A 144,179-nucleotide genomic window follows, 5' to 3' on the forward strand; every position below is an offset into this window, starting at 1 on the left:
GCGCTAATCTCAGGAACTACTGGTCCGATTTGAAAAATTCTTTCGGTGTTAGAATAGGAGCGAAGCCACGCGGGTGAAACCGCGAACGGCGAAACTCAGCTAGTATATGAAGTAGTTCATGTAATAGGTTCCATTTTCCCTCTATATCCAAACAAAAAACTTTACCTCTTTAATATAATATTGGCTCTAAGGTACAGAGTACAACGTAGCATATTAAATTTCAGCCAACCGTTCTCTAAAATGAATCTAGGTTTACATACAAAAGGGTTGGATAGAAAATTTAATATACAAGTCTATCCGTACTAATTTATCTTACTGAAGCTGAAATTTGAGATTTAATCGGCATGTTATGAGGCAATCAAATATTCGGTTATCCTAATACTAAGCGCCTAAATTAAATGACATAATCTATAGGTATATTATTCAATTTGGTACTCTACACCATAAAATAATTATTATGGTGTAGAATGCTGAATTATTTCAGGTGTAGTTTATCATCTACTCCTTTTCCTTCTATATAATAAAAATGAATCGTCTTATGTGTTGCTAAGCGCAAAACTCGAGAACAGCTCGACCAATTCTGTTAATTTTATTATAACGTTTTTGTGAATGCACAAGGAAGGTTCTTATGGGGGAAACACAAGAAGAAGGCAGAAGAACGTCTGCCAGGGCAGCTAGTATAGAGGAGGCTTATCAACTATAATAACTTCGAACTTACTTCTTTCACTAGACGTGATAGAGTTATAAATCTATACTAAAGCTGAAGAGTTTGTTTGTTTGATTGATTGATTGTTTGTTTGTTTGTTTGTTTGTTTGAACGCGCTAATCTCGGGAACTACTGGTCCGATTTGAAAAATTCTTTCGGTGTTATATAGCCCATTTATCGAGGAAGGTTATAGGCTATATATCATCACGCTACGACCACCAGGAGTGGAGCCACGGGGGTGAAACCGCGCGGAGCAGCTAGTTATAAATATATCTATAATAATTATTGTAGCGCGCAAAGAATTGAACTCCCTAATTATTCCATTGCTATTATAGTTAATGGTAGGATGGTAAAAATTTTAGGTTCTCTCATCTAGGTATACCTTATACAAGCTGTCATATACGTTTGTAAGTTATATAATATAACAATATAAGTTAGGGTAGGTATACACGGGTGTGTCGTGGTATTAAACATGATGAATATCTATAAAGGGTTACTCAGTCTCACAGAGAAATAAGTACATAATAAATAAATCACAATAGTCTAAATTTTGCCTTATACAAAAACAACCAGATTAATGGCTAAGCATTGGCCACTGTACCAAAATAACCACAGTTAATTAAGAAGAAATTTTGTTCAGAGAGATTTTGGTTTTTCACTTTAGCATTACATTACATAAATCCCTATTTTCAAGTTGTACTGAAGCTTTTGTGGGAATTCCTGATGGTTTAATTAATTAGCAAGCTTAGGATTTGCACGATGTTAAAAGCAATTCAATGAATACTTAAACAGTCACTAAGTGTTGTATTTCATTTAAATATTTTTTGAATACAAATAATTTAAAAAACATCTTGTGTCATTTTTTAAAGCACATAATTTCTAACTCATTACTTTGGTAAATGGAAAACAAGTCGATACGTTTTTGAAAAATATTTAAACTATTTGAAAAGGAGCAAAATTAATTCTTCGTATCAAGTTAATACTGGGTGACCCGGTGAACTTCGCATTATGAAAATATTTTTTAATTATATATTTTGATAGTTAATACTTAGTACTTTCTGCATTTTAATAGCAATAATGCTATTTGGAGAGGAGTAAAATCAAAAAATTAAAGAACATAAAATATGCTCTCCCTTCTTGATTTATAAATCTTGGAACTTTCTCGACTTTGTTTTATATGAATAGCTTTTTTATATCATCCCATTAAACGGAGTTGGAAAGCATGTTTATCTTTCGCTGTTTTTCTATCTGCAATTTCGAGACACGAAATAATAATAAATACTTAAAAAAGGAACATTTTGGCATTTATGTAGAGCTGAGGTCAACGAGATTTCTAGAAGACATTTCTAACTGGTCTTGTTTAAGGCGTACTAAATACAAACCAGATTTAAAATCCCATATTTACGGGGTCAAATAAGGTTACTTTCCATGACCTCACCAGACACCGTTTTTCAACATAATATGGTTTAAGCTTAAAAGGTTTCACACCATAACAATGTCAGGACACTTAGGGTCGGCATTGTGTTGCGAAATCCTAGCCTACTTCAGAACAAAGAAGGATTAGCATTGTTATTTCACTATAGATGTTTCACTAGTTTATTGTGATTATGACCTAATGGGGAAACCGCGGAAAATGTACTATTTTGTATTTGTATTTTATGTCATTTTAAATGGGTATGGAATTACATTTCAATTAGGTATACCTATATTTTTCTATAGATTACTAATTTGTGTATTTATTTATTTATCCCTGTTTTGACGAATTATAATTCATTGACCTCGTTATATTCTACATAATTAGTAAAACCTAATAAGAGGCTTTTGTAGCAATTTAATGGTCACTCAAACATAATCCGCTTATTTGTTGTTGAAAGGAGTCTAAGTGGTTTTAAAATTTGAATTTATTTGTAAACAAAAGGTCTTAGTTATTTTATGTGTTGATTTTATAAAATATATACCAAACTAACGCTGCTGAACACGGATTACTCAAGCTTACATAGAATTTGTTATTTTTTATATTAATTACAATAGGTACCTAGGTACATGATACACCACAATCACACAACCTTTGTTCGTTCAATAATAATTTTACTGTGTTATTATACAACGATATCTTATCAAAACAAAGCCTATTTCAAATGAAACAAACTTGTAACAATATTTGAAGGCAGTCATTTGAATTTGCTTCCGAAAACTACATCAGTATTCAAATTATATTATTCACCAAACAATATTATGAACAACGCTCGCTACAACTTTGTTCTGTACATGTTTTCCTCACTAGTTGATTTACCTGTTCACTTTGTTCACTTCGTTTTGAGAGTCAAGGAAATTGTCAACTAAATTACAAGACAAACAATAATAATTATTAGTATAATTATTTCTAGAAAGAACATAGGCTACTTTTTATCCCGGGAAAATGACGCAATCCTGGAAATCCCACGGGAACGGGAACTATGCGGGTTTTTCTTTGACTGCACGGGCGAAGCCGCGGGCGGAAACCTAGTTACACATAAATTCATTATAAATGAAAGATATACTATGAAATAACAAATTTAAACGAATATTAACATGATGTACCTTGATTACTACTTTAAAGTTATAATGGTTACCTAGTAAATATTAAATTATTTCATAAAATTACTACTGTAAATATTAAATTTGAGCAGAGATACAAGTTAGTCTATATTTCCTATTAGTCGAAGACTGCTGAGAATTCTGGTCTAACCTCTAAAACGGTTAGTTTAAAACAAATTCCGTGAGAATAACGATCTAACTAATTTATATTAAATTACATAAAATTTATTTTATTTTTCTCCTAATTATAAAGCTAGAACACTGCATAAGTTACAAATAAGTATATACAGTTTCGAATGCGCATTGATAAGTCGCAGCATATGCAAATAACTGCTCCGTCTGCCCGCATGTTCGGTTTTCTGTTTATTTTTGTGGCTTTTAGTACAACACACGTTTTAAATAAAATTCTTTGTGATACAAGAATTTTCCTTTGTTTATTTTAAGAAGTTTTAATAATTGAATGCATTATTTGGCTCATTGCCTAACCTCGTCGTGTTTCAAAATGTTTTACATTTCTATGTATATATATATATATATTTATGTATGTACCTATGTGTGTTCGCTTCCATTTCAGTATTGATTTTTAATGCTGTTAACGATAAGTTATATAGATAGTAAGATACTAAGATAATATTAAGAAATATTTCGCTTTGGAGTGATCAAGTTACGAGTAAGATCGTAATCGTATAAAGATGACTAATCACAAAATATTCCAGCAGTTTTTTTTTTAGGAATAAGTTCTAAATATATATTAGGTAAGTAACCGAATTAACTATTACTTAACCAATGAGAACGTTCATTCACGCAGAAAACCGTCAATTAAAATATTAATAAACCACTACCGTTTAAAGAAACATTTTCCATTCTCAATGAATTATGTAAAATAATGGGTCATTTATTCTGTATCGAATTCCTCAAATCACTTTGTTTTCTCCGGCTGTAATGGAATTTATTGAAAGTTTATGAAAGGTAATTGATTCGTTTTACCTTTCCGCTGATCGATTTCCCACTCAAGTTGGAAATGTACTTATACGTTGCATAGGTACCTACCTAATACGCTATTGATTTATTTTATCAAACTAAACACTTATTCATAGCTAGGCTTCCGCGCGTGGCGTCGCCCGCTTTGTCTAAAACCTAATCACTACATGGTATAAAACAAAGTCGCTTTCTCTGTCCCTATGTCCCTTTGTATGCTTAAATCTTTGAAACTACGCAACTGATTTGGATGCGGTTTTTTTAAATAGATAGACTGATTCAAGAGGAAAGTTTTAGTATATATTTTATTAGGTTTTAGACATCACTACAGGGTATAAAACAAAGTCGCTTTCTCTGTCTCTATGTCCCTTTGTATGCTTAAATCTTTGAAACTACGCAACTGATTTAGATGCGGTTTTTTTTAATAGATAGAGCGATTCAAGAGGAATGTTTTAGTTTATATTTTATTAGGTTTTAGACAAAGCGGGCGAAGCCGCGGGCGGTAAGCTAGTAAATTATATACCTACTACAGCATTCCTCTTGAACCTCATAAAAATCTGTTGCGTATTGTTTTAGATTTAAGCATACGGACACACAATTACTATGTAGTTTTGTACTACACTATTTAAAAATTGTAAATTTCTTCATTTCAACACAAGAAAGAAAATTTTAGATATCTAAACATGGCGACCTCGGTCGAAATAGCGGTGGCCTTTCTCGGCCGAGGAACTTTCTCATAGACCAAGCTGCCTCGCGGAAAGGGCGCGCGCGAGGCGAGGCTAAAATATATTATTTAAAACAAAACTCAAGGAGGCAATACTTATTCGACGAATATAACGTGAAATAAGGTATATTTTTAGTAATATTCTCACGTTATTCAAAGGTACAGGTGTAATTACTTAGAAATGTAATTAATATCAATCTATCAGATGAAATAACGCGACTTCATACCGTACAACTACTAATGGAAATACTGTGCTAGGAACGTAAGAAATTCTGCCATGTTTCTTGTCATATTGATTTATCATTTAATAATATATTAAATAATATACTCTAGTATATTATGTAAGTAGGTAATTATTTTAACAAATAACTTAAAACCGACTTCAATTTGTCAGAAGTAATCCAAATTTAAATGAGACCACATTGCAGGCAGTTTTCAAATAAAACAATAATTAACAAAATCTGTTCACTGGGAAAGCTCTATTAGATACAATCAAATTGAGCAGCTCTTTCTGTTTTTGAAGTCGGTAAAAATGACGATCTATACTTTTCGTACCTAACCCCTCTTTCAAAAATTCCACCTATGCTTAAGTTTATATTTATGTGTTACATACGTGATCCTGTGTTCTGTACATTTTATTTTTATTCGTTCTGTCTCGGTCAATAATCGTGATAATCCTATTTGATTTTATTTAACAGTACATAATATTTTCTCCTGGATCCCTACCAAAACAAAACAAGGCATGTTGTAGTTATTAATACAAATGCCAGTATTTGTTCGGGCTCAGGTTAACAGTAGGTAAACCGCTTAATCTTTTTGTTATTAAAATAAAAAGGTTTTTTATTGGTGGGCAGGGTGTGAATCGCCTTGCCCGCAGAAAATTGGCGACTGATTCTTAAAGTAGATACCTAATGAATATTTCAGTAATTATAATATATTATGGCATTTTTTTAAATGTTTCATGATTGTCGGTGTGATATCAAAGTTTGTTAGTTATTTTATTGTTTGACATGCAATTGTTTTATATTTTAAAGAGGTAAATAAATAAATATGTGTTTATTTTTTAACAGGAGTTACGGCCTTGCCTTCATACAAAACTGCTGAATACGCCGTTCGCACGGGAATAGAATGTGGGTGCGATTTCCCTTAGTTAGCATCCAAGCTTACGTCTTTATAATTATTATAATGTATAAATTCATTCTTTGACTCCGGTCCGCATCGTGCGGACATGGGTGTAAAAGTCTCACTTTAGTCATTAAATGTAGTTTCTAAGTATATCTGAGTTTCTTTTGGGGCCTCCGGCTGCGGGACATGTAATTGGCGCAGTCGGTAGGATCCTCATAAAACGTGGCATAGATAGTAACCTTGCTATCGCTACGGAGCTGAGGATCCAGAATCTACGGTTTCTGCGGCCTGGAGGCTAAATCAAACATCGATCCCGAAAAGTAACCAGATTAATTGGTAAGTACATAGAATAGTTCTGCGTTGCTTCCTTTTACTAGTTTATACCTATTTTTTAGTCCTAGTTTCCTTTCCAAGATTTTCCATCCGTGAAAGTCTAATTCCCGAGAGCACTACATTGAGTTAGGCTGTTCGTGGACTAGTTTTAGATGATAGTAGAGATTTACTTTAAAATTAATTATATTATTAACTAGATTAGATAATATAACTAGATTATAAAACTATATAAGTACTGTTGAAGGTAGTGAATAGCCTAATTTCTTAATCAATTATAAATTGAATAAAATTACCTAATTTCATGACTTACATTTCGCTTCATGAATCGGCACCTAGTAATCATCATAGAGGCAAAACGTACACTTTATATAAATAAAAAAAAATCTACAAGCTTTTATTCGCGGTTTATAGGAGGCCTTAGGTTCAATATGTGCGGTCGATTTCAATTGTAAAAGTGTTAAAAATTTGTGAAAAAAATAAATTTTTCAGTTCATTTAATTTAATCTTTAGAATTTTTGTACGAAGAATAAATGCATCTTATTTACAGAAGAAAAATATTTTTAATAATTAGTAAGATTTATAGAAAATAATTTAATTCCAAACCCAAAAGTGAAATGAATATGCATAAATTATATCCACCTGAGTACGGCCCTGACTTTTATTCCGAGAATTATTCGTATTACAATTATAGTGAATCGCCTTATCGGTTTAAACTATACAATAGGTACATACCTATGATCCGAACTTTACACACTGTGCTTTACTGACTGTGAAGATTAGGATCGATCATCATAACAGGTATTAATTTGGATTACAATGATGTTATAAAATATTAAATCACTTTTCATTTAAGCTTCTCAAAAAAAAAATCAGCATTTAGTTTATATATTATCATCTAATGATTTAAATATCCATCATAGTATTCTTTCTTAGATATTGGAAAATCAAAAGAAAAATTTTAATTATATTACTTAACTAATTCAAATTAAAAAAAAATAATTAAATGACAATATTCTTATTAGATACATTAAGTTAGCTAATCATCATTCTATGTTAGTTATGGAAAGTTTCCATTTGAAACAGTTAGGATAATGATTAAGAAATTAGGTAACATTTATAATAAGAATTAAAAGATAGGGAATATTATAATATACTTAAGCCTGGATACTACTTTTCAAATAAGCAAATTGTAATAATTTTTAAATTTCCATTAGTTACAGATATTCTTGATTTATTTCATTTAGCTATTTTTCCAAATAAGAATAGGCAGGCCCTCATCCCTTCCTATCCCTATATAGCAACTAACAGTAACTCATTCTTGTACATAGAGGCTGAATGCCCGAAGTATAATACATTACTTACTATATTTACCACGCTCATTTAAAATCTCACTATAAATGCAACAAGAGGACTTCGTGATACTCCAAGGTACATTCTTATTAACTATACCTACTGGATGTATGTTCGAGTCGGAGAATTTCAAGATCTATAATGTAAATGACAAAATTAAGGAACAGCCACTGACTGAAGATAAGCGGTACATATTATATCAAGGATATTAGAAATAAATATACAAGATACGCAATTCTCAACTCAGTTAATTTGGAAGAAACCCCTATAGAAAAGGATCCTGCAATACATCAAACAACTATCTCTATATACATAATTCTGGTTGGTGCAGTCTTAATTTTGGCCATTTGGTACACGATGTGACGCAGATCGACACATACTTTATAGAAGACCATAGATAAGCAGATGAGCCCCAGCTTCCAGCAACATTTTTTCACAATATTCAAAAATGGTCGCTGAACTTCGGCGGGAGGAGTTACGGCCTTGCCTTCATACAAAACTGCTGAATACGCCGTTCGCACGGGAATAGAATGTGGGTGCGATTTCCCTTAGTTAGCATCCAAGCTTACGTCTTTATAATTATTATAATGTATAAATTCATTCTTTGACTCCGGTCCGCATCGTGCGGACATGGGTGTAAAAGTCTCACTTTAGTCATTAAATGTAGTTTCTAAGTATATCTGAGTTTCTTTTGGGGCCTCCGGCTGCGGGACATGTAATTCAGGTGTAAACGTCATCAATACTGTCTCTATAGTTGCTAGATAGGTGACAATACGACCCTTTTAGTAGATAGTGTTAGCTCATACATGAGATAAAAGGGTAATTTGAATAAACGTAATACGCCTATATAAACATCATCCTTCCTTCGAAAAAGGTATTCCTTAAGTCAATGTTTGTGGGAAACACATAAAGTTGTTAATGTTTTATTGTATAGAAATGCCTCAATCATACGTCATTTTTTTGTTTGTTAAAACCTAGTTAAAATATACGAATTTATAGATGAAAATGTCTTTTTATTATTACATTACATACTGAATGTGTTTTCACTTTTCACGTTTAGGTAAGCTAAAAAATAACAGAACTTTCGAAAGGTTTCGATTTTAAACAAATGTATAGTTGTTATGTTTTCCTTTTAGATTTAATTTTTTTTTGGGAAGTAATATCTAACTATAAGACGTATATTTACGAACCCTTTTATTTACAACAAATGTATTATTGAGCAATTTATATATAATCTGTATATAAAGTAAAGTCCGATAAACATAAGATCAAACCTAGGATTTTATATTTAAATTTTTCTACACGAGTTACCAAGAACTGTTTACACTTGGCAAAATTAGCCATTTTTTAACTGAATCTGTATTTAGAACAAAGATTTATTTTATCTAGCATTAATATTTTAGCTTGAATGTTCCAAACCTGAGGACAAAGGATCCAATAAGGTCTTTATGAATCTCAAACGGATTGAATCGAGTCCATTAAATCAGAGTCGACAGATAATGATAGGTTTGAATACGATGGAGTTCCAGTGATAAACGTTTTATAATTCAGTAAGTATTGTTATATTATTCATAGCTTTGGAATTATTTGTACAAGAAAGTTGATAATAGTTTTAATGTTTCAATAAGAGTCATTTGGAGATCATTATTTTGAAGCCAATTGCTTTTTTATGATACAAAGCGTGCAATGATCAACACCACTATTTTACCAATTCAACATTCGATCCGCAAGCACAAGCCGCAAGGGACTGGCACATGCTGTGGGCACATGCTTGCTAAATCCATTGAGATAATATTACTACGTATAGAGAAGACACCACGAACAAAATCTGTGCGCCATTTTTTTGCTCTAACTAAGTTTTAAAAATTATTATCTAGTTAGGTACTTACTGATGAAAGTTATCCCTTTGCACTTTTCCGTATTATTTGTATTATTTGTGCAATATCGTAACACACACGAAGGCATATTTGATGCGTTTCACTTTAAAACAAATAAAAAATGAGCGTGCAGTTAAGCCATATGGCTTATGGTGAGCGGAACATAAGTGATGTAGGCGGTGTCGTCTCCATATTATGTATATCTCAATGGCTAAATCTTTTATTTTCCGATGAGCACAGTCTAGTATTCAAGTGTAGAGTAAACAGGTACCTCCTATGTTTATTGTACTTGTTATGAAATAAATAAATACGGAAACGTGTTTTATTTTAGTCTAAGCTAAGACCACATCTTCGATTACCAGCAGGTGAGATCCTGTGAACAACCCTTTCCTTGTTGTTCATATAAAATGCAAAAACAGAGTTTCAATGATAAATAATTAATTCGAAAGTTAAATAATAACATAATATCCTTTAGGTTTGCCTATCTGCTAGAAACTACCTATCACATTTAAAAATCTACGTAACGTCAAACTAGGTACCTACTATGTAAAATGAATCTAGAAATTTTTCAGAGGTATCCTTAATGAATTACATAATTTGTCTAAGTTAAATACAGTTATATTTAACGTTGATAGCCCGATAGGAGTTATTATTACGATCAAAGAGATTAGAATTATAGTCTTACGAAAACGAGAAATAAACGTGGGTATACACGTGTGGAACTTATCAGTTTTCATTGATAATGATCATTTCAAGAATATATCATTAACGTGGGTGTGTAATGTACCTATATTATAATATTTATGTTATAATATTTATTATGTTATGAAGTATTACCAGCGTTGGGAAGACGTTATCAGAGATTGTTCCTAACAAAATAACAATAAAGTTATTATACCAAATAAAAGATAGAAGCAATAAACCAATAAGGTTATGTTTAAGAACATGAGTCGATAATTAAATACGTAACATGAACATGAGAAATTGCAAAGATAAATTTATTTATAAATACATTGGATTGAGGAAACATCAAAGCCCTTGCACAAAATCTTATAACAATTTTATAATGATAACAGGATAAATATTACAGGATAATATTATAGCAAGTCTTAATATCCGTTCATGATATTATTATTTATACATGATGCTAAGGGAAGGAAAGATGTTGCCATACATAGATACATTACATGTATCTAAACGCTAACTAACAGTCTAGTAACAGGAAGAGATGGCGGGAGATCGTGAGGAAAGCTGTGTCCGCCTCTACCACCGATCAACGTGACTACGACCGCTCTGCCGAAAGTGAATCGAATGTGAACTTGAAAGAAATATACATTAATATCATTCACTTAGTAAATAAATACGATCCTACTAGCTTTCCACCCGCAGCCTCGCCCACGCAGTGAAAGAAAAAGCCGCATAGTTCCCGTTCCCATGGGATTTCCAGGATAAAACCTATTCTATTTCCCGGGGTGAAAAGTAGCCTATGTCCTTTCTCGGGTATCAAAATATCTCCATACCAAATTTCATGCAAATTGGTTCAGTAGTTTAGGCGTGATTGAGTAACAGACAGACAGACAGACAGAGTTACTTTCGCATTTATAATATTAGTATGGATAAGTATGAATAGCAGGCAATTTAATGGAGGTTTTTAATTTTTATTAACGTAGCTTCTCTTACAATAACTCGTGAAAGCTCGTACAAATATTGTTGTATTTAAATAACTATTGTTTTAACCAAGATTCTGGAAAACATTTTATTTACATTTATTTAAGGTTTGCATTGCAGAGTACATTGCAATATTTCATACACTTGATTACTGGCGTGGCAAGCAGCTGTATCCAAACCAAAATTAATGTTGACTCCGCGTCGGTTATATCTCTATTTGCATTATAAATTGGTGTTATTTTTTTATATAGGTATCTTATTTAAATTTGTCACATATATTCAATATGTTTGTAACTAAATATTGAGAGGCACAAAATATCCTTTGTGTAACAGATTGTTAATATGGTAGGTATGTAAGATCAGATCACATTATGCTTTCAAAATCCCTTTTTGGTGCCGTATTCAGTTAAGTTAAACGCGACGTCTGGTGGTCGTGTCATTTTTTTTTATTTTTTTTATGCTATAGGATAGCAACCGAGCAGACGCGTCGCCTGGTCGCCCATAAGCATCCACTCCACTGGGAAGTGGATGTGTTGCTATCCTCAAAGGGATTTGGAAGGATTTAGGGAGAAGGGGCGAGGATGGGAGGGAATGAGGATAGGGAAGGAGAGGATGGGTAGGGCTTCATTTTTCATCAGTGATTCATCTTCGTTCTACTGCAAGTTTTATAATAAAACATACCTTAGATATAATTGAGCAATCTGTATCTGTATTATCATACAAACAAGGTCATTGATACGTTAAAATATATACTCTACGAACCTATAGAGCGACTCTACATGTATTTGTAAATCATATAAAATAAAAACTATCAATCAACAAGGATTTTAGGGCAGCTAGAAATACTATAAGTATAAAATACCTATATAAATTTAAGGGTACATAACATAATATTGTTTAGTAAATCTACAGTGAACCTACCTTTCTAGGCAGTCAGTCACTTAAGGAATTCGGGTAGCCGTCCTGCGGAGCCTACCTAATGTTTGCGCGATACATCTTCGTCAACCAACCTGTCACCTTTATAAAGATAGCCGTAGGGTCAACACATAAAGGATAACCTAGAAAGGTCCTTTCAAATTCCTACATAAAGACCTTATTTAGAATAACTAACTGAGGTTTGTAAAGTACATAACAAAAAAGTTGACGGAACCTCGATAGCAATCACATGACATTAATAAATTCTTAAGCTCAAAAAATGCCAAGAAAAATGTTAATATAATATCATGAGCCCAACACGTGTTCCATAAATATTATGAAGAAAATATCAAGATGGCTAACCGTCGTACAACGTCACGTAGCTAATAAACTATTATTGCAAAATAATATAGAGAATGTTATCGCTTAAATTGTGATGGACATTTTAATATATAACCAAGTGTGTGTAAATGCTTTGTATACAGCAATTAATGAAAGTCTACATTATACAAGTATCAAAAATTTGACATAGGTAGATACTAAACAAAAAGCCATAAAAATGGATGTTGTCATATAGTTATGTATGTATTATGTATCCAGTGAATTACATTTTTTATAAATTTTAACGAAAAGTAAAATAAAAAATACGATGTATTCGTTAATAATAAACACTATAGTAAATTAAGAGATATAATATAATAAGGAAATAGCCGGAATCGCCAAATAAATAAAAAAAAAACCTTATACCTAAATGTTAAATCATCTTCAAAGAGACGCATCCTCTGTTTATGTTTTATTTTTGTGCGAAATATTTTCTTTTTAATCAGCATTTCCGACGGAGTTTCTTAATTGGTAGTGTTTTATTATTTTTGTTTGTTCAAACTTTCGCTTTTTCTTTTTAGCTGAAAAATTCTTGTTTGTCTTTATCGTAAAATGGGACTATATTTTATTAAAATTTAAATTATTTCGTGAATATCGTTTTAAGATCTTCAAAAAGGCTTTATCTAGAATGAATTTCACTTTATCATTCGTAAATATTGAGAAAAATATACGTACCTACAAGTCATATAAGAAAGAAAAAACCTAGTTATTATAAATGATGCACATAGAGCAACTTTCGTGTAATGAACTTCACTTTATGATTCCTAAATATTGAAGATATACCTACCTACCTGTAGGTAGAAACCTACAAGAGAAGAAATCGGTAACTACATTATATAACTGGTACAGATAGAGCAACTTTCGCATACTATATTAGTATGCATGTAAACTACATTTCAATTTGGTATCTTAATAGTGTTGTGTAAAGACATCTAAATATAGTTGGCAAGTGCAATATAGACGGATGAGATGGTTCGGAGTCTCGCCAAGGATGTTAAGATTTATTGCCTCTTACAAATCACTGGGGTACATGTAACGTGATACTTCTTAGAACCGTCTTATTAAATGTATATGAATTTATTCGATGAACTATAAATTTTAATTAGCTTAAGTTATAGATGATATTTTATATGTGTAAATAAGAATCTCGAGACACTTTGAAAAATATTGTATTTTATATTTTTCTTAATAAGTCAGACGATTATTGTTTTTCTTAAAAGATATTGAAATATAATATTGTCTTAAATTCAAAAAAAGAAATAATTTTTACCCCATTCAAATTCATCTTGAATTAGTCAATTATTTTATTCACAAAAATATATAATACAAATTGTTGGATTGATACGAATTAAAACATTCTTAAAAAAGCTGCAAATTTATTTTAGCTTTAATTTATAACCAACTATCCAACTAGCTATATATATATATAGGCGAAAAATTGTAATAGATTTTTCGAAGTAATGTAAGTTTTAGTAACTTATATTTCGGTGTTTGGAACTTGACCGCATTTATTTGTATGGCCGTGATTTGCGATATGGAATAACTTTTGTCGGGATGAAACGATTTTATCCCCTTTTATTTCCACTATAGTTTGCCAAATAACGCGTCCACGCCGTACACAAGCAGTGAAAAGAATTCAGAGTTTTGTTGGTATACTTATTCTTTCATTTCTATCCTAATCTCAAGTCAGCCTGAACAAATAGAATTGGGCCTTCTAGGAACCATTTTATATCTTTCTTATAGTGGGGATTTTGATGAGCGATCTTATGATGAGCGACATTTCTGATGAAAATTCTAGTGATTTCTATCGCAGGAACATGACACTTATATAAACAGATGTTATATACTTTCTCTGATATAGACACATTAAAGATCCTAATTGTGATTTTTTTTAACAAAGCAGTAACGATTCCTTAATACAAATTATAGAATATAAAAGATTGAATTTAATTTAACGGCCCGGTTCGAACAATTTTTGATAACGTGTCGGACATGACGATTAATCAGAGGCTACAACAACGCAAGCTTTCAGTAGACTTCCTATATCGTAATATTAATCCTGCAGCGAGCAGACGGTTTACTACCGAAATATCCTGTAAAATATGTTTAGCAAATGAAATTGTTATTTTATCAAATGTAACATGTTTTAAACTATGTAATAAACAAAATATTTTAAACAATCTTCTAAAATTTTATTGACTGGCAATTAAAGGCTCTCTATCTTTTTCAAGAGCTTAGAGATACGCATAATTAAAAAAAGCAGTTACGAATTGTCTACCTTATAAATGGACTTTATTTCGATGTAATAGCCAGGACCACTTTTCGATAGGCAAGCAATTATAGGCATAATTGTTTATAAAAAATATTTAATAAAAAATACGTCTCATCTGGATAACAGTTCGGTGAAGGACGATCTCCCACGGACTCTTAGAACATCAGTATTTCATGAACTTTAGGGCCCATGGCATATTTCCACACTGTATATACTTTAATATAATATTCTACTTACACTGTATATACTATCTTGCAGCTTAGTCTTTACCTGTTTCGTTACACGTGTAGAAACTTCCATTGTATTACGCGATGTAATGCAGAAGCGCTTCTAGGAGATACAACAAAAGATCTACTCTACCGAGCATATTTAATTAGCAATTGTTTATGTTCATCTAATTGTTTGCTGTGTAATTAGATGAATGTAATTGTGGTACTAATAAGCTTGGTTGCCGCTAGCAGTATGAAAAGTTATAGGCATTACTTTTGTTAGTAATTTTAGTTTATTGTAATAAAAGGTCTGCTATGAATAAAAGTGAATTAAAAAGGTATATAAGGTATAGCGAACAGACCGACAAACAGGCGCAACGGATCACTTGTTCTATAATAATAATATTATGTACTTAGTGATAATGACTACAAGGGAGTATACAATTTAAAAGAAATAGTGAAATAAAATGTGTCATAGTAATCGAGACAACTTGGTATTTCTCGCTTTATTAAAGAAACCCTACAATTTCCTGTTCCTTTGCAAAAGCATATTTTCCTTACTTTGCGTCTTGATTTCCTTGAAAAACATTTTTTGTAGTTCGCATTTTACGACCGTTGTTTCATTGGGTTTATGATCAGTCATATACTTTTTAACATGTTTTTACGTATATTTTATTAATGTTATTGTCAATTTCCATGTATTACTGTAGCATTGCTTGATCTGTTATTCTTGAATATCTTATTCATTTCATAAGAATTAATAGATTAGAGATGATGGACATATTGAAATTGGTATATTTTATCAGCTTTAAGCTCAAATATCTCATAAGTGCTTTATCTTCTTGTGATCATGTCAAGACAATCTATTTTATTTTAAACAAACATTTTTTCACAGTGTCCCTCTTATCGCTTATTAACTGTCTTTTATCAGTTAATGGTAATGATTATATCTCTATTCTGAATTCAGTAAGATATAATTATTTTATTGTCTCTTATATTGTGATTTTACGATTTTACAAATAAAATATTCCATTCAAAGGGAATCCCACAAAATACATAATATAGGTTCTTTTCCGTATTTTTATTTCACAGTACCATGTTTCAATGCAATGTAATATTTTGTTCATTTTACGACAATTGACATTGCGTATTTTTCAATTCGACAAGCTCTTTAGTTTGAATAATACTCGATATCAAATGAAGCATAGAAACATCCTCTTTCCATTATTTAAAAATGATACCATTCATCGTTAAAATACACATGATCTTTATTTTAAATTGATTAGACAATTAACAATTAGTATGAAATAAAATTTGTATAAAATATGTATTTTAATCAAGGACTTAGGTAACAGCAGACTACTTTATAGTTACCAAGAAAAATTATTAAAAATACGGAACTTTATTGAAGCATTTAAGTGAAATGATTAATAGTCTTCCTCAAGAGTTAGTAATTGTTATTTAATATTATGTAAAAACATCGGATTCGCAGATTTTTTTAATTACATCTTATCCTCTTTAGTACATTTTATAAAGGTAGCAAGTGTAGTTACTAAGAAATTGGTATTTTTATCAAATAACACTGCTTTATTTATAGGTACCTTACCCCGGAATTACTTGTAAATTACTTTACCCGAAAATTAAAACCCAAGGCTACTCTAACAAATTAAATTATGGAATTCGAATTGGCTATATCAAATATTTATACCAAGTTTGTATCACGTCGTAATAATAAAATATTTTATGTTTACATAAAGTACTAAAATTTTAAATAAATTAGAAAGTTTTGTTAACCCCGATCTAAATTCGTGTGCCAATAAGTAATTAAACGGTCGGAACTTTCAAATACAGATTCGTGATAATAACTTTTAATAGATATGCCTCATGTTATTCAAGTCGTAAAATAATAAAATCAATGGTTCAAGCTTCGAGCGAAGTAACATCGTTAAATACATTCATAATATCTATACTTAATAAGTTAATATTTTATAACCTTTCTCTTTATAGAGAAAGGTTTGTAATTATGTATGTATGTATGGTTTTCACGCATAAACTACTGGACCGATTTTGATGAAATTTGGCACAGTCAATCTTTAGACTCTGAGAAAGAACATAGGCTACCTTTTATTGCGAAATATGGACCACGGGCGATGCCAGGGCGGACCGCTAGTATCTATAAATATAAATTTGCAAATCAATAGATAGGTACCTAGTTTATAATAATTAGTGTTTTAAGTAAGAGATTAGGGGTAATAATAAAACACCAAGTAATTACAATAGTTTATTTACATATACCAAATACAATTTTATTTACAGTGAATTTGTATCTAAAAAATATATTTTTTTGACAACGAAATCATTAAAAATTGTTTAACAATATTTTAAAAACCCTTATTCACCTATATTATTCAATGTGTGTTCAACTGAATGATTTAACAGAAAAAGCTATGCTAATTGCACTGGTTTTGTCGCAATCAAAGCATTTAACTAAAGGAAACTCAAATTAGTTGCGTAATTAGTAGCTGAATAAATTCACGAAGCATAATGAATACAAGTGACTTTCTAGACAATTACAGCTGTTATAGAAAACTTATAGACCAAAGGTGAATACATAATAAATTATATTAAAATTAATACTATTACTAGGCAGTACAAAAGCGTCAACATAACTATAGCTAACAAAAATATTGGAAGTTTAACAATAGAAAACAAAATGAAAAATTAAGAAATATAAAGGTCTTCTAAAATGAAAAGCAACTACAAAAATATATCTAAGAATACGCTACGAAATACAAGATTGAAACTTTCACTTAAGAAATTGAAAAACTGGGATCAAACACAAATAAAGGCACTGAAAATCTATGAAACTCGAAGCTTTTTAGCTATGGAATATAAAGTAAATAAACGCCACTCGATGAAAATCTCTTAAATATATTGAATGAAATGTAACATTAAAAAAATTATCAGTATACAACACTTAAATTGCGTAGTGATTTAATATGAAACTGTGTTAGCTATTGGTCTTAGGCCGTTATTTCAATAGACGGTAACAGCACGGCAACGTCGCGGCGACGATGCGGCAACAGCGCGGAAAAAAAGTGGGAGCTAAAGGAAAAGGACATGAAATAGAGCATTTTCATATGATTTAAAAAAAACTAATCATAATATTTTATAGCATTGCCATACCATTACCTTCTAAAGCCAACACGCCCATACAGAGCGGACTACTCGTGAAACTTGCCAAAACGAGCGGTCTATCAGTGATTCGTGACAAAACATACAATTCCAAAACTATTTACAACCCATCCACCTAAAGTCCTGCGAAACTGTAAACCGATTTATAATTACAAAAGTGTTTTGCAATAAGCGCAATCGGTATAAGGTAGCGGTTGGTCATGAGCGGAGCGGATTGAGATCGCACTCGCTCGTCTGACATAACGCTTGAAGCGACGACAACGCGCCGGTTGCTTGTGCCTTCGCTTCGCTGTTCGTCCGGCGCCGACACACTGCTCACTTCGGGTGGAACACAACTTGGTATTTTTATCTGTTGGAGATAAAATATTGTTTTTTATTTTATGCATTCATGTAGCTAGCTGCTTAACTCTGCTTTTGCGAAGGTTAAATTATTAACTTGGCCAAGTTAAACGTAGATAAAAATTATGTCACGCGAGAGTAATGTAGAATTATTAGTCATAGCATTTTTAGGTTTTCGAGTTAATCCACCACAAACGCAAGAAAAAAACATCTTGTCTCCCTGAGAGTGTAGATGAAGACTTACTCACTCAATACATTTAGTTTTATTTGAAATCACAAAATTAACTATAGCAAAGGAAATACATTTAAATGTTACTTTTAAATCAAATAATGATAAAAATTTAAAGGTTAGGTCTCAGGCTATCTTTGTACCAAATTTCATCGCATTTTTTAACCGACTTCAAAAAAAAGGAGGAGGTTATCAATTCGGCCGGTATATTTTTTTTTATGTATGTACACCGATTACTCCGAGGTTTCTGAACCGATTTACGTGATTCTTTTTTTGTTCGATGCGGGATGGTGTCGAATTGGTCCCATAAAATTTTTTTTTCGGATAGGCCCAGTAGTTTTTATTTTATGAGCATTTTTGTCTGTAGGTATTTGTAAATTTTGCAAGTGCAAGTTTGAAGTCGGTTGTTTTTATCGCAGTTATCACTTGTTTATATTATGCTTAAGATTATATTCACTTACTTGTGGTTTACTAAAATTGAAGGTGGTTTCTATGCAACGCCGTGCCTGGTGCGCTAAGCAAGCCGCATACGCTATCGCATGCGGTATGTAGCTTTGTTCTACTACACCCGTGAATAGAATTGTTGCCATTGGTCCTTATTTAAGAGAAAAAAAAAATGAATAAAATAATATCCATAATATGTTAATAGTTTCTGTTCTGCTACTAGGACAGACTCATTTGGATAAGCTTTTTTATAACTTATTCAAAAACGCAATCATAAATATCTGTTCAGTACCAATTTTACCATAAAGCGTAACTCGCACGTCTTAAAAAATACATTCAAAACCCTCATAATGTTTTCTACAGTAGGCACATAACAAAATAATATACATACACTTTCATATTCATCATATTAGTTTCATAAATCAACCATTAAAAGACACAAATACATAACACAGTTTGATTAAGCCCCACACACAAATAACAATGAAACAATCGGTCTGTCCAATTTCCCAAGCGTCCGAACCAGTCTGACGAGACACCAGACACGTCACACTGAATACATTATCGTGAACAAACTTTAACAATTGACTATGGTTGATACTGTTATCGAACAGTGTGCAATTTATAGTGCTTCTTCTATTGATCAAGTGTTTTAAAATATTATTGGGTGTAAACAACTTTATTGAAAATTAAATAAAAATAATGGTGGAACTGTGTTTTATCAAAATATTATAAACTTACTTTAAAAACATGTTGCAATCAGATATTGCTATTTTGATGAACAAGGAAATTCTTTTTATTCTCTAGTAGAACTGCTAACTACTACAACATACATCCTTATATTGAAAAATTTCATTCATAATCCATAAAATGCATCAATATCAAACAATACGTAATAACATACAAATATACCCAGCGCATATAGGTCGTTTAGCACTACCACTTGTCCCCACTCGATTTTAAACACCATCTATAGAACTCTTTATTTTTTTGGTCCACAACTTTGAATTGACACAAATAAGTTTGAAAACTATAAATATACCTAGAGCATATATAGGCACATCTTCCCCACCATGTGTGGACCATTGTCTTGGAACAGCCGCTGCATGTACCGCATCTACCGCCATAGAAGCTGTACCATTGTATGGTAACGCTCTAGGCTCTGAATGACCTGGTCCAGTACCATAGAGTAATGTTGTGTATTTCAGACCATCTATATCTGATGGTACTGTGTCTGCACCTGGAGTAAATGTTTCTGTTAGTATCGAATCGTAAGTAAGTAAACAAATAATTTATATAATTTAGAAATCAACTAGAAATATTATGTAATAAACTATAATACAACGTGCAAAGATTTTTCGAACGGAAAGACACGTCATGGTAACTTAGTATGTGGGATTTAAAGTAAATACCAATATATTCCCAAACTAGATCATTTAAATTTAAATAGAAGAGTACAACAATTATGTATTTTATTTACTTTTTTATATATAAGAATCTCTATCTTCATTTTTTTATCTAACATCAACCTAGAGCTATTTTATTAGAACGTTGACATTATAGCCAAATATCATAAAAATATTGCCTTACATTTCGCCTTGGGACATCGTTCTTGATATTATCAAGTACGACATAAACATACAGATTCTTAGATATAAAATCAAAACGATCTTTCCACAGAGTATATCAAACAACGTCGTAAATCAAAACAACATCATTATATTTGCAAATGACTAGACTAATTTGTACAGTATCGTACCGCAACTTAATTACAGAAGTGAAACTCACAAGACCATAATTACAAACATTTAGCTTGCTTGAACTGTATCAACAAACGGATAACGATCTGCGCTAATTAATAACTAAACAAGTTATTTGCATTATTTGTTTGATTATAGACTAGGCAGTAGGCTAGTGGTAAAGTTTCAGTAAATACGTATTGGAAATTATTAATCGTCTTACGCTCATCGTGTTATATTCATTTAACAGAATTATTAAAAGAGTGAAGTTGACAAGTTTACTATAACAAACATGCAATATGTTATGGTTTTTATAAATTGTCTAATGATTGTAATTACGTTGACTTATTAAAGCCTTAAATATAGTTGACAAAATATATGTTAAGGTAAGTCATTACACGTTTATTCATTAAGTAGCCCCGCGATTTGACCCGATCTTTTAGTATCAAATATTCATGCAAAATTTGTAGTAAATCTATGCAGTACTTTTTGAGTTTAGCACGTATTCTTTAAAAAAACAGCATTCAATGTGCAGTTTTGACTTTCCTATGATTTTAATAAATGTATAGATTATGACAAGCTAAATAGTTATTTTGCCATAACAACTTACCTAAAATTGGATGCCCTCTAGGCGTAGCCTGACCACCGAACGTCAACACATGCCCGTGATCAGCTGTAACCACTATCAGAGTTTCCGCCGGGTTCACTTTCTCAAGTGCTGCTAATAAGGCCGTTTCTAATTCTAGTGTTTCATCCAACGCTCTGTATGGATTGTTGTAATGGTGAGCGTGGTCTATTCTTCCACCTATAACAAATTTATGAAATCACTCTCATTGTTCTTCAAAATGAATTTTAAAGAGGTAGAACACACACAATTCGAAGAAGAAAGTAAGTAAGAGATATATTATGAAACTAAATAAATAAAGGGAGATTATATGGTTCAATTATCTTGAGTGAAAAAGAGAGAATTGAAATAAATGTGGATAATTAGCCACATTTCGATGTGGCATTTTCGGAGAGCTAATCTTCATTTTTTTACTTTTACATAAAATCACTAGCTTTCCACCCGCAGCTTCGCTCGCGCAGTCAAAGAAATACCCACATAGTTCCCGTTCCCGTGGGATTTCCGGGATAAAACCTATCCAATTTCTGGGGTAGTAGCCTACGTCCTTTTTCGGGTATCAATATATCTCTATACAAAATTTCATGCATATTGGTCAGTAGTTAAGGCGTGATTGAGTAACAGACAGACAGAGTTACTTTCGCATTTATAATATTAGTTTGGATTAATTCTTAATCGCATACAATCCGCAGAACTGTAATATATATCAAATGTTCGCTATTCTATCTTTGTGTAGGATGAAAATCAATCAAATTAATCGTTTGGTAAATAATTTCACTCTTGCAAGTCATCTCTGAGTAATGTGCGGCATTGGAAGGCAGAACTCGAGAAATTGGATACAGGAAGCCATTAATTAATGTTATGGATACGAGAACATATCTCTAAACTTAATTGTTAACTATTATAATTACTATATAGCTAGCTACACGTGGCTGTTATGTTAATATTAATCACATTTAAAATAAAGTTACCTTACTTTTACACAAAGCCTTTAAATTTTGAGTGGCATAGTGTCACGGAAAGTACCTACTAAAAGTCAACTCACCCTCGAGCAATAAGAAGAATCCCTTATCATTCTTTGTCAAGATAGAAAGGGCAGCGCGTGTCATGTCAGCGAGTGACGGGTCTTCGGCCTTCACGTTTCCGCTTGCGCTTGTGCCATCCTCGTCCGCTACCGCTCCTCGCTCCGCGTTGAACTCCATGTGGGAGTATTCGAATAAACCTGTATAATTTATTGGTTTAATTTTTTGAAGTGAAACTTCTTTATCGGGGTAAAAAAAAATTTAGAGTAACATTTTTTCGTTACGCGTGACATTTTTCCGTTACGCGCCATCTTGTTCTTATCCCTACCACGCGTGATTCGACATTTTTCTGTCAAGTTGCATATAGTAAATTATTTTTTTGAAAAATAAGGTTATAAAGAAGTTTCACTTCTTACGTGTGTACACTAGTACACGCACACATGTTTTTTTATCACATTCAGCCCATGATGTTCCCTGGCTGGGAAACGAGCTTCATAAGAGAGTTTTAATTACTTATCAATATCTAAACTGCTTCACGGTTCTGATTGGCATTTTTTGTTGAATGTTTTGTATATTAGTTGAATTTAATGCAGTTTATCATAAAGGCATTTATTACGGTACAAAAAAAAGACAATAAAATTTAGGTGGAACAATTTACAAATACTCGTAGATATAATAAAACAATACTATAAAAAATAGGAGAGAGATAAATCCGAGCGAAGTTAGAAAGCAGCTAGTATTCTATAAAATTCAGCCTTTTATTTTAAGCCCTAATCCTGTTGACAATATTAAATTGTTGATCTATCTTTCGAGTTTCTCATTAAAATACTAATAAAGCAAATAATTACTCCTTTTCATTAATTAATAGGTGCCGCTTATAAAGATAAACATTATAAAGCCCGCTTAGATTAGTAGATAATTCCAAAACAGAGTTATAATAAGATAGCAGCGGATTCATTAAAATTTATCTTCGCATAAAGTTCGTTTAAAATTAATTAAAAAATGTGGTGTTTTGGATGAAGTTTTAATGTTATTTAGTCTGTGGAAAACATTTAAATGTACGTTCGTAATAGACTTATTTTGTACACGTGTATTAAGTCAAGTCTAGTCTTTATACAATCTGATTGTATAAAGGTCAAAGACCTCATGAAACCTTACTCGCTTTTATTTTCGTGAGACAGGAAGTACAGGACACTTTATTTAAGGCAAAACAGAGAATTCTTTATGAGGTTAAGATCTGCTTAAGGTCACTGAACTGGCGTTAGTAGCTATTATGATAACAATAAACCTTTAGTAAAATACATAAAAAACAGGTAAACAACGACAAGAAATTGTATAATAATATGTCACTTTATTCGAAATTATTTAATGCTGTGGTAAACGCGACTGAGTTTTGTTAGAGTTTACTTTCGCGCCTATATAATAATTAATTTATATTTTAAAAGAACTATAACAACAAAATTTATACAAGCAATTTAGACCTATTTAAAATCAAACACGAAGGAACATAATTAGGAATAAAAATCCTCAACGCCTAATTAAACAATTTAAATAATTACACTAACCACCTGAACCTTTATAATTTTGTCAACAATTTTAAATATTTTAAAGCACAAGCAAAACCCAAAACGCATTTCCATTAAGTCGAGAGAGCAAATAAAGCGATACTGCTTCATGTTTACTGAGACGTCAGTCAAGCGACTAAAAGGATTCCAACTGGAGTGATTTTCCCAAGAAATGTTTGAATTCAGACACCCTTAATTAATTGCAGCGTCAAATATATTGCACGGTTTGAAAGCACGCCATTGATGTGGATGAGTTTGTAAATGGTGATAGTGGTGTGATTAAAGAGTTGGTTTATGAGGATAATTGTTAAGTGGCTATAAAATAAAAGTTGGCTGTCGAAGTGGTATAATTTTCGCGTTCAAAATTAAATATTTTTTGTATTTATTTGTTCTTTATATAATGAACCTAAATATACTGCAGATGATTTAGATAAAGGTACAGATTATAACGCCAATAACTTATGGGTTTTTATGTTATTAAAACCAAACTAATCAAATAGAGAGCAAATTGCCCATATCTTCTTAAATATTTTTCCTCATAGAAGTTTTACAAAGAGAATAGAAGTTTTGATAGTGTGATATAAAAGAAAGAATACGTTTAAATTAATATAGTCTTAAAGATTGAATTTTTTTGGCAAATGCTATACAAATTTGTAGCTTGTTTAAAGTTCAAAGCATCACCCGATCATTCATTTAAATTGTAACCTTCCTCCTGACACGCATCATTTTTTACCGTCAACAAACTCGGTTACAAGGTAATGTCTGTATGTTTTGTCAGTCTGTATGTTTTCAGGCCAAATTGGCCAGACAAACTTGTCACTGTGCCAAGATGCACATGTGAGACGATGGAAAACTTTCAAGATTGGTGAAACTTCCTTGAACGGAAATTTAATCGCGGAAAACATCGTTCCAACTGCGATTGCAGTAACTTATATATGACTAACTTTTTGTGGATGCGACATTTAATAATAGTTCTTGGTTAGAATAATAGTTGTGGTGAGGGCGGTGTTATATTGGCTTCATGATATTATCGGAAATTCTGTTTCATTTCTTTGTACGAAAATAAACAAGGAAAATGGTGAATATCCCTCGCCTTTTAACTCCATTGACTTCTGACTCTATTGTAGCTAAATGAATGTCAATTTAATGCTTGATATTATTTACCTCGATCTTAAAATACATGCTTCACAAATTTTGTAATATATTATGAACTTAGCTATCTAATGAAGTGGAATGATTCGAGTCGTAACATATAATAGTTTTGTGCATTAAACAGTTTATAGAAATGATCTCAAACGTGTGTCATTAAGGTAGATATTGTATTATCAAGTCGCATCACTTTACGCCTCTCTGACTAACCATATGACACTCTCAGTGATCTGTGCATAATGGCAATAGAATGACTAATACCTAGGACGTATCTAGAGTATAGTGCAAGGGAAGTGTTCGTGTAATAAAAATATATTGACTAAAGTTTGTAAATTGTGCTAAACTGTGCTGTGCTGGCTCTAAACTGTGCTAGCGTTAAGTGATTGATTGCAATCACTTAACGGTTTAATTTACTTCATAAATTTTGAAATTAAATGAAAAAATAATGTTGTTTTAAACTAAGTAGTAGGTATCGTTAATTATCGGTATATATCGGTAATTAACATAACGGCGTTTAAGGAAAAAAGTTTGATCAAAGCCGCCTTGACCAAAATTCCGCGATGTTTTTTACAAATTCATTCAAGCCTGACAGTAATTATTTAACATAGCAAATAATCCACGGATCATGGAACAAAATGAAGATCAAGCAAATTAAAATTGTATAAATATCTTTGTTAAATCCATAGCATCGGTAATAATAAACTTGACATATAAGGAAAGGAAGTATGATAAAGTGGTACTTTAATTAAGTTGTCACTATAATGAAAATGAATGAATGAAAAATTCTTTTTTGTACACCAAATATGACACATTTTATAAACTTAACTGGCGCTGGCAGCGATATAATCCAATATTACAGAATTTCTTTGTAACTTAAACTGATGTACCATTTTGGCATTATATTTGTATTTAACAATTTTTTTCCATAGGTACTATATTTTTGTTTTTGAACCCAAGTATCGTAGGTTTTTGTCTATTTCTATAAAAACTTATTATAATCAAAAATTCTACAATAATCTTAAGTTCCTCTTTTCCTGTATCTAATCATTCTTACCTAGCAAATAATCCACCGAGCGTGGATCAAGTTTGGACAGCTGTTCTCTAGTATGTATATACTGGGCTCGTAAATGCCGCCTTTTCTTTTCCCTTGCCCAGTCTTCCGCGAGATTTCTACCATCTAGTCTTCTGCCTTCTCGATTTGGATGCTCTGGATCTGGTGTAACGGTTGGTAGGAAGTGTCTTCTTCCACCACCCATTATTACCTGAGAAACAAATTATATAAATAGATTACTCTTGTAGATCTTGTTTGTAATTAAATGTTCTTTTTTTTCTTCAATCATCTTTTTTAATCTTTATATTATGTAGACCTTTAAATTTAAATATACAATCTACGAGACAGATTTTTGAATACAGCTATTCGTAGCTTAAACGATTTTTTGCAAAATCAATTTAATAAAAATAGGTTGGTTATACTCAGACGGATAACTGGATTAAAAATTAACGACCGAATATAGATCGGTAATGCTTAATACATAAAGCATGTCACTCACTAATATATGAGCGATAATAATGCATAGCATTATAGTCCAATAGTAGCTGCCTCGATAATTGTTCACAAAAGAAGATATCATATAATTCGCTTATCAGTTATCGTACGTGAAAGCAACAGAATACAATAACATTGTATACCTATTGGCTCGAATAATTGCTTTAATCTAACTCTGATTAGCTTCCAGATTCGTGATACGTGTTTGGTATAGACTTATAGAGAATACAAACAACGGAATTCTGATATTCGGTCTCTGGTCAATAGATATTTACATTTGCCCGCGCTATAAGTCTATTCAGTGGTCAATCAAAATGTTCTTCCTCTCATTTATTTGGAAAATTTAATCAAACAATATTAGTGAGCAACATCAGATATTTTAATATATTTTTATTTTATTTAAAAAACTACGCATAAATTTGCTTTATTTTATTTGGTAATTAAAAAAATACCACCTTTCTTTTTATTTTCTGAAAGTGCGAAACGAGAATAGTAATATTTATTTTCTGTTTTTCACACACACGCTCACGATAGCAAATATGCAAATACCTAACGAGAACTAAACAGTAAACACTCTAAACTTGAATAAATGCTGTAATGTGTATGTCAAAGGATTAACTATGCAAGTTGAACAAAGCACAATGCCACTCAATGGCGAATCTCAGCTGCTTTTAATAAACAAAAGACACGTAACGTCATGTGAAACAAATAGCTTGAAGTCCACAAAAGTTTGCTTACAAACTTTAGTGCGGGAACACACTGTAATTGAAATGTTGTTCATGTTGGAGGTTTCAATGTTAGGACTTAGGTTCGTACTACTGATGCAGATGTTATAAATTTTGTACGTTTGTTTGGTAGTTACGGAAAAACTGCTGAAACGGTTTTCATGAAATTTGACTCACACACAGAGGATAACTTGATTTAACATAAAGGATGGTTTTTTATCCCGAAAATGGCACGGGAAAAGGCTGTATTAAATAATTAGTTATTTTATTACCGTTGAGTTATTATTTTTTCGCTTTTTGTTTCTTATCCATCTGTATAATCTCAGTGTAATTACTTTTATTGTTATTTATTTAATATCTACATTTTCGGGCTCTAAACACTGATAAAAGATGACTGATTAATTTCAAAATAAAAAAATGGACAATACATTTCTTGTACAGGCGAGAATCAAAATTCTCGTTGAGTTTTAACAAAAGTACTAGTTTTTGTTGTACAAAAATATGTATTATATCTAGCAGGATACAAAAAGACGATCTACTTGCCTTTTATAATATTCAATTAAAATTATAATTGTAATACTCAATCAGTAAGACATAGAAACAAGGAGGCACGGGACTTTTATTAAAAAAGAAAACATTAATATTTATATTATAAATAATAAATATTAAAGTTTTTTTAGTATGTATCCTGTAGAAGCTAAATTTTATTTTCGATTAAGCATGAAATGAAACTGCCATATACCAAGAAAAATCAATTAAGATTATGATAAATTTACGACTAATTTTTGTTAGCATAAATTGTGAAGCTTTTATAAATAAGAATGAATACATTTAGAAAATATCATTTATAATGAAGCTGAGGAAAAATATGATAATTGCCATTAAATTAAATAAGATAACTCATAGGTACATATTATGTATTATAAAATTTGCGAGAGGAATCTGCTAAGAATAGCATTTTATAAATTATTAATATTATTTGTTGCAGTGGCAAATTAAATGCTTTACTTGTATTTTAAGTAGTTTTAATAAGATTACTTTTCGTACGTTACAATCACATCGATGTTCCACAGTAGAGACCATACCTAGATTATAAACATGCAAAAGTAAGGCACGCAATTTAAAAATAAACACAGATAAAAAATATTTTACTTGAAAAGTATTAATTTTGTTTTTGGATTACTGTTCATTAATAAAGAGTTTATTTTTTATTTAATTCACGTAAACCTGAATATATCAAAAAGTTTTCAATAATAATTAAAACGTAGAGCTGTAAGCGCACATTTTATAAGCACAACAAAGGCAGTTTTTATTGCTAGTTTCAATTGATAAAACTCGTAGAAACGCAGCACTAAAATTGTTTTAAAATATTTAACAACTAACATTTTAATTCGGTTCCGACTAAATTGGATATTTCTGTGTCTCTACGTAATTGCATACCATCGATCAAACACCTAAATATCGGGCTGTTGAATCCTTAATAATATTGTTTTTATTTTGTTATCTAGTCAAATTATTCCTACAAATAAGATAAATAGTACATCAATCTGATTGCTAGCACGTGTAAGATAATCGTAACCTACTAATATTATAAATGCGAAAGATTGTGAGGATGGAAGTATGATGTATGTGTGTATGTTTGTTACTCTTTCACGTTAATACTACTGAACCGATTACAGTGAAATTTAGCACACACATAGTGCCCTTACGCACTAGCGGTTAACCGCGGGGGCGGCTAACCGCGCGGTTAGCCGCTTTCCCATTTTAATATGCAACCGCTTTTATGATTAGTGAGTACACATAGTGGTACACATAAGCGGTTGCATATTAAAATTGGAAAGCGGCTAACCGCGCGGTTAGCCGCCCCCGCGGTTAACCGCTAGTGCGTAAGGGCACATAGAGGGTACCTTGGATTAGCACATAGGATAGGTTGTATTCCGGCAATCCCACGGGAACGGGAACTGTACGTGTTTTTCTTAGAAAACGCGGGCGTAAGGCTAGTAGGACATAAATCTGATAGTAAACACGTGTAGGATAATATTATAATAACAATGTTTATGTAGGTACCTCATTTGTATTTTAGTAGAGAAGAAGCAATAAATAGGATCTACGTTTCGTATATCAAAATTCAAGGATATAAAAAGTGGTTCACACAAAGAATTAAATATAAGCTGTTGATGTTTGAACTTACATCGAGAGTAGTGGCATTACTTACGCAATTTATATTCATGGAGCAAGACTCGCATTGAATATTTCAGCTCTCTTGTATTTATAAGTTCTTTCTACTTTAGCTTTTCCTTTGATGTCTAAACTATAAGTACTCTAATTTCGTGTTGCAACATTAGCAAATTAGCATTGTATTATATCACACAACTTATAATCGTAGTTGATTATTTATTGTGATATTGCGAAATTAGATATTTACATACATTTAGAACACAATTTTAGACATAACTTTAGATATAACATCTCTGTAACTGAATTTTTCATTGATTTTCATAATATCTGTTGTAGGTAACTTAATTTAAAAAACATCAGCACTTAAAAGAATGTACAAATAAGAAATAGGAAGCTTTTCTATTACAATTTTTTTAATTTATAAGTAATAAAAAACAAAAACAAATTCACTTTTTCTGTCCCTATATCCCTATCTATTCTTAAATCTTTAAAACTACGCAACGGATTTTGATGCGGTTTTTTAATAGATTGTGATTCAAGAGGAGGGTTTTAGTATAGGTATAATTTGTTAGATTTCAGACAAAGCTGGCGAAACCGTTGGCGAAAATATTGTTATACATACATTAATACTCCGTCCAGGTTCGTTTTCCACCAATTGCAGCGCTATATCCTTGCAATCGCGTCGCACCGTTGGTGGAACTCGACTGTCATCCTCCCAGTACCGAGACGGAGCGTGGGCGTACAGCGCAGCCGGCGTAGCGTGGGTTATCCGTGCTGTTGTTACTATACCACTTGATTTGCCTGTAAAAAGAGTTTTATTGGAAATATTGATTTGTCTTTAAGAAAGAGATTTTTTATTGGAAACATCGATTGGCTGTAAAAATACTTCTATTGGAAAGAAATAGAGGTTCATTAAATAAAAGACGTATCAACTGATTAACACCACAGATTATATAATGATATACGTACAACCTTGCTTTGGTTACAATACCACTTTTTCGATTTGCCTGTGAAATGACATCTTTGAAAAGACAAAATATTAGGGAGGTCTATAATTATTATTAACCATATTATGATTAACATAAAAAATACAGGTTCAATTCAAAAATAATTTAGCTTTATCGATTATCAAAATTTAATGAAGACTCGACTTTCGTCTAAAATATTTAGGCGATTCGTTTTTTAGACTGCCTAATAATGATGTTCCAAACCTCAATAAATACTCATAATCTTCCGTAAATGGATGTAGGATACACGAAATGGTCCATTAATTATTATTTGTACTCCATGGACATGTTAACAACAATTCTGGTGATGTATGCTTATTTTTTATTCGTGTTGTTTCATTATATTTACAATATGTAATAAAACTGTAGAAGACTATGAAAATGTGAAATAATTCCTGGACTAATTTTGATGAAACTTTTTTAACAAAATATTAAAATAGATAGAACACGGATAAAACAACATTTGAATAGTTTATATCTTGTCAAATTGGATCTTAATCCACGGTGAAAGTGTATTAAGTAAATATTTATCTACATAAGCCTTTCTTATATTTCTAGATTATAAAATTTCTTGTTAACAATATTTTGCTTACCTGCATCATGAGCCCAATCAATCAAGGAAGTGACCTTAGAATTGATGGTAGAAGCGCAGTTATTGAACCTGGCTCCCGCGTCGAGGCCCAGGGTTTCATATCTCGCCTTCACACCACATAGGAGTGCAGTTGCACAAGCTGATGACTCCCCGGTTTGCGCGTCTACGTTGTACGTCTATGAGAATAATAAATTGAAGAATAAGAATGAAATTACGTCAATAATATAACAATAATAGTGTAATTTTTGAGTAAAAAATCTGTTATTCACCTGGATACTTTTTTTAACAAATAATCGAGTAATACTGGAAGATAAATGTTTCCAAAAACCATACATAGTGCCATAACACACATAATATCTCGGGAAATGTAAGGAGATACACTAATCGATTTTATTTACGAATTTTTACATGTATTTTTTTATTTATCGTTTCTTACGAAAGCTTTAACCTGGAACACCGGTTTTAAAAACTTCACGCGTCATATTCGTTTAATGAAATTTATGAGCTAAAACTCCTGAACCTATTTACCATTTTAACATTAAGTTTGTTAATTACGGCAAAACATTGTGATTTAGATATGCCTTCATTACTTTCACATTTACATCATCATAATTTATACAATTTTAATTAGTTGTTACATTGAATTTTCATGTTTAAATAATAAATATCTAATTTTCAACTTTTAAGCAAAATTTTATCTAATATTCATTGAGATAATATTACTACGTATGGAGGAGACACCACGAACAAAATCTGTGCGCCATTTTTTTGCTCTAACTAAGTTTTAAAAATTATTGTCTAGTTATTCCTTTGCACTTTTCCGTATTATTTGTGCAATATCGTAACACACACGAAGGCATATTTGATGCGTTTCACTTTAAAACAGATAAAAAATGAGCGTGCAGTTAAGCCATATGGCGTATGTTGAGCGGAACATAAGTGATGTAGGTGGTGTCGTCTCCATATGTATATCTCAATGCTTATATTAAAGTATTTTCTATATGTAATAATTATATTGCTTATAGAAAAATACTTCGGTCATAGTTGAACAGTCAAGTAATACTGGAAGTTATAAATTACTACGTACACCCCTTGAAAGGCATAACAATTGTCGACATAGTGTTGAAACAATACAAAGATATTTAATCACACTCTAGTTAACATATTGAATTCAGTCACAATTATGCTACTTTAAAATAATTGGACTTACGTGACTTTTATGCAGAATACAAACGAAGCTTTGTTTTAACAATGTAAGTAGGTATGCGACGAAATTATATTAAAATTATTGGGTTACGTTGAGAAGACGGTGTGACTTAATCCACGTTAGTTACAACCGCGTGATTCTGTTAAGAATCTTATTAGAAATTGAATATTTATTTAATATAAAAATTCCGGCAAGAATACAGATAAAATTTTAGGTAACATTCTTAAAATATGTTCAACCATACCTTTAAATAACGTAACTATATTAAATTTCAGCATTAAAATATAAAAATTTTGAATCTGAATTAGGAATATACGACAATACTAGCTGCTCCGGTAGAAGATTGCTCCTTTTTAATGTTTTCTCTCCATTAGAGCCTAGTGCTATAACAAAAACAGTAAATAAATGGTGGATCCGTTCTGGAGTTCTACATTTTTATTTTTATTATAATATCTACACTAATATTATAAAGAGGAAAACTTTGTTTGTTTGTTTGATTGTAATGAATAGGCTCATAAACTACTTGACCGATTTTGATGAAATTTGGCACAGACAATCTTTAGACCCTGAAAAAGAACATAGGCTACTTTTTATTGCGAAATATGTACCACGGGCGAAGCCGGGGCGGACCGCTAGTAGATTATAATGCAAGCAATTGTGTCCCTTTACAATTCTAATAGTATGAGAGGTTACTGATCCTTACAATTAGGTCACGCCTGCTCATTCGTCTTCATGTTACGCAGGATAAGCCCATGTGGAAACAGGGCTCGCACACGAATCACTACTGTGTAATGCTAAACATTTGTGACTTAAATCCCTCGTACTTAACTCCGCTTTGTATTTAATGTTGTTAAAATTGTACTGAAGAAAATAAAATTTAAGTTATGTGGCAGATGATTAGAAATGTGTAGAAAAATAAATGGTAAGGTAAATTTGTAAGGTAGTTATATATAGATCATATTTTAAGGTAGGTTTATTAGATATATTTTTAACAGATTTTATAAGATAATCTATTAAGAGGGCTTATTCAATTTAACGCAAGTCAAAATCTCCGCGATCTATTACGATAGATCGCGGCTTGCGCTATCCTTTTACTATGAACAGCATAAGTCCACAGGAGAGCGCCGAGCAACATGTCCTCTCTCTGGAAAGGCTCGCTGCCGACTGATTTTAATCGGGTCGCGCGCAGTGTTTTATAGTACTTTAAAAAAAATTGTAGAAAAATAATAGAGGTACCTTAGTTGATTTTTTAAATTTTATCTTATAAGTAAGACGTTCTTTTATTGCAATATGTAAAAATAATATTAAACTAAGTCAAATATCTTGGTGAAAATAATCATTTTGTCGACTATAATTTCTAAAAAAATTCACATTGTTCGGATTTTAATTTCGGAAGTTAGGAGTCCAAAATAAAAAAAACTTTTAACTAACTATTTTAATAAGGATTTTTGCAGTTAGTTAAAAAAAATTGTGTGTTAGATCTGTCAGCGATTTCAGATATTTTTAGCTTCGAAATTGACACTAAAAGCGAAATCAAGTAATCATCGGCTCAGTTATCTTGATGGTATTCACAAATACTGTATTAATTGAAAAAAACTCTTAATTAACTATATAGACAATAAAATTTCCTAAAATTATTAGTAATTCATATGTTTGTAAGATAAGTGGTTGATGGACAATCTGGTTTGAAAAATCACATATTTGAGCCAAACAGCGCACGGACCGCGTACACGGCCTTAACCAAATAATAAGTACATAGGTGAACACAATTTATATATGAAGTAGATGTAGCTGTACAGTGTACAGTTACAAAACAAAAGACAGATTCATTATTAACATTTGTCAAATATGGATGGCAAATTATTTAATAATCCGTCTACAAAACTGGCTAATAAGGATGAAAACCAAGGCGTGCGAGTTAGAACTAATGCCTAATTAAAAAGCAAGTAGCTAAGGCTTAGTACAGTGTGCTCATATTTATGTAACGCAATGTTGACTCCCTTGTTCTAATCCCGACCTTTACGTATGATAAGACAATGTATACGCCTTAATTTTAATTAAAATCTTTACAGTGCGTGCGTGTAATACGAAAATAAGATATGTAAATGTGATATGTAATATTTATCGAGGAATCTTTCTTATGAATTCGTTTCTTGGAAAAAATATTAAAATTTTCGTGCTTAGTACATTAAAAAAGATGTAATAAAATGGAACATGTGTAACAATTATGTTGAGACGTAGACAGATGTTTGGTTAGGAAATATATCTATTATGAGTAATGTGTTACAAAATGAAAAATAAATAATAATTCATTTTTCATAAAATTTTGTGGATATAGTCATTTCTATCGACTCTATCAAATTATAATGAATGCTGTATTACCAGGTTTGATCTCTACGTTGCAAACAATTGTTTAGTTAAATAAATAAATAAATAAATAAATATTATAGGACATTATTAGTTAGGACATTATTAGTTAGTTCCTTTTAGTATCAGAATAAAAATCTGTACCTTAAAATCTATCACACGAAATCTTAAATTCAAGCTTAAGGCCGTGTACGCGGTCCGTGCGCTGTTTGGCTCAAATATGTGATTTTTCAAACCAGATTGTCCATCAACCACTTATCTTACAAACATATGAATTACTAATAATTTTAGGAAATTTTATTGTCTATATAGTTAGTTAAGAGTTTTTTTCAATTAATACAGTATTTGTGAATACCATCAAGATAACTGAGCCGATGATTACTTGATTTCGCTTTTAGTGTCAATTTCGAAGCTAAAAATATCTGAAATCGCTGACAGATCTAACACACAATTTTTTTTAACTAACTGCAAAAATCCTTATTAAAATAGTTAGTTAAAAGATTTTTTTATTTTGGACTCCTAACTTACGAAATTAAAATCCCAACAATGTGAATTTTTTTAGAAATTATAGTCGACAAAATGATTATTTTCACCAAGATATTTGACTTAGTTTAATATAATTTTTACATATTGCAATAAAAGAACGTCTTACTTATAAGATAAAATTTAAAAAATCAACTAAGGTACCTCTATTATTTTTCTACAATTTTTTTTAAAGTACTATAAAACACTGCGCGCGACCCGATTAAAATCAGTCGGCAGCGAGCCTTTCCAGAGAGAGGACATGTTGCTCGGCGCTCTCCTGTGGACTTATGCTGTTCATAGTAAAAGGATAGCGCAAGCCGCGATCTATCGTAATAGATCGCGGAGATTTTGACTTGCGTTAAATTGAATAAGCCCTCTTAACCAGCTCTATTAAGCGCTGATTACGTCACACAGTTTAATCGGTTGTAACGTCCGCAACCAACACTGCCAAAAACTATTTGGCCTGTACTTAAGTTAATTTAAGAAAGCTCTTAGCCGCTTGGCCACTAAAACGTTTTTAATTACGTCGAGAACCGGGCTTGGAAAATGTATTGAGGACCTAATTGGCACATTCTGTGGTGGCAGCAACGTTGGATTACTAGGGAGTACTAATTTTATTTGTGTACAATGTCGTTTAAAAAGAATAAAGAATTTTATTCTAATATTCTAATATACATTTCAAGTTTAAAACCAAACATATGACGACCTTATCATCTGTTACAACAACTACTAATTTCTGTCTAACTAAATTGAACAAATTACATTAGCAAAAAGCATTGTACACGAACTACTCACTACGGAGCACATACCTTCTACAAACAAACCAAACCCAAACCAAACAGAAGACATTATCGTAGTAATGCGACGGCTACTTACTATTAAACGTGCAAATTCCTCTCATAAACAAACAGGTGTCCAACCAAACAGACATTACCAGGTAATGCGACAATTTTCTCTCTAATCTATCTCGCTATTTTTACATAAAAAGAGTATCTATTCAAGAAGACATTACCTTACCTAATGGAGCAACTACTCAATACTAAGCTACTCCTTACCTTGGTATTTCCTTACCTAATACACTAGCTACTCACTTCCTTAACACACCTCTTACTAACAAACCAATCTACTCAGGCATTACCTTACCATATACAAAAGCTGCTCACTGGGCACATACCTCAACAATCAAACCAATTTCTACTCAGGTATTACCTGACCAAATTCAAAAGTGCCTCTACACTCTCAACCTCTACACTGTGCCTTAACACAGATGTTACCTTACCAAATACAAAAGCTGCTCACTGGGCACATGAATCTTACAAACAAACCTTCTAAACAAGAAGACGTTACCTTAGCTAAAGCAACAGCAGGGAATGTATCCCACACTAAGTCTGTGTCTTCCCCGCTCTGACCACGCCGTTGTCCTCGCAGTATTCGCGCAGCGGTTGCGGTCGTTAAGCTCATACCGTCTCCAACTACCAGTATCACGTTCCTGGGGAATAATATTGTGTGAGTAAATACAGATACAGTTATGTTTAGGTAATAAATAGCTCGCTCAGCTCTAGCTGAAGGAGGAGTTATTTTAATGATACCTATACAGAAAATGTAAAATTTCGTAAGTGCAATTATGGTGTTCTTTTTAGTCGAAAGACTCGAAAATATAAATGTACTTTACTATTTTTTATACTATTCTATATAAATGTATGTACTTTGGATTTAGTAATGCTAAATTTTACATAACTTTTAGTATAATAAACACCGTATATTATAAAGATTAAAATAAGAATAGGTAAGTCTGGATATCAATTATTTCCGTATTTACAAAAACTGTTTGTACTGGATAATAATAGAGTCATTGTCAAAGAACTAAATATCCAAACTATGAATCTACTAACACTTAAAATCACTTACTCCAGCAAAACAAACTTAATTATGAATACATTCTAAAGGAGCAATCTTAATTTAAATTCCCATATCATAACAGAAGCCTACGAAACCCCGCACTTAACGATGCAAAGATGGAAGGCGTCATCTCAGTTCTCTGGCGCGGAATTATTTATGATTGTCCTGAATTTGAAATTTATTAGAGAAAGCTGCTTTTATGTGCGACATAAATGAACGCCTTTTGTACACATACTATGTAATAAACTGGGTCAAAAATCTAAATCACCAACTTATGTTTTAGTGCTCTCTAGATACTAACTTTTATGATTATACTAGCGGTCCGCCCCGGCTTCGCCCGTGGTACATATTAACGTTTTCTCTACATAAGAACCATCCTCGTACTTCAAGGAATATAATAAAAAAAGAATTATCGAAATCGGTTCAGCCGTTCTCGAGTTATGGAATTACAACGAAAAGTGGCATTGATTTTTATATATTAGATTAATTTAGTTTTCTTTTTTATATGGACCGAATATTATACCAAATAATAATTAAGAGTGTATAGGTATTGGGTTGATAAATGTTCAGACTTCAGTCGTTCTTAGAATTTGAGTTTAAATAATCTACGTCTAATCAATGATATGATTGATTATACTTTGTGTCCTTCTGCAGAGATTTCACAGTCTAGAACGCTTAACGTTATTGGGTTGAATTAACATTAAACACGCAAGGAACAATTACTATAACATTATGTTCAAAGACGATCCATGCTATGTTAGAAGTTTATAGTTAACAGTTTGGGAGAAAGCCTGCTTATTTCCGATTCAAGGGCTTTATTGGTATTATAATATTTTCGATTATTGGATGCCGTGCCAAGAATAAATAAAATACAAAACTTTATGTAACTATTCCGTCTTATAAATTCCTATTAACTGACTCCTAAACTAGATTGTTTTATGACATAAAAGAGCTTATTAGAATGCCAATGTAATAATAGCGTTGCTTTACTTTTACGAATACAACGTTAATAAAATAAATCTAATAAAAGATAAGTAACGTGTTGACATTGACCATTAAAGTAAAATCTTTGGAGGGTCACATTATTTTGGGCTATTAATTTATCGGACTCGTTACACAGAGTAAATTGCTCGTAAGGTCGTTCTTTGATAAATTACAGTTGCCTTTTTATGGTCCCCGCATCTTTGGGGAAAACGAACAAAATGAGATTGTAAACTTTTATAAATTACTTTAAAATTACGATGAAAAACAGCGAAACGGTACATAATAGAGCAGTTTCAGGAACATTGTGTAGAGTTTTGTTGTTACCGTGACTGCCAAGTTAAGGCTTAAATTGATTAACCTTTTTGATATTTAATTTAGTTTTAATTTGATGAATTTTGCTTTAGTAAATATTGTATAATATATGTAAACGTACGTCGTAATGCGCATGTATGTCGTTTATTATATATTTTTATTAGAAAACAATTGATCAATGAAACCTTTTTTATGACGGCGTAATTACAAGGTGTACGACGTACGACGTACTCTTTATTAAAAAATTAAAAAATTTATTTGTATACTTAGCTTTCGTCCTTCTTTATAACATATTGCAAGTACACAATTGAAGCCATGCAATATCTAATTTACATTAGAGACAAATAATTTCATTTAGTTTTATTGAGCCGTATTGTTGTAATCGAGTGAGAAAAATTTATCATTCGAAAAAGCTTATTTGTTTATTTATTTACGGCATAGTACGCCAAACCATACATGTATAAAACTTATACAATATTACATACATAACTTAAATAATAATACAAAAAAAATACACTTACTTGGCAATAGGGTTTTTTCCAGTTGCGTACTGAAGTCGCTTTTGTAACGTTTCTTGGGCCTGTGTATACCAATATTGACGATCTGTATGGAAAATAAAAAAAAATTATTAGTAGGTATACCTAACGTTGGCTGTCACATAATATTAGCTGAGAAACATAAAATTAACTTTTTACATTCGTATTAAACTTCTTTTACTTCACTTAACAATATTTAGGTAGATTAAATTTATCCACATATCGATTACCGATCGTGGTCCCTGCGCCGATTCTAAACACGGCCGCCATCTTTTTTTCACGGGTGAAAATCCGTGTTCCTGATTGGTCCGTGCTAGTGTCTTGTGACCAATCAGGTTTCTTAGCTTGAAAATCAACGTCATGGTCAACACAGATACCTAATAAAAATAATAAAAGAAAAAAGTTTATTGCATAAATGTTGTGTTAATTTTTTTTTAATGAATATTTGTTTATTTTTCCAAATCCAACCTAAATTACTCTTAATATTCTAGTTAAAAATCTTAAACATTTTCACAAAATACGTACGCCGTTTTCATAAATTGATGAAATAACAAATTGAAACAGACAGATGAGAAAATTAAATAAGTGTACACTTTGATGTTCAAAATCATAATAAAAAATGGGTTTTGAAGTCGTTAGTGAATGTATCCTACTAATATTATAAATGCGAAAGTTTTAGATTTTGGAGTAGGTACCTAGGCTTTCAAGTAGGTACGTTAAATAAATAGACATAATGCTCTTTTAAATTATTATTGTTTTTGAAAATAATTCAAGATATTATAATTATTATAGTAAGGGGTATGTGTAGTAACGTAATAAAAATTTGATTTTCAAACAGTTTTTTTTTTTAGTTTTTCTAATGATTGTTCAATCGTTCTGTTTTCAAATATTTAAAACGCTTCTAATTATTTTAATTATCAAGGAATATTGGCCATTTATTTCCTAATATCTTTCAACATGCCTCTACATTCTATTGAATGTATAAAATAAAATTCTAAATTCGCATAATGCTCCCATTATCTAATCTCGTAAATAGCGTTTATTCTACTTTACCCAAAACGCTGCATGTAAATTAGTTTAGCTCATACATAACACGGTTTGCGGAAAACGCGACCAATTTAATGAACAATGCAGCATATTTTAAGTCTTCGCAACAACTTGGTAACTGTATATCCTGAATACATTTTGCTTACGCTAAAGTGTTTAATAAATGCCCAGAGAATACAATTTTCTGCAACTGAGTATTGTTCAAAGTTTAGATTGCGTTGGTTTAGCTGAGGATGGCTGACACGAAGTTTAATGCGCCTTAGATTCTTGAAGACACGGATTTTAGGATTGAATTCTGCATTCCAGCAAGAATAGTGATACTTATTAATCTTTGCTGTTTGTTTTCGAATACCATTGAGACATCTTTATTTTTTCGTGGTCGTATCTGCCGGTATTTTTCTTTTAGTTTTTTATTTTTTATAATGAATAGATACCTATTTAGTTTCAACACATGGCGACATATTCACATTTACTAATCAAAAGTTCAACGGCATATTGTAACATCAATCCACACGACCCGTTCCCGCAGTGATAACAATAAATCAAATGAACTGATGATAACATAACATAATAAAATAAATCTATGCAAAACAAATTTCTAAAAGCAATGTTTAAATCTCCATGATACATTGAATCAAACGTTTAATCTACCCAGTTCGTTTTAACCGTTTAGCAAACAACGAATAACGCGAATTTACCAAAATACTCGTGATCGTAACCAAAATAATATTTACATTTAATGCTCCGAAAAGGCCTTTGTATATTACGCAAATTGTGACGATTGATTACGTTGTTATTGGAGTAAATAATAAAAAATAGCGGTACAAAATCTATTAAAGCCGGAAGGTTCAAATGTTTATCTATTTAATTCAATGTCTGGAGATTGATTTCTTAACAAATTATTTTGTTGTTGATAAAATACCTAATTTAGTATTAATGTCCCATGTCCATTAATGTTTTTGTGCAAATTTTCTACATATAATTTTTTATGTTTGTACCCAACTAAATTGTGCCTGTGATTTATATGTTATACTATTAATGTAAGGTATTTCTTTAAAAATATTTTTTACTGTTCCTACACAGTTTCGTACCGACACTTCTTTGTATAAACTGCTTTCCAAACCTTTGGAAAATTAACATATTATTATGACATTTCCAAAGTGTTTCTAAAATTAACTCGTATACTAAAACAATAATAAATACCCCTTACTTCCAGGAAATTTCCATACTACATCAAAGTATAAACAAAAGCGGCGTGATATTCCAAGATAAATAGAGGTTTATATATATAGAAATTTCTATATTATCTTCATGATCCGCTTTGTGATTCAAGCACCTTCAAAGATCGTAACTTACGAGCTGCAAAAATGTATTGGAGTGCCCTCAAAGCCGGCCGACACTTGAGGCGTGACGAGTGCCAAACAACTTCGCTAACTTCGAAATATATTTCGTTTGTCCACCAACAGAACCAAAAGAACTTTCTAGAGACTAGACTATGTTGTGTTTTCTAGTGCCTTTGTGATTTGTGGCAAGTTAAAGAGAAAAAATAATATATTAGATATCTCTTCTCAATTATGTATCAGAAATGATGAAAGAGAAATCTAGTTTGTGCTTCTGGTGATGTGATATTCCTTTTCGACACTACCAAGTTGAGGACTTCTTATCTGGTATTCAGTCTTTTCTGCGTACTAAGTATGTATTGAAAGAAATAATACCCAATAGTCTGTAATTTTATTTTATTGCCGTTTTAAGTGGACTAACGGCCTTATAATATATTTACTTAGTGACAACAGAGATAAGCCTGAAACGATTTATTGACTAAGTTTTATAGCGATATGTTTATATTGCGTAATTTCCCGTAACGTTGTTGAGTTTTGTCAAGTACATTGTTTACTTCAGAAAATACAAGTTTTCGTTGTTTTGATTTGTTTAATATCGACATAATATTATGTTTTGAGAAAACATATTTTGTTTAAGAAATTACGAAATTATTATTAATAATTAATTATTTGAAAGAATTAATTATTATTATACTTTATGTGAGAAGTTTGCAATTTGTATTTTTAATTATTGTAAGCATGATTTCAAAGTAGAAGTTTTCCTAACACCGTTGTCCCTTTCAACTGAATACATAAATAGTCGTATACTTACCAACGTACCTACTTGTACGTGTTTTGTAATGCTATAGCTAATATATACTTATTACTGCAAGCAATACAAGAACCACCACATTCATAAACACTTGCCATAAGTTTCCTTGACCTCCGCATTCATGGGCGCGGGAGAGAGCACGCCAGTACTAATCGTGGACACCATGATCACGACGCAGCACCAAGCACTCATGGTTGGCTAGCTTCATGGGTGCTGAGGTCTGCTCCACGTGGACGCTTTCAACCGTGAAACATCTGTGGAAAAAGGATGTTTTTTAATGTGATGTACTTAATGTATACTTTATTAAATATAATATTATAAAGCTGAAGAGTTTGTTTGTTTGTTAAAAAGTAGAATACGTAGAATTCTAAATTTGGTAAATACTGATTGATTTTACGTCCAACAAACTTTCAATAAACTCAATGTTTATTTATTTTTTATTTTATGTAATAAACTAGGTTTGTCTAAAACCTAATAAATTTTACACTAAAACCTTCCTCTTGAATCTCTCTGTCTATTAAAAAACCGCATCAAAATCCGTTGCGTAGTTTTAAAGATTTAACCGTACAAAGGGACATAGGGACAGAGAAAGCGACTTTATTTTTAACTGTGTAGTGATGATACATTAATTATTATCGCTTATAACACGTTAGGTAATAATTGATGTCCGAACCTAAGGCATGTCTATAATCTTCGTTTGATATCAGATAGTGCCAATAAGGCAGAATATTGTTATATTATATGATAATTTGCAATTTGCAAAGCACAGCTAATTGCCGTACTAAGTAATTAATCACACCACTATTGATCTGTTATGGTCCGTGTTCACTTGGCAAAATTTACAATATAATATTAGAAGAAGATAGATTGAAGATGCTTGTTATAATACGTATACGAATCGTCGATAAAATGTTTGATTAAACCGTGTAATCGTTACAGTAGTATTTTTTGCTTTCTTGATGATCCTTCTACTAATCCTTTATTTTTCAAGAGACGTAATATTTAAATTTAGATAAGTGTAGTTAATGTAGTAAAAACATAATAACTTTATTTAAGAGTAGACTACTAAAAAAATTAATAGAACTACTCGAAATTAGTAACAGTAAGAACAAAATAATAAGGCCAAATAATATTTGCGATCAAATTTTAAAGTCTCGTCAATCCTTTATTATTATTAAGTACTAAAACTCATCTGACAAAATTGGTTATCATAATAGATTGTGACAAATACATTGACCACAATATGCGGTTATCGTTAGCACTAGTCGATTGTTTACGATCAGTGGACACGCTTCATGAAATCCGAATCGAAAATATCATTTTCAGTTAATATATCGCTGACGCTTTTCAGTTTGATTCATTTGGCGTTAAATCATTTTAACCGCTTGTTCGAATTTTTCCACATTGTAAACGCAAGTATGTTCTGTATTTATATTGATATATGCACTGGCTTATTTATGCATCGATAAATTGTACGGTCCCATTTTTTATTAATTTTCGTTGTTTCGCAGTCCTTTATTGTAGATCTCTTTTGTTTATTGTTGATTTACAGAACAGCTATAATAAAGACGATTAAATGAAATATATCATGGTTTTTGCTGTTTTCCTTGCATTATCTGTGATATTCATCAATTGATTAAATTGTAAAACAATTGTTGTGAAATGAACGTGTTTCATGGAAGATTGGTCTTTCTGTTTTCGTAATTATGTGAATCATTTTCGTAATTGTCTAACATTTGCCATATAATATAATACCTACTATTACAGTAGTAAAATCGGAGTTTTACAAACAAGAGCCCTTTAACTTATAAAAAAGTTTAATCTATTAACTGCCAAAGCATCCGCAAGGTAAATAACATCAAATTCTTCCTGCAATACGTAGTTACTTTGTCTTTCAGAAGTTAGGTTTAGTCGGCACGAACTTTACTGGTTTGCTCAAGTGCTCGCGGTAAACTCAAAACTTTACCTTTTACGCGATGTTCATTAAGAACTTTGCACGTATAAATTACAAAGAACATGTCCATTATTTATTTATGAGGTGTTATTGGAACAACGAAAAGCGAATTGTTTGAATAGATGTGTATTATTACGCCGAAGCAGCAATGGAATGCAATAAGCTGAGTTCGCAACGGGTTCTGCGACTATAATCTCCTTTTGAAAGTCGAGTGCCGGCACTTTGACAAAAATAGTTGGCGAAACCTAAAATAGCTGCTGCCTAGCAGCAAATTAAATCACTATAACTATTTGTACATTCATCTTAATAATTATAAATATTAAGTTATCTTAAATAATATCTCTTTGACTTCGAAAAAATGTTAAGAGTAAAAGACATTAGTAATATAAAACATTTGTGCAATTGTTTTTTACATTTGCTCAATCCACACCGTTAGGATTGTTCGACGCTTTCATAATCATCATCAATACATATAATAAAATTCTAGAAAAGTGGTGTCTGTACAATGAAAATATGTAAAAAAAATTAGCAGGGGTTATTACTAAATCGATCCCAAACCCAAAACTGTCGTTAACTTTTTTTTTTGTCTGTTTGTCTGTTTGTCCGTTTGTCTGTTTGTCTGTATGTTTGAACACGCTAATCTCAGAAACGGCTTATCCGATTTAAATGCGGTTTTCATTAATATATTGTGGTAATCTTCATTTAACATTTAGTGTTTATTTCATGTCAATCGGTTTATAAATAAAAAAGTTATGACCATTTAAGTATTCACGGCGAACATTTGCTAAGGCATTCTATAGTACACTATTATAATAACAGTGTACGTTAAAACGTAAGTTATTTCTATAAAATGTCCATGTGATCATATCGAAAGTCCCCAAGGGTGGGTGGGGGTGGGGAGGTAAGCTGAGGTAGTAGGGGGGAGGGGTCAAATTAAAATTATGATTATTTTTAGGTAAATTTTATACATAAAATGTCCTTTAAATTATGTCGTATTATAATATTTTTAACCCCTGACGCAAAAAGATGGGTGATAAGTGTTTGACCGCTATGTGTGTCTGTGTGTGTATCTGTTTGTGCCACCGTAGCTCGCTAGCAGGTAATTAGATGCGGTTTTTTTGTTAGGCAGCATATTTTCCGACGCTGGTTCTTAGATAAACTATATCAAAATAGGTTAATCCATTTATTATACCTAGGTATACATATAGAGGTAAAAGTAGGAATGAAAATAACTAAAGTTATCGAATATACTTTAGTGATATATTAAATGAAAGCGAACGACCTATCAGTAACAATAAATCAAATTTTATCAAAATCAGTTCATCCATTTATGTGATATGCGATATAAAAGTTTTAGGTAATAAAAAAATGAATTTTGACTCATGTGACATATGAAATGAAAGTGCATGACGTGTAAAGTATAATTGGACATATTTAATCAAAATCGGTTCATCCATTTACTATACCTATATATTGGTGAAAGTTGGAATGAAAGAAACGATTGTTGTCAAGTATACCTAAGTGACATATCAAATGAAAGTGCATAACGGGTGAAGTACAGTTATAGTTCTATTTTTATCCAAATCGGTTTTTCCATTTATTAGATTACAGCACATATTACAGCGGTAAAAGTGGGAATGAACAATAATCGAATGTGGTCAAATAATATCTCAAGCGGCATATCAAAATATGAAAGAGCAACGTGTGAATTACAATTAGTATCTAATGTTTTATCGAAATCGGTTCATCCGTTTATTACACTTTAGGGGTGACAGTGGTTAGGTAAATAAACCAAATGGAGCATCAAACGACAGGATATGTCGTGTACATATAGGTACAATTAGATAATATGGTTTACATCAAAATCGGTTCTGCCATTTACTACACTAGGGATGGAAAGGTTGAAAGTCTGTGAAAGAAGAGGGGGATATGGAAGCGAGAGGATAGCCACACCCTGGAAATTTTGAATTCTACTCAAAGCCACATAGGCCTGGCGCGGCGCTTGGCATTTTTTTCTTAAATATACCACTTCTTTTGCCACTGTGGTCCATTACAATTTGTGCACGGTTACGGCACAACTTAAAAGGTGTCAAGGAGCAACAAACTTATAGATATCAATATGATGTAGGAATGTATTATGGAGGTAAAGGTAGGTCTCGCTCACTTGAAAATATTACATGAAAATAAGAAACCGAAGATTAAAAATTAAAAAAAACCCAACGCAATGAAGGAAAAGGAATAAATAATTTTACAAACTTCCCGACGATCTTTAAAATTATGATAATATGATAATGATGGTATGGCAGCCCCGACGACTTTGTTTTTTTTATTTTTATAAATATTTAAAATGGTATTTATTTTTAAAGATCTTCGGGAAGTTTGTGAAATTATTTATTCCTTTTTCTATGCACTTTTCTTCGTTGCGTTGGGTTTTTTTTTAATTTAATTTTTATTGCACAGTCTAAACGGTTTAGTTACTACAGGCGCGAGACAGGAAAGATGAGCGCTGAGACAAACGTCAAAACGCAAAGGAATAGAAGGAATCCGCTACGATAATAATTGTCATAAGCGTATGATGTGTTTTGCACAATTTTATTAAATTGCGACTGGATGAAAATTTTGTTCGTGATCGTCGTCGTCGTTGGTAGGGTGAACAAATCTTTAGTAAAACATCATCAGTACGCTTATGTCAATTAGTATCGATAGCGGATTCTATTCCTTTGCGTTTTGACGTTTGTCTCGGCACTCATTTGCTGTACAATATATTGTCAAAAACATCCATACAAGGAAGGAAGGAAAATAAATTTGCTCCTTTCCCTCCTGGTGCCTAAAAATAATATGACATAATTTAAAATAAATTTTACGTAGAAAATTAATTAGTTAGGCATTTATCTTTTTAGCTCAGTTTAGTAATAAATTTTACTAATTTTTTTTTAATTATTTGTGGTAGTACGTGTTTATTCAATAAAAGTTAAGTAGTAACTACTATGCAGTCACTATTCCACGCGGACGAAGTCGCGGGCACAGCTAGTTCTATAATAAATCTACACGTGTTATTAATTCTGCCCTTTTATTCAATTTTCAATCTAACATGCACAATTTGCATATTGTACATTGTAGAACGTAATCTAACGTATAAAATGTTAAATGAGATCATAAAAAGCATTAACATGGAAAAAACAAAGCTTAATCACGGGTTTATAGGTACCCTGGTTTAGAAACTAACCACAGTCACGCAACACGATATCGGTTTATTGCCGCCTTCCGAGTTATAGATAGGGAGGCGAGGTAGCTAAATGGCGTAATTAAACGGCGCCGTCGAGACTTATCAAAATCGATAGATAAAATAATTTCGAAAAGAAAAGCTTCTATGGTAAAAACCATTTTAGCGGTGGGTTTGGCGTGTACGGATTTTCAAAAATGTAAAAAAAAATAGTTACTTGGGCATTCTCGAGCGCGTCAGATATTCATACTACGTATGCCCCAAGTGCCTCTGATAACAACGGTATACTAATCTGCCGGTTTGCGTGGTGGGGCTAGGCATATTAATTCGTCAAAAATGCACAAAAAAAAAATTTACTCGAGCGCGTCAGATTTTCGGAAGGGGTGTTAAGTAGGCCCCAAGGAAGCTCCCCTTAAAAAAACTGACGATTTCGGCGTGACGATAAGTTACGATGAATTTTTGAAAATGCAGAAAAAAAAAGTCCTTTTGAAATACTCGAGCGCGTCAGATTTTCATAGGGGAGGTTTATCTCGGTCTCCTGAAAGCATATTCTCTTAATCTGACAAAAATGTTGGTGGGTTCTCTTAATCTGACCGAAAAAGGTTTGAGAGTTTCTTTTTTTTAATCATCGTTTTTCATATCAATTTTTCTTAACACCCTCAGTTTTCGAGATATACTCGAAAAACCGGGAGTTTGAGTTTTTATGATGCTTCAAGTAAAAAAAGTTTTAAATTTGGACAAAAATGAAAAAAGACCTTTTTTGTGTAAAATAAAATTACCTTTTTTGTTTATTCAAACTTTTTTTTTGTAAAATGTATCGTTCGCGACTTATATACTGCAACGCGTTTTTCGGAAGACGAAATGGCTCCTCCAGACTTCCGGTCACGCGGAAACCGGCAGATTTTGTATTTTTAGTAAGTTTTAGATTATATTCTTCAAAATAAAAATAAAAACAATCGCGCTCGAGAATGCCGGATTAACGTTTTTTTTTTACAAGTTCGCGACCCTATAACTTGGCGGCGTCAAGGACTTATCGTCAGATTAGTTAAATTTAGTCTTAAAACACTAAAATCAACCCCCAATATCTTAATCTGACGCGCTCGAGTATTTCAGACTATCGATTTTTTTTTACTAATCTGATCGTCTATCCTGGGCGCGCGTCACTACTTAAAGAGCTAAATAGTTAACAAGGTTGTTCTATTAGGTCTAAGGTATCTCTCATATCTTAAACTGCCACGCTCGAGTATTGCAGAAAATTCCCCTCTTCGCCTCCCTATCTATTAGCTTACATTTATACGCTCGTTACTAACACAAATAGTACTCTAGCCTCGTTCATGTTACTAATTAGTTCGTGGCTCCATAAAGCTACAGCCTTTTTATGCCACGTTAGTAAAGACGCAGTCGTGATATTCATAACTAGTACATTCGCAAAAGCAAGGAAGAACTTTCGGGTGAAATGAATTCAGCTAACAGCCTGAAAAACTTTTGATTAACTGACAAAATTTTATCATTTTTAAAAGTGTATGTACTTCATGCTTCACGCCACATTTTTCGATACAAAGACTCGAGCACGTGTAAAAAGTTTGAATGACCAATTCATTTTAATTTTTAGTGCACGTGCAAAATTTTGGCTTATACAATTACATAATGAATTGAAGATATCTGAATTAATTCATAAAATGAAACATTCCTCACTTTGCAGATTATTCTATATATTTCATAACCTAGACTCTAGAAATTGCAGTTCATATCAATAAGAACACCATTAACCATCACGAGAAGTTTATTTACTTAAACCGGTGATATTGTCTATACTTTTCGGAACTAAAATTAATCATCCGTATCTCTATCACTAAGAGTTGTTATGAAGACGTTTTCACTGAACATCCGTCGCTAATGGCGAAACATTCTTCATACATTATAGTGTTCGGAGACATTTAGTTGGAAAATATCGTCTCTAGGGGAACATGGGATGTGATTAATAGCCATGAGCAATCTTAAGAAAGTGTTTTGTTTTTCTGAGCAACTTGACCCGGATTTACCATACGTATATTTTAAACTAGCTTCCGCCCGCGACTCCGTCCGCGCGGATGTCGGTCTTTGCATGGATGGTTTATTTCTCCATTTTGAGTAACTCGGACAATGACATCATATAAATATCTATTGGACCCAAATACGGCTAGGTCTATAATAATACGCAACGTGTGTTCGCGGTTCTACAGAACAACGTCTATGGATAAAACTGAAAAGATTAATTTTTTTTCTACGTATTTTATTTAAAAAGTATCCTATTATACGCCCAGGATAATAAGGTATAATTATACCAAGTTTCATCGAAATCGAACCGTTAGTTTTCACGTGATGCAGACAGACAGACAGACAGACAGACAGACAGACAGACAAAAAATTTTTTAAACACATATTTGGGTTTGGTATCGATCCAGTAACACCCACTGGTATTTATTTTTTCAATATTTTCAACTTATTTTCAATGTACAGAATTGACCCTTCTACAGATTTATTATAATACTAGCTGTTGCCCGCGACTTCGTCCGCGATTACGTCGTTTTAGGTCATTCGTCGTTTAAAAAAAATACGTGACACTTTATTTTTAAATGTTCTTAATTGTCTCTTTTAAAATTTAACTACATTAAAATTGAAAACTCTGATAAGAAAATCTTAAAATAGGAGAAAATCGAAAATCTGAGGAAAACATGAATGAATGTGATTTAAATTCTACATTACTTAGTATTTCAAAATATAATAATCTAAATTAAATGTAGATTAACAGTTTGAGCGCACCGATATAGAATATGTAGCTAAGTATTAAATTACGTTAGTTTACATAGTAACAAAACAAAAACACGATGACTTTCTTTCGCGCTCGGTACCACAAACTAAGCATGTTAATGGTACGTGGCCCGCGTCACTTGACCCCCCGCGAGTTCCCCTCCGTTGCTATGCGAAAATACATTCGTCGCCCTGCTGTAGGAAAAATTGTAATACTGTGGCCTAGGCGTTATAACACGCCCAGGGAGTTCCTGAGTACCGATAGACATCTATGCACCCTATCATTTGTCAAACGGTCTTCATATTGAGTAAAAGTTTCAGATTCAGAGTGCATCAGAAAGCTTCGAACTCCTAAGCTATCGGAAGTTACCGTGTTATTGTGAGTCAACCATAAAAGATAGACATTTATGATGTCGGGAGATATTTTTTATATAATAAGGAGAACATTTCTTTCATACATGATTTCTGTGTAGCTTTATTCTGTGTACCATAAAGGTTGCACACGCGACGAAAGCTTAAAAATGGAGTTACTGCTCTGCTCAGGAGTATGAAAAATAATTGTACCAAGTTTCGTTTAAATCCGTCGAGTAGTTTTTGTTTCTGTAACGGTTATACGGACAGACAGACGGACAAAAATTTTACTGTTTGCTTCTTTAGCATCAGTGTCGATCCCTAATCACCCCGTGATAGTTATTTAGGAAATATATTTCATGTACAGATTTAATATAAGTATACATAATAGGTATATTTAGATTCCAATTTCCATGTACCTAACGTTAAATTCGACTATACAATAACTAACAGACAACGCAGGTTACTCTCGTTTCCGTAGGTAAGTTGAGGCGGTTACATATTCGGTCCTCATAACATCACTTTTAGTGAACGAAACGACAGCGCGGTTTAATTCGATGCCAACACCATAAGAAAAAAGGAAATATTTTTAATTGTGAAAAAATATTATGATTTACACTATTAACACTATTTTAATCTATATTATATTACATATAATAAATCTGTTGAAGGGTTAATTCTGTACATTGAAAATATTGAAAAAATAAATAGCAGGGGGTGTTACTGGATCGATACCATACCCAAATATTATGTGATTAAAAAAATTTTTGTCTGTCTGTCTGTCTGTATGTGAAGGCATCACGTGAAAACTAACGGTTCGATTTTGATGAAACTTGGTATAATTATACCTTATTATTCTGGGCATAAAATAGGATACTTTTTATCCCGGAAAAATACGTAGAAAAAAAACTAAATCTTAATTTTTTCCGCGCGGATGGAGTCGCGGGCGGAAGCTAGTATAAAATATATGGCTGTGAGTGTGTAAAAATAAATCCAGCTAGTTTCACATCACACTTATGTTTATAATTAGCTATACGACATGAAAATATACATATTAATTACCAAGCAATAATCATACAGGTAAATACTGAAGAAAAGTATTAACAGTCAAAGTTTATTTTAGTAATAACATTTAACAACATGTCAATGATGAAGAAATAATAATTATCAACGAACTAACCTTTTCTATAATACTTAACACAGCACATTTTTTAAATTATCTTGCTCAACTCTGCTCAAAAATTTGAGGGTTTTGTTGGAACTTTAATGTGTCAAAACTATGATATATCTAAACTACGATACAACTCGCATGCGGAAATGCTCATTACAATCAGTAAATTTAAAGAATAACTAACAACATACTATTCAATTTTATTGAGCTGATTAATATCTTTTGCCTGGAAGAGATCACCGCCGCCAGGCCGCCGCCTAATAAATATACTGTGTTTTCTTATAAAATCGTAACATACTTAATTTCTTTTATCTACTAAATTTTAATAAATTTATAACTAAATTCTTTTTATCTAAAAATGAGCTTGAGCTTATATTAGGCAAAAGTATACATACATAACTTTTTATAATTTCAGGACCGCACCTTAAATGGGGCGTCGTAAAATATGCCTACGGGTTATTAATAGAGAAATGATACACAACAAAGTTATGTTGGTTCCATTTTATTTATAAAATATAATGAAAATGGACAAATATAAAACATATTGTGTAAAATGATTAAAAATAAATAAATGAAGCAACTACGATTCAAAGAAAACATCTTTTTCAGTGTGAAAATGCTCTAAGCAATCCTGGATGATGAGTCATGTACTCTCATCCCAGTACGGTCGGTGCCTCGATAGCCATAACGATAAATATTATAATCAGATAACAGCAAAGTCAGAATAAAAATCATAACTTGTACAGTTGTGAGTGCAAAATTTATGTTTCATTTGACAATAACATTTTTTCGGTACTAAAACGTAGTATGTAGTTTGATATATGGTTGGCCGCCCCTTCTCTCCTTCCTGAAAAATATCCTCCAAAATTACCCGAGATACTTCCAATGATTGAACCATACGTTGGACATTAACTTCAGTCAAAAATTGACGAAGCGGATGATTACTAATTTCCACTTAATCCTCGCTGCCACTATCTTCATCATCAAATCATCAATTTTCAAGTGGTGTTGTAAAATTGTCAGCAGAAATAGTCTTCCAAAGGCGATATAATTTTATGAATATTGAATCTGTAAATAAAAAAATCAAAAGTTAATTGTAAATCTATAAAAAAAGCTACTTACAAATAAAGTTTTATCAACAAACTACTGTTCCCAACGCACCTCAAAATCTTGTAAAAGTCAAAAAGAATTCATCATTCTATTATTTCATTCTAAAAGTGTAATAAAATACTTTATAAAACCAATAAAATACACGAATTGCTATATTATAAAAAATAAATACCTATAAAAGTAATAACTTACCTTTTGTATGGTGAAAATTCACAAAACACGAAGATTGAATTTGATATTTTTGGTTTTATGACATTCAATTTATAAAGAATAGAAACATTCGATCACGAAATTATGCGGGTTCGAGTCCCGCCTCGTGATCGAATTTTTTCTATTCTTTATAAATTTATAAAACTCGAAGATTTTAAAAATGTAACCAATGAACGCAATCAATGTTAGATTAATTGTAATGGTGTCTAGTTTGACTTAAAATAAAAAACATCTACCTACCCTCACTTTTAAAAATGTAGTATATTCACACGAAATATAAGCGCACCTTATAGGGAAGGGAAGATATGGGTTAAAGAGTTAAAGAAATAACATGATTATATTTAAATTATTAATTTTCAACAGTATGTTCAGTAGTGTTAACATGTAAATTGATTTGATTTTTACGAAATCTCATAGATGGCGCTGTTTCAAATTTGTCTTTATACTACTAAATTCATTAAACTGTTTCTCTGCCCAAATTACGTAAATGACATAGTTTTTATTTTGTAAAGCTAGATAATAGCATGGCTTACTCGAAACCAACATTGAAACATGAGTCTTTAAATTGTACGCTGTCGTAGTACACGTAATATTATGTAAGAAAAATAAAGGTTCACTGCTCCTCCCCCGAAGGTGATATCATGATAATATGTATAAACTATCCTCACCCGACCTCTAAGGAATATTCATGCAAAATTTGAAGTAAATCTATTCAGTACTTTCTGAGATTAGCAAGGAAATACATACAGACAAACAGACAAACAGACAAACAGACAAACAGACAAAAATTCTAAAAACTATGTTTTTGGCTTCTATATCGATTATAGATCATGGATTATGTATTCTTTTAAAAAAATATTCAATGTACAGTTTTGACTTTCCTACGATTTTATTATATGTATAGATGTATAGTTACAAATACAATGAAATGAGATGACAGAGAGAATTATGAGTTTAATGAATAAACCAATTTACGGTGAAAACAATATTAATATGTTAATTATTATGCATACAATATATTTTATTCCAATAAGAACGACCGCTCGCCACACTGGACACGTCCGCTCGCATCAAAATTCATAAATTTTATGCGTCGCGCGGCGCGGATCGCAGTCCTTATATAGGAGTCGTGGCAGGCGTGGCATCGTGCGGCTCTCGTGTGACGCAAACGGTTCAAGCCAAATCCGACTTTCGGAGCTACATGTTACGGCGCTGAATCCACTGCGGTATAGAACAACGTCTATGGATAAAACTGAAAATTTTAGTTTATTTTTTTTTCTACGTATTTTTCCAGGATAAAAAGTATCCTATTTTACGCCCAGGATAATAAGGTATAATTATACCAAGTTTCATCGAAATCGAACCGTTAGTTTTCACGTGATGTCTTCACATACAGACAGACAGACAGACAGACAGACAGACAGACAGACAGACAAAAATTTTTTTAATCACATATTTGGGTTTGGTATCGATCCAGTAACACCCCCTGCTATTTATTTTTTCAATATTTTCAATGTACAGAATTGACCCTTCTACAGATTTATTATATGTATAGATGCTGCGTCATTGAACTCATTTATAATTTCGGCTTATTTGAGTAGTAAAAGGATTTTCGTGAGTTGAACGACAAATTGTTTTGCGCACGAGTAAAGCCTATTTATCTTTGTAATCATTGTTCATGATTAATTAAATAAATACCTACTAAGTATAAATAAAGAATGAACACAAATACTCAAATTAAATCCGTCATGTTTCCAGAGTTCTAAAGCTTTTACAATGTGACGCACTTTCTTTTGGTAAAAAAAACAAAAAAAAATTATGTCTACGGCCAGCTAAGTTTCCAAGTTGAATATGAAAAAGAAAAATCTCTGGAATGTCCGTTCAGCAAAATCAGAGTGGACACGTGCTTCGCCTTAATTTTGCTTGTCGCAGAATTCCAACTTGTGTCCGGTCGTTTATTTGCCACATTTTTGCATGGAAGTTTGTTCTTACGATACCCATTACACAGGACTTCACAAAAAGATTCTGAAGATTGAGATTTTTACAATATTTCAACATAGATTACTAAATAGTTACAGCTTATTTCAGATTTATAGACCATAGTCATAGATCTTTGAACGACCAATATAGGAAAGAATATGTGACTCTGAAATAATCACAAACCGAATTATAGGTAATAGATATATGAATTTTGACTTATTAATATGAAATCGTAATTTTTTTTTAAACATTAAACCGGTATTTATAAAATTATATATTATCCTATTTATAAAATTATATATTATCCTATGGCATATTATCGTAAGTTTTTAAAGCGTTACACTTAAAAAATAATATGTATGTTTTAATACTACTACATTTTACAGCTACTTAGTAAATATTTCATACTTTGTAATGCATACTCTTTTGAGTACAAAGTTACTAGCTGACTCGACGAACTTTGTACCAACTAGAAACTTTAAGAATTTTCTTTCATATTTTTTATCTGAATTTTTCCATGTTTCCATAGTTTCTGTTGGTTCTTTCAAGTCGGAGACGATTGCGATAAAGTAAGGATCGTAAAAATTGTAACAACCCTTTCTAACTATATACTAATAACGGTTACCGCCTTTTATATAGGTATTTCACCGAAAAAATGTAAACACTATTAGCGCTTTTCCGCCAATGTTTGCGAGGAATGTGTTGTAAATAACCAATAGCTTCTTTAGCTGAGTGCTTCAAACCTTAATGAAGTCATATGATTGGTTTTTACAAACACAATCCTCGCTACACATCCTCGCACATTATGAGTGGAAATGAACCCTAAGAATCACGTGACTGCAATGTAATCAATGACTATTATACTAGTAGACGCGGCATACGCCAACATCATTGCACTAAAAAACAGCGTAATTAATACATACCTACTTACTAACGCATTATCACCAATACAGTTGTTCTCTCTTTCACTCTCACGCACGAGACATAATAATCTCACTCATGTACTTCGTAATAACAACTGCCGATTAAAATACAAAAAGAACGTCCAGCCACGACGCTGAATGGTGCGTGACTAAATGAAACTCGGGCACTTACCTGAGTTTTTTCTTGCCAAAATAGAGAGCGGGTAACGTATCTAGCTTTTTTATATATCATAGAATGTAATCTCAAATGTTATGAATCACAATTTTCGTTAGTTTGCAATTTCACGATATTATAATCTTCCGTCTTTAATAATATTACAGTGTCATACTCTAGAAGTATAGGTACATATAAAGTATAAATCAATATTAATACTCAATCAGTTCAGTTATGAAGCAAAGTAAAGCTTGTTTCACATAGTTTGATTGAGCATTAATAGGGCTGAATAAGTTTCCGCGGTAATACTTCGTGGAACTATTCTAAACTATGTAAAGTTAATTATTATATTAAAAGCGTTTACTTAAGACAAAATGGCGGGATTCAATTTTAGGCTCGACGCGACGGAAACTTCTGTAAATAAAAGTAAAGTATAATATTTTAGATAAGCTTTCTTATGTTTAAAATATCTACTGCTCCCTAATATTGCAGTTTTTCGATATACGGATTTCCGATTAAACTAAAAAAGAAAAAGTCTTTTTGATTTATTGTCGAAGTAAATAGTGTTCAATATTTAACTTCGTTGAAAACAAACATTTGCTTTTATGTACTGCCACTCGCTTAATATAAAACAACAAGAAAACAACAATCTTGATATAACTATCATCCGATTATTCTTTCTTTTAAAATAAATAAGGATTTCACTTTGATAAAACATATAAAGAAGAAAATTTACTTTCACATTGCGATTCAAATATTTAAGATAAAGGAAAAAAAATAGATTCTTTCCTCAAACTCTAATAAAGGAATTATTGACCTTATCCTTATAATATCAGACGCGTTGGGTATGTCTTTATATATCTTTCAAGAGACAAGTCTGGACCAATATCTGGTAAATCCCTGGAGACATCATATCGAACGGTAATCCATCAATTTTTGATATATTTTTCTTGAGTCAATAAGTATACATTGTTTGGAAAGACATTATTAATGTCCAACCAAGAGTAAAGAAAATATCTTGAATTATTAGTAACAATGTTTATTTTTAATCTTAATTTTAATTGTACCCTAGTCTGTTACTAAGTAAGTTATGTTTGGAATAAAACAAAGTTTCCAAAAAATTAATCAAATTAATGGAAAAATACACAGAAAAATTATACAGTTACGCTGTGCGGGCAAAGCCGCGGGTGGAAAGCTAGTCTCTAAATAAGTAATCAAAATCGCAATATTTCCAAACGTCTATCATTCCAAAACAAAAGAAATCTTAATGTGGAAAATCTACAAAAATTATACGAAAATTTATACTTTTCTTCTTTCCTCGGAGACGTTATTCTTTGTTTCGTTTCTTGTCCTTTGTGGGTCAGACTTTATACTGAATAAACTGATGATAAAAATAAGCTATAAAATAGTCTTATTGTAGCTTCGACTTCATTTTCGAGAGCAATAAGGATAAATGTTCATAAACATTTATTTTTTGGCCACATTAATTGATCCAATCAATTCTTATAGTACTACAGTCTTTTCTGAATCTCTATACATTATATCCGTGTCGTAAAACAACATAAAGTGAGTTCAAAAGTAAAATGACATTTGTAATAATTTCATATACTCCTTCCCATAACAATTCGAAAGTATATTTTATACAATACCTACTATAGAAGTATTATTTGGAGTTTGTCAGCATCTGCAGTTTCTCAACAATAACATGGTTTAGGATTACCCGAGTCAAATACTTGTACAATAAAATTGCAACGAACGACAATTTCATATTTTCCTGGAAATAGAAATACAGTGAAGATACGTTTTGTCCTCGTTGATTCAGACTTTACTTATAAAACATGAAGAGTTTCTGGAACAATCTAGAATCTTCCACAAACAGTGAATGTTTATTAAAACTTAATCAAATCCTATCCTACTTCCTTCTTAGTTTGTGAGGATGGATGTATGTGTATGTGTTACACATATGCGAACTATGCGGGTTTTTCTTTGAAAATGCGGGCAAAGTCGCGGGTGGAAAGCTAGTTAATTATAATGAAAGCAAGTGATATAAAACGGAGGAACTACGAGCTAATTAAATTTATATTATCAAAACTTTAAAAAAGCGATTTGGCAAGCACAAAAAATTGGTTGCTAACAAAATTTAATATAGTGCCCGAAGACATTTCCAAAAAAATACCCCAAATCATTTTCAAAGCCATAGTTTATTAATTTTAACAGTTTCAATAATTGAAAGTTTACATGCAGAAATAAACAAACACAACAAAATGTGAAAAATCTTGGAAAATTTCCAGAAAAATCAATTCAATCAAGATTATCATTTTTTATAAAGATACTATCAAGTAACTACATCAATATAAGTGGAAAAAACCAGCGAAGGTTCTTATGGGGTAACAATGGCTATTATCTTATTCGACCTCTACAAAGAAAAGCGGTTTCGAAGGAAATTCTTTTTACTTTTCGTTGTTCGTTTATTTGCCAATTTTATGTTTACTGTAAACAATTTCAGAATTATACTGCTTTGTTCCGGCTGCTCGGGTCATTAAAATTATGTGAACAAACAAAAAAAAATACAAAATCTTGAAAAGTACCTGATTAACATTCTAAGTTTTAGATAAAAAATGTGTGCGTGTACTAGTGTACACACGTAAGAAGTGAAACTTCTTTATGACCGTATTTTTCAAAAAATAATTTACTTTATGCAACTTTACAGAAATACGTCGAATCACGCGTGGTAGGGATAAGAAAAAGATGGCGCGTAACGGAAAAACGTCACGCGTAACGAAAAAATGTTACACTAAATTTTTTTCCAACCCCGATAAAGAAGTTTCACTTCAAAAAAAAAAGAAAAGTACAAGCTTTATAATTATTTCAATAAATAACATAGAGCAATAAAAGTTTTATACTAGAGCTTTATATTGAAGATTTGTTCTTACAATAATAACTTAAATCCCAAAATACGTGAGAATTTATTTGAATTTAAAACGTACGTGTAAAAGTGTTAAAAGCTTATCTCAATGTAGGAGAATTTGCGGTTATGTGCTGATGGAAACATTTTCGTATTTTTACCCGAACCGAGATGTGGGCGTTGTAGACGAATCGACACATAAATAAGAGTCTTTTGGATTTCATTGGGTAATACAAAATTCAATTTAACGCAAATTTCAATTTAGATTTATCCGTATTCAGTTACCTGATTTGGATAGAACGTTGTATAATACCAAATCGTGAATTAAATGTATGTTATTTCTCAGTTTTTATTTCATTCCTATCTGAATGTACCCAAAACGTGTGGTTTCAATTAAAAGGAAGAGTCTTATTGTCCCGAAAAACAAAGTTTTCAGATTCATCGTCCATCGCGAAAATAATGAATTCTTTCCGACTGTATTCTTTCTTAAAAACTTTTTAAGTGCAACGAACTAAATCAGGCCAATTTTTAACAAAGACATTAATTACTACTAGCTGCCTGCTTTTCAACTTTTAATTTTCTTTTGAGGCGAAATAAAACAGTTACATCATTTAAATTTTTGAATAATATATTCCTGTCATGTTACGTAGGAGACTAGCATAGTACGAATGACATAATATTAAAAACACCATCCAAAAGAATTCAAGCGTGAATTTATCAGCTTCGATTTTATCAAACCCTAGCTCCTAAAAACTCAACGTAGGTACGCATGACTGATCATTTCGATATATTACGAAATTAATTGATAAATTCGACAATATCGCAAAACCATTACATGTTTCATTATTCAAGCTGAATTAATAAACCTACACGCAAAATTTGGAATGTTTCGGTTTGATTATATCGCTATTAGCAAATTAATGAATATTATTTAAAAGGTCATGTTCAATTGAAATTTATTTTACACATTTAAATGTATTACCATTTCAATAGTTTTCTTTTAAAAGAGAAAACATTCAGAAAGTCCAAGCATTTCTCATGACTAATGTCCATTTCATGTCAGATGAAGATCTATTTTTTATTGAAGGTAGAATTAAGTTATTCTAGTGAGTGCTTTTAGCAAGTAGCATATTTCGGAACTTTCATACAGTAAAAATAATTGAGGAAAATAAATGCTTAATAATATTATAATATAGAGCATTTATTTTTTCTATATCCTTCCTCCCTCGTCCTTCACGGGTTTTGGTTTTAAAAACATCGTCCATCGGGATGCCATAATTTTAATTGACGAAGAAGGTCAACGTATACCTATAAAAATGTAAATCTCACAGTGAGAATCAAAGAAATCAATTTATTTAAAAAGTGCGACATTCAAGTCATTTGCAGAGCTGAAGTTGGTCCGTAAAAAGTTTCTGGCGTTTATTTTTCCCGGTCTAATTTATTCACTTGTTCCGTGAACTTGGTAACTTGGATGGTATTCAATTAGCAGAATTTCTACCGTTTGTCACTGCCAGTTTCGGTTTATTGGTTTTTTATGGGCACATTAGTGACGACTTCTAGCTACGAGTCTACGAATATTCCCATGTGATCGTTCAAGTGATGGATTGGAAGAATATGTCGATAATGTTTTAGTTATGTACACATTAATCTGTTTGATATGAGCATTACATTTGCTTTGCTAGTTAATTTTAAGAATTAATATTTTTTAGTGTTCGTTTGTTCAAGTTTGTTATATTTAGCTTTGCTAACACAAATCAGCTAAAATCAGCTCTTCGCTAATGAAGATTTACCACTGAAACCTCTTAACAGAGTACATGTTCAATTTAGTACCCTTATTTTCCTTATAATTAAGTATCAATTTTTATTAACTCCAAACGCAACACATCCAGCATAAATTTATAGAACAACCGACATTAACACAAGAAGGTACTCCAGAAAAATTACAATAATTTCTCGCTCGCGGCGACTTTGAATATCCGTAATGCGTATTTGATGTAACATCAATTTGTTGAAAGGATTTACGCTACACTTAAATAACGATATTTTCAACACTAGTGCTTCATTTATCACAGGAGCAATAAAGAGGTACCGCTATATATTCCTGTCGGGCAACACATCGTTGTTAATGACGCAAAGATACGCCTGTAGAATTAAGAAGTACTCGAAAATATTGTTTTGGTGGTACCAATTTTAATTTTTAAATGTGTCGTATAATAACTAAACTTAACCCCTGTCTTGGTTTCACACGTATTGGCTTAGCGTATTGGAGTACAAATAAAAAAATAGAACTTTATTTAAACTATCAACGACAAGAAAACTACCTGGGTTTTGAATTTATGGTCTGTATTTACGAGATATTCTAATAAACAAACATAAAACTCTTTCATAAATTATTACGGCACTTTGATTGTAACACGATCTATTTAATATTAAAGAGAGTAAGATAAGTTACATACTATTTATTCATCTCCCTAAAGAACATTCAAGATATCACACCGATGGTCGTTGCCGAAAAATAAAAGTAGGTGCGTATTAATATTTGATCTCCGAAGAACCTTATATGAGAATTTATTCCCTCATAGATTTCTATCTCGCGAAGTTGAATGGAGGAATATAAAGTGTATATTTCGATGATAACAAAAGTAAAGACAATGAATCCACGAAGAAGATAAAATAGTGATAAAAAGTGAATAATATTATCTTTACTATCTGGATGAATTCATAGTTTATGTAATAACTAGATTTCCGCCCGCGGCTTCGCCCGTGTTTGCAAAGGAAAACCCGCATAGTTCCCGTTCCCGTGGGATTTCCGGGATAAAAACTATCCTATGTGTTAATCCAAGTTACCCTCTATATGTGTGCTAAATTTCATTGTAATCGGTTCAGTAGTTTTTACGTGAAAGAGTAACAAACATCCATACATCCATACATCCATACTTACAAACTTTCGCCTTTATAATATAATATTAGAAGATCTCCCAAGTTATGCATTATTCTTACTCTTTAAAATTTATATTATATTAAATAAATAAATACATATCTATAATCTGATATAATTACAATATACTGCTACATTTTAAACATATTTTATACTCGACGATTTTAAACTGCTTAGGTAGGGTAAATATTTAAGCGTAATATCACAAAAGATTTGTATTCCATTAAACATTTCAGTACTATTTACATAATAAAACTACTCCTATATACTTTGCATAAATGCTGCAGAATCCGAGTCGCATAATAAAAATCCTTCTCCACTGTTACCAAGCATTCCTTAAGATATAAGTTTTAACGATATCATAGTGACTCAGAAAACTTCCCAACAAACGTTGCTATGTGCTCGATAAAGGTTTATCACAACATTTGGTAGAACGAAACATTTTCATATACGCAACATGACGTAAGTTAACGCACTTTCGAGTGCTATGGCTGAAAATAATGCCTCTTTACCCGTATAGCATCTGCGCTATAAACACCCGAGCTTATATTTTCCACCAAACAAACATAATATTGAGGAAGATGCCAAATAAAAATATATTTCCCTAGTAATTCATTGAACGCGAGCGATTCGTCTTTTGAATACTCGAGAATTTCAATTGGGCAAGGAAATATGTTTAATTAAATTGTTTGAAACTAAAGATCAATTTAAATGTTTTCGCTTTAAGAGAATATAAATTATTAATTATAAGTTACCTAACTGATTACACTTTACGTAATATTGAAACAAAATTAACTAACCTTATCTAAACAGTTTACGTCCAATCCTAGCCCACACACAAAAAAAATCATAGAAATCCGTCAAATCCTTTCGGATTTAAATTAAAATTTAAAATGTATGTACATAGGTTATAATTGATATTATATAAATTATTTTTACGTAACTAATCCTGTTGCAATGATTGTGGTTAAGGTTGGAGAGAACCGTTAATACTAGTATCATTTGACCATGTTGAATAGCAATACTAATGACCACCGAAATTTGCACCCAGTGTGCGAGTTACAGTATAGTATTGTTAACTAAGCCGTTACAACCGTGATAATCAATATTAACGGTTCATTTATTTAATGATTATCAAGTTATAAAAATAATAGCGTTGATATAAAAGTAAAAACTACAATACTATCCACTAAAATTTTAAAATTCTCTCGTAACTATCACTATTAAGAATTATATTCAGATCCATAGAATATATCGTCCCCTTATTGGTAAAAGTGATTATCTGCACAAAACATAAACTGGAGTTATAAGCATTTGAAAGTATGACAACATTTTAAGATGTGTAGACATCAGTAATCTAGGTTATTAGTGGTTTGTTATGAAAGGCCCATTATTCAGGTAATGTTTTATCAGAAAATAATCTAAGAATTTGCAGAAGAATTTCAAGAAAAATGAAGAATACGCTGAGGGGGCGCTTGCAGTTTGTTTTATCTGAAGTAATTTAAAAAGCGTGAAACTAATGTAATTCAGTAATAATGTCCTACAATCGGATAATTTATTTTACTTGCCTCAAAAAAGGCAAAAACGCTAACTAATATTCAAGAAAAAGTAACTAAAGCTTTTTAACTTTTATTTTATGAAGTGTTAATCAATAATTTTGTAAAATTTAAAGAACCACAACCAACTAGGTACTGTAGGATAACTGGTTTTAAATGAATCGTTTCTGTGTATGATGAATACAAGTGTCAATAAACGAAAACGTGTTAAAACGCGAAACATTGTCTTAACAGTATACATTTTTTAAAATAATATCCTAAAGCAATTTAATCGTTTTTTATAGAAGCAATTGTGGAGAATCATGCAAGAAAGTCTGTTTTAGCCGAAGCTAACTTTGTAATTACGCACCGTAGAAGATAACGGGTTTTACCTGAAGATAGATCTTGACGGGACGAATCGATTGGTGTATATAACTTAATTTTGTAAAAATGTGCAGTTAGTCAGTTTTACCAGTAAGGGGACGATATCACTCATAAAACATTACGATAAAAGCGACACTAAACGAAAGCTTTATAACCAGTCACATACTCACAGTTTCCGACGCTGAGGAATATTCTAATATGGCAATTTACAAAAACATGTACGTCACGACGGCTGTGTCACTAATAATGAAATGTGGGAGATATGCGCAAAAGAGAATACCTCCAAGTGCGTAATGCCTTGTATTATATTTAATAACTTAACCCCAGGTCTCGTGAGAAGCCCAGTAAAGACGTTAGACGCCTTGTCACCTACGCCTTCTATAGTTTCAGGTCAGGTCACTAATAAAAGCTTGTTACTTAAACATTGTAAGGCGTTGCAGGAGACTGTATTGTTTGGTGGAAAATATTCTCTATGTGCCGTCCATCTAGGGCATATAAATAATGGACGCAAAGGAACGCATTCTCTTTTACAACCTAAAAGGAGGTTACACGTGTCTCTTAAATACCAACACTTCCTTGTTCAAAACTTACTAATGTTTTTTTTTTCAATTAACGAAGAATCTTAATAGAGCACAATGACCTATAGTACCAGAAAGCGCGCAAAAAGTATAAATGAAGCGGGTTTTCAAAAGGCATAGGTACCTACTTCCCGAATTTACCGATATGCAATAAATTCAACTCAAAAGCTATCGTTTACTAGCTGCTTCGCGCGGTTTCGCCCCCGTGGCTTCAGTCCTGTTGGTCGTAGCGTGATGATATAATATTATAGCCTATAGCCTTCCTCAATAAATAAGCTATCTAACCCCGAAAGATTTCTTCAAATCGGACCAGTAGTTCCCGAGATTAGCGCGTTCAAACAAACAAACAAACTCTTCAGCTTTATAATATCATCATGATTACATTCCAGAAATGACGTGTAATAATAATTTAACATGCAAACTATGTTAAATTTTGTTACACTCCCGCTTTCATTGAAAACCGAAGACTAATTATTTTAGTTTCGATAAAATACCGCATGCGTTAAATCGTGTGTATGTAAAATAAACATTATCAAGAGCTGTGGACTTTTGTTCTATTGAACGTTTATTATAACATGCGATAAATTTTAATAAGCCTTTATATTACGTTGTATTATATAACTATATTCAACCATAATATTATTTAATTATTTAAAGGTATAATAAACTAATTCGTAGTCTATTATTATATTTTATTTATGCATTAGGTATTTTAATGATTTTCTTTAAGCGCGTAGTCAGTTTTCAACGCTATGCTTGATATGAATTCTTTAGTCTTCAATATAGATCGATAATCCACCCCTTCTTTTTACATTCAGGTGCAATCTGTAATCAAAAAGCAGCCATAGCAGCTCCAATAAAAGAAGTAAATGAATAGCAGCTTCATCTGTTAATAACGCAACCTCAACAGGTCTCAGGTGTATTGTCGAATGAGATTTCGAATCTAGATTTATTTGCTGTTCCTAATATAGTCTCTTGATGTTACAATTACTAACGAATGAGAATACACAACTGATTTTCATAAACTACTAAATATACACAGATTGCAGAAAATCGAGATCAAAAGATACACCAAAAATAATGTGAGTGCCTCTTTCCATAAATTATTCATAATATTATGTTAAAGTGTCTACCCAAATATTGTATAACTCAAATATTGACCTGCCACTTTATTGTTCTAATCTCTTTTTAACCGACTTCGAAAAAAAGGAGGCGGTTATCAATTCGGCCGGTATATTTTTTTTTAGATGTATGCACACCGATTATTTCTTAACCGATTTACGTGATTCTTTTTTTTTCATTACCTACTTCTTTTAATGTCTACTTAGACGAACTGCTCTTTATGACGTCACGATGTTACGTAATATCATTTTAAATACAATGAAAATAAGTATCATAAAATATGTCAACTACGATGTATCTACTACAGATAAAGTTTCTTGATAACTATTGCAGCTGCAATCTCTACTAATAATATTGCGACAGAGTTTTCCTAAGAAATCCGGGGTTTATTACCATCGCTATCGCTTTAATACCTTCTATTAGCGGGTAATATAGAAGTTCTAGGAACTTCACGTTATATCTATATACATATAATAAATCTGTAGAAGGGTCAATTCTGTACATTGAAAATATTGAAAAAATAAATAGCACTGGATCGATACCAAGCCCAAATATGTGATTAAAAAATTTTTTGTCTGTCTGTCTGTCTGTCTGTCTGTCTGTATGATCAGGCATCACGTGAAAACTAACGGTTCGATTTCGATGAAACTTGGTATAAATTATACCTTATTATCCTGGGCATAAAATAGGATACTTTTTATCCCGGAAAAATACGTAGAAAAAAAAAAAATCGTAATTTTCCTTAATTTTTCCGCGCGGACGTAGTCGCGGGCGGAAGCTAGTATGCAATAATAATCCGTATGAGAAAATTATACGTGCAAAATATGAACGCTTACATTTCATGCGATATTATTAATTGATTTAGCAGTGCTTAGAATATACGTACGGAAATGAGATATTATTAAATAACCACAAAATGTTTTAAATAAAGTAATTAATACACACATATTCCTTACATTCGGTGACCACATTATTAGAAACAGTAAATTTTATAAATATTTAAAATTGGATACTTAAAAGGCAGAACTAGAAAAATAATATTAAAAATGTTTTACACCTTTAATCCTTAAAGAAGCATTCGTTTAAAAAAACGCTATATGCATTATAATCTACTATAATAAATTAATTTATAAAGGAAAATATAATATGCATTATTTATCCAATATATTACAAAATTCCTTTCCGCTTTATTAAATCATACTGAGTCATTTCACAGAATTAATTTGTTTAATAAGATTTTAATTTGTTTTGAACAGCGGGAAGTCCTTGTGAACCATTCAATTTATTAAGAATTTCTTCCTCGTCTATTGACTTCAAAAGGCATGTTTAATTTTCCAGTTAAATGTGTGTAATAAAAAGTAATAATTATAAGCAAATAAATAAATATCGATATATAATGTGTTCGAAATGAAAAGACCTTACTTAATTTATATATAGATTTTATGTACAGATAAATTAAAGCACTCATTCCTAGTAAAAATCTTAGCCTTGATGATAAGTTATAGTCAAAGTCTAAACCGATTCCTAATCAAACTTTATATCGAAACCTAGGAGAGACCAATTTGGAACGTCGGCGCTGAATTCGATAACATCCAATAGAACGAAAAAGATATTTTCTTTTTTATATAAAAGCCACGTTTATTCTAATGATTATCACATATTTTGTCTGTTTATTTAATGGAACCTCTTCACAATAGGCAGCTGCAACGATAGGCAAGTAGAGACAATCATGATATTAGAGCCTAAATATCTGTTATCGGCTGTCATTGTAGATATAGTTTTTTCATAATCGCCGTAATGGCGGCAAACATCGACGATCATTTGTTGGGCCAACGCTGCCCATTGTGTAGAGGGCCAATTAAGCTTGCCACCTATTTGCCTACGCTTGCAAAATTCAAGTTTTCCGCCCGCGGCTTCTCCGGTGTTATCGCACGATAACAGTTCCCCAAACTAAATTTAATCCTTTTCTTTGGCCCCTTTCAAATTTTATTTTCGCAAAAACTGTATAATATTCACATAAAACCAACACAAAAATGCTATAGAGCTATTTTTGGTTTTATATTACGACTTTTGAATATCGTAATGGAAAGCGACACACATATTCAAACACACATTTATGGACATCAATTTGGCATCATTGGAATACTTAGCTTTGAATAAAAATCTAAATTTATATAAGTTTATAAACATCTTACTTTATACATGACTATTAATTAATTACATGTTAATGAATTACTTGAATAACTTCTAAGGAAATGTTGCCTAAATAACTGGTCGAGTTATTCATATTACATAACCGTGAATATGTAGGTTCGGTCGAATATCCATCAAAACTCAGCGACTTTCATTAAAATCTCGCAAACAATGAAGATTCCATTAATGAATTTTCAAAAGGGATTATCCGCTGGATAAATGGAAACTTTTAAGCTTCCTTACCTGATTAATTACTCGGGTTATTCGTAACCTTGTTATCATACACCCGTAATTCTTCACATAATATGGTATTGTTTACTCATTTGGCCAAATTAAAATTATAGTACAAGTAAATTTTTCATAATCTCTACGTTTAGCAATCTAAACCAATATTGGGTAAGGTTTTGTACTGCTACGAAATACTATGTACCAAATGAAATTTTAAAATTCCTTCACCTCCAGAAAGCTATATTCTTCCTGAGTGATAAAGGCTATGTTTTATATAAATTTTTATTCCGGGTTAAACAGAATGGTGCCGGAACGGGTAGCTAGCAAAGGCTAGCAAGATAATCGCTCATCCATCAATAAAATGACAGCGATTACGTTATTTTTCCGACGGGTAACACGTCACCTACTAATGTATTATAATACCACATAATAGGTTTTGTCCTTGCCCCTAACCTTTACGGGAATACAAATATTTTTATAAAACAGATAAAAATGGATTTTAATATGATATATTTTATGAAGTATATAGATAGCTTTCCGCCCGCTGCTTCGACCGCATTGTCAGAGAAAATTCACAAGGGGATAAGATTGCACCGCGTTAAAAGTAGCCTTTGTCGTATCTAGCCTCCAAAATCTATCAGTTGCATTGTGAAAGAAGGACTAACAAAGAAATACACTTTCGCAATAATAATTTTAGTAAGGATAACAGTTAACATGTGAAACTACACCAATAGTCTGGATATATCAACACTTGGTGTAGCGACACCTCGCTCTGAATCGCGCAAGCGAAATGTTTCGCTACAGAGCTATATATACAACTTTCCGACATCATTCATCGGCCTTCACGGCCGGCCAGTCGAGTAGACTGGTTGAGGATCCTCCCTTTTTCGATGGAGGAATTCCACCTTCCTTCCTCCACAGTGGTGACCCCTGACAGTTCACAACTCCTTCTGTCCATCTATGATGTCCATTGTGTTGTCCTTGTTCCTCCACACTTGGCGATCATGTTCTTGCTGCATACCCTGAATCTTGTGTAGATAGTAGAATTATATTACCTGTACTATGTATTCACAAGATTATTATTATAGGTACATAAAGTGCAGTTCCAATACGTTAGAAGTTTGATACCTAACGTAAGACGATGCTAGGCGATAAAACGTGGCTCTAAAGGCCCAAGATCTCGGATTGTGGTGAAGCGGACGTGTTGAATTGAATTCAGCCGAAACAAGCCTGTTAGTTTGGCAACACAGAGTCAACTGAATTTGACGCGTACTTCCCACAATTCAAGTTTATGGATCAATTAATGTGTTTTATTTTTAAACACAACGTTAATTACAAAGTGTGAAGGCAATAGAACGACAACTATTGAGCCCATTTTGTAAATTATAAATAATAATTGCTAGGTACTAATACTACCTACTTACTCTAACTTAGCCACTTTACAGCTATAATCCATCAAGCATTATAATATTATATAATGTCTAATTCATTTCCGTCTTTTAAAACAGTAAGTTTTTTGATAAAAAAATATGCCCATGAATAATATCACTATATAATAGGCAAATAATAAATTGTATTAACTCTGTCCTAATCTCTGTCATGATTTTATGTTTTTTATCTTGTGTTTGGTTGCCTGGAAGAGATGGCTACTAAAGCCATAAGGCCGCCATTTGTGCATGTCTCTCTTCTGTATATATATGTCTTTTTCCTGTTTGTAATGGTGTAAAATAAAGCGTTTTCATTCATTCATTCATTCATCTCTCATAGGTATGGAAGCTTAACCAAGACAGCTTTTTAGATCGATATGGAATGTTCAATCGACTTCATGAAATGTCTAGAATGCATTCTATTTAATTGCTCTTATTCGTAGAACTGTTGGTCATTATAAAACACCAGGAAGAAATTCCAATAATTAAAATTATGGCTTAAGTTCATATCCTAAGAAAAATCTGTAAAAGACATATTTTCACACTAAGATATTATATTATATCAAGAGAATTATTTATTTAGAACTAATCTAAGATATCTATTCTATTAAATAAATCTAGTAGAAACTGAGCATTTTATCTACCAAGTTCACAAATTTCAAATTATTTTCTTCAGTAAAAATTTTCAAAGGAACAGTCATACTTTTCAATTTTTACTAAACATAAGAAAAAACAATGAATCTGCATCAACATTCTGTAAGAGAAAGCTTACTTTTATTAAGAAAACCGAAATTCCTACTCTAACATTTATAGATAAAATATTTATCATACACGAGGTAAGTATAGGTACATTATTTATCAAGAACTTCATCCAAACTGAAACAGCTAGAATATAACGGTCAGAATACACATCAAACAAAAATAATTAGGAGTCGTTGCATCATAAAATACTTCTAGATTTTTAATGACTCTCCCCATCTTGTAACTTTTGAATATTTTAAAATTTTCGTAAGAAAGAAGCCGCGAAGTTCTGAACTAAGCATTACCCCGGAAAAACAGTCTCAAATATAAGAGAAATGTTTTGAGATGCTGTCTCGTTACAAACTACAGTTTCTCTTTCTACAAATATTCCTATAAAATTCTTACAAACAATTTCGACCATTCATTGAGAACTATCTCAAGCTGCTTACATTGTAATGAACACAAAATATTTAACAGAGAAGAACTAAGTTAACAAAAACCTTAATAGAATTAGTCCACAAAGATGAGTTTCAGGAAACCTATTTAAATTGCGCTACTTTTTCATTACTTGCAACTCTTGTTTCATTTTAGTTTTACACAGTAAAAACTAAATGGAAGAAACTAGTATAATTAGATCTGTCTGTTTTATGGTAGCACATACGTAACTGGGACATAGCATAACTGGAGCTCATCTATAATTATGATTAGTCTAAGAAGAAACTAAATACTGCACTCAACAAAAAATACACTGATATAAGTCGTGAGCGTAATAAATGAGACAACATTTGATCCTTATTTTCAGAAAGTAATACGTATTTTCTTTAAACAAAAAACGCTTACAATTTCAAGATAACATTTTAATATCTTCAGAATAATACAAAATTAGAAAATAGAGGCGTAACTGGCATGCAAAATAACCCAACAAAATATAAGCTTCGCGGATCATTTTCCTTTACATTTAAGTAATTTCCCTTATATTCATTTCATTGTTATTAAGCTCGTAAACAGTAATGTTACAAACATTACGCTCGTCTAAGTGTAAATTGAAAACATAAAGGTTAGCGACCAATAACTCTCAAGTCTCCTTTATTATGGAAATAAGATGATAAGAAAGTAAATAAGAAACAGATATTACAGAAATAAAACAATTTTTTTATCCACGAGTAAACCGACTTAAGTTTTAATTGTAATGGATTGTTTAATTTATTAGCTTTTCTTTTCAATTTGTTTAATTAAACATTTGAGTCTCTTAGTCATTGTTTTCGAAAGGATAATATTTAAATAGAGCCTAGGTCTTAAATAACGAAAAATTGGTAGTAAAATATAAAGGGCTCTTTAGAATAATTATTGTTTACTAAAATAAATTAGTTGGATCTAAATTTGTTTATAGTACAAAACATACATGTGAAATTCAGCCATAAGAAAATACGAATATATCAGAAATTGGGCCCATTGACCAAGCTAGCGGGTAGGCGTACGATGATAGCATAATACGTATATACTAACACAACACAACCCAATCGTCCACATTTCATTCGTCAGAAAATAGGTGAGGTCTGACGGCCCTGGGATCCTCTATTAGTTTTATCATTGAAAAGTCATCAGCTGTCTATTAAAATAATAAATAACGACATGCATTATAAAATAAATATAGGTTACTTTATATTCACTCACGGTATTTGTTTGAAAAATTCAGAAACATCAACAACTTAGGTATATGTTTAACATATTGTATGTAAGAATACATAGCAAATAAATTAGTTCTGGACAAACAAAGAAACATTTATTTTAAACAGACAGATATAGTACATTCCTCTGACTGGACCACACTGTGCTGTAAAATCTATATTTTATAAATCTAAAGTGTTATTTATATCTTAAATAATATGTTTAAAAAACCTCTAATTCTGAGCATATCTAAAATGACATTCATAGAAGAAATGATTAAAAATATAACTAGGTATATCCACACAATTTTTATAACGGAAGAAAATGTACCCGTTAAATTATGTATTTTTTCAATACAATATGCTTCCATAAATCTAAAACTCCCTAATTGACTTAAACATCGAGCTGAAACCATTAAAGCTAATCACATGAAATTGGAAAGTAGATTATTTTATGAAATAAGCCCCAATAAGATGGGATTTGCCGGAATTGATTATGAGCGAGCTAAATAGGCTTTACGACCTACAATATTGTACGAGAAATTTATAACATAATTTTTCATAACAACACAAACACATATAAGTATTCTTTTAAAATTTAACGGAGCATGTCTATAAAAACTCAGAAAACTTTGATCAGTTTAAAACTATATTACATCTTGTAGATGATATAAGGTTAATGCTATCAGAAAGAAAGAGTTAAAAAAGACACTTGGGAAGCTAAACCGTTGTTAAGAATGGTTAATAAGAAATACTATTTTACTACTACTGTTAAAACTGCACTCTTGACTCCTACCTTAAACTATATATATACTACTATAATTTGGCGCCAAACAAATATATTTTTCACTGATATACCGCGATAAGATTACCATTGTGAGACATTTCAAGTAATAGTATTACTTCAGGGTCATATTCCGTGATTGTTCCACCCTCATTCCATTTTATTTCACTGATTACACGCCCGCCAACAGTTAGGCTACGCTCGTATTAAGGCTAAGTACTTGTTTGGTTTTACTACACAAATTATATCAAATTACTTAAAAGGATTCAATACCAAATTGTGCATACATTTTCATCAGTATTTTATGCAAAATCTGTGTTCAATAAATGGTTTTATAATGATTGAAGTGTTTTTATTATCCATTGTTTTAGAAAGTAGGTAATTTATTAACAAAACTTTTTACTTTCGACTATAAATAAGCATCCAAAAATAAAGTCTCCAAAATAAAAATTCATTATGCACGAACCAGACATATTGCTCAAGAAGCGAAAATAAAAGTTATGGTGATAAGCATCATACTCGAACGGAAAGCAGCCGCAGAACTTTCAAAAGTTTGGCTTTAAAATACATCACAGAAGTTGGAGGTATACTTCACTCGGCTTCCGAAAAATTGAAGCGAAGGCATTGAGTGCTCTGTTTGACCAATATGCCTTCATCGTGAGTTATTCGTATATTGTAGTGTTCGATCAATATTGATTTTAAGTTTTTTAATTAAAGCGCGCATCGAGGTCATTTTTTTAGGTTTTTATTGTCCAGCCAGTCCAATTGTTTGCAACTTCCCTAATTCGGTTTATTAGATAGGTTTAAACAGATATTAACAAAATGCAAAGAAGAAAATTATATTTATCAAATATGGGATCATTGCGCCAAGTAAACTTGCAGTAATAACCGACCAATAAAATTTGATATAAATTTGTCGCCATTGCTACTAAACTTTTTTATTAAATAACATACATTGTCTATATGCAAGCGCAGATAGTATGTACCCATTGCCATAAGCACTTCTAAAATCTGGGTCGCTTGAAACGAGTGTAATCATCTCCATTTGGCGCTTAAAATGAAATGTCACATCTGTTGCTAAACCAATAGTCATTGCAAGGATCGTAGAATTCGTATGGGTAGGACGTGATATAGCAAAGTTTGATATGATCCTACCGGCAATTTGTAGATACTATCCCGTAGATTACATATTCAAATTTAGTAATTTTTCTACCAAAATTGTATTTAGATTTTATTTAATAAGCGTCGTAGCAGATATGAAATAAACATGTAGAAGTGTAACGGTAAACCTGATATTTTGTGTCATACAATAAGGAGTTTTCATTTATATGTAGACTGTAATTCAGTGCTATTACATCAGCACTACTCCAATCAGTGAACGAAAACTTATCAAGCGTAATGTAACCAGCGTGTCGTGGAACCAAAGAGAATCATGATAATATTATGTGTCACCGTATACTAGGTACGTATTTGGTCATGTTATGTAGCCTTAATCTTCAAATACCTGTTTCTTCGCTGAAAACGGGATTTTCTATATCATCAACATCTGTTTATCTTTCTTGGTTTTACTATAGCCTAGCTTTTTATTTTTTATTTCTTTAGAAATGTATTTGTGAATGTCCTGTATGTGTTTGGAATTAAATAAATACCATTCTCTTTTCTTCTTCTATCATAACACATCGCTACATTCATTATCATTTACCGTTTCCAACTATCAAACTATAGCTTGCACACCGTCAGCCGAGCGAATTATCGAGGGCTGAGTTAAACAAATGAGAATTGCAACAGACATCGGGACTTATGGGCAGGATAAGTGCGGTTGTGGTAGTTTTACATTACATTGTACAGCGGGAATAATCGCTTTGCTGCCAATTTACGGCTAATAAGACAAAACAGTATAACATTAGCGAACGCTTTGATAAATCGTCAAGCGCTTCAGCAGTTTGTTTCAATTGCTATAATTGCTGGAAAATACACGTGTGCTTTAAAATGTATTGCTTGTTCAGGAACACGATACACTCCTAGTCAATCACGTAAACTACAACAACAAATAAATAGATTGTTGATATATGCTTTAACTAGCTTTCCGCCCGTGGCTTCCCCCGCATTTTCAAAGAAAAACCCGCATAGTTCCCGTTCTCGTGAGATTTCCGGGATAAAACCTACCCTATGTGTTAATCATAAAATTTTCAGTAGTATTTGCGTGAAAGAGTAACAAACACACACACATACTCACAAACTTTCGCATTTATAATATTATTACTAGTAGGATTATTTACGCAACTCATAATAATTATGTTCAGCTCATGTGTACTTTATACCTCTTCTGCAATTGTTTATTAAAGGTAAACGCAAGTGTTCAATATGAATCGGAACTCACACATAAATAACGCGATCCCAAGTATTTCACGTAAATGCCACTATAGCTCGGTTTGCCTCCAAACCGGACTGGTTTAGCTCTGCAATTCACATCCACATCATTGAATAAGCAGAATTAAAGAGTTATTGTATGGTTAAATTTACTGCTTACATTTACCACTTGGAGAATACAAAGAAAATAGCTTCCTTCTTTTACCTGAATAAATAGCGTAATCGACCGTTCCAGATTGAGCGCAGAATTTCATTATAGTTGCCAGATACTTTTCGTGTCAGGAGCCACACAGTATCAAGAAAATAAGTTCAATATCTGAGATATCTTTTTGACCTTAATTTTATCAGGATAAATTGAGTCAACTTAGAAGCGTGAATCATGAAATTTTAAAAGTAGATAATATAATAGTATATTCAAACAGTTTACAAATCTACTGCAACATTTTGGATCAATTTTTTTCTTCTAATTAAGCTAAAATGTACAATATATACATACTCTTTTTACGATCATCTGAAATATAATAAATCTATCTTTCTATATTCTATTAATTAATTTACTAAATATGAATAAATCTAATCTGTTTATCAATAAAAATACGCATAAAAATTAAATTACTTTAACGAGCACGAATACAAAACCTTTATATCTATCAGAACTTCCACAATATTTTGTTTAATTAAAGCTAGTATTAACCCAATGTTTGTATGAAAAGGTTTTTAAACCTGAACGTGACAATTGCAAGTTCCACAGTAATTTTAATTAAAGCCCCTGTATTGATAACTACTTCATTTTTGTACGGAATAAAAATTTTATTGTTTCAATGTATAACTCAGTATTATAACTTCGATGTAGCTCGACTGTATTTTTTGCACGTTGTTTTTAAGTTCGTTATTCCAAATTTTAAAATAACTATTCCAATTTGATAGCATTCTGTTAAAATAACAATATTAAATCAATGTAAAGTGATTCAGAATATAAAGTGTTCAGAACCTCTGTGTGAAGAACATCATGTGTAATCTATATTAAAAGAAATGCCAACAAATATGATAATGAGATCCAGTCCACTGCTGGCGCAATAGAAAGCGTAAAGGCTCATTGAATTTCAATCTCTTAAGACTTCTCTTGTGAATGCTCAATCTCAAAGTTATCCCGCCAATGGACCATCTTTATTCTAATAATAAATTCCATTTCACTTGACTCGAATTTCTAAGCATGAATAAACTTTTAGTCCTTGTATATTTTCAGATTTTCGAATAAACAGGTGGACGGCGATTTTAAAGGAACATTTTCCTAGAAGCGTTTTTGTACTACGTGTTGTTCGATGAGTTTTCAGTCGACGTTTTTTGTGACGACAAATGCAAGAAGAAATTGAGTTAGGACAATGGCAACCTTACAATCTACAGACAGTAAAATTCACCTGGATTTGCGTAATGTATTTTTTAAACTGGTACATAAAATTTGATAGAAAGTACATTATTTACGTAAATTATTTTGAAATACAAGGAAAAAGACATCTTGTCTAATGTGTGCATTAGCGTTGTAGAATATTCTGCAATAAGCCGATATCTACTTCCTTGATTCAAATCAGAAATCAGATTATTAAACATTCTATTACTTAGCACTAAAACAAAAATAACTTATGGCGATATATTTTAAAAAATGCTTCTATAATTTCATAAGAGCGCTTAGAGAATGCTTAACATTCAACACCTTTTTGTACATAAAAAGTAATACAAATATGTGTGAAATGAAAAACAGCATTTTAAAAATATTATCTCAACTTGACATAAACTCGGTATATTTATGATTTTCATAAGTGTATGTTTACTCCCGCTCGTTCATAAAGTTCATGGGCTGATTTATAGTTTTGAAGCGGAAAGTTAATTAAATAAAACATCTGCTTACTTCGCAAACATGTGTTTTATTTTAGTACGTAGGTAATTAGGAAACAGTACGTTTAATGTGTGTACCTTTGCGAAATGAACGAGTTTCCGTTGTGTTGTTTGTTAATTAAGGTAAGGGGAAATTAATTTTACACGACAATATGTAATCAAAAATGTATAAACGTTAATATTGAAATGAAAAATTATACTTATAGAATTTCTTCCGGGTACATTAATCCCAAAAGGAATCCAGAAGTTAATAAAATAATACAAATTATAATTTTATGATATTGATTTTTTTTTAATAATTACGTAATAAATGTTATATTAGGCATCTAGTACCTACTGTGTCATAAGCCTTATGGGAAAAAGTATAAGCACTTTTTCCTATTTAAGACTTTCGTTCGTGGAAATGTTCTTTCTCTAAATATTATATTAAAAAAAGTAAAGTATAATTTCTAAGAACCCACCCTAAAACGATTAGACCGCATTAGTACATAGAGATCTAAAAATAAGCTGGAACAATTCCCGCACGAGTGTTTCGCATTGACGCTGATTGCTTTCATAATTGTGAGATCGAGGTTAATCATTACAAAACGAGGAAAATAGAAGAGACTAGTTTATAGAGCCAGTATCAAGCCCTGTTATTGTTGTGAACTAACATTGTAGGGAAGCCGTACGAACAACTTTATTTTAAGTATGCAGTAAGGCCAACTTTAGTAATATGTGCGTTGGAAACTTATAAATTACCTTGTGATTTTCATATTTCTTCTATTACGGGGTGAATTATTAAAATTGTTTAATTGAGAAACTTTCTAATGTTTATAATGTTGCGGATATTTAGAGAAACATTTTTACGCAACATTGTTTTAGCTTTGCTATATAAGTACAAGACGTGTAGACGGTTAATGCATTGTTATTTATCATTTGTTTTCTGTTCAGTATAATAAAGTAATAATTTTATAGGATCCTACAAGGTGTTAAAATACTAATTTACTTTTTCATAAAAACAGGTGTTCTTGCGGAGGAATTTATTCACGGAACTTACCGAATTTTATTTAAATAATTATAAACAATAATTATTATTCGCTTGGAAGAACATCAAACAAATTACAAATAGATAAATTTACCGCCGAAAACCTTCAAAGTTTTGGTGAAAACATTATTGAATAGTAATGAGATATCTCCTTATTATTTATTAAAGTCATTGTCTATTCATTAATATAACTTTATATCCATTTCAATACCTAGAACTTAAGAATCAACAGGACCCTGAATAAAAATGATCTAATTAAAGCCATTTATTTAAAGGGTAAGTAACAAAGAATTTAGGTCGCGCAAATTAGTATAAGATAAAGGATCCCAGATTTATCCCGAAGTTCTTACCGGAATAAGATCGGAATTTTATTTTTTATTTATTTATTTATTTATTTGGAGATCTTACAGAAACAATTAAACCCGTGTAATATATAAATTAATGACATACAATGGTAACATTAACAATTGTTTCCTCTACGTCTCACAGTGAACATAAATAGAAAAAGTAAAAGAAAAAAAAACTCACTTGTACAATAATTGATAGGTATCTGTTGCAAGGGAGCCAAATACTTAAAACTAACACAGATTTCTGAAATATTAAACTAAGGGAAAGCATTAACTAAGCATGTACATTATCCAACGTTAGAAAAATTATACATATAATTGGCTAATTGTACATTTGAAACTATATCGGGAGCATGAAAACATATCTATTTTATTCAGTTTGTCATTGTGTAAGACACACATTCTGTGAAGTGGCGCGCGTTGTCCTGCGTTGGTTCTGGTATGTTGTAAATGGAAAAGACATTTCGAACGAGTTGGTCGCGAAGGCACACGAAAGGACAAGTCGGCTAGTAAGTTCGAAGAATCAATTTCACCCACGCAAATGCTTCTTAAAGTGACAGCATCAGTTACTGAACGTCTGTTGGTCAAGGACATCATGTTATATTTTTCTAAGAGTTGGTTGTATGAGCATTTGGGAGAGCATAAGCGATAGTTAAGTGTGCGCAGAAACTTCTTCTGTATCATTTCCAATTTATTTACATAGCAATTATAAAATGGATTCCATATAGGAGATACATAATCGAGGTGTGATCTAACTAATGATTGGTAGAGGCAAATAAATGTGTCCTTTCGTCTGAAATTCTTAGTAATTCGAGTGATGAAACCTAACATACGGTAAGCTTTCTTTAATATGTAGTCAATATGTACGTCCATTGTGAGTTTAGCATCAAGATAGACGCCTAAATCACGAATAGTAGAATCGGTATCAAGAATGTGTTCTCCTAGTTTAAATTTTGATGGAATAATATTTATATTTTTAGTAAAACGGACATGTTTGCATTTATTGTAAGATAGGTATAGCTTATTGTGTTTGCAGTATTCGCTAAACCTATCAAGGTCATCTTGTATAAGACGAATGTCATTTTTATTTGATATGGATGAATATATTTTTAAGTCGTCGGCATATAATAGAAATTTTGAGTGTTTAAAGCAACTGGAGATATCATTAATAAATATAGTGAAGAGCAAAGGGCCGAGAATAGATCCTTGCGGAATACCAGATGTTACAACTACTGGAGAAGATTTAAAACCGTTCATTACTACCACCTGGACACGATTTTGTAAATATGAAGAAAACCAGCGGAAAAGATTGCCTTTTATGCCATTGAAGGACAATTTTTTTAAGAGCAACATGTGATCCACCTTGTCAAATGCTTTTTTAAAATCAGTGTAGATGGTTTCTATTTGACACTTTTTATCCAGACCTTTAAAAATATAGTTGGTGAATTCAAGCAGATTTGACAAAGTGGACCTGCCTTTAACAAAGCCATGTTGTTCTGCAATAATAAAATGTTTAAGGCTAGAGGATATTCGACCGTGAACCAATCTTTCAAATACTTTTGGAATTACTGATAGTATAGATATTGGACGATAATTTGCAATATCATTTTTGGATCCAGATTTAAAAATAGGGGTTATAAAAACTGTCTTCCACCTATTCGGAAAAGTTCCTGTTTTTAAACAATTATTAAATATTATTTGTAATGGCAAAGATATACTTCCACTTACATTTCTTAAAAATATGGGACTAATATTATCAGGTCCTGAGCCTTTATTAGGATCGATATCCTTTAATGCTTTGTATATTTCATTATTAGTTAAGTTTTGAGGGTAGATAATAAAAAAGCATCTCTAACATACGTTGGGCAATGCCGACTAGGCAAGATAAATGATCATTTAGATCCGATAACGGGATTAGCTGTTAAAAGGAACTCGGAGAGGTGGCTCATTTCGCTCTAAATCCCTTATTCACGGCTTTAGGTTTAATCTTCGAGAACTATAAGAGTTTTCCTGAATAAATTTCTTTGTAAGATCATGTCCCATTCAAATACGCACAACGACGCGAATTTAATACCAGCTGGAGAATTTTGGGATCTTTACTGGATAATATCTTCACATGTTTTTAAGAGGATACATATAAAATAGGTATATTAGCGAGAAAATTTTGAATGAATGAATGAATAATAAAATAAATGAATTTGTCTAATTCTGACATTTTTCTATACTTATAGTTTTGTATAGATGAAGTCCTTTCCTTATCCTAATAGAAGTGGTATGATAATACGTCACTCATTATTTTACTAGTTCGTATGACATCTTTTATAACTAAATATGTATTTATAATCTAACACAGGATTTTTACTACACTCTAACTACTGTAGAGCACGTTAAAATTTTAAACTAATTAGGTAGTTCCGAGAATCACACACACGATATTGTATGTACCTATATTATGTACTCGAAATAAACTAATTCTGTCTCGAGGTTAGAGAATTTAGGCGATACGTATGTAACTACAAATATGCTCTAGAGCTTTCAAATCCCAGATCAGAAAGTTTCGCTACGTCATATACTATGAGTCCCGGTGGCCAGAAGTATTTTGCGGTCTACAGCATTGTAAATTGCGCACTATTTCACTTCCTTGAAAATTACAAGTTCCACTACTGTGAACGCGGTTTCACTTGACAACTTTTTATAGAACGCTATTAGGACACAAAAGGAATGATAATACATTGTATTAGAATTAAAATATTGACTTTATTGATATCACTAGTTATTTAAGGCTCAAACACATCTTTGGGGTTTCTTAATTCCTTAAAATGATGAGTCAAATGGAAGTCCATGTACACTAATATGTTGATTTTCCCTTCCTCTATCTTATTGGATCTTCTATCCCCACAGAATTTGAGATGTGTCGGCATTGAAAAGGTAAATGTGTCGAGGTTAGACATCGTGCCCTTAAATGTATGACATTATTATACAGATAAAACTATCTAGAAGTTAAATAGAGTAACCAGTAGGTGTACCTAGAGAAATATGCAATAATAAATCATTACAATACCCCACAATTTATCGTAACGAATCTAGCAATGTAAAAACTGTTTTTCAGTTTAAGTAGGTATTTGTACAAACAATTTTTATTCTAATTCAATTATAAAGTTACAGATAAACGTTGAAAACTTTCTCCTTTGTTATAATAAAAAGCAACTTGAATTATCTGAAACGTGACTCAACCACCACGAAAAACACTGCGTGAAACGAATTTTATTCGATTTTTAACCTTGAACAAGTAAATGAGCACGAACATTCTCAAATTTTACGATAATTATCGTTACGTTCTTAAAAAGCTGTTATTCTTGTTCATTTCGATTACGGTAATGGCCAGTTAATAACTACACGCAACTGATTAAGCTTAATTTACCTCCCATTAAGCCATTGTTCAGAAAAGAGTTATTAAGCAACGCTTCGATAGCCACTTATCGATACTTTACGGTTTTTTGCTCTTGTTTATTTTATAGAAGCCTCTAGAAAACTCTCGGTTAAATAATCCATTGATGTTTAAAACTTATATCGCGTAAACTAATTGCTAATAAAAACAAATGAGTACACAAAGTTTTTATTTGGATTTTATAGTTATTTATTCAGTTATAGTATAGATTTAAATATTTGATTGGAAGAGTAGGTGAATTAAATTTCATAATCAATGAATATAAAAAAACGTATTTTTTATATTCATTGATCGATCTGATCAAACTCAATCACAATGTATCTTTATTATTCATATAAACATGTTAACAAAAGTCTTATCTGCTGCATTCTCGGACTGCAGCGTCGGATCTCACACTATTATTTCTTTAAATAAATTAAATACAATTGACCCTAAATAATGCCTGAACTAAACAGGATGTGCAAAGACCAGTGATCCCAGAGGGGGGACTATATAGGTCAATTGTTAATCCAGTACGCGTATGAGTATATAGACCATACGTATATAATGCACATAGGTATAAGGTCGAAAGATAAAATAAATAAGATGCCAATTTTATTTATCAAAAAGTAAAAAAATATACAAACACCAACACTTATTTACATGTACGATCGCGAGTAAAACCGAATTCAATAAAAAAAACACCGTTCTATTTTTCCGCTGAAAATATAGCATTCGACAATATATTTTACAATAATTTTCCACTTCCAGTATAATGCGGAAATAATACGAACGTTTAGCAGGTATGTACAATGTACATACCTGCTAAACCTGCTACACACCAAAATACCTATAGTCAAATATTATAAATTTAATTTTCCCAAATACAAAGTACATACCTACATAGAATATTATGTTAACTCTGACTTATGAACTTGAACATAGAGAGAAAACCATTTTTCTACACTAATATTATAAAGAGGAAAACTTTGTTTGTTTGTTTGTTTGATTGTAATGAATAGGCTCTTAAACTACTAGACCGATTTTACAGCTACATTATCCACGAGTAACATAGGCTAGGTTTTATCCCGGAAATCCCACGGGAACGGGAACTATGCGGGTTTTTTTTTAAAACGTGGGCGAAGCCGCAGGCGGAAAGCTAGTATTTTATATACGTGTAATCCATTTGCAGTGAATAACATAACATTAAAATATTACATTTTAATATTATGTAGTGCATTTGACACAAGAATAATTTAAATTTAATCACTTCCACGAAACATGAGCTTATGTTACACTAGTACTCATATATTTTAATCCAGTGCATTATTGTGATGATAAAACAATATATGAAATATAAAACAAAACATAGTGTTAGTTTGATCTCTGTTTGTTTAGAAATTGGGAACCAAATGTATGACTTTGTCATAGATTAAGTACCTATGATCTTATTCTTATACTAGCGGTCCGCCCCGGCTTCGCCCTAGGTACATATTCACGTTTTCTATACATAAGAACCATCCTCGTACTTCAAGGAATATAATAAAAAAAGAATTAAAGAAATCGGTTCAGCTGTTCTAAAGTTATGCGCTTACCAACACATTTTGGGATTCATTTTTATATAATAGATTATGTTTTTCTATAATAGACGTTGGAACAAAACCGTAATGCATACGTATATGATCAGCACTCGTTTTGGGTTATGTTGGTAAAAAGGGTTGATAGTGATGAAACGTTACGCAATAAATACCTTACCGAAAGGAATAAAAATAACAGATTACAGGATAGCTTTATTAAGCCGTTAAGAAAATCGATCAGCGAAACAGATGTGAAATTCTTCTGGCCCTTAGCTGCTATAGGATTAACTTTAATAATGGATTTGGGACTGATTATTCTTAAAATAGGATCAGGTGTTACACATTATGGAGTAGAAGTACAAGAGACACCATTTCATCAAATTATTTAAATTTCCAATCAATATCAAAATGATGCATTTGTATTAAATTACTACATCAGAAAGGTTACAACGTGGGTATAATAGATACGATATATAGAAACGAAAACAAATATTACAAGCGATCTTTTTGTATTCATAATTCATAATATTATAATATTCCGAGAAAGAAAATCGTTTTTGTCTACAAGAAGTACAAGTAATTACGATGTAAATAATTTATTCTACTACAGTCGAGCATCGAATAATTTCCATGCTAATAACAGAGAAAACAACTGAATTACGAGGAAAACCGTTAAGCTGACTATTTACTCCGAGTTATGATATACCAGCCGCATATCTCCAAAATGTCGGACCGCGAGGGAGCAATATTCACAATTTCCGTAAAAATTATGATCACCGCGAGCTGTAAATGTTAAGGCCTATATCTATCTAGAGACAAATAAAGACAATTGGTAGCTAGGCGTGTTACAATCTTACAGAATATATGAAACTTGCCCCGCAAATAAGCGAGCACGAATTTCAGTCTCTCACTTTTATGAGGGTCGTAATAACTTTTTAACTGTTTTCATGTTCGGGCTTGTAAGTTTTACTACGCGAGCGATTACTTGTGTTTTGATGTATGTCCTTGATTTCGAAGAAGCTAAGAATAACCTTATGTGAAAAGTTTTCAACCGATATGGATACATCTTAATATATATAAATCTCGTGTCACAATGTTTGTCCTCAATGGACTCCTAAACCACTAAATCGATTATAATAAAATTCGCACACCATGTGCAGTTCGATCCAACTTCAGAGATAGGATAGTTTAAATCTCAAATCGTTTTAGAGAAAGCGGGCGAAGCCGCGGGCGGTAAGCTAGTATAAAATAAATCTAAATTCACACTAAGGTACACAATTTTGACACAATTTTCAAATCTTTTCCGTAGGTATTCCACTTAATGACAATGACATAATACTTAAAAAGATATAACACAAGTTACAAGTTCACAATCTTCTGTAGACTAAAGAGCCAAACTTGGAACCAAGAAGCTTATATCTTATACACTGGAGATTTCGGCATGAACATTTGACGTGTAACAAGAAAATTGTTGTGTTTTATCACTTTCACACCTAACTTGGTATTGCCACTGTTAATACGACGTTTTCCCAAGGCTACTATGTATGCCGTAATATTCTGTGCAAAAGGTTAGTTTTTGTACATGAGTTTGTTGATAAATTGCCAACAACGTCATTCAGAAGCATTGTTGGATGAGACAATTATTATTTATGCTAAATAAAATAAGTATCTGGACCAATTATTAAAAAGCGATACTCCCTGATTATGGGTAGTTACCATAATAAAATTGTAGCAACTCTCACTTTGACAATATGGCATAAGTGTCAAAAAAATTGCGTCGCTTCGAATATTTAAGTTAATATTGTTGCGTATTTAATAAATATTTTCCGAATATAAATAATGTATTGCATTGTGAAAAATTGCAGAAGTGTTTGGACACCAAATTCTGGCATAGAATTTCACAGGCAAGTGTATATTTACGTTATTTACAATATTCCTCAATACTCCTGCATTTACCTGTTTAGAATCATTTCAATGGCAAAAATTGTAAAATTTTGCATCATTTTAGAAAGCAGTCATGTTAAATTTGTTATTTTCCTAATACTTTATCATTTTTCAACAAGTTTTCAATAAACAAAATTAACAAGTAAGGTAACCATGATGACGAGTTTTTATAGATAGTGAAGAGAATAATATATTGTAATAACAATATTATGATGAAATTTAGAACACCATTTTCAAGATTTTTACTAGTAATGAAACAACACTCGACATCGGTATTGCACTCACATGTAGTTATAAGATTGTTCGTTTTTACATTGAAATTTATACTTTTTTAACTTACCTCATATTTTTTGTTTTAGGTATTTCAGCTTTCCAAAAAGTAAAATAAAAAGAAATATATGTGCCCATCAAGGGTAAAATTACTGAGGATTACGACCCAGAAAAAAATACCATTTGAAAAATAAACTTTGTAAAGTTAGCTGAAATTTGTGCAAGGCGTTTATTATAAACAGTTTTTCTTTGATGATTTTGGCTTGAAATTGACCCGTCGAAGCAACGCGTTTAAAAAGAAGATCTGAGTAGCTTACAATTTGGTAAACAGCATCTGATGCAAAACACAACTTTCCTCTATTTACAAAGGATGTTTATGCTATATATCGGTTCATATCCAGGCTTTGTAGCCAAGAGTTATTTAAAATTATAATTCTATACCAATTAAAATTGTATGTACCTATAAAGTATGGCCAGTAATATTATAATATAATTAATACTGTTAAAAATAGATGTCGTTATTATTTATAGACCATGATTTTTAGTTTTTTCTATTTCGAAAAATCCTGAATATACAAACCAGTGTGGTCACCCACAGAAAGAGACAAAAAACAACACTGACGTCATTCAAGGTTATATTTTCTTGTGACAAGTCAATGGTCATAGTGCAATCTCCAGTGTATTAGATATAAGCTTCTTGCTTGGAACTAATATTAAATCTTTGGTCAATAAACAGATAATAAATATTTACACAAAGAGTCAGCTAACTCAATCTAACTATATCAAATATCCCTTGGGATACATCGTCATTAATTGCTCTCGGAAAAGGGCAGCTTAATTGAAACCTTTTCCGTGGGTTTGGCGTGATTTGCAAAAAGGTTTTGATGAAAAAATGTCAACGCATGCTTTTAAGGGAGATCTGAGTATTGATTTTATTCTTAAAGATATTTGAGCAAATCAGTTAGATAATAATATTTTATTGTAGGACGTCATATTTTGACATGATTTTAAAAGAGTATGGAGTTTCTTGCCAGTTCTTCTCGATAGATACTGCTTTCCGAATCTGTGTTAAATGTTAAAATATTATATAATGATTCAAAAGTGTTTCTAGAAGAAGTCTAATTGAATAAATAAATGTTTGAGTTTGGTCTATCTCATACAATTTTATATGGTATATCGGTTTTCGTTTAAATTACTTATAGCAATTCTTTCATTTGTTTTCTCTACAAAATTTTCTTGCACATGACATTATTATATATTCTTCTACCAAATTAAACGTTGATATAATTTCAGAATAACATTTAAAATAAACGTAACTCAAAACTTTACATAGATCTGACTTTATTATGGTTTCTTTATTGTTCTGATTACCTTCTAAAAATATCACGCTATTTTATGATATAACCGTAGATTTCTACGTAATTCTAATACAACGAACAATGGTTTCTAATTTTGACATGAATTAATTTAAATGAATTGTTTTGATTATTGTTTGTGAATTTTCATTTCCTTCGTAAATATCATTTTCTTAGAATGATAAACAGTGTTCACTGTTCAAGTGTTCAGGTAGGTAATATTATTTATTAAAATGAAGCTTAGTGGTCTAAGGCACATCTATAAAGAGTGATAAATATTATGACTTATTACGCAATAAAATTTACAAGAATACAACCTATTTTATGAATTTTATTGTAACTAGCCCGCCCTAGCTCTGACTGGGTATATATTTTTTAGTCGCCATAGTATCGGAGACAAATCCAACAAACTAAAAATTGTTTAAATCTCTACAACTGTTATTTAGTATTATGTCCCGTCACGACACGACTTTCGTGTCATCGAGTATTGATAGCTATTATGTCATTATGTAGAGATAAAGCCTTCATTAGTTTTCAAAAAACACGGTCATAAAAAATACAAAATACATAAAAACAAGAGCTCTACAATAGTAAAATGTTACAAATTGTTACACGCGTAAAACACACTGTAGCGAACGTTTGATGAATTCGCGGGAAGCATTTTATTTAGAAAGTTATTTCAGAAACAGGTACATAAAACTCGTAACGGGTAATCCTTTGGAAAACCAACCTGTACCAGATAAACGACAGCTTAGTTAAATTTAAAAGGTATTTCGTGTTATTAGTGCGTGTGAAAAACAAAATATGTTGGATATAAATGAGTGGAAACGTTTATAGAAGATGACAAATTATTATTTTTGCGTGCGGAAAGCTTTTTTTTAAATATATAGCAATAGAATTACGTAATAAAGATATAACATGATTAAAAATTGATTTATTTCAATCTCAAGCACATTTAAAAGCCGAATCAAGTAAGTTTAAAATATAATTTTACAATTTATTAGGGCGTGTAATTTTGTGATAAAAATTACACGCCATAATACTTTTAAAATAAATATTTTTAAATTCGTTGTGATAAAATATAAGAACTTTGAAAACGTTGAAATAATTTAATAATAGTGGAATTTACTGTAATAACATAGAAAATAGAATTAATCACAAGAATTCTTAATTATAAGTACTTTCTTCTAAATTTTAATTGAATTGTATTAATAAAATGGAGTTTATAAGTTCCATCCCCTATATATTACATTTTTAATCTTATCCAATCAAATGAAGCTTAGGTAATCTATATTTGTGCCCAATTTATTAAAATAGAGCTAAATTAAAGTTTTTATAGAGACAAATATTAGAATAGAAAATTGCGCTCTGCCGAAATTTAATATTGTTTGTTCGACAATATGTTTATTTGACTTTTATTACAATATAATATTATTTATCATGAACCTGCCCCTTACCCTATGTTCCCATCCGTTAAACAAAATTAAATTTATAATACCTACTCTGTAACAATGTTACTTTCTACGTGCGAAATCATAATCAAAATTAGTTAAAAAAATCGTTAATTCAAGACAGCACATGCAAAAAACCTCTTGTAATAATTGTAGTTACGTAATTTTACATTACTTGTTCAAAGCTTCACTATCCCTGTTTCATCACTTGCACAAATTTCACCCAAAACAGCTTAACGTTACCACTGAAATGAAAAAGCCCTTGCAAACACGCCTCGACCTCATAATTATAAGCTCTACGCATTATACATAATCCAATAAATTGCTACGCTAGCAATAAAACCTAACTAAATTAGAGAGGTGGTGTAATTACAGAACCCTAGTAATAACACTGACGTTTAAAATTGACTGGGTTATAACTACTCGACTTTTAAATTTCGCGCTATAAAACCAGACGTAACAATATTTCCTTGATGAAGATACCTACCGTAATGTGTAAGAATATTCTTCATGTTGTTGACACTCGAAAGTCCTTTGATGTTCAGCGGGCTGGCTGCACACACAATAGTGAGTTTTCCGCGTGAATTTATATTTAAAATAAGGAAGACTTCGATATTCTTTGTTTGTTTTTTAATTAAGTGACGTGTAAAATGTTGAGCTTTATGAACTGATAGATTAATTATTGCTTAACAGGAATTAAATAATAAAGTAAATGTCTTACATTTTAAATATAAAAATATGTAAAAAGTATTAAGCAGATTATAGATTCACAGTGTAATAATAATGTTGTACAGTGTTACCACAGATTTACTTTTGTCACCATATTATAGTACCCTATATGGTGACAAAAGTAAATCTGTGATGCATATAAAAGAATTGGAACTCTACAAAAATAAATTCGAATTGTCATATTTACATTTTCAACAGTTTTCATATTAAGAGTCCACTATTTTCGTTACCCAGCTCTACTCATATTTTGCACAATACAAAAATAGCTGCTAGAAATATCGACAGGAATGACATCGTGGTCACTAACACAAATGCGACGTTACATTTTTGCGGGTTTTCATGAAAAATGTTCTCTATTTTCACGCTTCACAGAAGCTCGTGCATTTGAAAAGGCCTCACGAGCTTTTACAACGTTGGCCACTAAATGTTCGCGAGGTAAAATTATTCGTGTACATTAATTTTTAAGAACAAATCATTTAAACGTTTCTCGTTTATTATTTTCACTTACCTGTTGATACTGGTGGCTTTTTAATTGGGTTTTATATTTTTTGGCTTCTGTAATTACAGCATACTCATAAAAATTGGAGAAATAATGTGATGATTTTATTTTTTGTTTGCGCCTTTGGCTTTGAGATCTTATAACATGCGGTTATTTCCTTTTGAAATTTTATTTTGATGGTACCTGGTTGCTTAACGAGAATATTGTGATCATTTGAACATGTTTTAAAGTTCTTTGAAATTATGTCGAGTTATATAATATACGCTTGCGATTCCACTCTTAATAGTCATCTTAAATCAGCATAATATCACAATATTTTATCAAAAATTCTCGCAAGATGGTATGGTTGTAGTTTCAAGCCATTAAGAAAGAAGACTTTTATACTCCATAATGCATTTAAGCTTATGAAAAACGATTAGTTTAAAAAATTATCGATAATATTAAACACACAAATTACTCACGCTATGATTGACGAAATCAAATACGTCAATAGATTGTATATACCTACATATAACATAAATAAATGTTTTACTCACGAATCATATATTTTTAGGTTGATGTAACGTGGCGCATTTAAATTCAATCAATTAAATAGCAATGACAGATTATCTAAGTTGTATTATATAATCTTACCTCAGCAAAGCGTGACTCTAAATACAACACAATTTTACTTTGCCGATAGCGGATGTAAGAACTAAACACATAGCCACATAGGTATAATGGTTTTACGCTGCTACTAAAATACAATTTTGATAGTTTACTGCATAGTTCTAATGATCGGTTTTCAATTAATTTGACCTGAATTTCCATACTATAATCGACTAGGTTCAAAACTGTGAATACATACGAGAGACTGAAGCAAACTTCTCTTAGCGATGTTTAATATGAAATAATATATGAGCGACAATTGTTTAACTTTACCGTTGAATTCCTTGAATGGTATTGTAGGGTAAAATAACTTTGTCATGACATGAAATTTCTAAGAATTATTTAAAAATACGGAAGAATTATTGCTTTAATAATGTTTCACGTATTAATTGTTTTACTGCAAAAAACGAGAACTATTATTGATTACCATAGTTCTGGAAATCTATGAATGCAGACTTACAATATTGAAGATTTGTCTAATTCTCTCATATCTCATATCTCATACTAATATTATAAAGCTGAAGAGTTTGTTTGTTTGAACGCGCTAATCTCGGGAACTACTGGTCTGATTTGAAAAATTCTTTCGGTGTTAGATAGCCCACTTATCGAGGAAAGTTATAGGCTATAGGTATATCATCACGCTACGACCAACAGGGGTGGAGCCACGGGGGTGAAACCGCGCGGAGCAGCTAGTATTTTATAAATGATTTTTTTTAATATTATATCCATAGTTGAATGATGCTGTTGATTGTATTAAAATGAAATGGAATAAATTTGGAAAAATATTACTAGGCGGGCTAGCTAGGTATAGAGCAACTTAAATAGACTTACTACTTAAATCAAAAAATAGTAAAGGTTAAGCTGTTTATTGTTATAGAAAAATATGTTTACTTTCTTAGCCAAAGAGTTAATTTTAAAAGAATAATTGGTGTACCGGTGCGGATGACAAACTATTTTTAAAAGAATCGATGAACATGTATGTGATGGCCGTTTAATTTAGAGTACATTATATTTTGCATTTTCTTTGTACTATTTTTCACCTTTTTAATCGACATAATATATTTTGAATTTAAATTCTGTTTTGTGTGATTTATTTTGGAAATACACACATACGAAATGTGTTCATATAACGACTATCTAGGCATAATTTTCGGTAGTTTAAAAATTGTTGTTTTTAAATTTTAATTATTTCTGTTCGTTTATCATCTAAATTCATGCTTCCTTCAGAGAATGCAAAATACCAAACCTAATATCAATTATTTGGTGAATATTTTCTTAAATTTATGTAAAAGTCCAAAACTTTTAATATCTCAGTAATGAAAATAATTTCAATAGATCACTCAAGAAAATTTTGTATGTTTGGGCCGTGAAATTTATAGACTTCCATTAATCTATAATTTGAATACTCATTAAAATTTCTCTTTGGATTTAAGTAGAAATGAATTTAGGTTACCTCTCGTCACTTCTTAAAGAATTACTGGTGACGTTTGAATAAAATGTAAGATTGATATAAATAAATTAAATCATAGATTATTTGTAGGCTTAGAGTAGATCTATTTAAAGATAGTAATTAGCAAGATTTCAACATAAGAATACTTTTGTTCGTTGTTAGAACTGTGATAACCTCTCTGTATTATCAGTATAACAAATTTAAATTACTCTGGTGTTTGTTATACATAACTTTAAATTATATAATAATACTAGCTGGCTCCAATGACCTATTATACTAGTAGACGCGGGATACGCCAACATCATTGCACTAAAAAACAGCGTAATTAATACATACCTACTTACTAACGCATTATCACCAATACAGTTGTTCTCTCTTTCACTCTCACGCACGAGACATAATACTGTCTCACTCATGTACTTCGTAATAACAACTGCCGATTAAAATATAAAAAGAACGTCCAGCCACGACGCTGAATGGTGCGTGACTAAGTGAAACTCGGGCACTTAGCTGAGTTTTTTCTTGCCAAAATAGAGAGCGGGTAACGTATCTAGCTTTTTATATTATATCATAGGCTGGCTCCGCTCATGTTGGTCTTAGCGTGATGATATATGTATAGCCTTCCTTGATGAATGGGCTATCTAACACTGAAAGAATTTTTCAAATCGGACCAGTAATTTCTGAGATTGAAACAAATAAACAAACAAACTCTTCAGCTTTATTATTAGTATATATTTTTATAATTTATTTTTCTATACATAACTATACAATAATACAAGTCAGTTAAATTAAATTAATGTTCAATAATTGTTAAAATTTAATTTTATCTGCAATAATATATTCACACAGTATGCTTAAGTTAAGAGCATCTTAATATAGCTTGATCTTGACAGAAGCGTTTCTCAATGGGACCAGGATGTGCCATTTATAAAAAGAAAGACCTTGATGCTATATAATAATACAAAAGTGAAGCGTGTCTGTCTTAAGGCTTATAAGAGGATACTGTACTTCACGAAAGTATGAACTTTATATCCCTGTATATAATCTATCCTACTAATATTATAAATGCGAAAGTTTGTGTAGATAGATGGATGGATATTTGTTATTCTTTCATGCAAATAATACTGAAATTTGGTATACAGGTAGTTGAAGATCCAAAATAAGAAATAGGCTACTTTTTATCTCGGAAATCCCATAGGAACGGGATCTATGCGGGTTTTTCTTTAGAAACGCAGGCGAAGCCGCGGGCTGAAGGTAATATAAATGAATCGCCAAACGTAAAACTCGAGAATGGCTCGACCAATTCGGTTAATGTTTTTAACGGCTTTGTTAAGACACACAGAAAGTTCTTATTCATTCTAGAACATGAAAAAGGAGCAATAGCACAGAATAACTTCTGCTGGGCATATTATGTTATGGATATGGTATATAATGTGTATGTTGATATAGGATTACAATCATGTAAGTAAAAAATACGGCTTTACCTTTAGTAATAACTGTCTTAATAATAATTCATATAAGTATAAGATAGGCTCAAAGATTAATTTGAATTTATACTGATATTTTAGAATTCTGGTCTTAATATAAAACTCATGAATAATTTATTAAAAAAATTCGTTTCGATTATCAATGAGGTAGGTACGATAAAAAGGGGACACGTGCTGAAAATGAGCCAATTGTCGAAGGCCGTTCAAAAACTTATAAAATTCTGCTATAGCCTATTTTTCATTAACTTGACGTGTTTGTTAAAGAGATTTTCTCACGCGTCTGGAATTGAAACGCAAAATTAGTTCAAGACTAGCTTTCCGCCCGCGGCTTCGCCCGCGTTTTCAAAGAAAAACCCGCATAGTTCCCGTTCCCGTGGGATTTCAGGGATAAAACCTAGCCTATGTTACTCGTGGATAATGTAGCTTTCGAATGGTGAAAGAATTTTTCAAATCTGCCAAGTAGTTTCGGAGCCTATTCAATTCATACAAACAAACAAACAAAAAATCAAACCTTTCCTCTTTATAATATTTGTATAGATGAGCTTTTTTTAATTATGTTGCTTTAATGCTATCACGTATTTATAATAATGTTATATTTTTTATTTAAATTATAATTAATTTTACTAAACCGCCGACTTATCATCGTTTCAATAAATTAATTAAATTTAATTAATTAGAGAAAATATCCGCCGACAGGATGGATTAACAGCGTCTAAAAATAATTGGTTGATTGATTATTCAAAGTCGACGAAGACAAATGTATCTGCAAAACTTTAGAATAAACGGTACTTCAATATACACTGTTAATATTTATTCTGTAAACATAATATTATTAGTCAAAGCACATTTAGAATTACATTCGATATAACACGTGCAATATCATTTATTTGCAAAGCAATTAGACCGTTAAATGCCTGATGTTATTTAAATTATTTTGCATTTCGATAATATAGCATTTACATGCTCTAATAAGCAAACAATGTTTACAATTCATCTGGCTAAATCTGGATTCAATTATGCTAATACGATTACAGTTACGTGTGACATTGATAAATGTTCCTTGTGCTTGCTTATTTTGTATTTCAGCAATTCTTCTTGGACTGTCTTATTTGTTTATTCATCTATCTTCGTATGTCTTGTAATGCTGGTTGTATTACGATATAGATAGTATCGTTTAATGACATATCGACGACCCAATGGACCAATGATAATCACTGAATTATTTAAGAGTATGAACCTAGGATAGAAAATAAACAAGAAAGCAATATATTAGTCTGATTCTGGGTGTGTGTTTTTTTTTGTTATTTTAATGTAAATTTTTAAATTGTGGGTCAGTTACTGTGGTAACTGACCCACTCAAAAATCTCGCTGAGAAAATTAGATTAGGAATGGAATGTGTGAATTGCCACAGATATTAATCTTAAGTAGACTTAACCAAGTTATTGTTAATATTATTATCCTAGAAATTCTAGAAGGCTCGAAGGCTTAAAAATCAAATGAACGATTCATCTCTTTTCTTACACATGACACAATATTTTTCTTCACAATATTAACATTATTGAAAAGGCGGGCACGCAACATTTTCCTCGGCTGAGCAGCAATTGCCTCGCGAGGCTGCTTGCTCTATGCAGACCCATCTATTTAAAATATTCTATGTCGAATCTCCACAATTCGCCTACATCCTTGATTACTAATATTATATTAAAGTAATCCCATTTCCGACATCCAACTAATAGATGACCTCCGGATAAGCTAGACATTGGCATGTGTAATTTTCTATGTCATTGCCCTAAATATGAGATGATATTTTTATCGTCGTAATATTTATATACGCTCTGTTTTAGTCAACCCTATTGTTAACAGACAAGGCAAAAATTATGAATGAATGAATGAATGAAAAATTCTTTATTGTACACCATATTATAAAATTGCCACAGATATTAATTTTAAGTACACTTAACCAAGTTGTTGTTAAAATGATTAGTAGGTCACGTCCAAACTGACGTGGACACAATTTAATTGTGTTTCCACAATTTAAAACACATAATAACTAAATTATGTTTATAATTATGTTTGTAAATAATTATGTTTATATTTAAAAAAACTACAGAAAAAATATTATTTTGAAAGTTCAAAAATATAACAGTTTAACTATTAAAATGGCCACAACACGTGACAAACGAGTATAATTACTATGGTAAGTACTAATATAAAATAATGTATTATTTGTAATATATCACTTGATTTAAGTAGATATCCATTAATCTCTCTTAGTTGTGGCTTTCTTTCATAGTCCATTTATTGCCATTTACGGTTTCGTGGTTAATTTTGAGCCGCTTATTGATATGAGGTTTGTTCAAACTAATGTGTTTTATAAACAAACAATGAACATCATTGATATTATAATTGCTATGATAACGCCTAAGCCGAAATGATAATTAATTTATTTAAATCAATTATTCGATGAAAAGACCAATTATTATAATACCGAGAAATGAAATTAATTACGTAAAAAATCTCATTCATTTTCATCAAATTTATTAAAAAAAACTTTATGTCGGGCATATTTTGTATCCCAAAAATGAACACACAACATAGCGTAGCATTTTGTGTGAATTTCCTTTAAACAATATAGGTAGTATATAATATATAAGATACACTCGATAAACCTAAGTATAGTATGCATATAATTTTTTTTTGTTTGTTTTAGCGAAGCTTATTTTTAATGTTATTTATTCATATCTCTCTCAAATATTCTATTTCTTAATAAACAGTAACTATTAGCAATAGTATTTCAAATAATATAAAGTAGTGTTTCAACATAAAAGATATTGGTTCCCATTTCCCCTTCAAGACAGCCGACAGCCTAATATGTACAATTGTGTCTTGTTATTTAGATTTCTATGGGTACAATATATAATTCTTTCATAAATACCAATGTCATCCCTTCAAGACATTTAAGGCATTTCTAATAGTTTGCTATGGACCTTCACAAATATTTCTATGATAATATTGTCAAAGTTTTTGGCCCATAAACTGATTTAGGAACACTATAATAAATAATAGTTCTCTGCATGAAAGACAGCGTATTTAACACCTAATTATAAAAAAAAATATTAATAATAAAATACAACAATATTATTATTTGCCGTATCCTAATCCATATATTATATCAAAAATAACTCTTTAATATATTTTTTTTAAATATGTTGAATGAATACCTATATTATAATAATCTCTAAAACAATTCTGATCAATGATGATTAATCTAACTTAGACTTTTAGGCTTTGTAATTATACAGGGTGGAAGGTTAAGATGGGGCATGAAGGGCAGTTACCTTAACCGTTGTAGCTACATGAAAACTTTCTTAGGAGACTATCCTTAAATTCTTGAGAAATTTTAATCTGCATTCACAGATTTTTGAAAAAATGTACGGTCAGCAAAGAAATCGGCAGTTTTCAAAAAAATTTTTTTTGATGCCAATCGATCCAGTTTCTCATGGGGATCAAAACACTCTAAAAGACCAACTGAGGTATGAGTACTAGCAAAGTCCGAAATCGCGAAAAACTATTTCCACACATTCACTAAGAAAATAAGTGATTCAACAAAAGATGCGCTAATAGAAAACTCCAAAGAGATTTTCAGGCTTCAATATTTTTTGTTTCTGATTATTAAAACACATACCGACATTAAGAAGAAACATTAATTTAATTAAACGGGTGTCAAAGAAAATAAAAAATAACAAAATAATAACAAAAAACATACATTGCGTATTCTCATTCAATACGCGTGAACGACGCGGACGTGTCAAGCTTTTCTTAAATGAGCCACTTTCTGCTAGATTTTTTACAAGATTCGCAATTACCTTTCGCGTCGGTACCTGTCGCATTGGGTATTTATTCCTGTACCATTCCAATGCAACTGTTGGGTTTTTATTATTTAAAAAGTAAGCCTCTAACAGATCTAAACGTTCCAAATTATTTAAGGACATTTTTAGTGAAGACAGAGTAACTTTTGGTAACTTTTGTTTTCTATGTGTTAGGCTGGTTGCAGAGCTTGACCGACCGTCAGTGCGTACCGTCGGTCCTGACGATACGCATCAACAATTGTGTGGCTATGACACTAATGCGCATGACAATACGCGTGCGTATGGTCGGTCTAGCTATGAACGGTTTTATGAATTTCCATACATATGACAAGCGCGACTGACGTACGCACTGATGGTCGGTCAAGCTCTGCAACCAGCCTTATTGTTTACATAAGCCATAAAAATGTGACGTGTTCGTTCGATATTCAAATTTAAATAATTTTTCATCTCGTGCACGAGCTGCCAGCCACCGCCCGCTCACGCCCCGCGTCGCTGGCATATTATGCTGCCGTGCCTTTGTATTTTTACTTGTTCATGAATGAAAATAGTTTTTCGCGATTTCTGACTTTTCTAGTACTCATACCTCAGTTGGTCTTTTAGAGTGTTTTGATCCCCATGAGAAACTGGATCGATTGGCATCAAAAAATTTTTTTTTTAAACTGCCGATTTCCTTGCTGACCGTACATTTTTTCAAAAATCTGTGAATGCAGGTTAAAATTTCTCAAGAATTTAAGGATAGTCTCCTAAGAACGTTTTCATGTAGCTACAACGGTTAAGGTACCTGCCCTTCATGCCCCATCTTAACCTTCCACCCTGTATAACAATTATTATTTAAATTTAACACCATATGAACACGTACAATAAGTCAATAAATCTTAACCTGACAGCTCGTGTTATTAATAAAATTTATTTAAATCACGTATTCATAAGAGCCACTCAAAGCCACTTATTTTCACGAATTAGGTCACAATCTTCACGGCAGTTTCAATTCATTTACTGAAGTTCAATAGAGTACCTACTTTTTATTTATAGTGTTTCATCTTTTCCTTTCAATAAGTGAGTAGGCTGGATAATATAACGCCTACCTTTTTCCTTTAACAAACAGCAGCAACTAATGAAATAAATGCAAAGGTAGATTTGTGTGTCTGTTTCTTCTTCACGCCTCAAACACTTTCGATTTGGATGGAATCTGGTAGAGTGCTTGAGGCCTGAGAAAGAACATAGGTTAGATTTTATCGTGGAAATCCCACAAGAATGGGAACTGTGTGGATATTTTCTTTTAATATAGAGGGGAATCCGCTTGTGGAACAGAGTTCTTTATAATTTGGACTTTCTGACAGCTATACAAAGTTCACGGGGCTGCTCGCTCTATGTGCGCCCGCCTAATGTATTACGCAAGCTTTGCCTTTTATGCCACATCAACACGTAATCATTCTGGAGATACATATTAAAAATGAAGTAATTTTACTTTCAGTACAAATAGTAGTAATATTGAATGTATGAATAAGTATGATATCAAATCAGATACAAAGTAACATTACTCAGAATAGTAAGATAAGACTCACTTTTAACAATTTATTTCCATGTCAAAGCTTGTAAATAACCATTTTCTTGTTTATCGTGCTCACACGTCGCACGTGATCTGAATTTTAATCCCGTCACTCGTTCCGGAGATCCACATTTAGGGCTAAAAGCAAATCCACATTTGTAATCCAAATTACAACATTCGTATATTGCTACAAAAACAATTAGCTTCCACTCGCTTATATAATCCTGAGTTAAACTTGTACTAATGTGCACAAATATTAGTCGTACGTGCTAGTGGTGGTATTGTTTATATTCACTATAAAATATTAATAGTTCTATAGTTACTGCGTATACTACATAGCATAAAACAATGTCGCGTTTAATATCCCTATGTCCCTTTGTATGCTTAAATCCTTAAAAGTACAGCGTGCGAAGCCGCGGGTTGAAAGCTAGTCAAGATATAAATTATACGTCACAGAGATAATACATAGTGTGATAGTACGCCCCGCTTCGCTGGATCGCTTCCTGCCTCAATCAATCTGAATTACACAGGGTACTAAGGAATTCAACATAACATTTACAATGCAAAATCGTTAAACTATCGATTAGTATTCCAGGTGGTGCTTTAGAGTAAACGCGATTAGAGTATATTCGAGTTCTTTCTATAAAAATACAGTAATGGTACTTTTCCACCAATAATGTGCGAGGATGTGTATTGTGTAGGGAGGAATGTGTTTGTAAATAACCAATAGTATCGATTAAAACTTCAAACTAAATGAAACGATATGATTGGTTCTTACAAACACATTCTCGCACATTATCAGTGAAAAAGCACCCTTGCGGAGTAAAAGCTGCATTTCCTTGCATAAATAGGTTTTTACGGGAAGATATACTTACTATATAATTAGAGTAATCACATTAGTGGAGCTATTTGTTTGTTCTCGTCACATTAATTTGGTTAATGGAAGCGATTGGGTAATTTACTTAAGTCGTATATTTTCTTAACTACGACATGCTCGTATAACTAGCGTAGTAAAATCAAAACAGAATGGCTAGCAGCTGATGGTCAAATATGTTTTATTATCAGTATTCCTTTATGAAAAAGGGAATTAGTAAGTTCCTTATTTCCCAAAAGACTTAGAAATGCATAAGACGCAAGGAAATTAATTTGTATCTTTTCACAATTTAATTTTCATGTTGACAAGTAATAACTGCGTTAAAAACAACCGACTTCAAACTTGCACTTGCAAAATTTACAAATACCTACAGACAAAAATGCTCATAAAATAAAAACTACTGGGCCTATCCGAATAAAATTTTTATGGGACCAATTCGACACCATCCCGCATCGAACAAAAAAAGAATCACGTAAATCGGTTCAGAAACCTCGGAGTAATCGGTGTACATACATAAAAAAAAATATACCGGCCGAATTGATAACCTCCTCCTTTTTTTTGAAGTCGGTTAAAAAGTATACAGCCACAGTATTATTTAAATGTTCGTTAGGAACTAAAATAAGCAAAGATATCTGTCCGATGAAATATGTGTGTAAATAATATCTATAGTAATTTATAATAGTAATTTACGTTTTGATTACAAGAAGGGCTCACACAGACAGTCTAATATGTACCAATACATTCGACTGTGAGTTTTGTAACTATTATTATCAGAGAGATGACATTGTGTTACTAGTATAAAATTCTAAGATCAAACGACGTTAGATAATCACCTATACCTATTTAAGAAACAAAATATTTCCATCTGCAAACCCCTTTACATTAATACTTCACATTCAGTTACGAATTAAATTTTACGTACGGTATAATATTGCGCCAATATCCTTATTTAAGGAGATGACACAAATACTTAAAACGCCTACGAACGACAATGGAAATGAAATAATATACATCACTACATACTATAAAACAAAGTCGCTTTCTCTGTCTCTATATCCCTATGTATGCTTAAATCTTTAAAACCACGCAACGGATTTTGATGCGGTTTTAGCATATAACTTATTAGGTTTTAGACAAAGCGGGCGATACCGCGGACGGAAAGCTAGTATACAATAAAACATAAGCCCTTCCAACAGAAAACCAACAGCTTTCTATCCATATTTTAGATTTCTAATCTCGCTACAATTTTTATATAGATAATTTCACTCTACAATAGTCCAAGTCAATTTATGTTTATGACTAAACTTCGTGGTTATAGCTGTTTTCGCTTAAGGCTTTGTGAACAAGCAAGTCGTTATAAAATATTTATACTAAGCCTTCTATACTAGGCCAGACACGTTAATAGTAGATGACAAGATAAAAAATAAACACTTTTTTCATATTTTTTAAAGAAATGTTTGTGTACGACGCCTAATCTCTAATAATTTATTAAAGTTTTTTGTAAGGCTTTCAAAACTAAAGCGCTTGGCAGATTGTGATGAAATATAGGGTGTGTATAATAATAAGTTCTTATATAAATAAAGATCCACGAGCATGTTGCTTGAAGAATTGTATACTTTGACGAATTCTTAAATAGTTATTAACTTGTAACTACTTATGAGAAAACTGTAAGTACCTATACCTAATAAGTACCTGAATTATGTATTTAATTACAATTAATTATATCATTGTACAAGTCTTACATTCCTTCTGAAATTTTAAAGGAACACAAAGAACACTATAAATATGGGTTACTTTTAATAAAAAAATTGGACGGGTGAACGTAGGGCTGAAGATGACGTTACAGAGAATAAAAGCGATTATCAAACAATTCCGTCATATCAAAATGTAGAGAGGAACTAGACTCTTAAATAAATCTATCTAATCATTTTTTTAAGAACTGTACTTCCTATACTTTAAAAAATTCAATCATATTCAATTATTAGAAATCGAAATACATATTATATAGATAATTGATTGAAACCAGTTTGAAACATTCGTTTAGTAAAAGGATAAAATATATGAAAATGCTGCCGGCTATCCGAATATAAATGTTCGTAGTGAACTACGGAATATCATAGCTATCTGCTACGAACTACGAAAATTATACATATTCGTAGCAGTTAGCTACGAGACATGCACATATTCTAGATATTATACAAATACCATAATTTGAGTCCCTAAACAGGTCTTTCCGATTTTCAGAGTTCGAGAAAACATCTTTTTTTTAACCTACTGAAGACAGTAAAATTATAGAGTCGGCATATTTTCATTAAACAAAAATTCACAACTTCTCTTTATAATAACGTAATTAAGATTTTATCAAACTCTACAATAGTAATAGCACTGCCATGAATTTCTAATTACAACCAAAAAAGGAATACCGAAGCGTAAAACGTATACTCAAACGGAATTCAATACTTGAATGCTCCTTCAAATATGGCTATTGCTTCAACCTGAAGTATTAATTGACCCAAAATTGGTTTTCAGAGTGCTCTTAGGTGATTTAAATGCTATACCACGTCCAGGATATTGTTCATTTAACAATAACCTTTGACACAGATCGAAATAATTCTAATGCATTCTCTAAGAGATGTTCTATGAATTAATTATACATATTATTATAATCATAAAGTGTATTGATTGATTGCACATTGAGGTGATTTTATATTATTTATTATTTTATAAAATCTACTATGCAATTGCAGAATATCAATAGAATAATTAAATAGGGTGCCTAATACTACTGCATAATATATTTTAATTTTAAATTCATAGTATCCGTCAAAAAATCACATTTTCGAAGCCAAGACGTTCATCACACAATTTAAATAAGAGGAAAAGCTTACGCAATAACGCGAACCAGTACAAATCGCGTGGAAGTATCCTTTAAACGTCTTATTTTTTCTTACGATAACTATCACAAAAATATTAAAAGAACAAATATTTCTTTATCATAATATAATCAGTCAAACTTATAGTAAACTCACCAAAATTTCACTATCCATTGTTACCTAATTAAAACTTCGAAACTTTCGGCTTGTAATGTCAACTTGCACAATTACAAATTCATAACCACTATAAACACCAACAATATTTAACGAACAATTCGATACAGCCCTACGAACATGAGTTCGATACAATATCTCAGTTTAGTACACTTTTTTAAATTAATATTCACATAAAATTTACGAGATTTTTACGTAAATATGCGGAGTTTCAAAGGTCATGCCTGATCAAGTCCGTCGGGGAGCGAGAATCCGTACACACTGGTTTGAAGGAGATGAAAATTTACAACGCATGCGCTACAAATCACGGCCCTTAAAAGATAAGATTTTTCCCCGTAAGCAAATAAGTTTTCGACCGGTTGAATTTTTATTTTCGGTATTTTCGAACGTATTTTAAGCACTTTATTTTTAAATGGACCGTCGATTTTACTAACCTTAAGTTTGGTGTTGAAATTTTCTTTAGCGTCTAAAAACAAAGTATTTTAGATTTATATCCTTTATTAGGCACTACTGATTTGACAGAGTTTGATAGAATTACCTATGTATTTCCTCTCGATGGTCATTACACTTAAATAACTATATTCTTATTGAACATTAGGTATATGAACGGGTAAATATTTTACAAACATCTTTGAAATTGGAAGTCAATTTTCGTTTATAAGTACAATTTTTTCCTTCGCTGTATTAAATTCAGAATTGGCATCGTATTATAAAGTTGAAACGAAATTAATTATAAGTACCTAACAGTGCTTCATGTTATATAGTTTCATGTTGTATACAAGACAGACCAATTAAAAACAAAATTCCAAACAAACAAAGCGAATTACTTAAAATACTATTATTGTAAATAACAGAATTTTAAAGCTCAAAGGATTGAAATAAAACCGCAATATCAATTCTGAATCGCATTTGCTTCAGAGCAAGCAATACGCCGCAGTGTGACTTGAATGAAGACTAATAATTGTCTGTCAAACAAATTTCGTCAAAATTCGAAGCGAGAACACCCAATATTCCAATGACGCCATCGATGTATCATTGTATTTTGCTTCTAATTAATATAGTTAGTTAAACTACAGCGTTCTGTTTTGCAATCCATTTTTTCATAGAAAGTCAAAATTCATGTATCAATTATGCAGTGAAACTAATATTTGGCTCTCTTTTAAAATTGTATTTTTAATAACTCAGCCGGAATCATAGACACAATAGAAAATCTATTGTGTCGTGGACCGATCGGGCCGCTCGGGGCTCAATGGGTTAATAGCAATTTCAAAAAAATGTTAAAGGAAGCCTCATACACACAATTTCATAGTTAACATTCTAATATGACGAACAACTGAAATGAAATGTATGACTGAAAAAAAATTATGTAAGTGAAACTTCTTTAGGATAGTAAAATTTCAAAGTCGCGTCACGGCAACACCGTCACGTAATGGAGTAAGGCGACGATTTTGGTTTATTTGTATCTCGCCAAAGAAGTTTCACTTGACCTACCATATAATATTATGAAATCATTTAATTTTATGTAAACTCACTATCTCTTTTATGTATATGTACATAATATATATAAAACAAGTCGATAAAATACTAACAGTCTAGAGCACATCGATGAAAAATGTTACCTACTTACAACTACATTATCGATAACATCAGTATTATCTATAAAAGTAGATAAATAACTGTTACTTGTAATGACATTATCACTTTCTCGTACCAGACGCTCCAGCTAATATTTTAAAAATTTTCCTCGTTATTTTAATAGTGTTTAAAAGTAAAACTCAAGTTTAGCTTACAGAGTGGGATGAGAGCATTCCTGTTTTATTTATCAAGCATTTTTTAATAGTTCTTTATAGTTGATTTTGTTTAAATAATAAAAACTTTGTGATAAATTAACACAGACATAGATTAAATTCGTTACATACTGTATATCATTTTTATTTATAACATATCTGAAGATTCATATCTTGAACATTTCATTATAAGGTCTGCTTTGATCATTAATTATTATCATAATCAGTTTGTAATACTTAACACAAATGATTACGAATTGTCCAGCACTAAAAATGACTCACTTTATTTACAGCAATAATAAACCAATTGAAACCTCTATCTAGTTGCATGTATTGGGTGCATACTGCATATCTAGTTGCATAGGATTCCTTGATTATCTAAATCTAATGCAACGGAAATTTGATTTGACCGGGGAATGACATATAGGAGAAGAGCTAGTGAACATTTTCAAGTCAGTATTTGCACTGTGGGAACTATCTTATTTTATACTAGCTTCCGCCCGCGACTCCGTCCGCGCGGATGTCGGTCTTCGCGTGGATGGTTTGTTTCTCCATTTTGAGTAGGTACCTCTGACAATAAAATCTTATAAATATCTATTGGACCCAATTCCCAAATACGGCTAGGCCTATAATAATACGCAACGTGTGTTCGCGGTTCTACAGAACAACGTCTATGGATAAAACTGAAAAATTAAGATTAATTTTTTTCTACGTATTTTTCCAGGATAAAAAGTATCCTATTTTACGCCCAGGATAATAAGGTATAATTATACCAAGTTTCATCGAAATCGAACCGCTAGTTTTCACGTGATGCCTTCACATACAGACAGACAGACAGACAGACAGACAGACAGACAGACAAAAATTTTTTTAATCACATATTTGGGTTTGGTATCGATCCAGTAACACCCCCTGCTATTTATTTTTTCAATATTTTCAATGTACAGAATTGACCCTTCTACAGATTTATTATATGTATAGATTATGTGGCTACAGTATAAATACTTTTCTCAATGAAAGCGCATGATTATGAAATATGCGTGTAGTAGCAAGTGTAATAGCAAATAGAAGACATAAATAATATTAAACTCAATAAATACCATATTTATATATCATGCACACACATACATGGTCCACAACGAGAACGAATGCGGTCAATACCCTCCGGTGCAGTCGTCTAACTAAACAACTTCCTTGTTATGCGATACATATACCAAAAGAAAATTAGCATATTAAATTTTGATATTAAAAGTCTACCATTTTATGTGTGTTTTGATATTTTGTGCCTATGCAGTAAATTCTAATTAATATGTATCATGAACTCTTAAGCTATAATTCATCAAACCACTTACGCTACAGGGGTTCATGTGGGTATGCCTATATTACCTATGTTCCAAAAACACAACCTTCCTAGTTATGTTGGTGACCTTCGAGCTTTGTGGTCTTTAAGCTAGCCACAGTATCAATAAGTCTGTCAAAGCGTTCCTCAAAACTAAAGTTAGATCAGCTCCACAAGGACCCTAATCCATTTCAAACAGTTCAGTTTCGAAAAGTAATAATAATATTCATAACAGTAGAACAAACCAGACAGCTGTAATCTTCATTATAGCGAAATTGTATTCTAATTCAAATATGCAGACAATTTTGTAATCAAGGGATTTGGATTTTTCTGGCTTTTGTAAGTTAATTGAATTAGAAACTGTTTTGAATTAAACACTCATGCAAAGCATATATCAGCATTGTAATGAAATAATTAAGTTCATACTTGGACAGGTACTCCTCAAGTTTTCTACATAAATTTATCTTTGTTAGAACCTAGAAGCATCTCGTTTTTATTACCTATAGTGTTTATTTCTAAAAAAAAGACGTGTGGCACTCGGGGACTGCCGCGGTAAAGCTATTGCATAGCATGCCTTCAAGCCACACCTCCGAGCCCGTCGGAGTGGGGAACGTGAGGTTTTTTCGTTACGGAATTTCTCGATTCGGTCCCCGCGCACAAGGCCCGTGATAGAAGCTATGCAATAGCTTAATAAACACATTTGAAGGCTTATAAAAATTATTGAATCTCAATGTGATTATTAATTTTAACTGCAGTTCGGGAGGGACCAAATAATACAACGAATAAATAAACAAATCTAAGCGGTTGTTTACATATTTATTTTTCTGGAAATTTAATTGACTACTTACCTAATTATTCATTTCAATATAAATTCCGCTCCTCCTTTCTTAGAACTTCATACCAAGTAGGCTCTCTTAAAAGTACAAAAATGTAAGCAATAATAAATATGGATATAAGAAACCCATTAATCCCCAAAAATACAAAGAATGTCCATTTCAATAAAACGGATAAACTGTCCGAGCATTCAACACCTTTCAAAGTTTACAGATTTAAATCTTCCTTTGATCCGTGGCTACTGAAATATAAATAAAATTTATGAATAATATCTGGGATTCCCGCTTTAATTTCCGTTGCGGGAGATTTTTTCTAAGCCTCGGCCTTTTGTATAAATGAGTTTTCGATTACGTTTTGTCGTGCATTTAGTTGATTGAACTTATCGAGATTGTAAGCGCTAATGAACCTTTTCAAAAAGCGGTCTATAGTAATAAATGAATAATTTAAACGCCCCCAGTTTTTAATTGCCAATTGTTTGAAGTGGACTGCCTGAAAACCACTCGTGTTTGACTATTATGAATTTTTCATCGCCGTTCTTTTGAGCTGAAGTTCCCAGAAAATATATTTCTGATAAGTACAGAATTATTATAAAAAATGGGTACCTTTTATTAAGCTAAATGCATATCTTCTTTCGCGGGCCTTGAGCGCGAGGACCGAATCGAGAAATTCCGTAACGAAAAAACCTCACGCTCCCCACTCCGACGGGCGGAGGTGTGGCTTGAAGGCATAGCATGCATTAGCTTTACCGCGGCAGTCCCCGAGTACCACACGTCTTTTCTATATTTTTTTTTCAATACAGTCATCATAATATGAAATCGATCAATCATGTGATACAATTTACTCCAATTTTTTGAATGTCAAAAGTCAAAACAAACGCATTATACCTTACGTTACGTTAATATACCTAAGTACCTACATGTATTATATCATATTCTTTTGAAAATATTCATTATTACGTCGGATAGTAACTAAACAGGCATACTCTATTAATTAAACCCAATACATTGAAGTATTTTCAAAATCATTCCCGAAAAATAAAAATAAAATTTAACTCAAAATTACCACCTAATCTTGTGTTTATTTATGCCGATAAATCGGTCGTAACAAAATTGGTTCATGCTTGCGCCTCAAGCAAGTGAATGGACTTCAAATTTCGACGTCAGTTTCCACATTCAGAGCAAGGCATATCAAAATTACCTATTGTATTCGCCAAATTGCACGATTTGCACGCTCCAATACAAAACCGCTTAAGGATTCTACGGGCTGGTATTATATCGTTCATTCTTAACAAAAATCAAATTTACCGGTGAACAATATAAAGGAATTACTTCCCTTTGAATTATTATGAAGGATAAGAATTGGCTGATTAATTGGTTATTGTATTTGAAATAAAAGTTATTAATTCAATTTATTATATTAAATGTATACCAATCCTATTTCCTTACCCGATGACGGGATAATTGTAAATTAATTGATAATTCGATCATTTTATTTAACTTTACCGTTGATAACAAGCTACAAAATCTACAGAGCTTTGTGATATTAGAATATTCATTAAAGATAATATATAACATATATACATTCTGCTTAAAAATCTACAGAGCTTTGTCATATTGGAATATCTTTTAAAAATGTTAAATTACATATAATACATTCTGCTTAGTCAATATACAATATACATATTATATTGTATCACTAAACATTTGTTTCCAGGATATGCCGGTTACGTCATGGTCCAGCGTTAGGGGGAGCTAGTTGATATCAACATGGATGAAAATATTAAATCATTTTAATCTCCTCTATTCGAGAAAACTCGAATTTCTTAGTCCTTGGCCTCTTAAATACCACGGTTCAGATATATTTACTTAATTGCCAAATAGAGATTATATATTCATTAATAACAGTGAATTAGGTTTCGATTGTGTGAAATTGTATATTCAGGATTCGATGGAATAATTAGTCTTCTATTATTATCAAATTTAACTGAGAAAATTATTATAAGCACTAATTCATGATATCTTATACATTGAATGTATCGTATGTATGTATTGAAATTACAATTCATGAATAGAAAGGATTATTAATAGAGATAAGACGTATATCTACAAAGACATTTAAAAACTTACCTTATCTTCTTAATTTCAGTATTTACTGAGGATTATATCGAATAGGGTAACACAAATTTACGTGATCATCAGACGTCTGCACTATTGCATTATCAATATCAATATTTAAGAAAAACATGGCATTAAAACCGAAGCATTGAACTATAGTCAAATAATGTGTAAATATCATTAGCACACAATGCCTCCTAAAAATAGCGTTCATACAAATGATATCGAATGTTAAACTAACGCCAATAACTAATGTAACTTCTCCTCTATATCTAATCCTATAATCGAGTTCTATAATAGGAAACAATTACAAAATAATCTCATACAATGTGAGTCAGCAAAAAATACTATCAGAAACTCGTAATAGAAAAGCTACGTCATCAATCTTTAGCAGCTGAAGGTTTGAATATGTAGTTATTAGCCCTGGATATCAGCCAGCGCCATTACACTGCTATAATGTACTGAAACCCATCGTATACACTGTATTTTTATAGAATACTAGCTTTCCGCCCGCGGCTTATCCCGCGATTTTAAAGGAAAACCCGTTCCCGTAGGATTTCCAGGATAAAACCTATCCTATATCCTTTCTCGGGTATCAAAGTATCTCTATACCAAATTTCATGCAAATTGGTTCAGTAGTTAAGGCGTGATTGACTAACAGACAGACAGAAAGAGTTACTTTCGCATTTATAATATTAGTAGGGATTTTAGTTTGGAAACTATAAAAAATTATTTCAAAATATTTACGCAATTTAACATTTAAAAGTATTAGTTATTTCAAAAATTCTAACTTTTATATTTTAATGAATCCCTGTAATCGCTTATCGCTATAATAATTAATATTATAGGTAAGTATATCGGTTAAAGTAAATCAGAATATTTTTAATACCTAGATGATTCGTATCAAAGTGGAACCTTAGTTATTTACTCATTGATTACAACCAAGCAAGTAAAATGATATTCGAAATCCATGAACCAAAACGCGACAAGTATTATTTTAGTATGATTGATATTATATACTAATAATGTACCTTATATACTAGAGAATGTATAATTAATTTAGAGATAACAAAACGTATGTAATACATAGGCTTGATGGAAAGTGTTTGAAACGTCAATATGAATAATGAATGAGGTGCATTCTAAATGCAGAAAAGTATTTAATTTCTACAATACTTTTAAATTTACCCTACTTTCAATCACTTCTTTTTACGGTATTCGAAGCTTAACTAATAAAAACAATCCACCCGGAATAGACTCACAATCAAAAATAGCACTAGGACGATAAATAATTGTTATTTTCTATAAATAATCCATCACAAAGCGACAACAAGCACGAAATAGGTTTTATTGAAATGATTCAATAAAAAACTACGATTTTTAATCAAGTCTTGCAAAGAAAATAGTATGATTTTTCTATTCCGTTTCTATTCCAGTATTGCGATCTAAATGGAAGTTTATTTTTTTTTAATTCAAGTGCTATTGAATGGAAAGCATTGAAATGATAACGTTTGCTGGCAAATATTCAGAGATACTCGTTCACCCACTGTTGAGCTGTCAGTGAGATCTGTGACGTTTTACATCTAAGAAATTAATCTTCATTGTACGTTCATTGGGACGGAGCAAATCACGCTATTGTTTCTATAAATCGGTCCGGCGCGGCGTAACAAAGCTATTGTATTATTGGAAATAGCTGTGACATTGTGCGCAATGATTCATACCTGCTTTTGTAATTTCGGGTTGACACGTCGTCATAAGCCTTGTTTTATAGCAGGCGCCCTGCAAGCTCATATTGGTTAGGAGAAATCCGCGGGATGACACATAGATCATAAAAATGGAGATTTATGATTTGGAGGCTCGTCTTTTCAATGGGTATTGCGTCGGATGTCCAACGATGCTAGATGGCATTATTCATTGCGTATGTTATTGTGATGTACGTTGCCGAAAATACGGTCAATCTGCGTTTTATTACGTGATCTGTTTCGGTTATTCGCTGTTCGATTTGTAAGGAAGAGTAATGTTTTTTCCTTTAGCTATTGATTTAAGGTTTACAAATCGACGATATTTATACTCTGTATTATTTATTTAAGTAAACAATCACGCTTGAATGTTTGTTGTTATGAAATATATCGCCTATGTGATTTATTTTTTTATTTTATGAATAACGCAAGAAAGAAAATGGTTTCATTTTCTCAAATAAAACGTACTAGGGAAATACGTTTTCTAGGGCATCTTGGCTTTTCATTAAACATGGGATTGATTTATATTGAGAACACATCATTTGACAACTTAAATTACATAGCTTTTACATAGTATTTATGAAACAAAGTCTTTAATTCCTGTCATTTTCCTGATTTGTGAATTAGAAAGTTAGAAGCTAAATGTTTGCCATAGTTCTATGATTTTAGTTTATACTTTTATTATCTGTATACAGGTATTTAAAAACATAACAGAATGTAGTAAAATGTGTAAGCATCAAAAGGCAGTGATTTTATTTCTTCATCACATCTTCACGTCTTCTTGTTTGGCTTCTATAGAATACAAAAGTCGCACTTACAAACATCACCAAGCGAGCAATACTGCAAAAGCACCTTTGTCAGCTTTACGAAGGCCATTGTGCACTGAAAGTTGAATTCATTCAATAATCGATAAAGAACAGCTTAATAGGGCTGTCGCGAACGTCAATTGAACGACCAATTAAACTGTATCTAGGAAATGCTGAAAACGGTTAAAGTGATTACCCTGACTTCGCTTTAAGTTACACGGAAATTGGCAAGCCGTGTGTCTGAAAAATGAATGTTAATCTGTGGTCTCAAATTTGATTCGACAGTTTGAGGTGGAATAAAATTATTCATATTATTTATACTTTTTATTGTTACCTACCTCTTGATGGAACCTGACGATGATATTTCAAACCGGTTGTAGTTTATTGTAATAAAAATCTTAATGAAGTTGAATTAGTGCATTATGTGTTTCTTAACTATACAATTATTAATATAATTATGAATTTTGAAAATATAATATATGTTAGTTTCTATATAAAATAATAAATGAGCGCTGTATAATATGGTTATGTGTATATGCTACAGTCAAATACCTGAACCAGTCAATATCCTTATTGAACCTTAAATCTACAGGGCCGTATTAACCGACGCCCTTAGTCAATAACCTTAATAACCGTCAATAAGGATATTGACTGGTTCAGGATTTTGACTGTAACATAAACAATAATCCAAGCAAAAATATATTATCATTAAAGTCTCAAAATACAAAAGAAAAACAAAGAACCATAATAGCAAAAACAGACAAGTCAACAGTTAACAAAAAGCTAGCAAGTAATGCTGACAAGGAAATAAACTACATTAAATTACCTGTGATATTAAGTACATTTCCTCATCACAACCTATAATGAGCACAGCTCAATTTATTACTCCTTCGGTAATTACTTATTACATAACTTATTGGAAGCACAGGTAATATGCGGCCATTTTCCTTATATTTTGCAACATATAAGTTAAAAGAAACACTGCTGCAACATCCAATTAAGCAAAACTAGCTTTTATCCGCGTTCTGACTCATGGGGTACTGAAAGAATAGTAACATGTGCAAATACATCTATATATGTACCAAATTTCAACAACAAACAAGTAACAGGCATCCATCCTCACAAACTTTTGCGTTTATAATAGCGATACAGTTACATTTAACACGAGTGGAGACGGGAAGCTCTACTAGTTACGCGTATTATACTTTGTGATAAGCTCCCATGACTATAATTTGATTTTTCCTCGACATTTTGATAGATGATTCGAGTCATTTCGGATCGACAGCTTGGGAGACAAGTTCGCTCATGACGTAATCCATTTTATCATTATCGACAAAACTTTGACATATTTTTAGGTGGGGCAATTGCTTGATCGATAACTAATGCAATTTTAGAAGTGTTGTATAAAGTTCAAAACGTATACAGGCAATCTGCAAACAATTTTTTTCTTGAACACAATGAAATTTGTTGTCTGGCAGAAATTGCTTACAGCGATAAGAACGTCCTATGTAGATGTAATTATGTAGGTACTTGTATTGTTATTTTTTGTAATACTGTATTTAGTGTGCAATAAAGAGTTTTTATTCATTAATTCATTCAAATTTAACCCTCAAAAAGTTTATTTTTCAACAGTACAAAATATTTTATTCATGAACTAAAATATCTAGTATATTTCTAACACACTAATCTTAAAATTAGTAAGATAAATTGCCTACAATATCAACAAAATTAACAGATGCATTTTGATTTATTGATTAATGTTAAGATGATACAACTTTTCACTTTACACGCACGTTTAACACTACACCAAACAAGATCAAAGCCTTCAAATCATAACCAAATCTACTGTTAATAATGAAATTAATATAAAAGAATTGGTCCTAAGAAGTATTAAAACGTATGGCGTGGATTGGAACACTCGGGAATAGATTAGCAATTACTCCGCAGACTCGCCGTAGACTGCATGGAGCTGTGAACTCAACCGATAGATTAGATTCTGTGCGTAGGTAGGTTGTAATTTGATCCCAATTCGACTCCTGTATGTATACTAATATTCCACAGATGAAGAGTTGTTTGTTTGCTTGATGGTATCTCAGGAATTTCAAACAGAATTGTTTTTTTTTTTATGTAGGTACGCCAAAGAACATTAAATTTAAAACAACACAAAAAATTTAATATCTATCAGTTTAATTTGTTCAATTCTAAATGTATTTAAGAAAGCTTTTAAACAAATTTGTAGTAAGGTTAAGGGATTCAAAATTAGCTAATACAATTATTTTGGAAACCTAATAGCCATTTAAGCTCAGGCATTAATTGTTTCTGTGACTTTGTAACTAATATCTAGCCGTAAATCTCGAACAGACAATTTAAGCCTTTATCTAATTGGATTAAAGAGCAATTAGGGATGCAGGAATAGTATACGGCTTTATCCGGTAGCATACTATGCAAAAACCTATTGTTAAGATGTACTAATTTTGATATTTTATTTTATGGTATTCAAATGCTTTATATATTTTTTTTCAATGAATAGAAATAATTCGATCACGAGGAGGGATTCGAACCCGCGTCTTCCGCCCCGGAATGGCATGGAAATTTTTTCTAATTAAAAAAAAATGTATATTTAAAAAGAGGAGGAAAAAGATGTACAATAATTAATATAATTTTATGTGCTAACATAAATCATATACGAAATTACTCACAAAAAAATTACCTTCATACTCTACCATTGACTAATAATGGTAAAAAAAACTATTCTCAATTCCCTAATTAACACTTTATAATTTAAACAATTTAGCTCTTAATCTTTTTCAGGGATCAGTCAGTCAACAACGGTATTTTTAATCTGTTTAAAACTCTTTTATTTATTTTGTAACCGATATCATAAAAAGTAAAACTCATTCGCAAATTCTGCAGTGCATTGCCAAAATTCGTGTTAGTTGTTTCAGTGTTAACTTTTAGTGTTTATCTAAAACACAGAGTTATTTAAACAAGTATTTTCATTTGTTTTTTCCCATACAAGTGATATTAAATGAAGTTTCCATTTATAAAACGCGGCATTCACGTTTTTTCACGGTTGATTTACGTGTGATGAAGTGTGAATTGGCAAATCGAATATTTCGAAGTGGCTTTCGTAGTTTTTAATGAGTTCCACTTGTGTCCAACGTTGATTAATTACGTATAAGAGCCATTTAACGATGCCATATTTAACACATTAGGCTTCGAAAGTAGCTTGTAAATTGATACTTCGTGTTGACAGTTGACACAAGCTTCGTCCGTGGCTTTGTTTGCTTTTACATTGTTGGGATATATTTTTAACTAATTTTAGATTTGGATGCAGTTACATTTTTATATCTGATTATTTATTGAATTTAATAGCAGCAGCGACTAAAATTACCGTCTATGCAAAGTTTAATATCTCGTTTAACAGTCATACGAGTTTTCAAAAAAATTACTACAAGTGGGATGGAGGAAATACAAATGGGAATGGCAATGGTCTTTTATGTTATAATAATTAATGTCTTTTGAAAAACACGTATAACTTGGAATTTTTTTAATGAAATCGAACATTATAATATGGTGGCTTTAATCACATATTAATCATGCGACAAATAGTATAATGTCAAAAGAATGTCGTATAAACTTCAATAGCGTGATCTACATAATATGTATCTTTATACACTGCTAAGAAAAACAATGTAAGCATTGTATCCATATCACGTTGAATATCAGTAAGAACACATTTATTTGTGTACGTAATCCACGTCTTAGACTGTGCTCCCTAGATAGGGAGAATGCATTTTGTTGAAATATACGAAGACACTCGTGCATATTTTCCTTCTTCATACAATTTATGAGCGTAATAACATGAACATTTCTTTGTGTAAATTTTAGTATTATATTTTAATTTAATAAAATGCTCTACTTATACGGGATTTGTCTTATCCAGCAACAAAAATTTAAAAGCGACAACACTCTCTCTTCTATTTTTTGTGTTCCTCCATTACTATTATGAAATCCCTCTGTACATTGTTAAATAAGTTATTATGTGAATTTATATTTTTTGGTTTTTATGGCATTTAAATACTTTATAAATATAAATTTATAAAGAATAGAAAAAATTCGATCACGAGACGGGACTCGAACCCGCATCCTTCGCGCCATTCCGGGGCGGATGCCTAACCAACTCAGCCACTCGTGACCCGCCTGAGCAATCGAATTTATTCTATCCTTTAGAATGGCGGATATGGAATGGCGCGAAGGATGCGGGTTCGAGTCCCGCCTCGTGATCGAATTTTTTCTATTCTTTATAAATTTATATTAAGTTATTATGTGTTTTAAATTGTCCTATAAGGTGTACAGTAAATAATTTTTCATTCATTCATTCATTCAACATTATTAATAATTAATACTATATACATACTATAAATATAATATGTAAAAGCTTACAATTCAGAGAGCTTTACTATTTGGAGATCCATGTCCACAGCAAACCGGACCACATATTTATAACTGCCTATTCATCGCTTCATACATAAATTATGTGCATTTTAAACCCACGTTTCAGTGGTTTTAAATACAAAATTCTCAAACGCGAAGCATAATAATTGATGCCGCTTCACGCTCTCATGACATATTATGTGACACTACTTTGAGGACTAATTTTGCAAATACGTTGAAAATATTTTACATACAAGGCTCTTATTAATCTCAGTTTATATTCATGTGACACTCAACTTAATTATGAGTTTGCAACCAGATAACGTAAAGAGAGACTATCTAATTAAGGAAATTATTCATTTAGTTATCATGTAGAGTTAGATTGTTAACAATGTAAATTTCCAGGATTTTATTTCAGATGTAAGTAATATTTTAATTTACTTGTTGAAAATGGGTATATTAATAGTCATCTTAATTCAACAATACGCTATATCTAAAGTCTATCTTACAAGCGACTATATATTAAAAAAAAGCACAGAGTACGTACATATTGTAATAAGTTAATATTATTAAAAATGAATTTTTCTTTTTATTCTACGATACACCCGCCTCACAATCACAAGTTTTTATACAAAAAGCATACATTTTAATCCGTGCGAAAAATACATACAACCATTTAAATTTTAATTTTGAAATACTACCTAGTAGGATTTACAAATAATGATTTATGTTTTGTTATCTTTGTTTGAACTGAAATTTCTTCAGGCGTGTAGAGCGTAAAATTTCAAGGTAACGTCATGGCAATACCATTACCATCACGTCATGAAGTACGGCGGCGATTTTGGTATCTTTGACTCTTGCCAAAGGAGTTTCACTTCTAACACGTGTGCTCAGAACACACTCTCTTTTTTTTTCATTATGGGGTCATAAGAATGGAATTCAACCTAGTTAAGTAAAAAAAAAAAACAGTTCAACAACCCGAACGAGGATCCCATTTTGAATCGGTGTCAATTTTAATTACATGTTGAATTATAATGACATATGCAAAGGTTCATAAAATTACGAGCCAGGTTAATGGGGACGAAAGAAAATGGGAAAAACAATTATGGATACTTTTATTTCACATTTACCACAATCTTCGCGTTGAGAAATGCTAGAATTAGAATTACGGATACATTTTGTTTATTTTGAGAATAAAGGCTTTCGTCAATGTTGTCTATTCTTCTTCTCTTCTCTTCTAATATATAAAAATCAATGCCACTTTTCGTTGTAATTCCATAACTCGAGAACGGCTGAACCGATTTCGATAATTCTTTTTTTATTATATTCCTTGAAGTACGAGGATGGTTCTTATGTAGAGAAAACGTGAATATGTACCACGGGCGAAGCCGGGGCGGACCGCTAGTCTAATATATAAAAATCAATGCCACTTTTCGTTGTAATTCCATAACTCGAGAACGGCTGAACCGATTTCGATAATTCTTTTTTTATTATATTCCTTGAAGTACGAGGATGGTTCTTATGTAGAGAAAACGTTAATATGTACCACGGGCGAAGCCGGGGCGGACCGCTAGTATAATTATAAATATATAGATATAGATAATTATGTAGATTACTACATAATTATCTCATTTGAGCGTCTGTTATCTTTGTATCGCTGAAATAAAGGCAACGTCACCAGACCTCGTTTGTATGGTAATGCTCTATTCTCTATATCAAGAACAAAGTAATAAATACGCGTATTTTTCATTATCCAAGTGCATTATGAATAATAACTACGTTACATTGACATACAAAAATCTGTCTGGTTATTGAATCGGTTCGATTATGATAGCTGAAAAGAAAATATTGATAATTTGCTATAATATTTATAGTATAACATGAGCCAAGCAAATGTGTATTTCTATAGAGCTTATGCGTTATTCTGATACTAAGCTACATCATTGCTAAATAGCGTCAAAATCCGTCCCTTCCGTCCAATGGTTTTCGCGTGAAAGACTCAAAAATATATTATATATACATTCTCACATACTTACGCATTTATTATAATATATCATATATTTGAATTGTAATTAATAATTTTAAAATTTCACAGCACAAGTTTGAATATTTGTATGAATGATAATGATACATAAATATAATTCCGAATGTAGGTAGGTACCTAGAGTTGAGAAAACGTAATCATGAATACACAACACAGAATATGTAAAGAAAAATAAAGGGTGAATTTATGATAATAACTTTTGCCAATTTAGGAAGATTGTTCTTTGAAAAATATTTACGAATTACTTACATTAAAATATTTATAATAGAAGGTTTTTTGTTAAATTATGTGGAGATTTGTGGTTCTTTCAAATTTCCTTAAAAGCCTGATATAATGACGAGATTATTTTTAGCGATTCTCAACAATATTTTCGAATATTTTATATTTTGAGTCTTTATTAAGTTTCGTATAGATCTTGTTAACTGTTAAATCGTATAAGATTATAATTGGCTTATTAAAAAGTTAAGAAATATTATAATTCGTATAAATTCATACACGAAATAAGCGAGAACATTTTTATAATTATTGTATTAAAATGTATCGCAAATTTTAATAAGCAGATGTATGCCGTAATAATTTGGAAATATTGAAAATAGCCTGGCTATTAATTTAATATAATGTATGCCGTAATTTAATGTAATTTATGTTAGGACGTTTAAAGTATTTTAATCAGTTTGAACAGGCGGTGACCGCATTATATAATATTATGTACGTATATTATTGGAGAAAACAATTAGGTATACACTGGAGAAAACAAATACCTCCAGTCCATACTGTAGTTTCACAAAAAAATCGGCTTATTGAATTGATTTTGAATATTTCAGGTTTATAATGATTTACTACCGTATTTATTATTTTGTATAAATTGTCTCTAAATAGTTGACACAGAGGTCAGCGATGATTTAGGACATAATTTTAAATAAAAAAATACATTTTTCAAACAGTATTTATACAGTCATTACATAAATTCTCAAAAGAAGATCTCAATAAAAAATATAAAGAGAATATTATACCATCACAGCTATTTGCCGACAAACAATATTTATAAATCGAATGGGCAGATCTATCGCGCGGCCATCTTTATTCTGTTTGTGCCAACAGTTTTCTCGTAAAACTCTGAGAATTTCTCTAAACTTTTCGTGCTGCGATGAATAATAAATTCACAAGGAAATATCTTCCGGCTTGCAGAAGCGTTCCTTAGCCACCTTACCCAAATTGCTTTACTGTTATTTATAATAATGAATAAATGGAAAGGATTATGGCACTGCAGAAATTTATATTACATTTTCTGTTTACAAACGGACAGTTTTATACCGAGATTCTTGTGGATGCATTTACATGTTATTGTTTTGTTGGTGAAAATGCTTGTGTTAAACGCTCGTGTTTGCAAACGTACGAACTATACATTATGCAGCGTTTGAAAGGTTTGTTGTGTGCAACGGTAGAGACAAACCGTTCATTTTAATAGGAAAAAAATATACGAAACACGTCACCTTTGAGGTTTCGGTAGTTATTTCGCATAGTGTATTTATGTATCCTCTATATTCATACAAAGTTTGTACAAAGTGTTGTCATTTCTAGATTCAAACGCGACTCGAATGCAGCGAACATTCATGGTATGTCGGTTTCTGAGCTTTACCTCTATAATTGAAATTGAAATAAATAAAGACATCACTATTAAATTCAAACTGCATATCCTTGCTAAACATTTTTAAACAGAGTCCATATTCATATTTACGTGCATAACCGACCTCCTTGCACACTATTTTACTTGACTTGATCAATTTCATATTTTTTACAGTACATACGAGGACGTACGAACCCTCATAGGCCCACTTGGGTCGTAGATTTTTTTATACCCCTAATATATTATAACAGTGTCTTAACCAAACATCATTGGCCGAGTCAACTAATTGCTCTATATAATATTAATATGCGTATATTCCGCCCACTTGGTAGTTGATACATTTATGCATATGACAATAATAAACAAAGCATTGTGTTTGTCTTTCAATTAGATTCATGGTAGGTTTATAGAAAATTCAGAATAGAAAGGTCAACAACCGGAAACCTCTGTTACTTTATATAATATAACTACTTAATAGTTTGTATACATTTTAAGGTAAACTTAGAAATAACAAAACACATTAAAATCAGTTCTATGAATATTAAGTACCTCGTAGTACGCGTAGAAATTACATACGTAATGATGTGTAAACATCGTATATTGAATTATTTTAAATTGTATATAATATAGTCTTAAAATAGGTTATCCTAGCCTTTTTTATAGTGGGGAAATCTTCCAAAGATACCCACGGCCCGTGGGCTATGTCGGATTCTTACCGACTAAAACCCCACTGTGTTCCGTCGAGCCGCTTTAATGATGGGGCCGCGGGTATTGGTTAGAACTCTTCCGCGACCAGGTTATCCTAGCCTAGCAAGAGACCTCATATCAAACTCAAACTCAAATATTTATTTATTTAATTAGACTTCTTCTAGAACCACATTCGAATCGTCATAACATATTTACATTAACCTGCACCAATTCGGAAAACAGTAAAAAGCAGTACTTATCTATGGAGCACTGGAGCCGTATTAAAATTTGTATATAAAACAAAAGATGAAATAAATATTTATTTGATTATTTTAGTTATAGGCATATAAATAAATAAAATAAAATAAAATAAATAAACAGGTACATACCTACTTAATGTTGTTTTTACCGGATAAATAATAAATTATCGATTTACAGATCGCTTGTGGACAGAGTATCGGTGGATTATCTTATAAGCCGTTAGAATTAAACAAAGACGGGCGAAGCGGTGATTAAATCTTGTGAAATATGGTTTTCGTAAGCGTTTATCTTAAGCTTAGCGAGTCTAAACAATGTTCCGGGATCGATTTTATTCTGTGGCACAGTATTTAAGGGACATATTCTCTGATATAGGTACTGCATCTTTCACGAAAAAAGCTTCAAGACTTCCTAAAATATTTCTTATTTTTAGTTAAATCACTCAGTTATAAAAATAATGTTATTTGAGCTGCTTAAATACTGATCTTTATTTAGTTTTAATAACGATTTGGCGAAAACATTCAATATTCGTAAAGTATTACAACTAAAAACAAGGAGTATTGAAATTTTATGAATTACAGATATAGGTACCGCATTTGAATTCATAGCACTCCACAACAACTTTCCTATTATTCCCAATGCAGTGAATAAGCCCTAAGAGCTAAGAGTTTATGTAATCCACACTGAACAAAGGTATCAATATTCAATGTGTCACAACGTGTCGCAAAACTTTTTGGTTTTGGGGCATTGCTGTCATTGGAAGAATTAAAATGATATTGTAGAGTTTAGTCTTTACTACTGACGACAAGCGAACTATAGGTACCTCTTTTTTTCCTGTGAACTGTTCAAACAAGACAATCACTTGAAAAGATGAATGTTTGAGCCTAGAATATCACAATATTTTCCCCTGTTTAATGTAAAGCTTCCTTTAGCCATTAGTTTTACAAATACAAAGAGAATACCTATACTGAAATAGAATGTATAACAAAATTAATGATTATTTAAGTTACCATTGCTATTTTAGTTCATACCAAAAATAATGTTTGTCACGTACCTAATATTAGATGTCAAACAGACACGGCTATAGCTGCTCTTCCATACTAATGTATGGAAGAGCAGCTATAGCCGTTATATAACATTCTCTTACTAGAATAGCAATATACTTAATAGTATATTGCTATTCTAGTAAGAGAATGTTTGTTCAAATGTGTCCCTGAATACGAAATTGCTTAAACCGATTTAATTAACTGCCAGAGATAACTCACATTCCTAAGTGAATTACCGATCTGACTAAATCCATCTCCATAACCAAATATAATACATTGAAGTGATTCATTAATTATGAATTTATTCTGGCTTCCCTGTAAATGGCGGATTAGTGTGACGTTGTTTAAATAAAATGGATATTACAATTTACCTTTCATATCTTATTTATATCCCTAACTGGTTAAGAGTAAAGAAGACTGTTATTCGTGCAATAATCTGGATAATAAGTAACTTTTTAAACAACGTTCCCTAAACGACGAAAGATCCTCATTGAATAGACCATAAAATAATTATTAGTATTCTTACCTTTACTGGTCATAACTATAGCTATCAGTTTTTGATTTGAATATATATTATATACATCGACTCTTATTTCTAATCTCACATTTATTTATATAAGCTAGATTTAGCAGAAGCGATAGAAGCATAAGATGAATATGTCTTTCAGTCTAAAAAAAAGTTTTTTTTTTACTATCAATAGGCAGACATTTGATTTGACCAAAATTCGTAAAAAGCGGCGATATGGTTTAGTGGCACGTCTGCCTATAAGGAGCTTATAGTTTAGAACTACAATATACCTAGTACATACCTACAAATACTAATCCATATTATATTTGTTTTCAATTTCCTTTGAGTCAAAATAGTTGTAATTGCAGAACATTTTTCTAGATAAAATTGTTATCTTTTGTCGAGTATAAAATACTTCATAGATTATAATATAACGTTATCAAAAAAGCTTTTGGTCGCAATTTCATGTCATTTTATGTGTACAAATGTGTAAAAAAATTGGATTTAAAGCCTGTTTCACAACCTGGATATGCTCTGTCAAGCTTATTCCTCAGTTTAAATGGCAATTACCTGAAAATTAGACAATACGTAATATATTATATGCTATAATAATATGGTACTGGTACTTAAAATTCTATTCTCGCACTGTTGTAAGAATATTGTTATATATCACAAATTATTATACCTAGTTGTTTTTAATTTGTTAGCTTATTTTCATCAAATTCTTGGCTTAACTGTGATGCAATTCTATCAGAACAAAAAGAGATATTTGAACTTTGAAAATATATGAAATAATAATAGTTAAGATAATAGTATCGAATATAACTTAGGTTTTGTAATCCATATTTCCATTAAAATTGTAACTTGTAACCATCTTGTAACTAATGCCTCTGCCTATGACATGACTATAATCTATTCACACACTGATTTAATTACCTTCTGCCAACGACATTGGTATACACACAGTCACACAGTATGACAATTAGTTATATATTTAGTTCTCATCATTAAAATGCTTCAAAAAGATCATCATCATCATCATCAGCCCATATACGTTCCCACTGCTGGGACACGGGCCTCCTATGAGGGTACAGGCCATAATCCACCACGCTGGCCAAGTGCGGGTTGGCGGATGACACATGTCGTCGAACTTTTTAATTCTTCGACATGTCGGTTTCCTCACGATGTTTTCCTTCACCGTTCGAGCAGTGGTGATGTTACAACATGCGCAGATAAATTGAAAAATCAATTTATTTCCTGCGCGCTCGCCTGGTCTCGAACCACGGACTTATCGATTCGAAGTCCGAGGTCTCACCACTGAGCCACCACTGCTCTAAAAAGATACATTCAAAAAGATACATTTTTGAAAAAAATCTATCTCGAAGCGGGATTCGAACCCGCATCTTTGATCTCTTACCTACCCGTGGTCCCGCCTAAAAATCCCGCCTTTAAAAATTATAAGTATGACAATTAAATTTAAACACAAGTGCTAAAACGCTACAATTAACTGTATATTTCTAGGAACCAGCAAATTATACACTGAGAGTTGTTAGAGATGTTTGTTTTCCCGAAAACATTGTTACCATTCGCTTACCAATTTATAAATATGCTGGAATATTTCATAGTAAAACATGTAAACTGAAAAAAGATTGATACTATATAATGCAATACATATATTCGAAATTCTAAACATTATTAACGTAGGAATCATACCTACAGTCCTTGACCGGGTCTTCAAATTAACAATATTATTCCGCACTCCGACTCTCTTATATGAATGAAAAGTAAACGCCTTAGAGAATCTAAAGTCAACGTAGGCTCAATAGAGCCACTTAGAACTATCTTATTATGCTAGACACAGCGTAGTGATCGCTAGAGGCCTCCCTTTAGTTTGGGAAATTTCAAACTTGCTAACTTTGTTCACGGAATTAAGCTCATTTTCTGTAACGCCTTGTTTCCGTCGTAGAAAGAAAAGCGGTAAATCAGTTCCGCTACGCTGTATATCCCATTTTACATTTACATCTTAAATATACGGCGAAGCTTTCATTCATAAAAATCGGCGTGGGAATTTTTATCTTTTGCCATATGGGGTTTAAGGTGGACTTCCGACCACCGCGGCTCCGGCGTCACTAACGCAGCGACAGTGACGCGGCGACAGAGCGATAGTATTATACAGTACGGAAATGTATGATGGAACGTTCGAGCGCAGCGTCACTGTCGCAGCGACAGTAACGCTGCGTCAGTGTCGCGCGGCCGTAGCGGCCGTGCTATGCTCGCGCAAGCACTGTCGCGTGGCAGGCTGCAAAAGCACGTTGTTTTTAGGATATTATCGAGTTATTTTCGAAAGAATATCTAAAAAATGGACGTTAGTAACATACTTACGCACATTACGCACATTACATGCAATTTTGTACGATTTAAGTGAAACGGGCTACAAAAACCAGCCTAAAAAGGATTCTATATTATTTATTTCTATATATCTATATTATTTATTCTATCTATATGATTCTAATAATATTTTTTTAATTTTTCGGTTCATTCCTACTGTACCGCACAACCGTCAGGTATGGACTAATAACTGTGACTGACGCCGAAGTCGCGCTGCTCAGAAGCCAATCTGCGTCTAAGCCGCTGCGACAGTGACGCAGCGGCTTAGACGCTGCGGCCGTTGCGATAGAGCCGCGCTGGTCGGAAGTCCACCTTTAAAATAAGTTACACCAGCTGTAACTTATTTTGTATTTTTATAAGTATATCTTTGTTTCGGTTATAGGTCTATAACTTAAACTTTAAATCAACTATAATATTTAAGTATTTTTTCTACTCTAAGAAGGTACCAAAAATCTATTTCCCAAAGATCTAATAATATGTAAATAAATTTTTCTTTTTATTTTAATTTCACAATAAACAATAATAATATAACGTTCTTAACGTTCTTTAATACGTCCTTAAGCGTCGTCTTGGCCCATTTTCGAAAGACGAAATTAATTATCTTCAAATTTTCATCAGATAAAACGTAGTTAAATTAAGAACAATCTATCGGTCGCGTTCAAAATAAACTTGCGTATTTTTGCACCTGATACTTTACTTAATTAGGCTATACAACATTTCTGCATTGAGCTATAAAATCTTACAAGGTTTTTTTTTTTATAACAGCGTCACAGATATACAGACGCGTTTAATAGGCACATCTGTGATTGTCTTTTATCATAATATTATGAGCCTCTTATGGTACGGGAGCTAGCAACGTTTAAAAAAAAGTCATTTTAGTATAGTTGGGTTTTTGATATACTGTTTTTCTTGCTATTTCGGTTAGAGTCCAGGCTGTCATGGAATTTCACTTACTTCGATGATATTTTAATTATTTTGAAATAAAAATTGCGTCTGGCACCTATTTAACAACGAAAAAAACGTCTTGCAATAAAAAATGTATGTCTAATGGATCTAGCTAAAGGCAAAAGATTAAAAATTACGCGTTAAAAAATGACTTTGAATTAAGGATATTTTCCTGTGCAGATAAGATGGGCACTAATGAACGCAACCACTGCGACCAGCCAGACAGCCCGGACTATAACCGAAATAGCAAGAGGAACAGCATATCAAAGAACCAACTATACTAAAATGCTCACTTGTCAACGTTGCTACCTCCTATACGATTAAGAAAGACTACGATTGAAATTGCGACATTATAACTCAATAAAACACGAACTATAATAAGGAAAGTATGATAGCATGTATGGCGGAAATAAGGTGATCCTTTGCCACAAAGGATGTCGACTCGTTTACTTAACTCGGGTCAGTATGTCCGGAACACAGGAAGTTGTTTATAATATAAGCAATATCGTACAAACTTCAACCGTGTATGATTAAAGCAATGACCTATTATACTAGTAGACGCGGCATACGCCAACATCATTGCACTAAAAAACAGCGTAATTAATACATAGGTACCTACTTACTAACGCATTATCACCAATACAGTTGTTCTATCTTTCACTCTCACGCACGAGACATAATACATGTCTCACTCATGTACTTCGTAATAACAACTGCCGATTAAAATATAAAAAGAACGTCCAGCCACGACGCTGAATGGTGCGTGACTAAGTGAAACTCGGGCACTTAGCTGAGTTTTTTCTTGCCAAAATAGAGAGCGGGTAACGACGTATCTAGCTTTTTTATATATCAAAGGATTAAAGGCTATATTATGCTTTAAGGCTTTTACATGCGCTAATAACCTTGAGCATACTTGACGGATCTCAAACCTCTCACCCTGCACCTTCTTTTTTCCTCGCATTTTGTATTTAAAAAGATACTAATCAGTGAAACAAAAAATCCTCGTCAGGGACTGTTGTGTAACTGATAATTTATTAAACATAAAATTTTCAGAGCTCTAAGTCAGCAGGTTACGAAGTTTATAGAGTATTTGCGGAAAAATCGATGACCACGGCACATTTTTTTTCTAGAAATCTATTAACTTTGGAAAAAAGTCCTCGCGAGCAATTAAATATCAAAGACCATCCTATTTTATATATTTTTTTCGGTATTTTGCTTTATGTTGTACCAGACTTTATAGAGGAACATAGTCGAAATTGCCGGGTAACGCCTTAATTCGTGAAATTAATTGGAAGGAAATTATTTGTTTTATTCAGGCACTTTGTTTCATTACTTTAGTAGATCCGAGAGTCGATACGTTTACTTCACTTTAATATTTCTTGACCCAATCATTTACTCTTTTAAATGTCATAATTCTAAACATCAAAATTAAGGCTTACCTAGTACTTTACCTTTTAGAAAAAAAATGTGTGTGTGTACTAGAGTACACACGTAAGAAGTGAAACTTAGGGATAAGAAAAAGTTGGCGCGTAAAAAATGTCACGCCTACGGCGTAACGCAAAAATGTCACGCCTACAGCGTAACGCAAAAATGTTACACTAAATTTTTGTCCAACCCTGATAAAGGAGTTTCACTTCAATAAGTGAGTACAAATAAAAAGGAAGAGGGCTATTTTCACATTTATAACATCAAGTCAAATGTATGTTATTACTAAGATTTGGCAAAATGTTTATCTTTTAAAACTTACTTAAAGCCATAACTAATCTAATTGATCCAAAAACATTATTTAAAAATCTTATGTTACTTTTACTATATAGTGGTTTCTTTTAATCATAACAGGCTTTGATTCCAATCGCAAAGAGCTTTCGTGTACCTATGTCATGTCAGTAACCCTTTGCAAAACATAAACAAATTTAATATCACAAAAAGACTTTCATTAAAACATACCATTTAAAAGTTCTACGTAAATAATATAACCATAAATAATTTGCAACTGACCAGTGTGTTTGTTCGCATGCGAGCTTGCCAACTCTCTCCCTATTCTTTTGTTTTCAGCTAGAAACTTTTGTGATGCATTACCAAAAGTTTGGTGCTTTTTAACAGTTTTATCACGATAAAAGCAATTAAAATCTACTTAGTGGTGTGTAATTTAAACGCCAATTTGTGAAGCAATAAAACAATAATATGATATGGCCATTGTAAATTTAATTTAATCTATTTTTTCTTGACACTGATGGTATTCCTTACATCCTGGGAATCGGCAATATAAGGAAAAATGTGTAGTTTTAGACATAATAATATTTAAAAACTGCTCGTTAATCCAAAGAAGAAAAGATATCACAAATTATAAGAAAATAGTAATAAGAAAAGTAATAAGACCTTAAAAAATTTGAATTTAAATCATTTTCTTTTAACTTCTTAGTAAAAATGTTAACAAATAGTACAAAGAAAATATGTCATAACCCATTCTAAGGACCTTATATAAATCACAAAGAGTGGATCCCAAGCGGTAAGAAAAAATGATCACCTGCTTGCGGGTACAGACAATTTTATAAGTGAAACAGACGTACAAAATATACCCGTATCTCTCATAAGGGTAAACAGGAGTTAAATAAATAAATACCCTCTCTCTAGATTGAAAAAAAAATGCGAAATGTTTTTTGCACGTATTTTTCTTATACCTACCAGTAACTAATTGTTTTGTAAGAACATTAAGCAGTATAAAAATAACTGCGTTAAAAACAACCGACTTTAAAAACGCAAAAGTAAAAAATAAAATAGATTTCATATTATTAATTACAATACATATTATTTAGATGTGCTATTTATTAAATAGGTTTGATGTCGTTGCACGGGCTTAATACTGAGTGCTTAGTGTTTGGTTAGTTGTTAAAAAAACCGGCCGAATTGATAACCTCCTCCTTTTTTGAAGTCGGTTAAAAAGACTAATTTAATAATTAGCTCCCATATTACAACCAAAGTAAAGAATGGAAACTAGGCAAAATATGAGTGGAACATAATATCTTTAATCTGTATAGAAAATAATATGTGAAGGTAATATATTTCCTTTCAAAGTTTTAAAACTGTAAACGTGTTTAAACTAACTAACCGGTTGAGAGAAAAAGAAGCTTAACGATCTCCTTAAAATTGAAAGCCGCCTTATGGCTTATTGGCAAATTCATTAATACTTGGCAGGAGTTTTCAAGTTTTACAAGCCATGTGAGAAAAAGTTGATAAGAACTAAATGTTAGAGTAAAGTTGAAAAATCGAGTTATTACAATATTATGTAGTTTCGATCTAATCAATAAAATCCAGTTTAACGGACACCCTTTTGTTACAAAAAAAAAGTAATGTTGTTTTGTAATGTGTTGTTTTGTAAAAGTAATGTTGCTCAAATTGCTAGTACTAACTAGTTAAAAATAAAATTAAACTCCAACAAATACATCAATTATATCATGTACAACGTTGTATAGCGCCGGAAAAATCGACGAACCGTGAAAATCGCACCACAACTAAGCTAAACTTTTTTGCTGTATCGACTAAATTGCTCAGAAACTCCCATAGCTAATCTATACTTAAATTAGTTATTTATACACATTGGAGCTTCTGAACTGAGATGAGTAGTTAAGCAGCATTATATCCAGTGTGGAAAAATGACAGCGATATATCTATATTATATAGATATATCGCTGTCATTTTTCCAAACAAACAAACTCTTCAGCTGTATAATATAATATTATACAGCTGAAGAGTTTGTTTGTTTGAACGCACTAATCTCAGGAACTAATGGCCCGATTTGAAAAATCTTTCGGTGTTAGGTAGCCCATTCATCGAGGAAGGCGATAGATATCAGTTATCACGCTAAGAATAACAGGAGCGGAGCAACGCGGTTGAAACCGCGGAGCGCAGCTAGTTGGTCGTATAGCGCCATCACTTTCCCATACTAGAAGTAATACTGCTATAACATATCATGGTAGGCCCGCAGATAATGTCAGTTAACTTCGACCGTCAGAATTATTAATATACTAATAACCTTTAGAGAAATAATTAATCAGGACTAGTTCCCGATTAGTATATGTAGATATACTACCTAGTTTAATTAGACTGTCTCTCGTTTTATATATTAATCATGTCTTTAATATTATTGAGGTATTAACCATACCTAATATATTAATTAAGATTTACTCAGCAATATTTAATCGAAAGATACACAATCTAAGTCGTAAGCATTTTAGTTCTACTTAAGGGAATAAACACACAGTTATAAAATTTTCCTAAACTGAATTTTTAATTATTGAGTCTTGATTATACGCATTGCTATTCATATTTGAAATCCCTAAAATAAAATCAAACAGTATCAGGACCAGCTTTCTTAACAATATTTTCAGAGTGGAATTGTACTCTATACCTAATAATTATCCATTAATTTCAAATTTATAAAGCATTTGAATGATATAAAACTAAATATTAAATCCATGACATACTTACTTCCAATTATTTTTAAATTTATTACTAAAATAAGTGATATTTACGATATAAATTTGTTTCAAGAAAATCACCAAGGGTTTTTCCGGCTATTTTCGTAGAAAATGCTTTCACAATCGGTGGTACCTAATTGTAATGAGAGCTTCTCAAAGAAGCCAGTTCAAGGAATTGATATTTAAGTTTGTAACTCAAAGATCCTAAAAAGCTCTATTAGTACTTATAATTGTCAGTTACACTCTACCTTATAACCTTACTTGCATTATAAGTCTTGAATAAATTCTCGTTGCATTCCTACACATTAATTTTTTACAAAAGGAAATATTACTTCCTCAAAATATGTGCTCTATATTGCTCCTTTATAGAACTGTATATTAACTTTTGCAAAATTTACACAGCTCCCGCATCTAGCTGGTTTTAAAAATTCCAAGTTTAGCAGTTTACTTCCACAATGTTAAGACAATACTTACGAAATTTACATACTGTTTCCTTTTTACAAGGCTCGCTCAAATACAGACCGTCCATTAATATATTTTAAAGTCGGCAATAACAATAAATTAGGAGGACGACTGATTTAGAGGCAATTTTACTCTGGTACAGAAATGCAATTTTCAATAGAACTTATCAACAGAAACTTCCAATTATTAAATCTGCTTTAGAGAAGGTTTGTGTTCAAAACTCATTGGCTTAACGACCAAACCCACTCGTACGTGTAGTTGGATCGCGGTTATAATAAGAGCTTTCATTCTTTTCAAATAATTGATCGCTCGTTTAAACGCCTTGGTTTAGTTTTTCGTTCAGTATTGATAGATTAGTCTATATTTATTTTAAAAAAATTAGGAAGACTGGTTTAACTCACGATATACGTTCATGTCTCAAATTACAAATGTATTTTCAATTTATAAGAGTCGAATCTGTTATCATCTATTTCTGTAAAAATGAGAGCGTACAATACATGTGAAATTAAAGTAATAAAAATTAAATTATTTTTGGCGTTTTGGCTCATTATCAATATTCTCACTCACTCATTTTAATATGAATTTAAACAAAGAAAGCCATAATTACGTTTGATACCACAGATCTAATAACATAATGAGATTAAATGCTTAATTATGTGCTAATTTGAACACTTCCAATCAAATCCGAACAAATAGAATGGTTTGTATAATACCTAATATTAAATCAGCTAATGAACAAATTCAACAACAATTTGTGTGACATAAATTATTGTGAAAGCTCTTGTATAATTTCTATTTATTATCAAGGAGAATCTAACTTAACCTAATATCTGTACTATTATATTATAAAAGCTGAAGAAATTGTTTTTTGAACGCGCTAATCTCGGGAACTACTGGTCCGATTTGAAAAATTATTTCGGTGTTAGATAGCCCATTTATAGAGGAAGGCTATAGGCTATAATATATTATCTGTAGTTTAACTCTGAAGACATGCGCTGTAATATGTACCTATCTATATTTAACAATTGTATAGAAATTAAACAATCATATTTATACATAATTATTTATTTATATAGCATATTTCTTACATAATATAATTTACATTAATGATGCAATCATAAACTTATTTAAGTTTTTCTGTGCACCATAAGCCATAATTATATTAATATTTTATTACTAGCCGCTTGCTCCTCCCGGGCTTAACCTGAAATAAAAACATACTTTGTTAGACAGTAAAAATATATTACTTTCTAATGGTTTAAAAATATTTCAAAATGATTTATTATTTTTTTATTTACAAATGCAATAAACGAACAAAAAAAAATTTCCTTTATCTTATTAGTGCATGCTTCTGACAAAATTTCAGAGACGTAAATATACATTTTTTATAGTCTGTTTAAGGTCCATCAAAAATTCATTACAATATTTTAAAACTCCATCAAAATGAGCCTTCAAAGAATAAATTAATGAAATTTTTTCCTTTGTAAAATAATATCTGTATAATCAACGGATCTTATGACCCAATTAATAAATTCTGTAGCATTGAAATTGGATCACCCAGTTATTATTGGCAGCATAAAGATATTTTTTTTTTTGCTGTGTATGACTTTTTCGTGTTTTAAATTTATTTTATAAAACGTGGTTTCGTATAAAGTCTAGAGAGATTCTTAGACTAAGACGGGCACTTTCTCGTCTGAAGCCAAGTCTTTTGGTAAATCCTTATAACAAATTAATCCATTAAAACTTAATTAGAAGAAAACAACATATTACTGAGTAAGTAAATTATTTTACTAGGCGACCAAATCTGTTTATGTACATACAAAAAGTTTATACTTTTATTGAAGTGTATCATTGAGTTTTGAACTTCCTTAAATAATATCAACAGTTAAGTCTACTATTTAATCTATTAATTTGAAATCAATGTCTAATAATTATGATTTTATTCCGTAGCACGAGTAAACCCGAAAAACTGGCCAGTACTATATAAATAACCATTACACTACTCCTCCCCTATATCATTCCACTCTCTCATCGCACGTAGGATATAATTCAACAAATGATATATTTCTTGGCAAAAGCCTTATTATCCTAGAATTCCGACAACTGGCCTTGAATACTGAAAAGCAGTGCTAACAAAGGTCAAGCAATAAATTAGAAGATTTCGCGTCAGCAGATAGCTATCAAATATTCTCACTAATAGAACTGAATTAGGTTGTTATTACGCATCGCATTGTAATGAATGAGAGTTACTGTTAAACTTCTTGTAATAAGTAATAAAGTATCTAATAGAATTCATATGATAATAATTATTATTCATAGAATAGAATTCAGAACTCAGAACTCTAACATGTTAGTTGGAGAATAAGAATGATATTATAGTCTAGACATAAGAAATAAGATAAATAATAATATAATCTAATATCATTATTTTTTATAGCATTTATACTTTCCTATTAAAAAACAATCTTTAGTCTGATAAGAATTAAAATGAAAGACTAGTTTTGTTCAGTTAATATTGTCGTTCACAAACTGTACACATTTACAATTTACAGTTTAAGCTTTAAACCAGATTAATAATGAGCATAACATAAAAACTTGGTCCTGTATACCATTCATCATACTACCCATCGTTTGCTCCCATTTGCTCCAAAGCGAAAATACTTTAAGAACCAATTTATCTAGTCTTGACGCTGATCAATAGTTGACTGTTTAGTAACCTCTCTATCAATCAGATGTCGAGGAAAATCCAGCTATCCGATCTTTCAAGATCGGGTTGAATCCTCTCTGTATGATAAAAATCACGTTGAATAACAATTTATCCAAAGCATACAGCAAATGTTATATCTTCTCCCATATGTAAACTGTGACTAGTTTACGAGATCGCAAAGAATATTCATAATATTGTAGCTTCTTTGTTTACTTTTATATTTGCTTTACATATATAGTACCTACGAGATGGGATATTATGTTATTATTTCGTTTTTGATTCGTTGGTTGGTTGGTCATAAATACTATTATCTACTATCTACTGAGACAAAACTCTTACTACGACTATACTACTAAAAAATGCTAAACAAAACAGAGCTTCCATTAGCTTTTATCAAATATTTTATAAATAACAATAACATTGGGTGCCAACATAAACGAACAGCATAAATTAATAATTGTCTGCCTAAACTTTGTCGGCCATAAAAACTAAAGATCGTGAAGCCCCTTAAACTATTTGATAAATAAAGCCATATATAATACGAATGTTGATTACGCCAAAACGGAACAGTTTACCAACTTCTTATTCTAGTCACACGATAAAAATCAGTCAACAAGGAAGCAAGTACAAATTGCAGTAATTTTTCACAGACATATTCGTCCCAATGTAGCGATATTGTTCGCAACGTAATTGAAAATATATCCTTTGTTATCTTGAGAATCGAATAGTATTTGGGCTAGTTTCATGGTGATTACGTTTTGTTTTGATAAACTTATAGTTAAGGGTATAAAGCTATTTAGATTATGTAATATTGTTTCAATACATTGTGAATATATTGTGTATGGTTTTTGTTAAAAGAGAAGAAGACTACATTGAAAGATGTTGATTTTTCTGTTGCATACAGATTTTTCTGTTCTTGGGCATAGATGATCATCTATAATATAAAAATGAATCCCAAAATGTGTTGGTAAGCGCATACTTAACTTTAGAACAGCTGAACCGATTTCTTTAATTCTTTTTTTATTATATTCCTTGAAGAACGAGGATGGTTCTTATGTAGAGAAAACGTGGATATGTACCACGGGCGAAGCCGGGGCGGACCGCTAGTTTATTATAATTATGTTACCAGTTAATTAAAACAAAAAATTGTTACTTCATGTATTCATTAAAAATGAGTTTCAGATCATTTCAAAGAAAACATTAAGAAGTCAAATTGTGCGAGTTTTAATAGATACAAACAATTTCGAAATACACAGCATAATAATTTCTAGCAATATATCACAATAGGTCAACTTAATCTATAAGTAAATAATTCTTATTCACACAGTAGCAATAAAGCGTATAATAAAATGTCACAAAAGGTCAACTAATGGCATTATGCAAATGAATGGTTTCATAAAAATGGTAAAAAGTCAATTAAGAATATAATTAAAATTTCTGTGTACTTCTGTGGTTCGCGGCAAACCGATATTAATCAGTTTTTATACTTATAACAGATGAGCTTGGTGAATTAATTCCACCGAATAAATTATTTCAAAATAAAGGTTTCAATATCTTCAATATATTATTGATGAGGTTATGTTTTGTGAATTGTAAACTGTGTGCTTTTAATTGGTTTAATTCCTTTATTTCTGTAAGCTTTTATTTTTATAGATGAAGAGTAGGTTTTTATTAAGTAATAATGTGTTTTTTTGCACTTATAATCTTAGATTTCGCCGCGTACAAAAAATAATCCAAATCCACATTCACTGTTATGATGTAAATTTATTGATGGTGTGAGAGCAAGATTCCAGGTTGAATGCAACCTGTAATGACAGGTTCGGAGACAGAAAGAACTTCAATTAGTAAATTTATTCAATCATAATGTGAACTATCTATAAAACACTAAAATGTTAAGATAATTCAATTTTATTTCGATAATATTCACAAACTTTATATCATACCTACTCCTATAACCAGATGCCGCATCCTTTTATATTGAGGACAACACATTCATGTCATCCATAAATAAAGAACTATAGAACCAACATCTCATATCAATGAAAATTCCTGTATAAAGGACCTAAGTAATTGGTATCCTTCAGTGACAAACTCCTAACAATGTGATACAATAGCGCTGCACTTCCAAGCCGAAGCTAACAATTGCACCTTGATAAATAACACACAGTATATCAACTCGGAAGGCTAGTTTGACATATTCTCATAAATGAATACGAGCCCTCTTCGAGCTTCGCTTTATGTGTCACTTTCTATCTGTCTTCATTTGTCTAATACTGAAACTAAACCTACAAAGGCATAATATTGACTTAGTCGGCTTATCACTTCCTTTACTAATCTTAAATCTATAATATCTAAATTCTATTAAACTTATAATCATACATAATAATATACTAACGGCCGGATTTTAATTAAGTATTTGACGATGCTCAAACCTGCATGCTTAAATTTAATATTTTCTTGTACATGTGAAATTTTATCAATACTCAATTGGTCAATTCCGAAACCGTCCTTTACTCAACAATACTTCTTTAAAGCGTTTTTGAATTATCATTAAACCAGGAATTATTTATCACTGTTTCAGTTTTTCAGAAAAGACCCGAGAAAAAACAAGATCATTAAAAGTGAAAAAGACGTGAAAATTCCAGGAATCACCTAGAAAATATGTTGCATTTCATACAGGATCCACTTACCACTTCACAATAAAGGGACACTGATTTTACAATTTCAACCTTATTGCAATTCGCGTCCAATGAAAAGCGAAAAAAGTGCAATGAACCTGATTAGAATCTCCAGTATGCTCGGCTCCAAATTGCCGTCGACAATCTATCTCTCGGAAATACGGGCACAATGATTGGAAACATCGCCGTTAACTGCAGGAAATAAACTGTCTACACATCAACACTTTAGGCCTGAAAAGTTGTACGCTGTAAAAATATATTTGTATTTTTATAAGTCCCGTTTTACATAGATACTTAGAAATAATTTGCAAATATTTTTTTAACTTGAAAAGTTTATAAGTGAATTCAAAAATTCAAAAACAAACTTTTCAGCTAATTTTAGTTTTATATTTTATGTAATAATTTTATGAATTAAAAACACTGTCCCAATTATAGCGTTATTGTTTGTGAAGATGTTATGTGGAATATCCAATTTGTAGAACTTATTTTAGTTTAAAATAAACATTATCTCAAAAATATTTAATGCGAATAAGCGTTACAATTCAATTTAAATAAGATGAATACAAAAAAGCTCCTTAATTTAGTTTGGCTCGAGTCTTACAAAAAGTGAAACGTATTTTATATTCTCTTAAATATTCGCTTGGCAACATCAGCGCAATCACGTAATTCCTTCATTTTCATAACGTTGACAATTGTATTATTTATGTGGCCAATTCGTAACATTAAGCGTCTAAATTATGCATAATGTGCATGATAAATACCGGGCAATGGGCGCTAATTGTAAATAATAACACCGCAATGTTTCGTGCGGTAATTAACAATATGGATATCAATCTATAATGAAACGGTGGTACCTACGATACAATCTGGAAACAAAACATTTATTTATATTGCAATAATTTTGTCATTTAAATGGGAGTATCATGTACATACCGAGCTATACAAGTGAAATAGTATTCATATTTTCTGATTTATTAGTTGGTAATAATGAGAAACCTGTGTGAGAAACGGAAAGGTAACTAGAAAATATCTAATATGTATCGTGCTTTTGATTTTCAATAGTTCTATCATTTTCTTAAATTTCCCAAATCGTTAACGATTTTCTTGAATAAACGAAATTTTAAATGTGTGACTCAGCAGGAAAATAAACAGAATGCGTTAGATAAAATTTATGTAAAATTTCTACTCAAACACTTCTTTTTCTTCCTTTGCCTTATCCCTTTATTTGGGGTCGGCTCTCCTCGTTCTCATGCGCCAGGATGAAATTTCTACTCAAACACTAATATTAATAAAATTTCCTAATAATAAATCACAATTTAGGTATATGCAAATAAATAAATTTCATTTGCTGATTAATAATTTTCTCAGCTGGATTTATAAGTTACCTATACAACAGTCAACTCCCATCTGAAAAAAAACGTATTTTAATACGACCTCATATACTGTATACAAATTTTTATCAAAATAATGGGTATTATTGCACCGATAAATTTTCTGGGTCAATCTGTGAGAGTATATATGAAATTTCCCCAGTGTATAGACGAGATGTGCCATTTTTTAGTTCTTTTATAGCCACGATGTGGTTAATATTATGATTTATGAAATATATGTTTTAATACGAACGTTAGTCAGATTATAAGGCAAAGATATATACGTTAAGAGTAAATTTATATGGTGATTAGCATTGCATCGTTTACAATATTAACTACGCAAAGAGCCTCAAGGTCGACTTTGTAAGAGGAATCTTTAATGTTCTTATACCAGCTTAGTAAAATAATGCTAAACATTAAATTATTATTAATCTAATAGAGCTATATTTTTTATATAATATTACGTTGTTTTACAGGCAAACAACTACTTACAACCTTTATCTTTGTTTGTTACCTATCCATACTAATATTATAAATGCGAAAGTAACTCTGTCTGTCTGTCTGTCTGTTACTCAATCACGCCTAAACTACTGAACCAATTTGCATGAAATTTGGTATGGAGATATTTTGATACCCGAGAAAGGACATAGGCTATCTTTTATTGCGAAATATGTACCACGGGCGAAGCCTAGCCGGGGCGGACCACTTGTATACATATATGTATATCAATTAAATCGATAGCGATATAAATTTCGTCGTCTAAAGTTTAATACTGTGTTTATAATAATAGCTTAACAAGAACCTTCCTCAAGAACCACTCTACCTATTAAAAACAGAGGACGAAAAGCGACTTTGATATATTATACTATGTAGTAAAGAGTCTCTCTCATAGTATTTTTTATATTGTCAATACATACGCATAATCTACCAAAATACAGTGTCTAGATATTCCAAATCATTCAACCTATCTCTCAGCATAGAATTACCAGCTATAAGAAAACAATGAACGTGGGAAAAGCTGATATGACACTAATTACTGAGTTGCAAGACTGCAGTGTTCACGGCGATGACTCGGCAAAATATGGAGTGCTGATATAAAGAGTTAATTAAGACTTATCTACGCCGACTAATGATTCTCTCCAATTCTCACGTAGATTCAATGGAGATATTCATTAAAATTAACAATCGAAGTACCTAATATATCCTACTAATATTATAAATGCGAATGTTTGTGAGGATGTGTGTGTGTGTTTGTTACTCTTTCACGCAAATACTACTGAACCGATTACAATGATATTTAGGACACATATAGAAGCTAACTTGTATTAACACATAGGTTAGGTTTTATACCGGAAATCCCACGGGAACGGGAACTATGCGAGCTTTCCTTTGTAGACATGTATTTCTATGGAATGGATGCTAAAAAATAAAAAAAACTTATTTACTTATGTTTTATTTCATTACTTAAACCCGCTTCTTTAAAAACATAATTTTGTTTGGTCAACTTGAAAGAATGAGTTTGAATATTGCCCCATGCCATTGTATTATAACAAAAAAGTGTTATAACAAAAATTAAAAAATAATTTATAAGATAAAACAATGACCTCGGTCACAAGAATTTTACATCAAACGTGCTCATAATTGGCAACGAATTTCCCAAAATTTCATCAGAAAAATACAATTCATTGAACCGGGTTCACGAATAAAAATTGTAGCTATAAGAATAAATCCTTTCGTATTTTATATTGCCATAGCGACCAATGAATACTGTGACCGGGGAAAACCTACCGTACATGTGATAAAATGTATTGTGGATATTTTTTCAAACGTTTGACAATGTTGTTTGACACCTCAATAAGCCACAGACTATACCATTGAGCATTTCGGTTCACGTCTAAAATTTACATTCTCAAAATTTATATTCGGGATGCGGAAATTAAATCTACCCTCACAAAATCAATTCAAATGTTTTCCTTTGTCTATTGTCTGGAGAAAACCGGTTCACATGGCTGATTATCAAAAGGACCTATTAACTATTTGATTTTATGTGAAATACTTATCTTAACATGGGAAGGTTTATTACTATTGGAATTTTAGCTTCATTCACTCGTACATTGTGGCTTTTCATAAGATGTTTTGCTGCGTAGAATAGAATATATTGACAATTCTGCACTGTCTTAAAAATAAGCAATTCTTATTTTACTAAAATAAATTATCAATGACCAATAAAAAAAAACATACATTGAAACAGCATCAATAAGAGAAAAATGTAGATATTTGAATTTTGAATCGTCTGGGATAAAAACAAATTAATACGCTGCTTATTTGACTCATTACTAGACATCGGATTATATGCATTTGCAAATGCATAAAACTCTCTAATTACGGCGTTAGTGCATATTTTAGCCTTTTTCCCCAATCGTGCATATTTCGTGCATAAATCGTTAAGTAGCGGGAGTTTTGATTGGTCGACTAACCTTTATTAGCCAATCAGAACGCTCAGCGAGTAAACAAACCCTATTTTGGCATGGCAAAATGGCAAAAAATTACAAAAATTAGTAAATTTTGAGCCATTCAAAATAGGGATTCTATCCCTATTGGGGACCCTTTTGGGGCTAAAAACGTAAAACACGGGTTGAATTCCAAAAAAGGGCTAGATTTAGCCCGGAAAGGTCTAAGGTGGCAACACTGGGCTCGCGGGTGACAAACGTCACAAATTTGCGCTCGAAAATTTGGTAAAAATGCTTAATTGTATGTTGGCACAAAAACTATACTCAATTTCAAGAAAATTTCAATGTTTTTGTACAATCTTTCATTTAAATATATAAAAATAATAAAGGTTTTTTTGATTTATATGTGCATATTTTAGGCATATCAGTCGTTTTTAGTGCATATTTCGGCCTTTTTAAGTGCATATTTGCATGCATATTTTGGCATTTTGTTAGTGCATATAATCCGATGTCTACTCATTACTATTCATTTCATACTAGCATGCAGAATAATAAAACAATAAATAAATCTTTATTAGAGTTTTTGCTGTACAATTTTAGATTTGAGCCTAGGAGAATACTTCAATTCTTAAGTACGAGAACAAAAATTTTAAAGATTTTCCTCAGTTAATAACCCTATTACTTATAATTTTAACCATACGTAATAAAATTGTTCACCATTTCGGTCATAGTGCACACTAAAAATGTAATAAAAACTCGGTATGCTAACGATCATAACTAATTAAAACAAAAGTTAAAGCTTAAGAATTTTATAACACAAAGTTACTTAAGCAATTGTAGACTGTAGTATGCTGTTAAAAAAGTTCCGGAGAGGAACGTTAATTTTAAATAAGTACCTACTTAGGAAATTATAAACTGTGGCACTTTTATTTTCATTGTCTTCCATAACTAAAGTAAAACTACATGAAAAAATATGTGTTTTGTCTTTTAATCATTATAAAATTACACCATTGAAACGAACACTGCAGTTCTTTGTTTCAAGTCAAATTTCATAAATTTCCTCTCAATCAGTCAAATAAATACGTATACTATAACAAAGAAAAAAAAATAAAAGTATATAAGACAAAAACTTCTACAACAATTACAGTTAACTTATATCTATCTTATGATACAGTTATTAATTTTTTATTAAAATATTATATACATAGATTATGTACATAATATTATGTACCTACCTTATGTGACTAGGTTTAATAAACAGATATAAAATATATTGAGCGGAGGCGAGCGCAACCGGGGCGAACTAGCTCTACCTAATATAAGTATATCTAAGTACTAGCTGACCCCACAAAGGTTGTTTTGATAGGACAACCTTGTCCACTAGGGGTATTAAAATTACTTCACGACCTATTCTTAGACCTACAGAAAAAACACATATTTTTCCAAAAAAATCGGGAGTTTACATTCACTTACACTGTGACATTAGAAATTAATATTTCTTTTTCTTTATTATGATATGTTAGAAAAGATACTGCAATAATGCAGCTGTTATAAGCTTCTGTGTGAATTAAATTTATTATTGGACGTCGCACTAAGATTGTTTAAGATTTTGAGACCGTTCTGCAAGACAAAAGGAATGAGGTCATAATGCTATTATAACAGTCTCTGGTATTAAACAGTTATTTATTATGTAGTGTATTTATTGTTTTCCCTTTAGGTTTGTAAGTGAATACAGAATTTTCAGACAAAATATACCCACACTCAAATTGTCACAATGTTAATATCACTAGAATTATAATTATAGTAATTGATAATGTTGCAAAAAAATACCAAAAGAAAAGTTATATTACACGCCAAGTTCGAACTAGCAATTGTCATTATGACGTCGAACTTGTGTTTCTTGAACATATTGTCTTCATAATATTTCACATCCTTCATTTGTTTGACTGATTGGAGCGGGGATTATATTGATCTTAATATTGATAATGTGTCGATAAATTAAAAAGTTGTGCTCAAAGAGTCAGTGGCATGACTTTTTTATTCCTTTCTGAGGTCCCAATTATTACCACAATGTTGCCAATGTTCTTGAGAAAGCCATAATTTTATAAAATGTTGTTTTTCACTATTCCCACTGCTACTATCAATTGAAAGAATCTAAATTGGCGCCAATTCATTGGATTTCAGAGTAGAATAACTTCTGTACCCTTTTCGTTCCGATAATCAAGTTCGCTATAAAATTAACCGTTCCAATTCAAAAATAAATATGTTATGAGGGACACGTAGTAATGATTCCTCCCGAGGAGATAAAACTGAAACCCGTGCCCTCACCGACTTATGAACGTTCAATACGTGTGCAATTTAACAAGGAAATAAAATTGTTATTGTTATAGTGCTTTCGTCAAGGTAAGCGTTTCCTATTACGTTACATCGCAAAAGTATGATGTCTGATACGATACGATATTTCTCACAATGCATCCATACTGAGGTTATAAATGGAAAAGATGTGTGTTACATTATTACAATGTTATTGGAGTTTTTCGCTTTTCATTTTAGCAACATAACATACTATGAGACTTTTCGCATCAAAATATAAAATGAAGATTATAATGTGAATATTTTAAATGAAAAAAGAAAAGATACAAATTTAACGTAATATGTTAATAAATAACACTTATGAAGAACATTTTACTTCATTCTCTGATTACTGGTTCTTCTCATTAGATTTTATCACTGTATCACAAATCATTTCATAAACTGTAAATAATGTAATTAATAAATTATTACTGTAAATTAAATGTAATTTACGACTATACATATTTACGTAATTAGCACCAAATAAATTAATCCCTAGCCGTTATTTAGCCATCTTTTACGACTCTCATGCAATAAATCTTCAATCCAGAAAGCAATATGTAGCCCTGCAGTGCTACTTGTTACAATCAACACGTCTACATATTAGCTCTTCTTTTTATTTGAACTTTCAACTCCACCTCAGTGTACTCGAGTTAATCAAGGATAACTTCTTCCTACTTCTATAACAAGATTTAAAATGAGGTAGCGACAAAGTTCACAAAAACTTGCGTATAGAATTCTATAAGTCTTTTCCCTCGAATATCTTTTCCGCAGCAGCATTTAGATACCAAACAAGAAATGTCCTTGTTAAAAGTTAGATATCCTCTTTAAAATAAACTATGTAACCTTTTTGCCAAACCCAGACTGTTCTTACGAATAAATTTGATTTACTTATACCTTTACCTGCTTCGAAAAACGTGACCAGCATATATAAGAGAGGTCACGTAAAGAGACATTTTTTCTACCAATCCCTTTTATTGGTCACGCTTATCTCGCGGTCTATGGTTTTGTTTAATTGTAATCGTTCGTTAATTTTGAATTATTCTAGAATGCATTCTTTCCGTTGAATATTGATTTCATATGTATCGAATACGCATGTATCGGAACGTTATTAAGCCATTGTTACACACAGTCCGTAAACACAGAAGTCGAATAAAATTGCGAAGCAATGAGAGTTCTGCAATTATCATTCACGCGTTTATTTTAAATATGTAAATTACGTCCAAACGAAATTGCTTGCTGTTTAATTTCTGTGCCGCTTTACAGTGCTCATACGTAGCTTCGCTTTTACGAAGTTAAATTTTAAATTCTTGGCTTTAACAAGATCTCGTATGAAATGCGATTTAAAATTTACAGGATTTTTATATTTTATCTTTTACTTTCGAGGCGCTAATTGGAATTGACGCCGAAACTAACCACGCTCTTAATTGAGATTTTAAGATAGAAACAAATAGTTTTACCTTTTGTAATGTTATGTGTCCACATTTTATACAGTATATATATATTTTTTTATTTGAGTGGAGCCTATTAAATTAATTAATAAATAAAATTAGTATAATGTATACGATAGAACTGTGATAATCACTCAAGAGTAAGTAATTATTTATCTTTCAATTCTATACGTTAACATAAGGACAACACGAAGAATGATTGTTTTCTTGAGAAGTATTTGGTAAATTTGTAACAAATATAGCTCACAGGTACTTAACTTGCTTTAAGTATTATACAATTTGCCTTTTCTACTTTATTAAACAAGTTAAAATCTCACGTGGACTTGTATTTTTATACGAAAGCCTGGCCTATTATTTGTGTCAATAAAACGAATCCATTCTACATGTCAACAATTACTTCGTACATAAATAACAGCAATTCCAATGTTGTATAGTCAGAAAATATTTCAACACGTTTCAATATTGTTTTTATGTTTTTATCGATAAATGAAGATTTCGCGTGCACTCTGTCCACATCCGCTGTCACAACGACTGATACAATAATAATTTGAAAATCGCGTTTTAAATCAGCTTAAAAACTTTTATACCAGTAATTGCTGGTCTGTAAAAACTTCTAGGTAACGCTCACATATATAATTTCTGCTTACTCGCAACATGGCCATAATTCTAGAGCAATAGCTTCTTCCTAAGTTCCATACGTCTTAACTCCTGCTGATAACAGTATCAATATTTCGGTTCCAACTTTTCGAACTTCTGACCGAGTGGGGGTTTAACGAGAGTCGAGTTTAAATTTATTGACCATAAAATGTTTCAACAAGCTGCGAGGTCGGGACATTTATAGTCGCTAGAGCCTCATGTAACAGATGTACGTCCTCTGATTGCGTGTCTCTTTGATTTATTTATTGAATTAGTTAAGCACCTTGTGTACGTGATTGCGCTCAACACTTAGAGCGTCTTCTCCTAAACCAAAACTATTGTCTGGATGCAATTTGTGTG

General features: G+C 31.6%; 1 protein-coding gene across 2 annotated transcripts; it reads right to left on the reverse strand.

Annotated features, from left to right (window-relative positions):
* Nucleotides 1-17,427: 17,427 nt before the first annotated feature.
* LOC123696714 (alkaline phosphatase-like) lies at nucleotides 17,428-102,918 on the reverse strand. 2 transcript variants are annotated; one of them, XM_045643070.1, is made up of 12 exons: nucleotides 102,659-102,918; nucleotides 42,591-42,749; nucleotides 39,283-39,364; nucleotides 36,914-37,055; nucleotides 31,469-31,643; nucleotides 30,491-30,669; nucleotides 26,474-26,681; nucleotides 22,729-22,905; nucleotides 21,672-21,866; nucleotides 20,365-20,562; nucleotides 19,340-19,473; nucleotides 17,428-18,659 (listed from the first exon to the last, which is right to left on the reverse strand). In XM_045643070.1, the coding sequence occupies exons 2-12, from the start codon at nucleotides 42,685-42,687 to the stop codon at nucleotides 18,426-18,428; spliced, it is 1,821 nt and encodes a 606-aa protein (XP_045499026.1). In that variant the 5' UTR covers nucleotides 42,688-42,749; nucleotides 102,659-102,918; the 3' UTR covers nucleotides 17,428-18,425. The 2 variants fall into 2 exon arrangements, with proteins under 2 accessions (XP_045499026.1, XP_045499027.1); XM_045643071.1 differs by lacking the exon at nucleotides 102,659-102,918 and adding an exon at nucleotides 64,294-64,405.
* Between the last annotated feature and the right edge of the window lie 41,261 nt (nucleotides 102,919-144,179).

Source organism: Colias croceus, chromosome 13 (assembly GCF_905220415.1).
Source record: "Colias croceus chromosome 13, ilColCroc2.1".
NCBI classification, from domain to species: Eukaryota; Metazoa; Arthropoda; class Insecta; order Lepidoptera; family Pieridae; genus Colias; species Colias croceus.

Bases quoted from the DNA above. Each gene is read 5' to 3' on its own strand.
- LOC123696714 (XM_045643070.1), bottom strand. From the start codon at position 42,687: ATGAGTGCTTGGTGCTGCGTCGTGATCATGGTGTCCACGATTAGTACT. The intron at 26,682-30,490 runs GTATGTATAACA...TTTGTTTCTCAG, and splicing joins AACCTGGACGGAGTATTAAT to GTAATAATGGGTGGTGGAAG. The intron at 22,906-26,473 runs GTAAGAATGATT...TAAATTATACAG, and splicing joins CTCGGTGGATTATTTGCTAG to GTTTATTCGAATACTCCCAC.